General features: G+C 40.2%; 21 protein-coding genes and 2 long non-coding RNA genes across 32 annotated transcripts in view; 9 read left to right on the forward strand and 14 right to left on the reverse strand.

The window, feature by feature from the left end:
- Window positions 1-2230: 2230 nt before the first annotated feature.
- Window positions 2231-10881, forward strand: LOC128262367 (uncharacterized). The gene is made up of 4 exons (XM_052996569.1): window positions 2231-2651; window positions 2732-2941; window positions 3832-4121; window positions 10541-10881. Exons 1-4 carry the CDS (start codon window positions 2418-2420, stop codon window positions 10821-10823), a joined length of 1017 nt encoding a protein of 338 aa, XP_052852529.1. The 5' UTR covers window positions 2231-2417; the 3' UTR covers window positions 10824-10881.
- On the reverse strand, window positions 4554-6744 carry LOC128262362 (uncharacterized). Its single transcript, XM_052996562.1, is given in 3 exon segments — window positions 4554-5076; window positions 5078-6466; window positions 6531-6744. Coding segments are annotated over 3 exon segments (1986 nt in total). The 5' UTR covers window positions 6705-6744; the 3' UTR covers window positions 4554-4653.
- LOC128262365 (phenoloxidase-activating factor 2-like) lies at window positions 7657-8958 on the reverse strand. Of its 2 annotated transcripts, none has more exons than XM_052996567.1 (3): window positions 8769-8958; window positions 8657-8707; window positions 7657-8593 (listed from the first exon to the last, which is right to left on the reverse strand). In XM_052996567.1, the coding sequence occupies exons 1-3, from the start codon at window positions 8937-8939 to the stop codon at window positions 7709-7711; spliced, it is 1107 nt and encodes a 368-aa protein (XP_052852527.1). In that variant the 5' UTR covers window positions 8940-8958; the 3' UTR covers window positions 7657-7708. The 2 variants fall into 2 exon arrangements, with proteins under 2 accessions (XP_052852527.1, XP_052852526.1); XM_052996566.1 differs by having other exon boundaries at window positions 7657-8602.
- Window positions 10882-13875: 2994 nt separating the features above from the next.
- Window positions 13876-28795, reverse strand: LOC128262359 (protein bicaudal D). 3 transcript variants are annotated; one of them, XM_052996560.1, is made up of 9 exons: window positions 28200-28795; window positions 27740-28101; window positions 17401-17766; window positions 17195-17332; window positions 16084-16934; window positions 15801-16018; window positions 15490-15744; window positions 15255-15429; window positions 13876-14933 (listed from the first exon to the last, which is right to left on the reverse strand). In XM_052996560.1, the coding sequence occupies exons 2-9, from the start codon at window positions 27971-27973 to the stop codon at window positions 14816-14818; spliced, it is 2355 nt and encodes a 784-aa protein (XP_052852520.1). In that variant the 5' UTR covers window positions 27974-28101; window positions 28200-28795; the 3' UTR covers window positions 13876-14815. The 3 variants fall into 3 exon arrangements, 2 of the variants coding, with proteins under 2 accessions (XP_052852520.1, XP_052852519.1); XR_008268341.1 differs by having other exon boundaries at window positions 15115-15429; window positions 27740-28795; XM_052996559.1 differs by having other exon boundaries at window positions 27740-28795.
- Window positions 28796-28961: 166 nt separating this feature from the next.
- On the reverse strand, window positions 28962-29756 carry LOC128262370 (C-type lectin 37Db-like). The gene has a single exon (XM_052996571.1). It carries the CDS (start codon window positions 29721-29723, stop codon window positions 29118-29120), a length of 606 nt encoding a protein of 201 aa, XP_052852531.1. The 5' UTR covers window positions 29724-29756; the 3' UTR covers window positions 28962-29117.
- A 623-nt stretch (window positions 29757-30379) lies between these two features.
- Window positions 30380-31757, forward strand: LOC128262366 (small glutamine-rich tetratricopeptide repeat-containing protein beta). Its single transcript, XM_052996568.1, has one exon. It carries the CDS (start codon window positions 30500-30502, stop codon window positions 31580-31582), a length of 1083 nt encoding a protein of 360 aa, XP_052852528.1. The 5' UTR covers window positions 30380-30499; the 3' UTR covers window positions 31583-31757.
- Window positions 31758-31960: 203 nt separating this feature from the next.
- On the reverse strand, window positions 31961-35009 carry LOC128262364 (apoptosis inhibitor 5 homolog). Its single transcript, XM_052996565.1, has 7 exons — window positions 34819-35009; window positions 34585-34746; window positions 33793-34326; window positions 33524-33724; window positions 33254-33456; window positions 33008-33194; window positions 31961-32944 (listed from the first exon to the last, which is right to left on the reverse strand). Exons 1-7 carry the CDS (start codon window positions 34885-34887, stop codon window positions 32699-32701), a joined length of 1602 nt encoding a protein of 533 aa, XP_052852525.1. The 5' UTR covers window positions 34888-35009; the 3' UTR covers window positions 31961-32698.
- A 314-nt stretch (window positions 35010-35323) lies between these two features.
- Window positions 35324-37895, reverse strand: LOC128262361 (conserved oligomeric Golgi complex subunit 5). The gene is given in 5 exon segments (XM_052996561.1): window positions 35324-35923; window positions 35991-37061; window positions 37116-37580; window positions 37582-37740; window positions 37812-37895. Coding segments are annotated over 4 exon segments (2256 nt in total). The 5' UTR covers window positions 37723-37740; window positions 37812-37895; the 3' UTR covers window positions 35324-35344.
- Window positions 37896-38078: 183 nt separating this feature from the next.
- LOC128262371 (ragulator complex protein LAMTOR3 homolog) lies at window positions 38079-38729 on the forward strand. Its single transcript, XM_052996572.1, has 2 exons — window positions 38079-38238; window positions 38302-38729. Exons 1-2 carry the CDS (start codon window positions 38195-38197, stop codon window positions 38630-38632), a joined length of 375 nt encoding a protein of 124 aa, XP_052852532.1. The 5' UTR covers window positions 38079-38194; the 3' UTR covers window positions 38633-38729.
- Window positions 38730-39070: 341 nt separating this feature from the next.
- Window positions 39071-41151, reverse strand: LOC128262363 (glucosidase 2 subunit beta). The gene is made up of 2 exons (XM_052996564.1): window positions 40044-41151; window positions 39071-39957 (listed from the first exon to the last, which is right to left on the reverse strand). Exons 1-2 carry the CDS (start codon window positions 41044-41046, stop codon window positions 39314-39316), a joined length of 1647 nt encoding a protein of 548 aa, XP_052852524.1. The 5' UTR covers window positions 41047-41151; the 3' UTR covers window positions 39071-39313.
- A 304-nt stretch (window positions 41152-41455) lies between these two features.
- Window positions 41456-42905, forward strand: LOC128262368 (mitochondrial inner membrane protease ATP23 homolog). Its single transcript, XM_052996570.1, has 2 exons — window positions 41456-42154; window positions 42593-42905. Exons 1-2 carry the CDS (start codon window positions 41507-41509, stop codon window positions 42791-42793), a joined length of 849 nt encoding a protein of 282 aa, XP_052852530.1. The 5' UTR covers window positions 41456-41506; the 3' UTR covers window positions 42794-42905.
- Window positions 42906-43055: 150 nt separating this feature from the next.
- Window positions 43056-43480, forward strand: LOC128262372 (uncharacterized). Its single transcript, XM_052996573.1, has 2 exons — window positions 43056-43128; window positions 43248-43480. Exons 1-2 carry the CDS (start codon window positions 43068-43070, stop codon window positions 43286-43288), a joined length of 102 nt encoding a protein of 33 aa, XP_052852533.1. The 5' UTR covers window positions 43056-43067; the 3' UTR covers window positions 43289-43480.
- A 297-nt stretch (window positions 43481-43777) lies between these two features.
- LOC128261848 (uncharacterized) lies at window positions 43778-44085 on the forward strand. Its single transcript, XR_008268295.1, has 2 exons — window positions 43778-43866; window positions 43931-44085. It is a non-coding gene; the product is annotated as an uncharacterized LOC128261848 (long non-coding RNA).
- Window positions 44008-55053, reverse strand: LOC128261846 (villin-like protein quail). 3 transcript variants are annotated; one of them, XM_052995749.1, is made up of 8 exons: window positions 54767-55053; window positions 54563-54611; window positions 47124-47333; window positions 46863-47065; window positions 45858-46770; window positions 44782-45789; window positions 44350-44547; window positions 44008-44281 (listed from the first exon to the last, which is right to left on the reverse strand). In XM_052995749.1, the coding sequence occupies exons 1-8, from the start codon at window positions 54775-54777 to the stop codon at window positions 44168-44170; spliced, it is 2706 nt and encodes a 901-aa protein (XP_052851709.1). In that variant the 5' UTR covers window positions 54778-55053; the 3' UTR covers window positions 44008-44167. The 3 variants fall into 3 exon arrangements, with proteins under 3 accessions (XP_052851709.1, XP_052851711.1, XP_052851710.1); XM_052995751.1 differs by having other exon boundaries at window positions 54563-55052; XM_052995750.1 differs by lacking the exons at window positions 54563-54611; window positions 54767-55053 and adding an exon at window positions 49454-49951.
- Window positions 55054-55966: 913 nt separating this feature from the next.
- On the reverse strand, window positions 55967-57409 carry LOC128263369 (uncharacterized). Its single transcript, XM_052998396.1, has 3 exons — window positions 57260-57409; window positions 56494-57016; window positions 55967-56259 (listed from the first exon to the last, which is right to left on the reverse strand). Exons 2-3 carry the CDS (start codon window positions 56879-56881, stop codon window positions 56024-56026), a joined length of 624 nt encoding a protein of 207 aa, XP_052854356.1. The 5' UTR covers window positions 56882-57016; window positions 57260-57409; the 3' UTR covers window positions 55967-56023.
- Window positions 57410-57555: 146 nt separating this feature from the next.
- Window positions 57556-59782, reverse strand: LOC128263368 (elongation factor Ts, mitochondrial). The gene is given in 6 exon segments (XM_052998394.1): window positions 57556-58006; window positions 58008-58136; window positions 58138-58164; window positions 58166-58222; window positions 58587-58835; window positions 59168-59782. Coding segments are annotated over 6 exon segments (957 nt in total). The 5' UTR covers window positions 59345-59782; the 3' UTR covers window positions 57556-57688.
- Window positions 59783-60302: 520 nt separating this feature from the next.
- LOC128263367 (dynein axonemal heavy chain 7) lies at window positions 60303-88459 on the forward strand. Its single transcript, XM_052998393.1, is given in 27 exon segments — window positions 60303-60306; window positions 60397-60940; window positions 61379-61603; window positions 64002-64164; window positions 64373-64606; window positions 64663-66242; window positions 66306-66428; window positions 66718-66871; window positions 67357-68103; window positions 68167-68715; window positions 68779-69225; window positions 69357-69470; window positions 69530-71043; window positions 71516-72302; window positions 72382-72564; window positions 73153-73499; window positions 73866-74705; window positions 74764-75129; window positions 79019-79306; window positions 79371-79786; window positions 79843-80021; window positions 81154-81700; window positions 81703-81845; window positions 81847-82530; window positions 82951-83200; window positions 87658-87809; window positions 87866-88459. Coding segments are annotated over 26 exon segments (12075 nt in total). The 5' UTR covers window positions 60303-60306; window positions 60397-60404; the 3' UTR covers window positions 88373-88459.
- On the reverse strand, window positions 83403-87466 carry LOC128263350 (uncharacterized). The gene is given in 4 exon segments (XM_052998377.1): window positions 83403-86757; window positions 86814-86907; window positions 86910-87050; window positions 87112-87466. Coding segments are annotated over 4 exon segments (3840 nt in total). The 5' UTR covers window positions 87362-87466.
- Window positions 88460-88610: 151 nt separating the features above from the next.
- LOC128261938 (uncharacterized) lies at window positions 88611-92157 on the reverse strand. The gene is given in 6 exon segments (XM_052995898.1): window positions 88611-88925; window positions 88927-91251; window positions 91307-91541; window positions 91596-91700; window positions 91764-91970; window positions 91973-92157. Coding segments are annotated over 6 exon segments (3078 nt in total). The 5' UTR covers window positions 92043-92157; the 3' UTR covers window positions 88611-88789.
- A 402-nt stretch (window positions 92158-92559) lies between these two features.
- On the reverse strand, window positions 92560-95403 carry LOC128261939 (cilia- and flagella-associated protein 91). The gene is made up of 3 exons (XM_052995899.1): window positions 95121-95403; window positions 94833-95066; window positions 92560-94776 (listed from the first exon to the last, which is right to left on the reverse strand). The coding sequence occupies exons 1-3, from the start codon at window positions 95348-95350 to the stop codon at window positions 92604-92606; spliced, it is 2637 nt and encodes an 878-aa protein (XP_052851859.1). The 5' UTR covers window positions 95351-95403; the 3' UTR covers window positions 92560-92603.
- A 1933-nt stretch (window positions 95404-97336) lies between these two features.
- On the forward strand, window positions 97337-99155 carry LOC128261790 (uncharacterized). 5 transcript variants are annotated; one of them, XR_008268286.1, is made up of 5 exons: window positions 97337-97492; window positions 97845-97938; window positions 97999-98127; window positions 98179-98382; window positions 98435-99155. XR_008268286.1 is itself a non-coding variant. In XM_052995653.1 (5 exons), exons 1-5 carry the CDS (start codon window positions 97423-97425, stop codon window positions 98519-98521), a joined length of 468 nt encoding a protein of 155 aa, XP_052851613.1. In that variant the 5' UTR covers window positions 97337-97422; the 3' UTR covers window positions 98522-99155. The 5 variants fall into 5 exon arrangements, 2 of the variants coding, with proteins under 2 accessions (XP_052851613.1, XP_052851614.1); XR_008268288.1 differs by having other exon boundaries at window positions 98199-98382; XM_052995653.1 differs by having other exon boundaries at window positions 97845-97887; window positions 98064-98127.
- Window positions 99156-118017: 18862 nt separating this feature from the next.
- Window positions 118018-119510, reverse strand: LOC128262170 (casein kinase I). The gene is given in 2 exon segments (XM_052996267.1): window positions 118018-118933; window positions 118936-119510. Coding segments are annotated over 2 exon segments (1173 nt in total). The 5' UTR covers window positions 119270-119510; the 3' UTR covers window positions 118018-118094.
- A 15862-nt stretch (window positions 119511-135372) lies between these two features.
- LOC128262171 (uncharacterized) overlaps window positions 135373-137913 on the forward strand; it is a 2754-nt gene continuing 213 nt past the window's right edge. Inside the window, exons 1-2 of the long non-coding RNA XR_008268323.1 lie at window positions 135373-135897; window positions 137843-137913. The exon at window positions 137843-137913 is cut by the window's right edge and continues 213 nt beyond it. This is a non-coding gene — a long non-coding RNA (uncharacterized LOC128262171). The remainder of the gene's footprint in view (window positions 135898-137842) is intronic.

Here is a 137913-nt window from a genome sequence, read left to right on the forward strand (position 1 = left end):
TATTTTAATTTTAATTTAATGTTATTAATATTAACATATGCAAAAATTAACGGTTTTTACAATAACAAAATGTATTCAAAATATATTAATATAACATTCATATATTTTATTTTGTCACCCCAACTTAAGCTGAAAAAATATACAAATATACAAATATACAAATATACAAATAATTTCATTAAAAATATTTGGAAGGAATTCTAAATAAAGTTCATTTCGTAGTATTTTTAAGAAGAGTGGGATTGTGAGTGCTAGAGTGCTACTGCGATTTCCACTTAATTAACACTCCTTCATTATCAGTTGTTATATTTCATATAGCAATTGTTAACTACATCAACAATATGGTTTTATTTCTATAGAAGCAAATCTCTATGATTTCTTCTTAAAAGATTACTTTAAATACAATGTTATTTTTTCAGCGACCATTTTTCACAGTGCTTTTTTTTTTGTGACTCATCCTAGTAAGCGGCCGCCTCGGAGAAGCTTTTTCTGCTTTTATGAATGAAACCACACGAAGCACTCACTATCTGTGTAAGTGACTTTCACCCATCCACTTTTGACTCCACTTCCTCCCATCTGGCTTGCCGGCCTGAATCAGCGTACGATTCCTGGAAAAGGATATTATCCTGCGCCGGCATTTGTTGTGGCATTAATTTTCACTCCGACCGAGACCCAATGCCGTGACTCACTTGCTCCGTGCCGAACATTCCGGAGCAGCTTTCACTTTCCGGAGGGACGAACTCTTACATTAAAGATGCCTGTTTCCTCCCAATTTGATAAGTTGCTGATTCACTTCTATGACATCTTTCAGGGCTTAGAGTACGCTGCAATACGTAGCTCAGTTGACAACCGAATAATTAGTCATTGGGCGGACAGGAAGTCTCTTGAATGTTGAGATTTGTGTCGGTTCACCGAAGGTTATCTTTTGAATTATTAAAACCCGGAAATATTTCCGCTCCTTATTTGTTTATTAAATTAAATTAAACACCTCAGCAACATTTAAAACAGTAATAGTTTATAAAAAATGTAGACAATTTGGTAATCAATTGGCAACGAAAAAAAATAGTTACCATGTTTATATAAGAATAAATGCAGAGCCCAAAACCCGAAACAAACAGCATCCAAATGTCATCCAGAATTTATTTATTTATTTTAAAACTGGAGTCCACAAAATTTGACTTTTGGTGTCTATAAGAATTTGTACAGATTATTAAATACATTAAATTATACTACCCAATAGCATTAAAATTCAAATAAATACGTAGTGAAACTTTCCCAATAAATTGGATCTTTAAAACGCGAATTTCCCGCCATTATCGTATAACCTTATCAGAAATCGTGGGCACGAAAGTCAAGCCAGAGATTGGCTATAAGTTCACATGAGCTAAGCCCAAATAAATAGGAATTATGTCAAATGTTTGAATTGGAATTCCACAACTATTGCCACCCAACCAAATAGGAACGGGAGACCCAAGTCAACTAACAATGTCTTGATGGCACGAACAAAAAACAACAAAAATTACACCCAGTTAATGGAGACCAGACATCGATCAAACAATGGTGGAAAAGCTCTCACTCTCGGAAAAAAAAAACGGACAGCCAATTGCAGAGGGTTTTCCATGAAAATCACGCGATATTCGTCCAGTCCTGCGATCAAATTTTGTAATGGGAATGGATCCCTAACCCCTAATAAGCTGGCACGTGCTGAAGCAATAGTTTTCATATGCATACAAATGTACCCCGGGGTATACGAAATTATTGATTTTTCCGGTTGTCGGGCTTTCGCCTTAAACTCTTTGAACTTCCGGCGACACGTGTCCTTGACAGTGGTAGGGCAACTAGCCCTACAATGTTGGGGCCTTTAGTACGACTATAATTTCAGTAAAAGACTTTCCCGGTAAGTAAGAACCTTAAATTTAAATAAAATAAAATAAATTAAATAAAATACTGTTTGAGCTTGACACTTTAAAAATTGTTCGAATTTTGTTAATTTAAAGTTATTATAATGTATATGTTAAAAAAGAACACAAATATATATAATCCAATGGTAGGGTCTTTTAAAGTTGTTATTAAATTTAACGCAAAGTATAGCGACCCGCAAAGCCTTGAGACCTAGTCGCGTGTGCGTGCAAATCGCCAGTTAACCCCCGATAACCTTGACCAATTCCTGGTATTTGTTTCGAAATAAACCAAGAAAGGCAAAAGATTTAATTTTTATATACTCGGGGGGCGTTGATTAAAACTTCACAATATTTCAGACCATTTTTTCAACTTGAAAAAAAAATTCAGTAAGGAATGTAAAGTCAATTTTTATTCAGTTTATCTTTTTTTTTTAGAACGCGCTTCAACGAAAGCCAAACACGATTTTTGGGCTTAACAAATTTTAAAAATTTAAGTTATATTTCAAGACACATATAATGTACGGCGAGGAAAAGGATATTTGTAATTGCCCCTGCGAAAAGAGCTCTTTGTCACAGACGAATGCTTCAGAGGGTCAGCAGCAGATGATGTTGGCCCGACCGGAACTCTGGACCCAGCAGAAATCTGAGGCCAGCATGAAGGTCTTCACCACGGTAATGCTGCACACTTGGCGCCAAAGGCGAAAGGAGGTGCGTCAACTCCAGAACGAAGTGCAGAGCCTTCAGACTTGTGTATGTACTTTAATTTTTTTAAAATATTTTCTCCCTATTTTTGAATAATAATCCAACTTTTTGTCAATCGACTTTTACAGTACATGAAGTCTAAGAACCAGTTGCACGTTTATGGCACTTTGATGCGGGTTGAGCAGAAAAGAAACAGCGAACTGCAGCTGCAACTGAAGCAATCCACCATGAATATCGAAAAGGTGCGAAACTCCTGTAAAAGTCTGGCCTCCACGGTTCGCAATCTTAAAAAAGAGAAAATCCAGTTGCAGACGGATCTGGAACAAGGCAGACAGGAGGTTAGTTTACTTTATCCATAGATAAACGACATATACCATTTGAAAAACATGAATTATTATAGTCAGTGACCGTCAGGATTTTAATTACAACCCTGCAATGTGTATTATAACTTTGGCCAGTGAAAGGTGAAGGAGTCATTTCCGACTCTGTGAACTAAAGATATAGCACCATCAGCTAGCTTTCAATCTTTATTGTATGCTTAGGTCATTTAATGCATACCAGAGATAAATTATTAAAAACAAATGAGTTTGTCGGTTAAGTCAAAAGGGCACAGTACGTATACTTCATAAATCTGCGTGGCATTTATCAAGTATACGCACTGTGCTCTTTGACTTAACTGACAAACGTATGGTAGAAGTAATAAATTTAAATCTACCTATTTAAGCGGTGAGAGCTATGACCTTTTTATTTGTATTAGCTTAGTATACGCAGATCTGGTATGAAAACTGCGCAAATTAAACGTCCATATCATGTTGCTGCTCAATTTAGTAAGACTTCGCAGTTTTTTATGAAATTTGCGCACTTAACTTAACTTATCGATTTTTCCGAAAGTTTCTGGGCAAAATTTTATTAAATCTTAAAAGCTGAACCCAATAGTCATCTAGTAAGATTTACAAAATATGTTGCATACTTCATGGCTTGACTTATCAGCACAATAGATCGTATATACTTGTCTTACTACTATATATTTTTGGCATTTTATAATTCAAGAAATATTTTTATTTCACTAAAGTTAAAATAGTTTTATTTTTGATAATGAAAAAAAAGAGTTATTTGTACAAAAAAATTTAAAAATAATTATTTTTAAATAATTCCAATTATATATATATTATATTATTCTACAAGATTCATTCGTCAACACACTTGAATCTATGCTTTTTATTGGCAGTTCGATGAGCTGGAAGAGGTGTCTGGCCAGAACAAAAAGTTGCTCTTCACCGCCCGCTTGGAGCAATCCAATCTGCAAAAACTACTGACTGACGAGCAGCGAATCAACCAAAACCTCCATCAAGAGAACGATCAGCTCGTCAAGGAAGTGGTCCTGGCGGAGGGCAGGGAGGCCAAGTACCGCCAGGTGAGGGATTGGTACCACCGCGAATTGGGTCTTAAGGAGGAAAGAATTGGAGTCCTGAGGGCGAACATTGCAGTGCTGGAGGAGAGACTGCAAGCTGTTGGAGAGTAAGATAATGAATATCCACTTTATATATTTGTTTGTTTAACTTTGAACTGATAAATTAATTTATGATTTACTAAATATAAACTTCATAATAGCAATACAATTTTCTCATTCAATAATTATAATATATATTTCTTATCAGTGTATCAGGCAGCTCCATATCGTCATGTCCGTATGTATTTGAAATTCCCAATGATGATAGCCTCTTCTGACCCAAACTTTGATACCAATGAATTTGATATTTTCAACATTGAATATTAAATGGGACCTTTATTTCCTACACATTTGCACTACTCTGTTGTTTTTAAAGACAATGAAAGATTGGGAAGTCCCATGTTTGTCAGAGAACGACTGGGTCACTTGACTATTTTGGCTAGACTCTGATTAGGGATGTATAAACCCAAACCCAGGAAAGTTGACAATTACAAAATAAATGTTAGTTATAAAGATTTTTATTAAAGAAAATTAAACTCAGTCAAAAACATGTTACTGCATTTAACTTCTATTGGTGCATTTTGTCCATCATGAAAGTACCTAATATAATGGTCTCCCTGATTTCCTGTATCGGAAAGGTAGCGTCTGCTCCTCAATCCAGTACTTGAATTGGGCCACATCTGTGTAGGTGGCCGGGACATCTTTCAGGCCGCACTCGATGCCCCAGTTAACGATGCCAACTTGCTCGTAGAGACCTGAATCATCCTCTCCGATGGGGCAGAACAGAGCTGATCCGCCATCTCCGGTGCAGGCATCTTGGTTTAACTCACCTCCGGCGCAAATCATACTGGCAGGCAGCTGAAAGTCATGACCCATTTTGGTTCTCCTCAACTGTTGCTCACATGTGTGCCTGTCCACCAAGGGTAAATCCACTTTCTTCAGTACCGCCGAATAGTCTGGAGATTGGTACTTCATCTTACCCCAACCAGCAACTATGCAGCGGCGCGGTTCAAACGTTTTTTTTCGGGACGGGCATACAAATAGTTCTGATATGGTCCTTCAACTGGAACGGAGTTTTTAGTTTTAGAACTGCCAAGTTTTTGTCACCACTAGTAAAATTAAATCCTTCGTGGCGCTTTATCCTTTCCACTTCGCGGTTCTCAAGTTGAAACGACTCTTCGTTGGTGTCCATGCTCCATTCGCCAGCCCTGACCACAAGGTCGGTCTCGGTCTTACCAACCAGTGGATGGGCCACTGTTAGGACAACATCTGCACTAATCAGGGATCCACCACAAAGGTATCTTCCATTGTTAAACACAGCCACAACCCAGGGATATTGGCCAGGTCTCGCTTGATCCCCGGCGATTCCTTTGATAAAACCTAAGCCATTTACGTTGCTCATACCGCAGTGTTGATTTTGGCCAGGTCTGGCTCCTTCTGTCCCCGGAGTCGCTTTGTTTGCATTGTAGCCTTGGGTTGGTTGCTCCCTTCTTCCTGGGTTTAAGTTGTTTCCGGCTGTTCCAGTTGGTAGGTTTCCTGCATTATAACCACCGCTGCCTGCTGGACGCTGTCCTCCTGGCCACTGTCCTTGACTGGTACCTTCCGGTTTGACTGGTGCTGGCACATTTGCTGGATAACCACCATTGACTGGTGGGTTTCCGGCGGCCTGGTTCCAATTGTTTCCATTGCCGCCTGTATAACCACCTGTTGGTTGATCCTCACGTCCTTTTGGTTGTCCATAACCACCGCTGCCTGCTAGACGCTGTCCTCCTGGCCACTGTCCTTGACTGGTACCTTCCGGTTTGACTGGTGCTGGCACATTTGCTGGATAACCACCATTGACTGGTGGGTTTCCGGCGGCCTGGTTCCAATTGTTTCCATTGCCGCCTGTATAACCACCTGTTAGTTGATCCTCACTTCCTTTTGGTTGTCCATAACCACCGCTGCCTGCTGGACGCTGTCCTCCTGGCCACTGTCCTTGACTGGTACCTTCCGGTTTGACTGGTGCTGGCACATTTGCTGGATAACCACCATTGACTGGTGGGTTTCCGGCGGCCTGGTTCCAATTGTTTCCATTGCCGCCTGTATAACCACCTGTTGGTTGATCCTCACGTCCTTTTGGTTGTCCATAACCACCGCTGCCTGCTGGACGCTGTCCTGCTGGCCGTTGGCCTTGAGAATGACCTTCAGGATAGTCCCCGTTCAGTTGTGGCAGTCTCCTAGTCTGGTCAAAATTGTTTCCTCCCGAAAAATTATCATTAGGTCCATTTGGTACAACTGATACGGGTGCGGCTGGACGGTGCTTCTGACCAGTTGAACCACCACCAGTTTGGATTGTTTGATCATATGATGGTTGATGCTGGTACCCTGTCCCGTACGAACTGGGTGGTCCTGATGGCTGTTCTTGCTTGCTCTGCAAATAATAGAAATTATTAAACTACAAATCTGAAGCACACCAACAGCTTTCTTAAACTTACACCTCGCCGAACTCCACAACAAATTTGGTGTTCGGGGCAATCACGTTTGTTTCGGTATTCGAAATCAGGAGCCTCGTATTGACACAGTTCCTTGGAAACACAGGTATATTTACAGGCATTGCCCACTAGGACGCAGCCCAAAAGAAGAACTCCAATTGTCCAGTATTGTCCCATGTTTACCAGAAAAGATAGAACGACTGACTGTAAACCAGCGGCTCTCGTTCTTTATATGGCTTATCAGTCCTCAAATACATAAGCATTTCCATATGTGTATGTGCTTGAATATTAATTGTTCTAAAAAACACGCAATCATTTTATTGTTGACACCACAATTTGTTATCTTTTTAAAGAATAAGTATATTTTATACTGATCTGTGTTTTACCAAACACTTACATTAATGAAGGCTTGCTATTTCTGCAACTTAATTTGCGGAGATAACAGATCTCCGCTGGAGAACAGTCGAGCAAAAGCTTTAAAGTATATCTGTCTCACTTTTATACTATATTTTTATATGTTCTTGATCGGGGCATATAATTTCTTAAAATCTTTGATGTCTTTATTTTTATATGCATATTGATTCTTATAATTTTTATTAAATTTTTTAAAAACTTTTTATATTATCAGTTTATAATTTTTTAAAATTTAAATTTTTTTTTACAAAAATCGGCATAACTTTTGTTGGTATGTTAAAGAACTTAAAAATAGAACGGGGCTTGGATAGACAAAAAACATTGCTTCCGAGACAACCCGAGTTGCTAAGTCCCACACATGTATGTCCACATATGTATATGTTTATGGTTCTTATGTACATATGCATGTATACATGTATGTACATATATATTTGGTTCTGGGAAAACGTTATCAATATGCATTCTTCCAGCAAAGCTGTTGACATCACCACTTAATTTCTTTTAAAAAATAAGTATATAATTAAATTCATTGGCATGCTCAATAATATGTACCTAGATTAGCTCAGTTGATCTGTTGGTCATTCCTCGATGAAAACCCCATTTTTTTGAAGATAACACATCGGCGCAGGACGTAAATCGCTTAGGAATTGCCATGCTATTTTAATGTCTGTATTTTCTCAATTAACAAAATCTTGGCATAATAACATCATTAGGGTAAAGTAAATGTAAACCCAAAACACCCAAAACATTTTATTTTGCGATTTTTGTCAATTACTGTAGTTTCTGTAGGTAAAAGACACAAGCTGATCCTCAATCCACTGCCTGAACATAGCCACATTAGTATAGGTTGCCGGGACATCCTGGTGGCCACACTCCATGCCCCAGTTGACGATGCCAACCTGCTCGTAGAGTCCTGAATCCTCGGCTCCGATGGGGCAGAACAGGGCAGAACCGCCATCTCCGGTGCAGGTATCCTTGTTGAGATCACCTCCGGCGCACATTAAACTTTCAGGCAGATTGAAACTGTTGCCCAAATTGGTTCTCCTTAACAGTTGCTCGCATTGATTTCTATTTAACATGCGTAAATCCACTTTCTTCATAATGTTCGAAAGGTCGCGATCCCCAAAATTTTTCTTTCCCCAACCGGCAGCTGTGCAGTGAAGTCCGTCATAGTTGGATTGTGGTTCAGGTAAAGCGATAATTCTAATGTGGTCTTGCAATTCGAAGGGCGCGTTCAGGAAGAGAAGAGCCAAGTTGTTGGCACCCGTTTTGAAATCGAATCTCTCATGGCGTACGATTTTGTCCACACCGCGCTCCTCGAACTCAAATTGTTCCGTGGAAGAGTTTATGTCCCATTCACCAGCCCTCACTACAATCTCACTGGCGTCTCTGTACCGTATATGGTGAATCGAAGTAAGGACAACTCCTGGGCGAATCAAAGATCCGCCAAAAATGTGGGTTCCCAATATATCTTGGTAGAAAATAAGCACCACCCAAGGATACTGACCAGGCACTGATTGATCATTGGTTACATATACCGAGGGTCCCAGTCCACGTGGATTGCTTTTGCCGGTCACTTGAGCCGAAGTATCGCCTGATTTAGCGATTGGCCAAGAACTTATATTAACGAAGGGCTTGGTCGTGTGCAACGTCTGTGAAAACTAAAAATAGCTAACTTTAAATGAATGGCACAAAAACTAATTTTAGAAACTTACATCTGTCTCACAATTGTTTGCTACATTTTGTACTTGGGCCTCCGTATTATCCTGCACATGAGAAAATGGGCTTAGCTATACATCTGCGCACAAAATGCTTATTTAAACTTACTTCACGAAGGACGTCACAACAGACATTATAGACAGCGCATTCGGAAGCAATTTGGTATTCGTATCGAGGTTTCTCAACCAAGCAGTCTTCCTTGGGAACGCAGAAATTACAGGCATCGCCCAAAAAGACGCACCCTACTAGTAGAGCAGCAATTACCCTGAGTCGTTCCATGTTTGCTGAGATTAACTGACAGTCGATTTGTATTTCAATATTTTATACAGGTCTTGTTGACTTAGCAAGCTAATAAGCTTATCTCTGTACACATACACATGTTCGTCATATTTTTATACCCTTGCAGAGGGTATTATAATTTCAGTCAGAAGTTTGCAACGCAGTGAAGAAGACATCTCCGACCCTATAAAGTATATATATTCTTGATCAGCATCACTAGGAGAGTCGATCTAGCCATGTCCGTCTGTCCGTCCGTCTGTCCGTCTGTCCGTCCGTTTCTACGCAAACTAGTCTCTCAGTTTTAAAGCTATCTAAATGAAACTTTCCCAAAAGTTGTCTTCCTATTGCAGGTAGTATATAAGTCGGAACGAGCCGGATCGGACGACTATAGCATATAGCTCCCATAGGAACAATCGGAAAAATAAATAAAAAAAAATATAACTTTGGTGTTTTTTAATTTTTTTTTTAGTTCTTCGAGATATAGTAATGGTTAAATATTTCAGAATTACGGTTTATATTTTATCTAAATTGGACGACTATAGCTTATAGCTCCCATAGGAACAATCATAAAAATAAATAAAAAAAATTATAACTTTACTGTTTTTTTATTTTTTTTTAGTTCTTCGAGATATAGTAATGGTTAAATATTTCAGAATTACGGTTTAAGTTTCATCAAAATCGGACGACTATAGCATATAGCTCCCATAGGAACAATTGGAAAAATAAATAAAAAAAAATTATAACTTTGGTGTTTTTTCATTTATTTTTTAGTTCTTCGAGATATAGTAATGGTTAAATATTTCAGAATTACGTTTTAAATTTCATCAAAATCGGACGACTATAGCATATAGCTCCCATAGGAACAATTGGAAAAATAAATAAAAAAAAATTATAACTTTGGTGTTTCTTAATTTTTCTTTTAGTTCTTCGAGATATAGTATTGGTTAAATATTTCAGAATTACGTTTTAAATTTCAACAAAATCGGACGACTATAGCATATAGCTCCCATAGGAACAATCGGTAAGCTGCCATAGGAACTATCAAAATTAAGCTGCAAATCATAATAGCTTCAATGTTTTTAAGCATACACGCAAAATTTTAACGTTTTAAAGAGTATTTAGTTTTTGAAATAGCTGCAAGGGTATATGAACTTCGGCTTGCCGAAGTTTGCTTCCTTTCTGGTTTTCTAACTAATTAATTTTCAAATTTATTGTCTTGAAATATATTTCAACTATTGTCTACAATTTCCTGTGTTCATGGGCGATTAGGTGTAGGCGACCAATTTATTTACATGCATAAGCATAACTTTATGATATTTAAAAACTTTGGATATTTAAGAAAACACATTAAATGAAGAATCAAGAGCATAAATTCAGTATTTGACAATAAATTTTAACTTTTAGCTGAACCCCAGGTCATTTTTGAGATAAGAAAAAAAAAAAAATAATAAAGCCTATCCAAAAAGAAAGGCAGTTAGGCTTAGTCGATTTTACAGTAAAGTTACACAATAACCTATTTTAAATACCTTGAGCTAAAATACCTCTATGATTTGGCTCATTACTCGTCCTTTCTTCAACCCCTAATCTATTCTTTATCTTAGGCAGTCAGAAGAGCTTGAACAACTGCGTGTTAGTGCTCAGCACATGACGAATCAAATCACGGAACTGCGGCAGAAGATCAACCAGTCTCGCACCAGCTTCTTTAGTGTCCTCGGAGAACCCAGCAGCCGCCTTAACTTCAGCCACCTGAGAAACAATGTGATTGCACCCATCCAAAGAAGCCAAATGTGGATCAATTTTCGCCGGTATTCCTCCAACGTAATGTACTTATTCTGTTTGTATTTCCTGCCCGCCATGCCGGTTAGGTATCACCGCAAAAAATAGAAAAACGGTGGAATTTTCAAATTAACATTATTTGAAAATAAATATTTCATACATTTTATTTTAACAATTTCTTTTCCATTACTGATTAAATGCCATGTTTTCATTTTTTTTTAAAACTTCCCAAACTATTTTGCGTAAAAAAAAGCGCAAATTGAGGGAATTTTAAATAAAGTAAATATAATTTTCTTGGAATTTTGCCAGCTAAAAGGCAATTAAAAAAACAAAAAATCTTTAGTTTATTTATTTATTCATTCCACCAATGAACCCATTCCTTATCTGTCTACAAGTTATAAACTTTATTAGCAATGAACCCATTCCTTATCTGTCTACAAGTTATAAACTTTATTTTAGTTGTAAAGTGAAGCTATGGTAAAATTATTGAACATTTTTTTAAGGACTGCCAAAAGAGATTACATAGTCAATAAATATCATGCATGTTTTTTTAAAAAGTTTCTCAAATGATATAAGATAAAATAAATACTTCCTTTTGTCCAAAAAGATTGATATTGCCGCCAAGCAAAAGAATGGGCAAATTGCTCGGCAATGCCTCGTTCATGGAAGTGTTCTGAACAGCAAACATATTACGAAAATCCGAAGCTAAGCTACAAAGTTACTTAACCAAGAAATTTTGAAAGTGGCTGACTCGGGCAACTGTCGTCGGCTTCAACGCCGGCCCCGCCGCCCGTCCCCGCCCAATACGTGTTCCAGCCGTGGAGGCCGGAATCCGCCGGGGCGGAGGGGGCGACGGATGACTGGCGCACAACCGTGCGTCAATTCGCCGGACAACCCGTCGTCGTCCGGCGAAAGGCAACGGAAAGCCAATCCGAACCAGATAGCCACAGCAATTGCCAGGCAGAATTACTGGGAAACAAAGGTGTGACGGAGGGTCGGCACTGAGCAGATCTGATATACAGATATTACCCATATATCGATCGATGCACAGAACAATCACAGAATACACTTCCGACATACGACGAGTCGGCGCTTGTATTTATACCCACAGCGCCGGGAATTCGCACTTGGGAATCACAAGCAGCCAACTAGTCCAAGCGAGAAGTGAAAGCTACAATACAAAGAGGGTTGATTTGCGTTTGCTTGTGGATATCAATGACCGTACTAAAGTGACTGTAAAAATGCCTGAAAAACTGAACCACAATAACTTTTATTGCACAAAAGTGTAAAATGTGGTTTGAATTAATAAAAAAGAAAAAAAATTTACTTTTTATTAGACCGCAATGGGAATTGAACTTGGGTCGTTCTAAATAATGCATGCGAAAATAACCATATTTGCTAACTGACGAAAGCTGCTCTGCATGAAATAACACAGTCAAACTTCCATAACTCGAACCTTCATTTACTAAATTAAAACTTCGGTCTACAGAGGCTTCGAGTTAAAGAAAAAATATTTTTACTTCGTTTATTATAATTAGTTTTGCATAAAACCACACAAGTACAAATAAATACATAAACAAAAAACTTACCATAGCGACAGCCGATTGCTGAGAAATTCCACTTAGAAGTGTTCTGACATTAGCTATAAAACCAACAAAATATTAATAGATGCTGTACAAATTTGTATAAATACTAAAAATTGTAAAAATTCAATTAATTAATTAATCCACAGCTGGAATCGAGCTCGCATCGCTTTACTTTCAAATTTTCTATCTGACTAAAGGTCCTGTTTACGAAACTCTTGCGACGGTTTTAAACCTTTTTTTTTCAATTTTTGTACCCCCCTAACAGCAAAATTCAAGAGCATCCATATTTGCTAATTTGTTTATTTTCACATATTTTGCAATAAGTATTTTGTATAATTTATGGTTTTTTTCAGGGTTATCCCTTGCACACTCGGTTGCATTTCTCATATGTCCACAGTTACCACTTGCAAAGTTATTGCAGTTTGCCGGCAATTTATCATAAAACTTACACTAAATATCTTTCAAATCTTAAATTCAATTGCTTTACTCTTACTTTCTTTCGGGAAATAGAAAACTATTTGCTTCTCGCGTTGCTTCCACCTTATGTTTGTTTGTTTCTGTTTGGTTATCAATAATCTCTAATTGAAGTACACTAGTCTCGAGTTAAGTTTATGATGTAGTATGCATATTGGCTATCAATATTTTGGCTTGTTGGATCGATGTATGAGTTGAATGTGATCTCGTACTTTTGCTTGGACACGAAACTTAAAGTGAATTGTTTCATTCGTTCGTTATTGGTTCAGTGAGTTGCGTAAATAGACTTTGTATTTTTGTTCGTTCGCAAAAAGGGACGGTAAAAATTACAATAAAATCATTTTGAAATATGTATGCAATTTGTTTTGTTCGCTTGTTTCTCATTCGATACACCTACTAACTTCAATGTGTCTATAAATATATTTACAAAAAAATTTGAGTGCTTCTCCATGCTGTTCTGGCATATTGCATAATTGCTATAGGCAACTCCTAGGAGTTCATATGTGAATGCATGAATGGACGTTGTGTGTATCAGCATGTGTGTCTCTGTGTGTATATCTGTGTTTATTTAATATAAATTCAATTTAATGGCTCGGTAATTTACACAATATACGATCTTGTATATATAAATTTCATGTAGAATATCGTTATCTTCCGATTGACAACGAAAACATTATGAACCCAAAAAGAAGCAAACTGCTTGAAATTTTGTTGTTGTTTTTTTTTTTTTTTTGGGTTCAGCGGTGATGGAGTAAATTAAGTACTACTACATAATGTGCTCAGGCTGTTGTCACTACTATTGTGTTCAATTAGCTATGATAATAATATCTATGTAAACTTTAACGCTTTGTCTTGCTATTTGTATGTTGGTTAAGCTGCTGGCAATCACCATAGTTATTTATTTCTTATTTAAACAATACATTGTTTCAAGGCTGTTTGACCGAAGCAAACCATAATTTTTTTCTGTTGATAAGTAATATTGCTACAGCAATTTTACAACGTGGGTTCCCGCTTTTAATCCGTTTCATGACTCACATTTTAGGACTATGAACGAGAAACCCACTAATAAATGAAAAAATAAATAAAAACAAATTAAAATATTAACTGGCTTAATATTTTCGTGTTGCGATTTATTAATAGTATTAAATAATAATGCACAAATCATAATTTATGTCTGCAATTAATGCTAAATAAACCACAAAAAACTTAGTTTTTTCTCCATTGCAAATTATAATTAATTTCCTACAATTTCTTCATTTGAGAGCGACCAAATGCTACTCAATAAATACAAAAATCATCTTCATTTAGAATCGTCTTTGAGACGTAGCCTGTTGCTACTCTAGGTTCAATGGCTGCAAACCATCGGTAATATACATTTCGACCGAAAATCGGAACTTTTGTTCTTTACGTAAATTTAGGGGCCCCACATAGTTTGAAATGGGCCTTGGAAAAATACTCGCGGTTATCGGGCAGGCCAATTAATACATTAATACATGGTTCAGTTGCCAATATCAATATTCTATTGTTCAACATCAACTTGTTTATCGGTTTAGTTTGTCAATTTTTTTCGCTTGCGCACAGCGTTGTTAACAAAAATCAAATAATCAACGCGAAAGTTAACAAAACTCAGATTAAACAAAATGTAGACGTATTCAAAGACAAGTACGTCATATGTATATAGAAAAATACGATTCGTTACGTTATCATTTAATCTCTTCCTTAATGTTTTTTGTTTTAATTAAATTAATTGGACGTTTAAGTAACTAACCGTTAATAACCGTTCTTCACTGCTACCTTGTCTAACACAAAACTTTCATTCTAACTAAACTTTCAATAAATACAAATACAATACAAACAAACATAGTTATAGTAGTTGGATAGAGCATGGATATAGCTTGGTTCTCGAACACGAACACGTTTGCAGTATATCTGGTGAATGTGGAAATATCTGTCTCTCTTTCCGCAGGAACTCCAACGAACTTACAACTTAAGCAAAGTATAAACCAAAGCCAGAAGTTTACGCTGCACGCTGATCTTATGTTAGAATGGGTTGGCGTTGCTGCTGGCTGGATTCCTGCTCGAAGGCCGTGTGCTGAATGAGGATTTGCCGCTGGTGCCACGCTGGGCGGGCATTGGTCGGCGGACATGGCGCATTTCGCTGTTTGTAGGGAAAACAGAATACTCATTAGTTGACAATTTAATATTAATCGCAAGGGGCTTATTGACAATCAAGTATAGATCAGCGCACAGCAATTGTTCATGAGGTTAGGCGGATTCCAGCAGCAGGTTAGCAGGCGGGCGAGCATGCAACTAATTTTCTGTCACTTGCAGGGGCTTACCAATTGCTGGATTCTCAAGGGGATTTTTGGGAGAAAAAAACAGGGAAATGTGGAACCCTAATCGATGGAGGGATCAATATGTGTTTGCTTGTAACTGGGTTGGTGATGCGGCTGACTTTTAACGACCCAAATGCACCCACCGATCCATTTCCATCTCCTCGAGGCGCTGGGTGAGTGCCAGCTTCTGCTGGACAGCCAGGCGCAGCAACTGGTTGAGAGTCTTCTTCTCCTCTTCGGCAGCCTCTAACTGGCGGTTGAGATCATCCACCTGGGTCACATACTCCTCGCAGCGAGCGGCAAACATGGCACGCAAGCCTAAGAAATGGAAACATGTCATTAATATATATAACAAAAAAACCCCATTAATAAGCTTACTTGAGAAGGTGGCTGCATCCTCCTTTAGAAGCCTGAGCTCATTACGCAACTTGGACATGGTGTCGCTGACAATGATCTTCTCGTTCTCGTATTTGGACTTAAGATTGGTGAGGGCCACCTCGGCGGTTTGTTTGTTTGACTTGAGCACATTGCGCAGTGTTCCGATCTGTTCGCGCTTCACGGACAGAAGACTCTTGAGCTTGACTATCTGCTCCTGCAGCTCCTCCATTTCCTCGGTGTTGACCTTCTCCAGGGCTGCAAAACATATTGAGGTCAATAGAGATTTCAATAGCATTGTGAAATCAACTTACCATCGCCTCCTTCGGAGCGCACTTTGTGTTTGTTCAGATCAATGGTATGCTCAACAGCTGTCTTCAGATACTTAATCTGATCGCTGACTGTGTCCACATACTTCTTGATCTCCACTGAATCCGCCAGGCCTTGCAGATCCTCAACAATCTGCGGCTTGGCAATAAAGACGTCCGACTTGAACTGCGACTGGATGGCAGTCAGAGAATCGTTTTCGAAGCTGCAATAGATACATTCATTATCACTTGTTATCTTATAAAACAAGGTCATATTCTTTAAACCTACCTCATATCATCGCTCTTGTGGTCGAGCAAGACACGCGATGGCGTGTCCCCGTTGACGGTGCACACTAGGTGATACAGCTGAGCGAGATCGTCGCTCAAAGCCACCAAAGTACTGCGCGCTGAGCCCAGACTTTGGCCAGCGTTCTGCGAGATGTGTGTGAGGGTTTCTACGTCGCTCTGCAGGTCCAGTGACTTTTGCTCCGTGGAGAGGAGCTTGTTCTTCAGATTGGTCACCTCGTTACGCAGCGTGGTGGTGGCATCGGTGTAGTTGAGTCCCTTCTGCAGCTCAGCAATGTCAGTCTTGAGGCCATCGATCTCCTTGGCAGAGAGCGTAAACCAGTTGGCGTACTGCGAGATCAGGGCCCGCAGCTGCTGCTCCAGCTCATCCTTCTTCTGGTCGCCATCTCTGCCCTGCTCCTTCACGTCGATTTGCTTCTTCAGCTGGACCAAAGCATCGACATGGGCGGCTAGAAGAGCCAGGCGCGACATGAAGTTCTGCAGCTCGTTCTGTGACTTGTCCAGACTCGTCTGCGCCTCCCGCAAATTGGCCGTCAAATGGGTCTTCTCGCTCTCCATGCTCTCCAGCTGCTTTTCCAGTTTCTTCAGTTCGTTCAGGTGGATCTCCGAGAAGAGATCGCACTTGGTGCCGTCGGGGGATTTTAGTTCGGTGCTGAGGTCAGCCTCCAGCCGCTTGAGAGCCAGATTCTCCTCCTCCCCGTCCGAATTGTTGCTGGCGTTGTCCTCCATGTTGCTGCGTATGCTGTAGGCCAGGTTGCTGATGTGGTACATGGACTCGCGGTTCAAATGACCATCCAGCTCCTTCTTCAGCGCATACTTTGCCTCGCGTTCACCCTAATGGAGATGTAAATTTGGTAAGGTATAACTCTTTTTTTTTTTTAGTAATTAGAAGATTATAAGCATTTTGCACATTTGATTTCAAGCAAACCCTGATTGGATTTCCATTTTTCTCATTAAGTCAAAACTAAATTTAACTTAAAACTAAAGTATGCTTTTATAAGAATATTTTGGTTGTTCGATTGGAACTGAATGTTTAGAATCTGCATTTGCATAAAATCCAATGTCAAGTTATTATTTAGGTATAATTTGTTTACCTGCAAGGCCTCCAGCGCTTCCTCCATTTGCTTCTCGGCAATCTTCTTGAGATTCGCCAGCTCATCAACCTGTTGATTCAAAAGCTCAACTTCTTCGGTGAGGCGACGAATCTCGTGCTTGGCACCCTCAAATTCCACCTGTAAAAATTACAAAAAAAAAGTTTAATATATACTAATATATATCTTAATATCTTATTAAAACTGACCTGCGAGCTGCGCAGGTTGGAGACCTGCTTCTGCAGCGATATGTTCTCCTCCTCCAGTTCCGAGTACTCGCTGAGCATACGCGTCTCGCGGAACTTGAGGTCCTTCAGCTCGGACTTGAGGCGCAGGCGGTCCGCCTCGTTGTCGCTCTTGTCCCGCCCGAAATCCGAGTTCTCCTGCAGCATCCGGTCGCGCTCATTGCGAACCCTCTCCAGCTCGTGGCGCAGCTGTTTGAGCTCGTTCTCCAGATCGAAGATCTGCAGGTTGAGCGACGTCTCCCTGGCAGCGGACTCGTTTAGCAGGGCGTCTTCCTGCTCGATGCCCGTCTTGTTGGTCACCTTCTGTGAGGTTTGGAACTTGGTCAGCGCCTGGAAAAACCCAACAACATAAAAACATATATATTTGGAGCACGTGTCAGTCGTTGGGGCGTGAATAAGTGTGCGGCAAGCAAAGTAATCAAAAAAGTTTCCTGCCTGCCCACCGAATGCCCGCGATTTTATTGCACTCATTTGCATGTCCCATTATACAAGGCAAAAGGGGGTTTGTTGGGGGCGTTGGCCACTTGGGAGCTTTTTGCTGCCCTGCTCTGCGTTTGACGCCCCCTGCATTTCACTTGGTTTTATTTTTCATTAAATTCCCTATCTGTGATGCGTTTGGAAAGGGTATGAAGGGAAAGACTCTGTTGAAAATGTAACAACAAAATTTAAATTAATATTATTCATTCTTTGAACATGTCTTTGCGGTTTACAAGTCTTAAAATAGTCTTCAGGTTGTCTATAAATGACTACAATTCTTTAGAAATCTATATAAATTATTGTTTTTTTAAGATTTATTTTTATATAATTACCATATCACCAAAGAGTGCGAAGTAAGTTTAAGATGTTAACTAGTACGAGATTTGTTCTTTTTTTAAATGCAGTGATATATTGAGAGTGTGTTTCAGCAAAAAGAATAAGGTAACTACAATAACAAGAGATACATAATCGAACATTTTTCAAAACATTTTCGTAATCTTAGGTATATCAACCTGTAGATGTTAAAACTGAAGTTTGTGTGTGACTCTTACTCAGGAGCACCCAATCATTATGAAAAAGTACAAATGGTTTTTGGAAATTTTTGTCTGTGTACCTGTGCAATTATGCATGTCTACGGAGTGTCATTATTAATCCTTCCAGCAAATATCCCAGTGGTCAAGATGCTTCAATGGGAATAGGAATAGGAGATGCCAAGCTCGTTGGTCTGCAATTATTGGATTTTGTTAATTGCGACCGTTGGTCTGTTGGTCGTGTGAAAACCACCCGAGAGCACATAAAGGTTAACGGCGGCCAGGGACACACCCTGGACGTGGACTAAAAGCCACCAGCAGAGGTAAACACGAATACCGAATGTTTATGGGGCCAGGCCAAGCCCTTAACTGGGCGCTGGAGACCCTGTCTATATGGTCAGTGGGAGTGGATGGTTAGTAGGTAGGGGTTAAATGTGAGGCGGTATATAATCCTGTGGCGGCTTTAATTGAAATCTCAACCCCTAACGACGCTCGTCGTCTGCCATTTTTTGAATGGGGGGGGGGCCGTTTGGAGTACGTGCTTCACAAGTTCCACCATCATCATCATCATCATCATCATCATCAACGTCATCAAAACTGGTGCCCAAACAGTAAAGTGAAATGACCACGATTCAGGGATTTGGCAAAACGGAAACTGCATCAAGTTCTGGAGAAAAACTTTCCTTTTGGTGGGTTTTCTTTTAAATGCCGTGTAATTAGCAAGCGGCAAACAAATGAGTCTCGGTTTCCGAGCCTTATCCTTAACCCCTTTATAAGCTTCCCAGTTGCCCCTATTTGCTGCCTTTTTCCCCTTCTTAACCGTCACTCTTTTCATATCCAGCTTTTTCTAGCTATATAATTATCGTTGGGCGACGTCAGCCACCGTTTTTGTTGACGTTTTTGCAATCTCAATTTAACAATCACACACCCACAAAGTAAACCCCGAAAAACCCCCCCATCCAGCCCACTTTAAGCCAAGTGCATTTCGTTAATTAGTGTAATCCGAAGAAGAGGGGGAGTGGTTGGAGGTACTAAAAGAGAAAGCAAACAAAAGGCCAAAGTCTCGGATGGAATTTCAGCTGCCTAAAGCTGTCACACATTCATGCAAGGCGCCTCTTAAATGAGAAAGAGACCGACAAGAAGGGCTGAAGAGAGACAGGGAGATGGGCGAAAAAGGAAGAGGAAGATTCAGTGTGAGAAATTTATAAAACAAATGTTCTACAATAGGGGCTGCTTATAAAACCATTTTAGAGATGTTATCTAAAATAGTAGTACAACAATATTTTTAAATATTTCAGATTGTATGTCGGCAATCAATTATATACAGCGGAGCAGATAATAATAAACCCTGATTTGGCAAATTTTCATGTTCATTAGTTTTTTTCCTAAAATGTAACAAACGGAAATAAGATTTCTCAAATCGCATGATCATATGTTTTTTCATTTAAGAGAAATAATAATAATATCAAAACAGATAAGTTAAAGGGTTCCTATTTTCAAGTGATTGAATAATTGACGTGCGGGCACAACATTAAAAATGACCGAGTTCTTATTTTATTCCACCTACTATCCAGCCAAAGAAGCCCAACATTTGTTTCTATCGACTTAAAAATTATTATTATTATTAACGGGAGCTTCGGTTGAGCTAATAAGTTTAACTAAACTAAATAACCTGTTGGCTACGTGTGGTTGTAGCTTTCCTCATAAAAAAAAACACACTGGCAGAAAAATCCAACGACTACTTAGAGTGAATATCTTTAATCAACTAAAGTTTCTATGTACTTTCCAAGTCCTTTTCAGCTCAACCATATGGTACAGTGTACCAGTGACGCCATCTATCGGGCATCAGGCCGCAAACAAATGACGGCATAAACTTTATGCAAATTAGAAAAGATTTTTAATTAACTCGGGTAAATATTAACACAGTTCACAGAGGCCAGACAAGAGCAGAGCAACCTCACTACACTTGGCATAGGCCAGACATCGGGGTTTTGCCTCTTAGCCACCCCCCAGTCTAATCACCCGACCCCACTTTGTATCTGCTGGATTGTTTCACAATGCTGCTGTGGTTGAGATTAGAATGGGTGAGAGAGAGATAGAATGACGTCCAAACGGCCTAAACATAGTGGGTGGAAAAGGAAAGGAGCCCTCGAGTGCACACAGATAAAATATTATATATTTTAGATATTTCCAAATACATATAAATTTAAATTCAATTTAATTCACGACATGAAATAAAGGCTTTTCAAGAAAAGAGCTTTGTGAATATTATTTTCCGGGCTTAACTTTACTAAAAATTGTCAAAGGTTTTTTTTAAAGGTTTTTTTTAAGCTTTAATCCGATCTGAAATAATTAAAAACAAGAAAGGAAGCAAACTTTGACTTGCCGAAGCTATTACAGAAATAAAATATTTTTTAATGCGTATATGTACAAATAAAAATGAAGATATGTATATTTTCCGGTGATTCTTTCGATCTTATCGTTATCCGATTTGAATAAAATGGAAAAAAAAAATGGTAACAGTAACAGTGTAATAAAATATTTTCCTTCACTGCGTTTGCAAACTTTTGAATGACAAGGATAGTCTTAGGTATTTTTCACAGTGCAAAGGCACATATGCGTGGATTCCTCGCAGTAGCGGCAGCAGCAGCTGTTGCCATCAGTTCTCCGGATGACTGCAATGAAACTCCTCCTGGTCGGGGCCACTAAAAATAGAGCAGATTGCCCACATTATGACGCCGATGAGCAGAATTTTGGAGCGCACTGTTTGTGTGAGCGAGAGCACTTAGGTGGCAAAGCCACAATATAAACAGCAGGAACAACAACGACAAGGGGGCAACAATAACAATTTCCTCCTGGTCACAAGAGTGGGTAGCAAAGTGGGTGGTTTGGGCTGGGTTCCCGCTGGTTACTCCCCAATGCTGATAAAGTATGCCATGAATGACTGAACAGATTGTGCCGGGCCAGGGCCAGGGTGAGGGCGAGGGCGAGGGCGAAGGCGACGCCACGCCCAGTTCGTTAACTGGCAGCTTCACTCTCATGGAACGCAGCGAAATTTAAATGTGTCACAGACTGCAAATGCAACAGTAACCAGATGCACAAAGGAGAATTTCTACAAAACTAATCTAAACTTAAGATAAGATTTGATAAAAAAAAATTAAATTTAAGTCTATCTATATTTTGAGTTGGCCCTAAAATCCTAAAGTAGAAAAAGCGCACAAACAAAGCTTAATAAAATGTAAAGATCCACCATAAGTATTACAATACACTTAATATAGTTTGAAAGTTCGTTTTTCTCTTGGCCCATTAAAATTAAACATTTATAAAGTTTTTAAAAATTATTGTAAACTTTTCCATGTTTCCCAACATTTAAAATGCATTTAAATAGACTTTTTTGTTAAATTTAAATTCCTGGCAGCCACACCAAAGGCCATATTTAGTCCATACATTTATTATTTTAATTAAATTTTTTTTTTATTTGGGAATACGAAAAAGAAGGTAAGAGCTTAGATTTATGTTTCTAACGAAATGTAAAGAAATCTGACAAGTGTTAATTGCAAAGATTTTGTTTAGATATAAAATATCGAATTTTAGAATTTCGACATTTTTGGTTGGCCGATTTAATTTCTTTTTTTGCAGTGCACTACTTTTGTAGGCTGTGCACAATTTTGAACGCCCAACGCACATGCACATACGACAATGAGAGCCAAAAAGAGAGAATAGGAAATGGAAATTGTGAGAAAGGCGCATTTGTGACCATCATGTCAATGCACGAGCTTGACACTCGCTCTGAATTTGAAATGTCGCCTAAAACAACAAAAGAAATGGCGACCAGAAAAACGACAAAAACTGCAGGCCGGAAAATGGGAAAACCTGTGTGCGTGCAAGTGTTGACGAAGCGGAATTTTTTAGCCTGGGAAGCTGACACAAAAGGGACTCAAATTACACTCTTAACGAAATGGAAATCCAACGGAAATGCCAGATGAAAAAATAAAAGAGTACCCCTAGCATTTCGCACTAACAGGATACAACGGAAATCCAGTTAAACAAAACCGCACCCGCGAGTGTGCTAACAATGGATATGAATTTAAAGGGGATTTTTAATGCGGCGAGGTCTCATCTTATGGTTTCAAATCTTAAAAGCCTTGGAATGCAGGTTTTTAAGTCAGAGAAGCCATTACTGAGTTGTTATTTACAACAAATATTACAAATTTGACCTTTTATTCAAACGATTTTAGTTGTACTGAATTCCTAATTCAATATATTGAAACGTTTAGCAATTTTTGAAAAAGATAAATAAATAAATTAATAAGGAAAAACATATGTGCCAATTATTGAAGAATTCGGCAGACTTAGTTCATTTTTTAATTAATTTATAAGCAGTATTCCGTAGTATCTGAGAAATGTTCCGCAAAAAAGCGAATAAGGTACAAAATACCGCTGTTAAGCATCAGAAGGAAACACGAAATGGACGCAACGGGCAATGGGAAATCCCTGAAAGCACGGAAGTATAAAGAGAAATAATAACCATTCGCTCCTGCTGCGAGTGTCTATGGATGTGTTGCACAATGCACAGCGCATATATGTACATATCCTGGGCAAATATCTCGAGCGCATTTAACAGCCAATAGTCATGTAGCGCTTTCCAGGACTTTGTAGTGGTGTTGATGGTGGCAGTTCATCCTTTTGCGAGCTCATTGCATCTGGCAGAGTTCCAATCTCCCGAGAGTTTGGCTGGGGCCAGAAAACTTACGCAAATAAATTGCACCGTCATTATGCAGGACAATTGCAGCAGAAGCAGCAGGAGCAGCAGGAGAAGCTCCGCTGGAAAACTGCAATTGTCACAACGGTTGCCCTGGCATCCTTGCCCAGATTTTCGCTCATCATCGTCACAAGTCTGTGTGCTTTACATTTTCATTGCTGGCAATTCATTGGGGAAAATTGGAGGAGGACTTGGGGAAAAGCGGGCAGACAAAGTAGGAAGATGGCTTCAGTTGGCGGGAAATACAACACTTTTTTCCTACTCATTTCCGTTCAGTCGTCAGGCCAGACAGCGACGGAAACATGTTTTGTCAGTGCTCAAGCGCCGCATTTAACCCTTGCCAACCCGAGAGCTGGCGGTACTTAACCCACCCATGGCCCCCATTGTGGCTGTTGCAGTTGCTTCTGCTTCTGCTGCCAGTTTGATTGCCATAGAATTGCAATTTGCGCCAAAAGAACAGAACATCAGTGTCAAATCATTATAATTTTTTTTGTTCATTCCCGCTCCTTTTCGTCCTTCGGCTGCTGCATCGTTTAGTTCTGGCTTCGTTGTTGCTGGCTGCTGTTGTACTAATTGTAATTGTCTGGCTTGGATTTGGATTTGGAAAGGATAAACATTTGGCAGGATTCACAGGGTCGTAAAATAAGGAGGCACTTTGGCAAAGTGTTGGCGGATTTAGATAATGGCTTTGATTATCGTGAACTGTATAAGAATTAAATCTGGCAATTCACCAATTCTAGCAAAGGTCGATCGAATTATCTACAATTTTAAATAATTTGACATACAATCTGTACTTATGAATCCCTACATTGTGATAAAATAATTTACACTTAAAATAATAAAATATCAAGCGGAATTTTAAGACAATATGTGCACTACATTGTATATATATATACGTATATATCTATGTATAATGCATGAGCTAACAATTTTAATTAGTCTGTTTTACTATCATGCATTTTTAAGATTTTCATAAAACTTGAACCTCTTTACGAGTTTTAAGGCCACGACAAATAATGTCGTTAATTATTAAATTTTTGTTTAAAACTTTTTGGGGGTAGAAAGTAGCAAAGTAAGGCAGCCACAAAACGCCAAACTACGCAGAACACGAGAACGTGACCACTGGACGGCGGGATGTCCTTGCTGGTGGCGCGATGCGAGCCATGATATATGGCCAAAGGCACCGACACCCGCACCCGAAGCCGCACCCAAACTTACAGGACACATGGCCCACATAGTGGGGCGGACATGTGTTGGGCTACTGCGTGCATCGCTCGTTTTATGGCCCTTGTTTCGGGCCTTTTAATTGCCGCAGTTACAATCGTCCGAACAACAACGTGTTTTCCTGCCCCTTCGCCAACCCCCCTATTGTTGCACTAACTCTGATTTAGCTAACTGAATAAATTGCCAAATGCGGCTGACAGTTTCGACCGCCTGACGTCCCGAAAACTGGGTAAATATTTGTTTTGCGGTTCTGCAATTGCAGTTGCCAATTTGCAGTCACCCAAAATTAGCTGTTGTTTAGTGACAGTTAATTGATTTGTTTTCAAATTAAATGTTTGTATCAATTATAAGTTTAGTTTTAAGTTTAAAAAAGGTTTTACAATTTTAGAGTGATTCAAAAACTTGTCCTTCCTATGGTATCTTTTACATTATAAATTGGTCTTTTAATTATTATCATAATTATCAAAACAGGTAGGAAAAAATCATAAGCTGTTTATTTCTTAAACACAAAGTTTGAAATAAATATGACGAAAAAGGACATCTAATTTCCAAAGAAAATTATTACAAAAACCCTTTAATAAATCAATTTAAATAATTGTATTTTCATTTTCTTAAATTAGCCCTATGATCTGGCTTACGCATAATCGAAATTCTATTACATTAGAGCTCAGTCGATGGGAAAATTTGTCGTGCCTCCGGATGGTTGAAAAATATCCGATTAATTTTAGTAAGCTAATTTGCAAGGTGGTCCGAAGAAGGAACTTTACCCTAACTTATCTTTTGCTGCCTTCCGCGTTGATTTATGTCATTCCATGCTGGGTTCGCCCACGGCAAATATCTTGATTACAAGTGAAAATATGTCCCCCTCTCAGCACGACCCCCCCCCCCCCTCTGCTACATTCAACCACCCCCTTTTTGCACTGTTTGCTGAACTGCAGTTTGGGGGACACAAAATGCCCGCAGTTACGTTGTCGTCGACGTTGCGAAAATTTTTTAATTTTAAGCATCCATTAAAATTATGTGTGTGGGTTGTGGAGTGTTCTTTTGGTCTCGCACTCTTTTTGTGTTCTCGTAAAAGTTCAGTTGAGTTCAAATCCAACAAGCTGGAAACTATCAAGCGGGGTGTGCAAGTGCACCGCCACCTGTCCAACAATTAATTGGCAGGCTTTTTGTTTTGTACGCATAGAAATGAATGAATATATATATATATATATATATATATATATATATACACTCACACCTATTTGTAAAAAGGTGTTTCCGGTTGGGTGTATGTGTGCAGGTGTTAACGCCCCCGTTGAGTTTAATTTCAGAACTTTTAGCCCTCTGTGTTATGAAATTTTAAACTGTATTATAATTACACTGCTTAATCCTTTGGGGATGTAAAAATAAATGGGGTTTATATGTATAAATATTATTTATTTGTGTTATGAAATAAATAGTTCAGCTGAACAATAGTTGATATTCGAGAAAAATCAAAGCCATCATATTATATAGACGATGCATGTTTTATTTTGTTTATATGATGATTTTAGTTATATATAATTAAGTTATTATTCAATCAAAGCAATCGGCTCATTTTAACGAAAAATTCGAAAACAATTCCAACAACTTACTTTTTTAACCCTCCTTGTGCAACTAAAACCAGCCTAAACCAACTTTAGCTTAACAGCCGCTTTAATTACCAGCAAAAAAAAAAGCAAAAACAAGTTGTGGAACAATCGAAAAGAGGACAATAAAGGGCAGAATGATTATGGTTTGTTTCCCCCATTTGATTTTCACCGACAAAAGGACAGAACTTTTCCCTTTCGACGGGCGATGCAGTTCGAGCCCAGTAATCCACAGCCGGTGGAAATTCCAGCGGAAATGCCAGGCGATGACGACGACTAATTGGAGAGGAAGAGTAATAAAAAAAGGGAAAGGGGGAGTGGAAGTGGGCGTATGAGGGTCCGTGTGGCGCAAAGCTTAATAAAGGTGCAAAATAAAACGGAAAAAGTTGATTGGCCATGTTGCAATCGGCCAACTGAAAACTGCAGAGGCTTTTGAGCCAAAATCATTGTTTTCTTTGAGCCCAAGATAAATTGAGCGAGATCTTTAGGGGGAAAAGAGAATGAATAAAGAGAACAAACAGTAGTGGAGAAAGAGAACTGAGAAAGCAAGGGGAGGAAAACATAAGGCGCTCACTGAGGCGGCTTAGAGTACCGCTAGCCCCAATTGTCGTATAAATACAGTTGTTCTTCCTTAAAACGAACCTCGCGAACCTTTAAGGGCAAACAACTTAAAAGTTTTGGTAAATACACAATACATAATACAGCGTAACATTAACTTTGTTTTATTAAGAATTTAACGAAAATTTATCGCTTTTAAATTTAAACATTTTTTAATGTAATGATTACGACTATTTATGGTTTCCACTCGATGGCAGATAGTTTCTCATTTAGGGGGGGCTCAACTGTATTTGTATGTATACAAACAGCACGTGACCATATGGTCAATTTCCGATTCCATGATCAGGGAGTAGATAGATCGCAATTATTTCTGCTAGACCAGACTTCCGAGAGAGCGAGAGAGTGTTAAGAGAGAAAAAGAGACGAGCTAACAGGTGAGCGAGTTAATTTGCCAGCAAGACAAATTGATGGCGATTGTGGAAAGGTTTTCTTTGTCTATGTATGTGCTCAAAGGTGTGTGTTTACGTGTGTGGGCTAGTTGGGCGATAAGCGGCGACTGCTTGGAAACAGATCAGAAAACTAACCACAGTATATATGGATTATTATTTTTCTGAATATCTACAGAATTCATAAGCTATTCAAAAAATATAATTTCAACGATTTCAGATTTTTTTCAAACTGATTTTTCCCATCATTACATTGTTGTAATTTAGTTTAAAAAAATGTATCTTGTATCTAGTTTTTTTTTGTTAATTCTATGTTTATAATATTTTTAATTCGTTTTTGCGTATACATCCTTTTTTTAATTACTGTAGATAGCAGTGCCTTTTAAATCCCGCTTTCTCGTCTTCAAGAAAACTAGAACTATTTAGCCCCCAAATTTCAAATTTAATTTTAAAAACCTACTTTTTTCCCGAAAGACAGGAATATATATATACATATCTTTCTTCTATTTTAGAAATTTAAAACTGGAATTAAATGAATAAAATTCAAAACCAGATAAAGTTAGAAATATTTATTTATAGAATTAAATAATGGGTTTCTAACTTCTTGTAGGACAACTATTCTCCTGAGTGATGTAGGACTATAATAATTATTTCTTTTTGAAGTAGAAGTTGCCAATTTCTAAATAGGAAACTCACCTCCTGAGTGATCTCCAGTTCGTGGCGCGTGTTGTCGTAGAGTGTCTCCAGTTCCTCGCACTTGTGCTGCAGGGCGGACTTCTCCTCCAGCAAGGACAATCCGTATTGGGCGGACTGGGCGCTGGCGGAGGACACCTGGTCCAGTTCGCGGGTGAGGCGCTCCACCTCCATTTGCAGATCCTGCCGAGATTGGCCCTGCGATGGGCCATTATTCGTGCTGGTGGGACTGGACATGATGGATGGTTGCCTTTTTTAGACGGGGGGAGAGGGCGGGGTGGCGGGGGGTGGACGGTACAGCTGCCCGTGGGCGTGGCAGGTGATTTAGCTCGTTGTTGTTGTCCTGGGCGGAATTCTTTTCGATACTGTTTTTGTTTTGGAGGGAAATCGATAAAAGTCGATTTGTTTATGCCGGACGTTTCTTTTTGTTTTTGCTCTTTTTTTTTATCGAATTCCTACTCACTCGTGCTTTTAGGTGTGCGTTTGCGTTTCACCTTTTCTCTTTCGCGTGTGTGTGTGTGTGTGTGTGTTTGGAATGGTATTTGTGTGGTTTTTCTCCTCTCCGTAGTAAATTACAAAATTAAATAGCACTTAATGGCCAATTAACCGTATGCATTTAACGGCATATAATTCTGCACAACTTTTAATATAACAGTATATGTAAATCACACACACACACTGGCACACTCGCACTCCCACATGCACACAGTGGCGCTTAAAAAACAGTTGGTAGCAGCAGCAAAAAAATCCAAAAAGCAGCACAGGAAGTTGTTTCAATTAACTCGAAAGAAACAGTCAAAATGACATCACACAATTTCCCCTTTCATTCGCTGGCGGAGTGGGAGTTGTGCCCATTTTCCTCGTTTTCTTGCTTTTCCCTATTCGCTTTCTTTTTAACGTATTTTCGTTGCACAATTGCGGCGTAGACGGCTGAGTTTAAGATTTAATCGGTGCTTGATGAAGGCGAAATTTTCAAGCAAGTGCAAAAACAAAAATTTAATCCGCAATCACGTCGATTCTTTGCAATGTTTGTGACGGAATTTCCGTGAGACCGTACTTGAAAGTTTTCTAAAATACTATGCTTCACAAAAATACCGAGTGGTCAGAAAAATCACCAAAACATGTACTCATGGCCTCAAACCATGAATTAGATGTGTGTTTAGTAATGACACGAACCCCGAGATAACGGACAGAAATTAAAGTTTTAATTTATATTCTTATTTTCGAATTTCGGCTTTTAGCTTTAGATTTTTATGTATTTTACTTAGTTCTTATGTTTCGTAAAATATATATAACCATTACTTTTTACATATGTATATTAGATTTTATTGTAAAATTTCTATGACAAATTTGAGTTGATTAATTTTTTAATGCATATGTTTTAATCGCTCAGCTCGCAAATAAAATGACTTCTAGTATTACACTTGATGTCGTTCATGAAGTAATTTCTTTGTGCCATCAATTCCACACAATCCTCATCTTTATTACCAAAGACACGGCTGGGCTCCCAAGTTGCCCACATCAAAAAGGCTGGTTGTCCGGTTGCTTGAGAAACGTAAGTGACATTATCACCCAGGTCGCTGATTCCAACCCAATAGTTTTGGCCAGACGTCAGTTTTAATTTGATTGCAGACAACTCCTCGGAACTCCTTGGAGCAGCCAGGAATCCATCTTTTTGTCGGCAGACATCCGATGCGCCCCACCAGTTTCTTTTGAGATGACTTTCGATGTAAAAGTATCGCGAACCAATTTTCTCGAATCCTGCGATCTGCTTTCGTCGAGTTTCTTCAGCGTCTTTTAACGTTTTCCCAGCCAGAAACAGATTTTCCTGCAGGGTTATTAGTTTCAACTGCAAGCTAATTAGACTTTGTTGATGTAAGACAAATTCAGATGAGGCATTCGAAGTTGCTGTATCACAATCTCTTGCCAAACATCCCTGCTGATAAGCTGCACTCAAAATACTCAAAAGAAGCGCTGTTTTAAACATTCTCTGACTTAAAGATGCAGCTGCTGAGTACAAAGTTTCTGAAAAACTAATTCAACATTTGTTCTTTCTGCGCTTATATTCAGCAGAATACATTTTATATACATACATGTACAGATAAGGAACAATTATAAACATTTAAAACATAGATTGTATTGTTTTTAATAACAAGGTAACGATAAGGATTTGATTAATTGGTAAACTTGATAGTCAGTGGGATTAATTATATTTTTAAATAGTTTGTTCTTTTCCAATTTTTATATTAAAGAAATTGATAACAAGTTTTTCAAAAAAAAAAATTTTATAACTCTTTTATTCCTAACAGATATTAAAAAAAGTCCAAAAGTGTTGATATTGTTAAATAACGTTTCTTTCTGAACCTATATTACAAGTTCAAATAAATTCCAAAACTATATTAAATATACTTGGCCTAAATGGAATAAGTAGATAGATAGCATGTGAGTTAAAATTAAAGCAAGAAAAATAATAATTCTTTTATACTTTTTTCAAGTAACACAAGCGAAAAGCTTTTGTTTTAAATATTAATATTTCCAGATTGTTTTATGAAATTCCGAAAATATCGTATTTAAGACCGTTTCCGAAATAAGTGTTCCGATACCACTGACCCGTTTCGATAACGTCCCCAGCTCTGGTCACACTACCGCACCGATACTTTTGACAGCTCAGCTCTAATTCTCACTCCACATTTCGCCTAATCACATTTACTTTTTGTCGTACCATACGAAATCGAGAGAATAACTACCACAAGTTGAACCAAAATGCCGGACGCAGTGCAGCAGAGTTTCGTGCGGAGCTTCATCGACTACCTGAAGAAGCAGTTGGACGCGATGTCGCCGGACCAAAGTGAGAGCATCGAGGTGGCTATCCAGTGCCTGCAGGCGGCCTTTGACGTGGGCGATGATGTGGATGATGCGGCGCAGGACGCCGCCGGCCAGGATCAGGCCACCGCACAGAGCAGCACATCCAGTGCCCCCGGCGGCGATGCGCTGGGCGCCAGCGGCAGTGGCAGTGGCCCCCCGAAAAACATCGACATGTTCGAGCTCTTCCAATCGCTGTATATTGAACGCAATCCGGAATCCCTGGCCCTGGCCGATTCCATCAAGAACGAGGGCAACCGGCTGATGAAGGAGTGCAAGTATAACGAGGCCCTGCTGCAGTACAACCGGGCCATCGCCTTCGATCCGAAGAACCCGATCTTCTACTGCAACCGGGCGGCTGCCCACATCCGTCTGGGCGACAACGAACGAGCCGTCACCGATTGCAAATCCGCCCTGCTGTACAACACCAACTACAGCAAGGCGTATTGCCGCCTGGGCGTGGCCTATTCCAACATGGGCAAGTTCGCTGAGGCGGAGCAGGCGTACGGTAAGGCCATCGAGCTGGAGCCGGACAATCCGGACTACCGGAACAACCTGGAGGTGGCCAGGAATGCTAGGAATCAGCCGCCGCAGCTATCGCATCTGACAGACGGTCTGAACGCCATGCTGGCCAATCCCACGGTCAGGAATCTGTTTAGCAACGCCGAAATCGATCTGGAGCAGCTGCAGTCGATGACCCAGAATCCGATGGTGATGAATACGATTGGCCAGCTGTTCGCCAACATGGGCCAGCCAAATGCCGGAGGAGCTGCTCCCGGTGTCGGTGGTGCTCCACCCGGTGCTCCTGGCGGTGGTGGTGCCCCACCCCAGATTCCGGCCATGCCCAACGACATGCTGCAGCTGTTCCAAAGCTTCGCCAGCCAACTGGTGGGCGCTCAGCAGCCGGGCGGTGCACCCAATCCGAACGGCAATCCTGGTAATCCTGGACAGCAGCCGGGCAATCAGCCTCCGCCGAGCATCTAGTGGGCGAGAAATCGTAGCCAGGATCGGGACGGCAACACAGATTAAGTTTTTAAGCTGAAACTATAATTACTGTATTTATAATGTTTAAATGGCTTCTATTACGCAAATACATATATATATTTTTATTAATGGTAATAAATATATGCATCCAAATCGCTGCGTGGCCTGCAAGTCATTTTAGTTTCTGTTGTAATCGAATTTTCCACGGTTATTTATAGGGAGTTACATAATAGTAAGACAAAAACTAGTACGTTTTCCAGTAATTATTTCCGGAAAACCATATACATGTTTATTTGAAGCATTTTTATTTAGTTCATATTCTTCCTGGTGGTAACTACATTCAGAGTTTTTTTATAGGTCAATAAATATAACATGGTGTAGTTTTAATGTTGCTTTTATTGAATTCAAGAAATGTATGCTTTCTGTGTTTTTTTTTCTGCTGATTTGCATTTCTACGTGGTACAATTGTTGATTTGATTACATGTTAAATAAAAACTAAAAGCTTTAAAACAAAACGTTGATTTAACAAACACTCTATTGTTTGAAAATCGTTTTCTTCAAATCGGGAAACTAACTTTTCCGCAGATTTGCAACTTTGTTTTATAGATTGATATTGCAGAGTTCGTTCAACTGGTTAACTTTATAATCTTATATTTATGCATTTGACAGAATCGAAAGTTAGTTGTGAGATAAATTCAAAACGAAGCCAGCGCCCCTCTTGTTGAATTCTATGAGAAGAGGGCGTGACGTTGTTTGGAATATTCCACGCAAAATGGGGCAAAAACAATTTTCACGAAAATAATAAAAGCAATGCGTGAGGTGTATGAGAAAATGGTTTTTAAAATGTGGCATTTACTTTCCATGAGAATAAATTGCGCTGAAAAGAGACGAAAGGGGGAAAGTTACTGGGAAATTAGATGTCATACTCACCAGAAATCGCTGCAAAAAGTAGATTCTCTAGTTTTCGTTTGTTTACTTGCTTGGTTGCAGCATCATTTAAGTTTCGTTTATTCAGCACGAATCCAATCTCTGGTAGTATTTTTAAGGTTTACGGACTAGGGACAAACCATTCAAGTGAAGTACGCGCTGTTGCTTATCTGCTTCTGTATTCTTTACTTAGTATTTGTTGAAGCGTCGATTTCTGTAGCCTCCGCCGCCGCCGCCCCCGCCGCGTTGTCTCGTCCTGTTGTTGTTGCCATAGTTCTGGTTCACCTTGTTTGAGTATTTTCCAGATGGCGGCGAATAGAACTTCTGGTCGTTGGATGCCCGCGCCTTCTTTTCCGGCTCCTGATCCTTCTCCTTTCCGTTGGCAGCTGCTTTTTCTCCAAACGTAATGGGTGCGTGGCGCTTACCAAGCTTGGTCTGCAAAGTGGAAAAAGCTCGTTTGGTTATATAGACTTAAGGAGAGTAAAGTCAAATCCTTACATTTTTTGGCACAATCCAGGACAGCACAATGTCATGTTTGAATATTGGCGGCGAGTGGAATAGATCTCGTATCAACACGTTAATGTTTGATGTTGTTTTTAGCGCCGTCTGCTTCAATTGGTTCTCCTCCGTCTTTAGCTCCTCCCCGGTCTTGCCCTTTAGCGCCTCCTCCAGTTTCTTAATATAACTGCAATATAAATAATAAAATAAAATATTGGAACAGTAATTCATTTTTCTTAAGCCTACCCCTGTGTTCCTCTTGCTAGATATTGCAATCTAGCTCGAAAGTCTTTTAGCTTCTCCGCATCCTCGACGAAACTTAAACTATTTGGATGGTTCTTTCCTAGCGTGTGCAGAGCGTACAGTAAGCACTCGGCGTGCGAGAACTGAAACGAGGGCGGGGTATCGCCCAGATCCTCATCGCTCAGCTTTGGCAAAGGCATGTACTCCTGTAAAGAAAAGAAAAAAGCACTGGTTATACTATATGTTTCTGAGTGAACAACCAACTGATCTCACCAGTAATACATGGTAGACTGCATTAATGCGTTCGCTGGCATTCTCCAGCTTGTCCGTGTTAGTTATCATCTCGGCAAATACTTTCAGTAGTCTGAGTTGAATTTGATCTTGCGACACTGCAGTGGCGATCATGTTCCAGGTCTTGATGGGCAGCAGTTTATCGCAAACGTGAGCCACAAAGGCCGTTGATTTTATGGTTTTCTACAATAATAGCAAGAGATTAGATTTGGAAATAAGCAGAGAGCAGCTAATTCATGCCTATAACGTACCGAAAAGTAAGGTGCCGCTGCAGTGGCGCACTGTATAAATCGCTCCACAACCTCGTCATCGACAGCAATGATGTCCGTGTCTGTGTTATTAAGCTCCGCTTGTTCGGTGGCCAGCTTTACGAGCTCGGCGTGTCCGGTGATGGTGCTGCCCAGTTTGGTGGCCCCCAGAATCGTCATGCACAGATGGAACTCATCAGCAGTGACGTCCTGCAACGCCTTCTTGATCTCCTCCACAATGTAGTCCTCGATTTCCTTGGTTATAACCGTGGGTCCCATGGTCAGCAGTTTGGTGGCAATGAACTTGAGGCAGCGCTCCCTTGTCGTCTCATCCCCCGTAGTTATCTGTTGAAAGAGTCCGGTGACGGAGCTTTTGGTGTCCAGCTTTATGATGGCCAGCAGCGAGTTGTTGACCTGCTGCAGTTCTGTGGCATCGTCCAGGATGAGCAGTTGGGCCAGAGTGTCGCCCACTCGAATGGTGGCATCAGCGTTTCCCTGACAGAGTTTCGGCAGATCCTTAATGGCCTGGCGGCGGATCTGAAGTGGTGTAGAAGTGGTTTAGTTAGTTTTAGTTTATTGCTCTAGAATTTACACACTTTGGGCAGTTAAAGATTAAATACTAAAGGCTGATATGGAATTTAATAACCTTATGTGGCAATTATAGAATTAATGAACAATTTACACGTTGGACATACATATATAGGAAAAATCTACATAAAGAGTTGTATAGTTTAAAAATTCCTAACTCAATATATCATCTTGTTAAGTTCAAAGGGTTTACAGCTCCCCACCCACCTGTGTGTCGTCATCTTCGCACAAATCGAACTGGGCATCGATGGCTGTGTCGGCCAAATCCGGAAAATGCTTGAAGAAGTTGCCAATGAATTGCGATGCCAAGCGTTTTTCCTTCGATGTGCCCTTTACGGCCTTAATAATCTCTTTGTATTCCTCCACATGCTGCAAAAACAATAGATATCATATACATTTCTCATACCGTTTTTTCCGGCACATTTTGCAATGGCGGCTTACCTCGGATATTTTATCGCCCGCCTCGGACAGAATTTCGTAGCATTTGTACAGTCGCTCTATGTTGTCCATCTTCTTAACTATTAAGTCTCTGTTGTTGCAGCGATTTGAAGCGATTCCAGTCGGTTGTACACCTTTTTTATTTAGTTGAAGTGGGCGACAGCGTTTTTCCCTTATTTTTCACGTTGCAAACAAAATGGTGATCGGTAGTGTGACCAGAGCTGGGGAAAGTAAAAATACGGAATCAGTCGAAGCAACCGATAGCTATCGAATTTTATCACGCAATAATCGTCATCATATTTAAAAATTCGATTAGTTTTTTGAGTAACATTTTACAAATTGTTATAATACTTTATATATTAATTAATTCGTTTTGGTTTAAGGGTAAAAATTTAAAATACTCGGAATTAGTTTTCACAATAACCAATAAAATAGAGAGCCCTGTAAAAAGTACGTTTGTGCTTTTTGTAGATTGAAATGTTTTTTAATTTTAGTAAACCGATTCAGTTCTATAGAACAAATTTGATATTTATGAAATTGCCTTCAAGGCCTGTTCAAAATACTCCACCATCATGGGGTAAACTTCGTCGTATTGCTGAATGTTCTTGCGCCTCGCATTGTCGCGATACCGCTGCAATGCCCCCGAGATTAGCTCCAGTTTCTCCCGCTCCGCCGTGTGTCCATCCAGCCACTCTATCAGACGTTCGTTGGACCAGTTGGCCGTGGTATGTGGCGACTGCAGATCCGCTCCAGCGTGTCCGAAGAGCAGCAGCAACACTATATAGCTGGGCACCAGGGAATCCTCCCCAACCGTCTGCTTCACCAGTTCCTGGGCCGTTTGGACGATCAGCAGGGACATGGCTCTTAGCAAACGCGAGGGCTTTCCAAGCTCGGCGAGATTAGGGCACAAGGGTTTCAAAGCTTGCTCCATGTGCTGGCAGTCCTGCTTTAAACGCTGTCTTCCCGCCGCACTTAAAGGACGCAGAATGCAGACATTGTGCAGAAAGAGCTCGATACAGCGTTTGGCTAGCTCGTGGCCACACTTCGTAGTCATCTGCTTATCATCGAACAAGGCGATGTGATGCGACCAGGAACGATTGACAAACTCCTAAGGCATTTACAAAGAAACTCATTAATGTAGATCACTTTTACTGAATGCTGCTAGTGCCACCCACCTGCAGTTCCTTCATGTACATCGACGGGCCTGTGGTCGATAGCCTCTCCGTGTTCAATCCCGGCTCCCTGTGCATACTCAATATGATGATACTGATGGTCGTTATAATCGACTCCATTATTTGCTGCAGAATGGTGCCGATGAGCAGATCAGCCTGCTCTAGGGACCGGGCTATAATTTCCCTGGCACTTCCCGGGGTCTTCTCAAACTGCACTTGAAGATCGCTCAGCATGCGACGCACGGAATCCTTGTAGTAGTACAGAACATTCGCCAGCTGTGTGTTCTGCTGCTGCTGCAGGTTGGGCAGATCCACAACCTGCTTGGAATCAGCTCCCAGCTTAATTTGAGCCTCCAGCTTGGTACACATTTCCTTGCCGCAAGCTGCGAAAACATTCGCAATGGAGTTCGTGAGACGGGAGTCGATCAAGGCCGCACTCAGTTCTGTGGAAGCCACCCTTATAAAGTTGTCCACAGTTTCGTTGCCAGGTAAATCAACTCCAGCCAAACAGGCCTTAAAGTTGGCAGCACACTTGCTAACGTAACCCACTTCCAAAGGAGCGAATAGCTCGTTATCGAACTGAAACTCCCCATTCAGACGCTGTTCCAAGCCGCGAGCGGAAGTCAGGAGCTTGGAGAGTCCTTCCTGGAGGGTCTGCGTCACATGCTGGGCGCATTCGTCAAACGATTTGCGCAGCAGCTGTTGCACCTGCTGCCAAAATCGCTGCGGAATGCACTGATCCGAGGCCTCCGATGTGTAGCCAAACTGGTTAATCTGCTCCAGAGATGTTTTAAGCAACTTAATCTGGGTGCAGGTCTCAAAAAGTTCGTCGTAGAGCAGCCAGTGCAGGGATTTCCAGAACTTGGCCCGGAAGTTCTGGGTGGTTGTCAACTGGGGAGTTTTTCCCGGTCCCCTCGAGGGAGCTGGTTTGCTAACATTGTGCGTGGGCGACTTATTGAGCACGGATATGTCATTCCCGGCAAAGCACTCCTTGAGCGATTGCTCCATGTCCGCGATAAAGGTGGCCAGCAGGTTTTCCAGCGATTTCTCCAGCGTATTGAAGTTCATAAAGATCTGTGGGTTAGGTATTAAAGTAGTGTAATCTCTTTACGTTCTCCCCAAGCCCACCTTTAAAGCATTAACCACTTGGTTTTGATTTCGCTCCTGGAGGCCCGTTACCAACTGCATCTGCGTGAGGTTCCTTATCTTCTGACCCGAACTGATCACGTAGGCCCGCTCCTGCTGTATGAACTCGATGTCCTTGAGCTCCTTGTCCTCGATGAGCTGGCCCAGCTCGAAGTGCAGCTCCGCTTGGCGCAGGACATCCTTGGTGCCCTTCAACTTGGCCGCGAGTGTGAGGAGGGTTCCAGCTGAGCGCAGGAGGTGGCTGACATCGTGCAGACGGCCGAGCACCTGCGTCTGGTTCTCCACCTGCTGGTACTGCGTGTCCACCTGGTTCTTCAGCCGGTGTCCCGTCTCCCTGACCCGCTGCACATCCTCCGCCAGCGTGTTTAGAGCCGCATCGAAACGACCGGCGTGGGTGGCCTGCTGCAGAAGTGCTCCATGCTTATCGCGCACCTGCTGGTGCAGCTCCTTCCTTGGTGTTCTGCAGTTGCTTGGACAGCTCCTGGATCTGCTGGCCAATGGTTAGGTGCGTCATGGAAGCGGTGTAGTCGTCATCATCTGAAGCCGCCGCCTTTGGGGGCTTCGTCGCGCCCGGATCACCAGTCACCATGGTCGAGGAAGGTTTAATCTTTGGAATTATCAATTCTCTTATTTAATTACCAAATTATTTCTACTAATTCAATCAATGGTAATACAAACATTTATTTCCACGCAACCAAAAGCGGCCTCCAATCGATAACTTAGCAAGGGCGTAGGCAAAAGGTATTAAAAGGGGTTCTGTTATTTTATTAACTATTACAAAGTTTTTGTCATTATCGTTGTAAACGTTGACAATACAATACATTTCTTTAAATAAAATTAAAAATAGAAGTAAAAATTCTAAACAAAATTAACATTTTTTATTTTTTTATATTTTGGTAAGCTTTAATAATGACCCCCAAAAACGACGCCCTTGTAATGTGCACTTATCGATAGTTTCAGTCAGCTGTTGGAAGTTTGTTTTGTGTAAATAACTGGATGCGGAGAAAAAACTGAATTTTCTTATTCTTAGTCCGTCGCTTTCACACTTTCACGCATTCTCCATGTCGGACGACATCAAGAAGTATTTAGATGGCCTGCTGCAGAAGTATATGTTCCCTTAAGGAAAGGTTTCCTGCCTTAATAAACTTGCGTACTTTTCACTTTAAAGGGTCAGCGGCCTGTACGTGATTCAGATAACGGACCGCGACGGAGTGCCCCTCCTGCGGGTCAGCCAGGAGAAGAACGTAGACTTCGCCCTGATGCCCTCGTTCATTCCCACATTCACCACCGCCTGTGACCAGGCCAGCAAGCTGGGATTGGGCAAGAACAAGACTATCATCTCCATGTACTCCAACTACCAGGTGGTGCAGATGAACAAGCTGCCGCTGATTCTGACCTTTGTGGGCGCGGAGAATTGCAATACGGGCCACATCCTCGCCCTGGAGCACCAGGTGGATGGCTATTTGGAGGACATAAAGCTGGCAGTTACCGAAGCATAGAATTAATCTACACTTTAATATGCATATTTTTATAAAATTCTTAATGTTTATACTCTATTAAAAATGAAATGTGTTATATAGGGAATTAACTTAATATTCATAGTCCCCTTTTTTGTTAACTGATTCAAAAATAATTTTTAAAGTACGAAATTTTTTGACACTTTATTCAGAATGAAAGTATGTTTCTTGCTTTATGTAGATTGTGGGTGTTTTTGTAATTAGCCTCTTACGATTAGTAAACCGCAAGATCCCCATATATTCTGATATACAATTTGTGCTCAATTATTACAAAACTATTAAGTATGTTTACACAATGCAACTAGAATGTTTATTTGCTATCATTCGATTTAGAAAGAAAATGATTTTAACAAAACTATGATAATTTACTAAGAATGTGTCCCAACGAAATGATTTTATTACCAATGTGCTCGACTATAGTTTTTTAAAAATACTATGCGTTTACACTTTATTCAAAATGAAACTTGATGTACTTTTTGCTTAAATGCATACACTGAATTAATTTGCTACAATTCTTGATGATTTTCCTGCAACAGCTTGGGAATGATCTCGACAAAATTAATATTCTCCTTTAAAACTAAAATACAATCCCCAAATCTCTGATCTTCGTATGCCAAGCACACCACACATTTCTGTTCGGCTCATCCTTGATGGTGGATCATTTCAGAGTTCGTCGTGCAGGTTTTCCGTCTCGGCCTGGAAAGCTTCGCTGTCGCAGGCGGCGGGTGTCTCGAATTCAAAGTAGTATTCACAGCGATTTGGCTCGCTGACGGCAGTGATCTTGGGCTCCAGGGCACAACTGATGTTGATGATGGCCGAGCGATTCGGACCATTCCAGCAGGCGGCCCCATTGGTGTACTTTTGCTGCGAGTACTTCTTGGGTTCGCCGATCCATTTGTCCCAGCGACCCAGCGTGGTTTCGGCTCCTCCATTTCGCGACTTCTGAGACGCCCGATCGAAGGGGCAGAGAGTGTAGACATACTCCCGATCCTCGAAGTTGTAGCACTGGCCATCGTGCACGGCCCACTCCTCGGTGAGGCCGTACCCCTTGCTGTTCTGCTCGTCAATCTCCTTAACCTCCTGCTCGATCTCGCGCAGACTGCGTTCCACTTCCTGCAAAGCGTTACGCGCCTCGTTGGCCTGCTGGATCAAACGCTCGGTCTCCGGATCGTAATTCGGCGGCTTCACTTCCTCCACATCCGGAGACGCTTCGCCCACGCCAACATCGGGCTCTTCGTCGTCGTACTGATCCTCCTCGCCCTCTTCGTCGGCTTCGATCTCTTCTTCCCCAGCCAGATCAGCTTGTTCTGGAAGAGTATAAAAGTATAAAGATAAGATAAGGGATAACAATATTCAGCGTTTAAGTATATTAAATTAAGAAAGCCTTCTTCACCTTGACTTGGCTTTGGCGGAGTGGGCTGGATTCCCTCGGTGGTGGGTTGCTCCTGCTCGACAACTTCCTCTGGCTGCGGCGGCTGGAATAGTCCCTCGGCCAGCATTTGTAGGGGCTTAATCCTTGGCCAGGCGAGTGTGACGAAGGCATCCAGATCCACGCGTTCGCGCTCGTCCAGGAAGAACTTGGCCTCCTCGATGGTGACCACACCGTTACGATCCCTGTCCAGATTCATGTCCACCATCAGTTCGGTGACCTCGACGAAGCCATCCTTATTGGTGTCGTAGCGCACGAAGCTGAGCGAGGCCTCCTGGCGCATCTGCTGTGGCTCCTGCTCCGCCTGAGCCGTCTCCGCGTCCACTTCACGCTGCTCCGCCTTGAAGATATCAATTGCCTCCTTTTCCAGAGCCTCGGCGTTTTGCTTGAGCTGCTCCTTCTCGGTGCGCAGAAGCACCTGTTCCTTGTGCCGCTGGTCCAGCTCGAGACGGCGAGCCTCGCGTTCCGCCTTCATCTGCTTGCCCTTGGTGATCATCTCCAGGCGTCGCTCTGCTCCTCGCTTGTGGAGCTCCGCTTCGTTTCGCCGTTGGACAGCAGCCGCCGCCCCGAGTTCCAGGCAGGTGTTGGGGCAGCCGACCACCTGTGACTCATCGCTGCCGTCGCAGCAGTCACAGATCCCGTCCTGCACCTGCGAACTGGGTATGTCCACCGACTGGTGGCCCTTGTTGAGGCAATGGAACTGGCCGTTTGAACAGGCCGAAGTGCCCGGCTCATCGCTGCCGTCCGGACAATCACAGTAGTCGTCGTTGATCTGGGCGAAGGGTATGCTCCGGCTGCCATCCAAGCAGGTCCAACTGTTGTCGCCCGCCCGCGGTTGGTACAGTGAAGCCTTGGCCAGTGAGACTCCCAGCGGACGTGGAACATCGGTGGCCGAGCTTGCATTTAGGAACACTATTGCCACCACGACGGGTATTAGCACCGTTTGGCTAAGTCCCAGGCCTTGCATTTTGGATGTGATTTTCGCTACTCCTAATTATTCTTCTAATTTCAGTTGGTGGTCCTGTTCTGTAAATCTTACGTGGAATTTGCTATGGTATGGTTTTTTTTTTACAGTAAATGCCGGTGTAGCGCTAGCGGTGGCAGTAAAGACAGCTATCGATAACAGCAGCCAGGGGCGTGAGTAGTAATCGGTGAGAGGGTATGATTTGTGTAAACGTATAACTGTTTTATTATTAAGACAAATAATATTTACTTATTATACCTATTAAAATAGTAATATATGTCCATGAAATAGATAATCTTTTAATTAATTAATACATTTTCGTATGTCCTCTTATATACTTTTAAATGGTAATTGATTAACCCCCTTGCAACACCACTGACTCATCGACGGTGTGGCAACGCTGCGCAATCAGCTGCCGGTTTGTTATTTAACCAAATTGGAGGAGCAAAGAACCCATAAAACAATGGAATTTCTGACTAAGGTGTGGGCCAAGGAGGCAACTACTCCCATCGAAATAGAAGCAACCACCGACACAGCACAGAAAAAACCGAATCTACAGCCCGAAAAAGCTCCTGCCAGTCAGGAATCCTCCGAGAGCACTGGCACTAAACAGAAGGATTGGGGTTATGACTTGTATCCGGAGAGAAGGGGCGAAACGTTCAAGCCCAAATGGACACGGGTTTTGTTCGGATTGGAGGGCCAGGAGAACATCGATCGTTTCAAGTGCGAGGAGAATGTCTATTGGTGTGTCAAGAACGGGCCGCTGGTGAAACTGATGATGGGAGCCCTCAAGAGCTCCGGCTGTCCCATCGATCTGCGCCGGCACATCTCCTGCGAGGTGTGCGATCCCACGGTCACCGGGGGCTACGATCCCAAGCTCAACCAGATCGTGGTGTGCCAGAACATGGCCAAAAACAAGAGCATGGTCCATGGCGTCCTCACCCACGAGATGATTCACATGTTCGACTACTGCAACAACGACATGGACTTCCGGAACGTGGACCACCTGGCCTGCACGGAGATCAGAGCGGCGAACCTGGCTCATTGCTCCTTTTTGAGCGCCATGTTCCAGGGGGATGCATCGCCTTTTAATGTAAAAGAAGCTCATCAGGTGGGTTATAGGTATATTTAGTAAATTTAGAAATCTTTTTCAATTTAATTTGTATTATATATATTGGTACCCAAGATAATATGAGTTTTGCCGCATAAAACCAACATAAAATATAAATTAAAAATAGATTTATATATGTAATGATTAAAGTACCTAGTTTTTACTTATCTTGTAATATCGAGCTAAGGAAACCTACTTGTTGAATACGTATTTGCGTAAATTAAAGCAGTTATAAAATTTACTTAAACGAAGCTTAGAAATTGGGGTTATTTTTTAATATTTTTGAGTTTTAAAAAATATACCTTATCAATTTAAGATAAGCATAGTATGACCCTCATATAGTGTCTATGTAGTGCCTCGCTTATAATTAAGTTTGGAATAGTTTTCGGTAATTTTAACTTTGAAAAAGCTAAACTTTTGTTTAAAACTCCATTCCAGAACTGTGTCAAGTCCAAAGCCCTGGCCTCAGTGCTGGCTGTTCGTAATATAACCAAAGCAGATGCCATTGCTGCAGTGGAGAGAGTTTTCCCCAAGTGCTATGCCGATCTGGAGCCCATTGGCCGAAGAATCCGACGAAATTCCACGGACCAGCAGAAGGCCTATATGGAGGGACCCATGTACGGCTATGATGTATATTAAATTGTTATGATATGATTTCGTTTTTAAGTACCTACACAAAAGTTGAATAAAACTATTTTTTAAACTCTGGACATTTTAAATGTCACGCTGCCAGACAAATTTTATATTGAAAGCCAAATGGTTGGATATTAATTAAATTATGTACGATTAACCATGAAAACGAACCAAGTTCAAAAGATAAATTCAGTTATATATGTCTACTACCAAATTGTATATAAACCAGCCGCTTAGAGCTGCTGTTGTTAGTACAAATTAGAAAACCAAGGAACTTGGCATGGAGGATTGTGAAATTATTGGAATGATATTTGAAATCATTAGGGATATGCTGTTCGGCTGTAAGTTGGAGGATATAGGAGAAGTGGAACTGGATAAGTAATATAAATCCAAAACATTTTTTATAACGAATTATAAAAAAAAAAATAGAATATATTTTAAAAAACAATTTGCTTTTTAGCTGACAGCTCTTCTGATGACGATTACGACTCTTCGACCTAAACAGCATTTGACAAGGTCGCTAAATAATTAAACAGCCGAATAATTAATACAAACAATTAACCACCTAATCAAATGATATAAATACAACAATATATTTAAAAAGAAACAAAGTTAAATCAAACATTAAGGACTGCTTTGAGCTGCCTTTGAACGACCTTTTCTTCGCGAACAAATGTAATTAATTTTGGTATATTTCCAAATAGTCATACAATCATTTTATTTCTTGTTTGTAATGCTGATGAGGAATACTTTGGTGATTACTACGACAACTAAAATTGAAATAATCCGATGATCGCAAAGCAAATAAATTTGATATGAGCATTTACCTATAAAAGCTTTTCAATAGGCAGAGTATTTTGTGTACTTTTGACCTAAATCATGCAATCTTTTTTAGTTTGAATTAAAACCGATTTGATCGTGCGTTTTTGTCATGGCTCATTAAAGGGGTCTGGTCAAAACTGCTCTGGAGCAGTAATGCCATTGTATTTAGTTACAAAACGTTAACCACACCGGATCGAATATGTTTTGGGATCTACTCGGTGGAATTTTTGAGTTTATTTTCGGACTCTTGTTTCCCAGTGAGTTTTTCAATCTCTTTATATAAGTTCCTGTGGATAATTGGTGATTTTCTTTGATGGACAGGTTCCGGCAGCGGCGATGAACCGGATTCTGAGGAAGTAGAAACAACATGAAGCCAAATTCGATTTTTTAACAATGTTATTTTGCAAAAGTTCCATGTTTTCGCTTTATTACATCTACGTAGTGTGTATAATTAATATAAATTGCTTCAACAGCTACTACATCTTCATAGTATTCATTAAAAGTGAGGATTATATACAGTGCGCACTCGTTATACGCATTTCAACAATTTGCCAAAGCTCAAAACAGTTTAAACTGTTTTTTCAGCTCCATTTTCTTCCATTTGGGCAGCTCGTCAAATTCGTAAAATGACATTTTAAAAACCGAGACAAAGTCATCGTGTGTGAGATGAACCTGTGTATAGTAGAAACAAAATGTTAGAAAACCTTGCTTATAAAATAATCAAGTTTGCTTAAACTAACCTCTCGCTTCAGCGGATTAATTTCTGGTGGCAGCATGTCCATCTCCTGGATGAGAACTGTCAGTGGATACTTTTTGTGGCCATCAAAGCCCTTCTGTTTATTGTTCAGCAGCAAAGGTGACCCATTATTTGCGAGGCTACAGGTGGTGGGAACAGCGTTTCCCAGATCCTTGCGCATTGCCTCGTAGGACAAAAAATTCTAAAGGACATACAGGATTATTATTTTAAAATCTAGATAAATGTTTACTAAATATTTCTTTGCACAAAATTCAAGTTTGATGTATGAGTAATTTTAAAGGAAACTTTGAGACAATTGCTGAAAGCCTAAAAAGTAACTTGGATTTCGAATACATTTTTTGTTCACCAAAAACAACTATATTCTATGGTGAGAGTTCATAAAAGTTTTAAACAAGAAATACTAATACACACATACCTTGCCGTAATCGTTCTGCCAGGACTCGAAGAATCCCTTGAAGACGTTCGGTTCCTGGAACTGCCTGACGACGGCCAATGCAGTTGCCGATCTGCGTCCGAATGGAGCGTTCTGCACATAACTCTGGGCAATGGCCGTGTAGCGCTCCTGGTTCAAGGCCTGTGATCCCAGCCAAACGTAGGTGAGGGTACCAGTGTCCAGAATATATGTGCAATCCGAACTGAGATCCTGCTGATCGAAGCCGAGAATTTCCTCATACCTCAGCGAACTCTGTTGCCACCAGACCATAAAAAGTTGGACCGGGGGTCTCGGTTTACTGGGAACACTGGTGTTCAGATAGCAATTGTTGCTGAGGGTGGGTGATATGTTGCCACCGTTGGAGCTGCCGTTGCACATGCTCCCGGCACCACTGCTGCTGCTGGTGCTGCTGGAACAGGAGTTCCCATTGCCGTTGATCACCAGAGTTTGATTGAAGTACATGGCCACCGATTGCCAGAACTCCTTGCTCTCCTTTCCTTCGAGGACCAGCGAGCTCTCACCCAGAAGCGCTCCCACCGATTTGGCCATCTCGCGGGCATCTCCCGTGCTACTCTGACCACACCACACCCAAACGTGACTCGTCTTGATCACATAGCAATCTTTGGAGCTAATCGACGACAGTGGTGTCTCCTCCACAGCCTTCGCATTGTAGCTGGCATCGCCGTAGACCTTCAACAGAAAAGTGTCCGACAAGACATTGCCTCCATTAACGCTCCCGTTGTAGAGCATCTCGCTGCGCTGGCCCCGCATAATGATCAACTTTCCCTCGAAGATCTGAAGGAAGTGCGGCGGCTCGTCGAACTCGTAAAGCTGCACGAACATCCCGGGCTTCTTGAGGGCATCAAAACTGGCCTTGGCAAACTTGTCGGCACGGGAAATCGATTCCGCAGAGGCCTCCGAGCCATTCCATTGGTAGATGATCGTTTCAATGCCCACAGAGGCCAGATCCGCGGGCACAACAGTGGCACACTTCAGAGGATAGAATGGATATATCATTAGTTTTATAATTATATACAATAAAATAGGCTCACTCTTACCTGCACACTGTACTTAACCACGTAGCTGGCATTGGTAGTGAAGACCACCGTCTTGGAGACGGGCATCTCCTCCACCTGATCCCCCCAGATGCGGTACAGTATCCTTTCACCCCTGCCATCGTCCACGAGCTGTGTGTCCGCTGCCATTTTGGGGCGCTCGCAGAGGGAGTGGGCATCCAGCTTGCCGAACTTTGTGGACACTGGCTTGTGACCTCTAGTGTTCTCCTGCCAAACATTCAACCAGTTGGCAAAGAGTCGCTTAAACTCCACCGGCTCGTGACCTTCGAGAACACGCACCACCAGGGTGTTATCCGGATACTTCTTCTTTTTGACAAACGCCCGTCCATTTCCCATGGCAGAAAGTGCATCTGCCTGAGGCGCTTGAGCTCCAACCCACAGCCAAATGCTCTGGCCATAGTTATCCAGTAGATACACTCCATGGGCATCGCTCAGATCATCCTTGGCCGGCATGCCCACGTCCAGTTGATCCAGATGCAACCTCCCCCTCTGATTACACTTGTAGATGCGGAATTTATTGCTATTGTAGTCGGCGTATTCGTTGACCAACTGACTGGCCTGGCAGACCATCCGTTTCTTGAGCGGAAGCAGGGAGTTCCACAGCTCTTTAGTTTCCTGGGACATGGCCTGTTCGTAGCCATCATCCACTATGGTGATGGGGGAGCCACTGCAATGCTTTTGAACCCAAGCCAGAGCACTTCGTCGCTCGATTCCCGAACTGGAGCGTCCTATCCACACAAAGATCAGGGTGTCCGTTTGCAAAACCATTATGTAATCCGAGTTGAAGTGAGTCCAATCGATGGTGGCCAGCTCAATGGATCTCAGCCATTTGCGGGCGTGCAGTTGAAAGAGGCGTGGTCTTTTGGGCGCATTTAACAGGGCCCCTGATCGAACGCTGTAAATTATAATTGACATTATTTTTATATCCCCTTGATAGTCTTACTCTTTAACATATAAATGCATTAATTTAAAATATGTTTAACTCACTCGTAGCCCTTCTTGAAATACGAAAGAAACCTCGCACTTTCCAGACTCTGGGTCTCACGATAAATGGAAGACACATTTCCCAGATACGAGTCCAGCTCCTGGATTTTGTGCACCACATTGGAGCGGTTCTGCTCACTGACACTCTTGCCCAACCAGTAGTGGATATATCGCTCCAACACCACATTCGGCTTCTGTTCGCGTGTCTATAAGTATGGAATTTTGATTAGAAACCAGCCTATACATGTTGATTAAGCTACGTACGATGGTCTCGTGATTGGCATAATGACCCGGCAAACTCGCTGCGTAGATAATGTAGGCGCAGTTGTCATAAAAGGTTCCATACTGCGATCGAGGGACTGCCTCCAGGCGATCTTCGTCTATTTTCCAGAGGGCAAAGGTTATCGCATTTTTCGCCACCTTGCGAAACGTCGCATCGACTTTGAGGTCTGGAATGGTGTTGGGCCGGATCTCCTAAAATTTGATAAATAAATGCTTGATAAGTTTTAATAGATCATTGAAGGTTGTAACATATATATTTCGAGCTATAAAAATTTATTGGATATAAATAAATTGTTATGTTATAAATCATATTAGATTTTCTTTAATGCGCTTTAATTTTATTAATAATTAATATAATTTAATTAGCTAAATATTTATTAGGGTAATACAATTTTTGTATATTGTACGTGTTGGAGAAAATGAAAACAGCCACTCAATAACTTGATTACTCCTCCTCTTTCCTAGCTTAAGATTTATGAGTTCAAATTGTAGGCACGTAGCGTAACTCGAACCGAATCGAATAAATCAGGTTTTATTAAATACAATTTTCATCTGCAATTACCATTCTGTGCTCCCATTTTCACCGAAATGACGACAATGCCACTGACAGGCTGTTCGAACAGCATTTGCCACGACATTAAACACCTTTCAAACGATCGCCAATTGTTGCTGACATGAGACACTTTTCCAAAACCCGAGCATAAACACAAAAACCAAAAAAAAAAAATCATTTTCAAACCAAAGAAAATTATAAAAACCGAAACCCGTCTGGAGAAGTGCTCTGCATCCGATTGGAGGCAAGTGATAGTGAAAACTAAAAGTGAACTGAGGCGGGCGTGAACCACATCTAACCACATTGGTGGTGAACCACATCGGTGGTGCAGCTAGTTTTTGTTGCCTGCTGGCTGTCGAACATAAGTTTTTATTTATTTATATTTATGGAACGCAGCAAGGTGGAAAGTGGTTGCCAAGCATTGGATGCTTGTACATATAGTCGACTCGTATGTGTACCACTTATGCATGCATCTTCATCTCGATCTTGGCTAACGGTTTGGGGTCATTAGGCTGTGCCTTTGGCTAATTAATGCTTTGACTCTGAGCCATTTCATTTGGACGACGCTGGCTGTGGCTGTGGCTGTAACTGTGGCAGTGATTACACTGGCGTGCTCAGTGACCAAAAACAAGTTCATGCTTCGCCTGGCAGTGTCTGGTTACTCCCACAAAATGACATTTCATGGAAATCACAATAATATAATGACTGGCTTTTTCTGGGGGGCTGCTGCTCATAAATAAGCAATGCATAAAATGCGCTGCACACATAACATGAAAACATTTTAATTGTTGCCTGCAAATGGCGAAATAACTCGGATTACTTTAACTGGGCTTGGGTTAACCAGGTTTTCCAGCTCTCTGGCTCTGTGATTGATTGATCTTCACTGTTGACAGCCAAACTGCATTTGTCATGGTCTAACAAAAAGAAAAACAAAAACTAGCACAAGTAAATTTTGCTCTGCCAGCCGCAAATTATAACAATTTTTTACAGCCATTGTTTTTTAAGTTGATGGCCCCAAATAGACTTTCACAGTCGCCAATTAGCGTCATCAATCCAAGCGAAAGCCATTGAGCCAATGTTCTAAACAGAATGTCAAAAGATAAATTAGATACGCATATATCTTAGGTGTAGTAAATTTTTACTTTCTTTGGGGTAAAGCTATTATCTTAATGGATGGAGCATAAAAAGTTTAATTGTTTGTCATCGATGGCGTTAAACGTTTGTTAAAATTGGAAGCAGAGTTAAATTGTTTAAAAAAAAAAGGAAAAGTAAATTTAAAAGTACCGCAAAAGAAAGTGTTTCGACATATAATGTAGCTTTGAGAACTTTGAACGTTTTTATTTAATTAAAGAAACATTTATGCTGTGAAATGTTTTATAATAGAATAAATTAACTTTTTCCAATGCCAACGAAATCGTATAAGTAAACAAAATGTAATTTTATGTTGTCATAAATATCATATCGCCTTTGCTGGGGAAAGGATATCACTATCTAACAGGAAAATTCCAGTTTTTTTGCTTCTTTAACTTGTGTCTTAATTTGTGTCAATAATTTTGTACAAGAGCTAGCCACACACCATAATCAAAAACCAAATTGATTGTAATTGATAAACAAATAATCTTCATCTCGTAATTAACAGCTGAACCTGGCTAAATAAACTTGTCCAGGCTGAAGATCGCGTTAAGATCCAAGTTAATATAAGAGAGCTGATGGGAGAGATTCGAGAGGGGAGTATGCATAATGAAAAGCCGGTAATTACCGTTTCTTTTGGCGACAGCGATAGCTCCATGTTGCAGGGGATCAAAACCCGCGGATGTATCTGTATCTGAAAGATACTGTGACGATGCCTTGAACTAGTTTTGTTTCTCTCCAACTGATGGCAATTCCAAATGGAAGCCGGCAGCAAGCGCGGCCTAAAGTGAAATCCTTGCGAGTTTTTCCAGCGCTTTTGAAAAGCGAATGTCGCCGCACACACAAACTTTACACACACGCAGCGCGATTGAAAGCGGAATTCCCAATAGAAATTTCACATACAAAATTAGAAAAATTTTGAATTTGTGTGTATAATTGCCAAAAAACTGAACCGAAATAAAGAAAAATTGAAAGTTAAGCCGAATGCTAGGCTGGATTCGATTTGATACGGTCTTAGGATCGGTTTTCCGACTCTCGCGGTTCGAGTTTTTCCCCACAGATTTTTCCCGAGACTCTTTGCCAGCGCGTCTTTGCCACCAGAAAGTCAAATGCAGACTGGTCGCTTCGGAAAGCTGCGCTCCAAGTTTATGGCCAGGCCAGCATCGAGCATCGAGCATCGAGCAGCGGGCATCGGGCCAAGAGCTGCGAGCCAAAAGAGCAAGTGGGAAGCGCCGAGTGTGACTCAGAAGTGAATGAAAATTATCAGTTATATTGTCGGTTTTCCCTCTCCAACCTTGCCAAGCAAACTGGCTGAGAAAAAGGCAGAAAGCGCAGCGCATTTTGTTGCGGTTTCTTGGTCTTAGGCCAACGGAACCTGGCTCCGGGCAAAAGGCCAAGAGGAAGTGCTGACAAAAGGGTCTTAGTCTTAAACAAATTCTTACGGGGTGTTTGCTAATTCCTTCTATTAGCTCTCTGCGGGTAAACATTAACATTTACATTTACTAGGTGTTTCGGTTCTTTCAGCTATGTCTAACAGTTTGATTAGTTTGACTCTTGAAGTTTTATAAGGAATGTTGGTATTGAGTATTGTTGTTTTGATAAACCCAAATGATATATATTAAGAGCACGAACAATAAATTACATATTATAAGGAAAAACAAAGATGTAAGTAAATTTAATCAATTTTTAGTGCCCATGAGTTGGTCCATAAAACTACAGATCTTGAATCAGTACTACATTTAACACTTAGATCAAATATAATATAAAAAGAGTATTGATTCGTCTACCCTGTGACTTCACTGCATGACTTCTTTTCTGGCCAATGTCTCTTTCCCCGCAAACTCCACACTTTGCTGCACTGACATTCTCCACAGGCAATCAAGCACAACCAGAGGAAAGCAGTAAGACATCGGAATCGCTGTTGTATACTCCATAGATTTGCATCTCTCGGGTTTCCTACGGCTTTTGTCAACCGAACTGACGCGCTCGACTGGCTTGAGTCTTCACTTTTATGATTTATGCTTAGAGACTGGCAGACGGGCATTTGCCATTATCATTAACAGCCAACGGCGATTGGGGATTGGGAGTTGGGAGCCATAGACTTACTCCCCCAGGTTCAGCGAATGAGGAAAGTGGTCAAATTATTTTGGTTAAAACAATTTGGCAGCGATTTGTTTAACAATTCGGAGACGAGTTCGGCTCAATTAAGGCAAAAATGTTTTGTGTATGACTTGGTAATGAGTCGAAATGGTTTTCCAGTGTGTTCCAAAGCGTGAAAGACACTAATGGGTCTGGCCCAGAGAACCGTTTATCTTTGGTACGAGTATCTGCGTATCCACGTATCCGCATCTTGGCAAGACAATGCGATGCCTTTCAAAAATACAAAAACACAACTCTCTTTGTTGTCCATGTTTCATGTTTCCATGTTTCCATGTTTCCAAGTTTTTCCCCCAAACTCTGGGCAACTCAAAACTCTGACAAGTTCAATCAACCGTTGAGGTTGAGGCGTGAACTGGGGAAATGGCGAAAAAAAAAAACAAAAATGAAAGCAATTGTAAATGAAAATGTAAATTGTAAATGTACATAGTAGATGCGAAATGCAAAGCATTTTTGCAGGCTGAAAATGTGCGACTTTTAGCATGATGAAAAATGCAATTTACTATTTATGATAATTACACACGTCAAGCCGCAGCAAGACAAACGACCAGGCAATTGACTTTTCCTTTTACCCAAAACCAAAAGCCAGAAAAGCCAACAAACAATTTGATTGTTTGCCTTTTGTTGCGGTGCCAAAACGCCAAACACATTAAGACCATTTTGTGGCCAACGCCGCCACACGCGACATTTACGTAAAAAGTCGCTATAAACCGAAATGCAAACTTAAGACATTGCAAAGGCCCACAATGCAACATCGACTTGTGGCATTTTTCATTTTCCTCAACTGCAAGCGGAAAACGGGCCGGCAAATGTACCGCTTTGGACGATTTTATTTTTTCTTATTTTTTTTTATTGTTTCAGTTTTCCTGTAGCGGTGATTGTGCCAATAGCACATTGCTCTTTTCCAGGCTTTTCATTAACTGAAGATGGCCAAAGAATGCTGGGTAGCTTCATCTTCATTTGATCTTCGGGCTAAAAACAGCCCACGTTAATTGCCAACCGATCCAGATCCAGATCCCAGGCATACAAAACCACCAGCTGACTCCTCTCAATGGTGTTCTCCGTCGTGGGATTGGGCTGCTCTTCTGATAGTTTGGGTCATGATCGATTTCTAGCTAAGTTTGCTAGTCATAAAGGTGTAACACAAATGGAATGCAATTTTTTAAAACGAAAATTTTATTATTATTGTCTCTTAAATAGAAGGGTTGGAAGCCATTAAACATTTTAACGATTATATTAAAAAAATGTTATTTTGTTCTTAACGAAGTTTTAGAAATATAATGTTTAAAATGCTTTATAATAATGGTAATTGTAGAAATTTAATTAAATTGGGAATTTGATTACATTATATTGAAAATATCTAAATCAAATCATATCAATATGGTTATATGATTATATCATATGATATGGTTACCATATCAATCGATTCTATGAATCGAAATTCAATTTGATTTATTACATTTTTAAAAGAATCAGACACTAGAATAATTTTAATACATATCTGTAATTAAAATACTATGACAATAAAAGCCTTTTCTGGCATTTTTAATTTCAACAAAAGAAGATCATTTCATCTTCGCTCCATTAATTGAACCTGTTGCTACTTGCAGCCTTTTATAAGGTCAAAACACGTCGGCAGCTCGAATGGTAAAAGCTGAATATCAATAACAATAACAGGTGTTTTGGTTGGCAGTGCTTTTGATTTAGCATTAATAAACGGTTAATTATATGCGATAGGCGGGAACAAAACCAGAGGCCACAAATCATAATGGTTTTGAAAGGCGTTCGATCTTTGGATTGAAAATCGGATTGGATTTCCCGGTGGTATAATTGATTCGCTGCACTTTTCACGAACTTGCTACCGCAGATGTTATTTTCCAGTCGTTTCTGTGGTTTTTCTCTTTTATTTTGCACTTTTTCCACTCGTAATAACAATTTGGTATTGTCTGCTTCCCACGCCATAAGCCGAAATTAAAAACCAAAGTTATAGTGTGGGTGAATTTAACACGAAGAGTTCAAAATAATTTCTTCATTGAAATCGGCGGCACAGAAAAGTTGGACAACAATTGCGATGGAAGCTGAGCATTTGGGAGCCATAAACAAATGCCTAATGCCTAATGCCTAACGGTTATTTAACTGTTACTTAACATGCAATTAACCCGGCGTTAAATACTAAAAACAAAAACTGAATAATGCAAATATGTATAACCAGATTCGGTTCGGGTTCAGCTGCGCTGAGATAATCTCTTAAAACACGGACTACACGCAGATGTGCTGCAATAACTTTCTAACTAAGGGGTCATTCGTCTTAATTATCACACGACTGGGAAAAGCTCGACTTGGAAATTCATTAGGCAGGCCCTTAAAAGATAGTCCGGTATAATCATATACCCTCGGCAGCCTCTGAAACGCTGTCCATTGACCCATTTGCATTTGGCCAAGTCCAAGATCTAACAAAATTAGTGGGGGAAAAGCCATAAAAACACAAAGAAAGCTGCGGATGGTTTGGACCTACAGTTGCGTAGAAATTGTTCCCACCTTTATGGTTTGTTTGGCTTAATACTCCCCTTCCCGGAGTTTGTGTTTATGCGTAGTTCTTCCAGCACCGATGGGTTTGCTCCTCTTTCTGACATTTAATCACCGGAAGCTATCATCAAGCATCTCCAGAAGCCCGCTTAATTACGAAAATCTCTTTTTCAGATCCCCACTTCTTGGAGTCTCCAGCTGGGCGCCTGATTTGGATAAATCCATTTACGTTGTGCATTTCATTAGATTCAGTTTGGATACATTCAAATTGGTTTACCATTTCCCGTATTATATTTTCTTTCGTTTGTTTCCTTATGTTTTGAGTCTGCCAATTAGACACGACTCTTGTCTGCCGCTTGTCTTCCACAGATATGGTAAATTGGAGCCACCATTATGTTCGATTGTGGGGAACTGGAAACCATACGTATCTTAGAGTGCTCTGAGTCATTTGTTTGTCGTAGCTCATTGTTATTCTCGGAAAATAGGTAATATTTTAATTAATTGATTTGTGGCAAGGTCGACAGTATTGATTACCCTGATAAATTGGAAAACAATGATATGATGTACCTTTTGCAGGTCACGAATTGGTAGCTAATTAAAAGGAATATTATTTTGGGTGTCATTAAACATAGACATAAACAGACTTAGAGGAGAGTGTAACTTATAATCGCAAAATATTTTTATATCATTAAATAGAAAAGGCATTTTTACAACGTATTTAAAAATATATATAACAATTTTTATGATCGGACTACAATATGATTCAGCTGATGTATTTAAAATTAATATTTATATGTATTTAGTTTATTATTTTAGTCTTAAATTTTATTAAATTCCTTTTTGGTTGAAGCTTTAAGAGCACTTCAAATTTGCAATGGCCTAATTACTTAGGAAACTTTCGGCGCTCGTTATCGATGTCTACATTAATTGCCTATCTGCTATCGAAAGCGCAGCTTAACTAATTCACCTACAGCACAAACGTCTAGTTAATTAATTAATGACTTAGCGTCATAAAACGTGTAGAAACATTTAATCGTCTTCTGTTCACACTCACCTGCTTGATGAAATTAAACGGCGGCATTTTGTGGTCCAAATTGCGGCTGCTGCAATGCAAATATTTCTTATGTGTGTGCGCTTAGTGTGTGTAAATCTAAATCAAAACATGCAGCTGTACGTTGTTGTTGGCAACTCCACAAGTAAAACAATTTAATTAACTTTTCGCACCCAGCCGACTATTTGTTGTGTTTATTGCTGTCACCTTTCTGGCATTCGCTTTATTTGGCCGCCTTTTTTGCAATTCGCTTTCGCGTGCTTCTTCGCGCGATTTACCGTTAGCGAGAAAAGAGAGCGCCCAAAGAGTGATAACGCGTTTTGTGGTTTTTTTTTTGGCACTGTTATTTTTGCGCATCTTTCAAAACAAATTAACCCGAATAAACGCCAAGCGGAAGTGAAACAAAAGGATATGTGAGTGCGATCCGGTCGCTGATCGGTCGCTTCAACGATAAACTTAACCCGTGAAAAGTCGGCTTACGACTGAGCGAGAAAGACTTCAATTGAAGCGGGATCGCACGTAAATATGTACATATGTATGTATGTATGTACACACCGCATATTTGTATGTATGTTTCTCTGCCGACGTCAGTGAATGTGACCCTTTCGAGTTCCACTTTGACCATGGCCAACATTTTGGGTATTTCTGACCAGTCGACAGCAGAAGCTATTATTAACAATTGCAAGATGTTTGTACGCTAACAAGTTAAGCAAAAAGTTGTGCAATTGCAACACCATTAATCGGGAATGCAGCCTGTGGAAAGTGCGACGGATTGTGGAAGGTATGTACAAACATAAACAGGTGAAACATCAACTATTATGCAGCATGCATATGAAAAAAAGGTTAAATTATGTACTTGAAAAATGTGCTTAATAACGAAAGCAACATTTTAAAAAGGTTTGAGTTAATTCTTGCAGAACTACAGATTTTTAAAATATTGTCCTGTTGGATTTTAAGGAGAACACTTGTTTTGTGGAACGTATTTATGCATCAAAATACACAGGCTAAAAATTGCTTTCGATATAACAATATATCTGATAATTTTAAAAGAATATTAATTAAAGCTTTTAAGGGATTTGATTTGCAAAATAAATGTTAATTCACGATAGTAAGTAATTTTGGTTGACTACGGATTTTGATTTAATAAGTCACAAACTATTTACAGGGTATTACCGCATTGAACCTCATTCCTCATTTCTGGGGGACAAGTTTCGCGGTCCGCTGCTCGCTGGTGTCAAAATGCCGACCACTGCGCTGCAGACATCACCATAGTCATAGTAGTCATAGTATATGGCTATTCCTAACCCAGCGCCCCACCACCATGTCACAGTCATACCCATAAAAACGGAGGGTTCCCAGAACTCCCCGATGGCTTTTGTTGTTCTCGTTTCTGTTTTTTTTTTTTATTTTATTATCATACCACTCGCATTCACGTGGAGATGGATAACCTGCCCCCATGTGACGTCACTCACTAGGGGGGATGCCCTCGGACTGGTTTTCCTCGGTCTCCTGATAGCGATCCTTCTCCAGGAGCATGAGGCACTCCCTTACCCTCACCCTGGCTTGGGCAATGTCCCGCTGAAGGCGCTCCTTGGGCGCCCGCAAACCCATCACAGTTGGCGACAAATTGGACCGCATCTCGGTCAGGATATTTAGCAGATCGCTGTATTTGTCTACAATATTGGCATTTGCATCGAGATCTGAAAGAAAGAGTTTTCAGGAATTCAACTTCAATACCATATTAAAAAATATGTAAGTATTTAGGTTCGGATTTCTAAGCTAGAACACATTCATCTATTAAGTTAGGGAGTTAAGTTCATAACACAAATTTAACAAACTCATGCTTATAGCATACAACGCATCTTAAGAAAGTTTAGAGAACTACAATCTATTAAGTAACATCTAACTTTGTGAAATTTTTTCCATTATCTTACTTATAGAAGGTTGCATCATCCCATAAGGACCGCAATCCAGTCCGGCTGCTCCCAAATTGCCCCCTCCGTTTGCCAAGGACATAAGCTGGAGCTGTGCCTGCATGTACTTGGTGTACTCCAGTTTGGCCATCACCTCCTTGTATTCGGTGGCATAGGCAATAGCTGCGGCGTTTTGCTGCTGCCTGTTGCGTTGCAACATCGCTAGATTCGCCGTGTAGCTGATTCCAGATGCTCCGCTCACCCGGGTTATCTCCACTCGAGGCTCCTGGTGCTTGGCTGCCATCTCCACGTCGGTGGACATCGATTGCTCCTCGGAACGGGTGGGTACGGCTGTCACGGTTATGTCGCTGTACTTCGAACGAAAGGATTCCATGTCCAGGTACTCCATGCTGGGCAAGCAAAGTTTTGCCAATTATGTTGACACTTAGCGATTTATTTAACAGGCCTGCTTTGATTTTGCCGCATGCTGATTGACAGCTCAGTGTTGAAAAAGTTTTTGAAGTCTTTACCAGTTTTTCTAAACCTAAAGGATAGGATTGTTCTATTACATTCATGCAAAATCAATGTGTGGAAAATTTTTATTATGACCATTTAAAATGGATACATTCATACATATATAATGCTCCCAAAAAATAAACCAAAATATCCGGCCTTATGAAATAGGATCTCCCCTTAAACGATTCAAATTTGATTCTTTGGCTAAGGGTAACTTTTTTTTTATTTCTTGAACCCCCTTTTAACCAGTGTTTGTGTAGAAAAAGCATACCTTCACTTAGTATTTTGGTGCCTGTTTTGTCTTTGTCCCCCACAAGAACCTTTCTTTCTTTTGGGCTATCGCATGACGAGCGGGAAATTACCGGCTGCAGAACAAAACACGTTCATAAACAGTTCATTCTGCTGGCGTTGTCCGTTCGCCAGTTCGCCCGTTCCCCCGCCGGAAACCGCTCAAGCGTGCTTCCCGTTCTGCGCAGGCGCACGCTGCGAATGGCAGCCACATTCCCCTCCGGCGATCACCCCAATCTTTTGCCATGACTCATGGAGTATTCAAATAACACAGGCGGCTCTGATCGTCGTGGTTGTTGTACTTTTTTCACATGCAAATTTTGACCAGAACTATGTCCAGAACTTCTGGGGTTAACAATCTTCGGCTGGTGCGTATAACAATTTAGTGATCTAGAGTCTGCTTAGGGGCTAGTTAATTGCTGCTCTGGTGCTGGGAGCGAATGATCGCCTCCAGGCTGCGCTCCGTCTGCTCTCCACACTCGAAGCGATGGTAGTCGACAATTTCGCAACTGTGCTCCTGCAAGACCTCGCCCACCGTCTTATCTGCATCCAGCAGATACTCTTGGTGGATCAGGCACGTCTCGTCGTCCTTGTTCTCCGCAGGCTTGTCCTTGTCGTACTCCCCGATCTTAACCGGCTTCATGCCCACAATCTGCTGGCAGATGCTCTTGTGGAACTCAAAATCCAGCAGCTTCTGATCCGATCGGTATGCGACAATAGCTCCGTACTTTGCCCACCTGGGTGATGCCCTCGGTGGTGCCAACGTTGGTTGGCGCCGGGTGGGCGTAGCCAACCAGTTTCAGATCGTTGTTGACCTTGAAGCACAGTGCCCGCCGGATGGTGGCATTCTCGCCGATGGCAGCCGATCAGCAGGGCCAGGTGGTCACCCTAAAGTGCGACCCTCCTCCGTTCTCAGGTTCTTAAGGGCGTCCGCATCGAAGCCGAGCTGTAAAGAATATCTATATTAGTATGTTATAACCATTTTAAGAAAGGGTTGCAAACCGATTCGGTATAGAGAGGAGTATCAAAAAGCTATATAAATTCGAACTTTAATAAGAGTTTGGCTATCAAAGAACTTTGTTCTTCTTTTAAAGTTGTCTTTCTTATCTGTAATTGTATTCATGACTTATTAATTGATAAAAACCGACTATTCTTTAAGTCAATCTTAATTTCAATATGTTTGTATCTTTCCCTTATGAGTATCAAATTTTAATACACACTCTGAACCTGGAACTAATACGCCTGATCAGGGTATTAAGATATATGCATTGAAAGCATTATTTAACTTAAAATCTTAAAATCTTTCGCACCTTCCACAGATCCCCATCGAAATCCGTCAAATCCGTGTAGTGCAGACACATGCCGGCAACGTGATCCACGAATCGCTTGAAGGTGTCGTTCCTGGCCACGAAATCCGTCTCGCAGTTAAGCTCCACCATGGCGCCACGATTGCCGCGGATGAGGACTCCAATTAGACCCTGAGCGGTGGCTCGATCTGCCAGTTTGGTGGCCTTCGTCCAGCCGAGCGACTGGGCCTGCTCATGCAGCCACTTTTCAGCCTTTAAGGTAAGAAATAATTTGCATTAGATATAATATGAGGTAGTTAGCTGAATGAATGTATGTATCTATATGGCTGGATATAGACTATGCAGTATTTGCAGTCATGTATTTGCTGGTTACAGAGTTGCCGCTGTACCGTTTATAACCACTTTGCGAGTAAGTATAAAGCTATTAGTGAAATATGCATTGAGTAGGCATTTAAGATATTATATCCTTCCAAAGTCATTTAAGTTAATCGCTTATCCTTCAAGTAAAGTCAGGGCTTAGAAGGACATAGCTGCCTCTGCATCGCTTATAACCAACTTAAAGGATAACCCAGGTATTTACCCACCAAACCGATATCGTTGTTGTGCTTTTCCAGGGCTTTCTTGCAATTGGCAAAGGTGTAGCCGGTCTTTTTCCTTAGGGCCGCCAGTGCGCTCTTCTCCAGACCTCCAGCTCCACCAGTTCCGGCGTAAAGTTGCCGCGTGGAGTGCAGGGCACGGGTGAAAATCTTTTGAAACAGCATTTTCCAAGCCGAGACTTTTAAGTGAAACCTAAAGTGATGTGTTTTTTTAAGTGGGGGATGTGTGGACTTGTTGCTCTTTGCCTGCTGCCACGGGCAACGTTTTTCCGGTGTTTGTTATTCCGACCTGTCGTTATGTGTTTTCCAAGCAGTCGCCACGAAAATCAATTCATTCTAAACAACCGGAACGTGTGTGATTTTCATTTGTTTTCTACTCCTTCGTGTGTTCGGATCGAGTCAGTTTAATTAATCGCGTTGCGGCGCGAATTAATCCAAACTGTGTGTGTTGCCTCGATAGGTGAACGACTGGTAAGTCGGCAGGTCAATGTGCCTGATTCGTTTGCGGAGTGTGGAATTTATTTGAGGTCTACGAAAATTTTGACAATTTTCCGGGTTGCACAATTCGACAAGTTAGGGATGGCAAAAAAGCCGGCCAGACGCGTGTGTTAAACAGCTGTTTGGCAGCTACCGATAGTCACGCAACTATCGTTTGTCAGCGGAGACCACAACCTCCTAACCGCTTACAACCGTTTCGAAACGGTTAAAGTTTTGTATGATTTTAAAATTTTGTTTTATACTTAAATTCATAAAATCAGGTTAACTTTTTGACTTATAAGTCTACAGTTCAAAAATTGTTGTTTTTTATAAGTCTTATGTTGTAAGAAAGCGAGAATGTATTATAAAAATACCATTTATGCATGTCGAATCAAGCATTTGAAAAATGTTTACATATTCCCATATAACACCAATTTTCAATTTTCAATATTGATAACGAATACAGTTTTTGAAGACATTGTTGAAATTTTTTAAATGTTTTAGTTCATTAAATTTGATTTAAATTCTTAAATATTAAAAGCTTTGAAACATTCGATTAATTCAAACCTTTTTAGCTTATATCTTTTTCGTTATATTTTAGATATATATTTTATGGCTTTCTAATCTAGTAAAAGGTTTGAAACGTATAGGTTAGATAAAATTACCTTGTGAAAAAACTCAAAAATTATAAAATTTGTATTTCATTTCAAATTAATATGGGAATTTTTTATCGTTTTCAGGCCGCAGCATGCAGAGAAGACAGAATCCGAATCGGGAGATCAGCATCCCAAGCTTCACGTCCATATGCGGTGCCCGCCGCCTGTGCGACAAGTCGAAGATGCTGTACACCCGACCCAAGCCGGATGTCCTCCAGAGCATCCTGCAGTCGAAGGCCAATCCGGAGTACAAGTCGCGTCGCCTGTGGTACGAACTAAACATGCCGGAGTGCGCCAGCTCGTTGCTGGACGGCAAGATGCAATCCGACCTGCCAGACAGCATCCTCTGCATGAGGAAAAACCAGGGAAAGAAACGCCAGAAGAAGCGCGACAGCGCTGTGGCCAAGGCCAACTACATGACCATGCGCCTGGAGCGGGAGCACTTCCGCCGCAAGCTGGTGGAGCTCATCCTGCACATGGACGACGACCAGGATCCCGAACTGGCCGCCCAATGTGCCGTACCCTTTCCCGACCAGGAGGAGCGCGAAATACTGCGCTACTACTACTACATCAAGCACGGAATCGACACCATTCACGTGTCTCCGTTGAGCAAGAAGATTCTTAAGAGGTGGGTTCGGCTTTCCTCCGGTTACTGATTAATATGTTATTGAAGCCACGTGTGATGTTAGTCATGTTATGATTATTTGATGATTTTTCCCTGTGATTAGGTGTTATTTATATGCAGCTGCATTTAAAATAACAGTAATAGAAACAAAACAAGTTAAGCTAAATATTTGCTTTTCCATTTAAAGTAACTCTTTTTACTGAACAAAAAACAAAATTAAATTAAAGAATTTTTTAATTTATAATTTGTGTTAAACTCACAAGTCTATTTATTATAGTTAATAGTTTTTTTTCTCAATTTGTATACCCAGTTTAACAATAATTATGGTTTTTAAAGGCTTTAAAAAAATCGAATCTGTATTAATATTTATTTTTTAATAATTTTGATATCCTGTTGCATTGTAAAACAATTTTTCAATTAAAAACTGATTTATATTTACAGGATAACAGATCTTGTGCCACCGCTGCTGTACAAATGGCAGACCGCCCTCAATGAGAATATAGCGGAGGTCCGGGCGGATTATGTTTTCGCCATGAAGAAGGCCGTTGTGGACTTTGTCCTGCGGCACACTGTTCTCGATCGTTTGACCAAAGAAGGAGTAGGCGGAAAATTCGACACCGCCGAGCGGAAGGAGGTGCAATCCATGACGAACTTCTGGCGGTATCGGTGAGTTTTTATTGGCAATCAACTGTATACGTGTAGCTCTTGACATGAAAAATGCGCTTTCAATGCAGTTTGCATGCTAAAAATGGCTCAGATGCGGCAAATAGAAGACAAACAAAATTTTCCCATATTGGTATTGACATTGTCAACAAAATTCGAAACATTTTGTGACTTCAGTTACATTGTTTTCTGTACAATTAGTATGCTAAAAAAAATCAAAACTTTCCTTTAGCCAAATGGATGTTGATTAATAATGACTTTGCCATCGAAAAGGGTTCGATTTTGTTGTTTTCCACGACATTTCCTTGATAAAATCCTTTTAGGTCGCATGAAAAATGCATTTTAAATGAATTTTTTATGCAATAAGTGCTGAACATGAGCAAATTAAATCGAAACTTGCCGTAAGCCAAATGGATTTTGAAAGTATTAAACCAGATTTGGCAAATTGATAATGACTCTGCCACTCATATGTGTACGCTTTTCATTTTGAAAAAGTTTCCAACAATGCCTGCGAAGGGGAAATTAAAGTTAGTCTTCCCCCGCATGTGCGAAATTCAAATTTTTTAATTAAAATAAATTACACCCGCACCAAGCGTCAAGTAAACTGTGTGCGCATTGTAAAAAGGCGTCTGCACAAAAAAATAAAAAAAAAAAAAAAAACGCCAAAGAAAAAGTTGCCATAATTGAATGCGAGTGTTGTAACTTCCCTCGGCCTGCTTCGCAATTTGGCAAAAGCGTGCAATTGACATGCAATTACACCCAACCAAATACTTGAGCACCGGGATAACGCCCTCACATACATATGTTCACGGAAGACTTGACTTTATTGTGGATTAAGAACCCAATCCGATTTTTACGAAATGAATTGCCCTTTGAGTCGGCAGAGCGCGAAATCTTATGAAAATGAAAATAACTTGAGCGCTCCAGTCGCTGACAAAGTTGCCCGGTGCAAAGGGAAAAGCCGCGTTAAGAAAATAACGAAAATAACGAAAGTCGTGCGACATTATTAAAAGCTTCTTTGCAATGGGGAGAACGCGAGAAATCGCTTTGCGGCGTGCCAAAAACTTTTTAACCGCACTTTTCTCAACTACAATGCCACGGAAATGGAAAAGTGGAAAAGGCTGCCGCAGCGGGCGAGTCGGGAGCTCCAGAAAGTTAAGTCCTCCTGTGTATTGGTTTGACATTTGATGAGCAACAGCGCGTCTCCGGCAGCAGCTGGATGGGGAGAGGGGAAGGGGAAAGGGGGAAAGGGGAAGGGAAATATTCCGCTCGACATAAATTGCAAAAAGGATATGCTTAAAAATGAATTGAACTTGTTTGTGACACCGAGTGGGCGGGATTTTGAAAGCCATCATCGCATTGTGCGGCTATCAGTGCTGACTTTCTGTCTTTCTGTCTATTGTGAAAGTATCCAAAAACTTTGGCTTACGCCATTGTCTTCTTTAAAAGTTGAACAATAGGAGCCGCAATCACTGTAATGATTGATGAATTTCAATTTTGAAAAGATGGAGAATGGTAATCAGGAATTTGGAATACAATCCAAAAAGCCTTTTTAAATCCAAGAAAGTAGATTTCTGAATCTATTTTTCCAATTTTTGAAAAATAAGAAATTCGTTTTAAAACGAAAATAAAAATCCAAATATTTTAGTTCTGAATAAATTTAAATTGTTAACACTATCAACATTCTTTAAAATCTTTTTCTAAAAAAATCAAATATTATATTAATAGATAATCTAAATGTTTTCAAATTTACCCTTTATTTAAAGTAGTTAGTTCGTTCTTGCTTTATTAAAGTTATGACATTTTATGAAATGGTTATTTTAATTGGATACCTAAAATTAGGTCCTTGCTTAAAAAATATATTGTTTTATTCAAAATACTTTTTTTTAGGCATTTAAATATAAAGTAAAGAATTCGGAAGTCTTTTTTATGTTTTACCTGAGCTTACGCCTTTTTAAAGAGCAATATAATACAAGAAAAGGCATTCCTCCTTGCATTTTCTTCTCTTCCAAAAAAGTCTTTAATACGGTTTCAACCACAACACCTTGTGCGGTTTACGTTTTACTTTTTTTTTTGGGTCCAAAGTGGGTCGAATACCCTATCGATATCCCCGTCCGCGTGAGGTTTGCTAATTTATTGCCTTCGAGCATTTGGCATCATTAAGGAGGGCCTTTTTGGATGCTTTTTGTGGTCGGGTGGTTGCCCGCTGGGTGCTTCTGTGGCTCGGCGGTTGCGGTTCCCTGCACTGTTTAATGGGCTGTGACGGAATAGCTGGAGTGAAAAGTTTTCCCTTAGTCTCGAGATAATTTGCATAAAAAGACGGTACTAACTGTGGTCTCCATCCTCCATCCTCCATCGCCATCGCCTCATCTCATCCCATCCCATCCAATTTATCCTGTAGCTACGACGAGAATCGCAATGTCCTGATGAGAACGCTTTTCTGCATACATCGAAGTGTAGCCAGCATCTTGGAGCTGTGGAGCATGAAATATAAGGATAAGTCTCTTATTGATAAGAAGGAGCTCAGCAAAATTGAGACGCCGTTTTCATTGTTTTCGTTTGTGGTAAGTCTTCACAGTCTTTCACAGATACCTATATTTAAAATGAAATAAAATATTATAAATAAAATAAAGGTTATGTAATATAGTAAATAGGAAATTTTTTTTGTTTTTCAAATTACTACCTACCCTACCCTACCAACAAACCTTTAAAATGATATTTTAATCGGAGTTTTTCAAGACATAACTTAAAATTGTTATTATTCTTTGGCAGTATTTGTGTGGCTCCCATATTGACAGTGGAAAAACGTTGTTGGAGGAAAGTTGGTACGGCGAAATTCACTCTTCCCTGCTGAAAGCCAGCAAACGCGGCCAGTTGCCAGACATTAGGCGATTCACGCTCGTCAAGCGTTTCTTCAATTGCGTGGCCGCTTTAATGACTCAACAGTTGGAGGACATATGCATAAGAAGTCTAAAGGAGTATGCTGACTTTATTTGCGACTATGGGGTAAAAATTGTACTTAAACGAATGTGAGACAATTAAAATAAAATCTACTTTTGCAGCACTCAAATCCAGGATTCGAGATTTCTGTGATGCTGGCCGACGAGGACACAATTCAGTTCAATCCCAGCTTTTCGAAGGTCCAGAGTGAACTGCTCCGAGTCATCGATTCCATCCTTTTAAGCATTCAGATGCTGCCGCGGATTGAGAGCAAGCTCTACACCGATCTGGTCGTCTCCAAGAAGATCTTCCTTACTCCAACCGTTCCCGATAGCATTGTGCAGGAGACTAAGAACCGGATTTGCGCCATGCTGGAGGAGCAGCGCATCGGACCAGAACTGCGATTGCAGGACTTTGATCCCTTCATCGATCTGATAAACGGAATCGATGCGGAGCGTGTGGGAAACTTCATGGAGAGCGAAGCCACCTTCGAGCAGTATGCGGAAATGGTGTACGAGTACAAGGAGAAGGAGGATCGCATCGCCAAGGAGGTGTGGGCTGTGATCCGGATGGGATTCTACGAGTTCCACAGGGACAAGTTCATAACGCATCTGGAAAGTTTGTGTCGACAGCTGCAGTTGGATCTGCTGGCCAGGATGGTCACGGATCAGCAGGCGAGGATCTCTCGACTGGGAAAGGAATACGATTCCATAGCCAAGAAGGCGTTAACTGTGCCCAAGGACACGGCTGAACTGATGCAGCTGAAAGCCTATGTGGTCCACGCTGAGGAAAATCTAGTGCCAGAGATGGAGGCCAGACTTAAGGTGAACATGGGCGAAATTCTATGGCTCATGGATCACACTCTGTACTCTCCGTTGGAAATCAAGAACAACAGCAACTCCTTTCAGTGGTATCTGAAGCTTCCCTCGATATTCGAGCAACATCGAGCGATCATTGCCGAGAAGGTCATCGAATACCAGGAGCTGCTCAAGAAGCGCATTGAGCTGTTCCGCCGCGAACTGCAAAACTATTACGAACAGGTGCAGACCTACGACACCTGGGGCGACATCAAGCAGTTGTCTAGATACAAAAAGCGGGCCGGAGTGCTGGATCAACGATTGGTTCAGGCCATGGAGACCATTGATCAGATAAACGAAGAGGAAACCTCCTACGGCTGGGATCTCTCCCAGTATCCGATGAGGAAGAAAGCCCACGACCAACTTAAGCCGTACAAAACCCTCTTCGATGCTGGGCAGGATTTCATGGACAAGTATGACCTGTGGATGCACTCACAAGTGGGCTCCTTTGACCCCGACGAAATCGATGGCGATGTGTCCAACTTTTATCGCGTCATTCAAAAGCTGGACAAACAGATGGGCGAGCATCCGGTGACGATGCAACTGATTCAGGATGTCAAGGCCCAAATTGAAGCGTTCCGCGAGCACATGCCCATCATCAATACGCTGGGAAATCCGGGCATGAAGGCCCGCCATTGGGAGCTGGTGTCGGAGATCATTGGCTTCCCCATCAAGGTGTCGCCAGAGCTGACGCTGGAGAAGATTATCGAGTACCAGCTGGACGAGTATGTGCCCAAGTTCGAGGCCATCTCGGAGAGTGCCACCAAGGAGAACAACTTGGAACGGGCCATGGCCAAAATGGTCAACGAGTGGGAGGGCGTGGAGTTCGCCATATCGCCCTACAGGTGAGTCTATCATCCATTCGGAGTTCAGGGGATTGTGGCCTGTAATTGAAATGCCTCCCGCAGGGATTCTGGCACATTCAAACTGGCTGCCGTGGACGACATCCAAATACTGCTGGACGATCAAATCATCAAGACGCAGACGATGAAGAGCTCACCCTACATCAAACCATTCGAGGCGGATATTCTGTAAGTGAATCGATTTGGGTTCTTATTTGACAGCAAGCTGGACTTTGATGTGTGTTCCAGGAATCTTTTTAGTTACCGAACAAATAAGTTTTGCCTTTGTTAAATTAAGATTAGTTTTTGTTTTCTGGGAAAACGCCCAGTTTCAATTATCTTTTAATCAACGGCTAAGCATGTGGAGCACTAAGGTTTCACATTAGTCCGTCCAGTTTAGTTGTTCACCTTTTTGTTGGCACGTCAATGTCACTGGCAGACAAGTCGCACACGACTAACCATTGTTGTCCTTTTGCAGCAAGTGGGAGGCCAAGCTCATGCTGCTGCAGGAGATCCTGGACGAGTGGCTGCGCGTGCAGGCCACCTGGATGTACCTGGAACCCATCTTCAGCAGCCCGGACATTCAGCAGCAGATGCCCGAGGAGGGGCGACGGTTCAGTGCCGTGGACAAGGTGGGTTTAATTTCCTCCTTTTCACTCTCTCTTTAATACTGTTTTTAAATTGCATTAAAAGCAATTACTAACAAACACATTGATTAAAATTGTTTAAAATATGTATTTTACAATTGAACTATTTTTCTTATATTTTACCAAGAAACTTAGGTAAATCATTTCAAAAATTTGTATCACGACTACTTGTATTTATTTAGTTTCTTTGATACTTAGGAAGGACAAATAAGATAAAACTATTTTAAAAATAAACTAATAAGCTAAATTTCAATAATAATCGGTGGGTAGGTACCTCAAATTTTATGAAATTAAACATTAAAATAAACTAAACTTAAGTTAAAACAGGGTTTGAAGTGACCTATGAAATGTTTTTTTTTTAAATTTATTTTTAGTCGTATTTATAAAAACAACAGCAGATGTTTATATTTCCCCACTCTATTGCTGTTATAAACTGACTACTTATTTATTGCTCATTCCTCATATTTCAGATATGGAAGGAACTAATGAAGCAGGTGGCCCAGGATCCCAAGGTCATGGTGGTGGTCCAAATCGACAAGATGAACGACAAGCTGAAGAAGGCCTACAGCCTGCTGGAGGTCATCCAAAAGGGTCTCAATGCCTATCTGGAGAAGAAGCGTCTCTACTTCCCGCGTTTCTTCTTCCTCTCCAACGACGAACTGCTGGAGATCTTGTCGGAAACGAAGGACCCCACTCGTGTCCAGATCCACTTGAAGAAGTGCTTCGAGGGCATCGCCACACTGAACTTCACCGAGGAGCTGGACGTCACTGCAATGCGTTCCTCGGAGCGCGAGGAAGTCACTCTGGTGGACGTGATCTCGACATCCAAGGCTCGCGGTCAGGTTGAGAAGTGGCTGCTGGAGCTGGAGATCGACATGAAGAAGAGTGTGCACCACAAGGTGGCGGAAGCCTTTTACAGCTACGTCAAGATGCTGCGACACGTTTGGGTGCTGACCTGGCCGGGTCAGTGCGTCCAGTCCATCTCGCTGACGTACTGGACCCTCGAGATCACCGAGTGCTTCGAGAGCGAGGAGCCCAAGGAGAACCTGGCCAAGTATCTGCAGAAGTGCGTACTGCAGATCAACAAGATCGTGGACCTGGTGCGTGGCGATCTCAACACCCAGAATCGAATCACTTTGGGCGCCCTGGTGGTGTTGGATGTCCATGCGCGTGATGTCCTGGCGGAAATTGTAGCGAACCAAGTGGAAGATCTACAGGTTGGCACTCATTAATACTTTGCCCTAAATTGATTTATAACATTCTTCTCTAAAAATCCACAGGATTTCCAGTGGCTATGCCAGCTGCGCTACTATTGGGAGGAGAATAATCTGGACACAAGGATGATAAACTGCTCTTTGCCGTATGGCTATGAGTATTTGGGAAACACAACTCGACTGGTCGTTACCCCGCTCACGGATCGCTGCTATCGCACCCTGTTTGCCGCCTTGAATCTGCATTTGGGAGGCGCTCCAGAGGGTCCTGCCGGCACTGGCAAGACGGAGACCACCAAGGATCTGGCCAAGGCCGTGGCCAAGCAGTGTGTGGTTTTTAATTGCTCGGATGGACTGGATTACCTGGCCCTGGGTAAGTTCTTTAAGGGATTGGCCTCGTGCGGGGCGTGGTCCTGCTTCGACGAGTTCAACCGCATCGATCTGGAGGTGCTCTCGGTGGTGGCGCAGCAAATCCTGACCATCCAGCGGGGCATCAACTCGGGCAGTCCCACGTTGGTGTTCGAGGGCACTACTTTGACCCTGGATCCCACGTGTGCTGTGTTCATCACCATGAATCCTGGCTACGCTGGACGCTCCGAGTTGCCTGATAATCTTAAGGTAGGGTTAAACCCAATATTTAACAAAATACATAATTTGAATGATTTTTATATCAACTTCTAGGCCCTCTTCCGTTCCGTGCCCATGATGGTACCGGATTATGCTCTAATCTCGGAAATCGAGCTGTATTCCTATGGTTTCCTGACCGCCAAGCCGCTGTCCGTTAAGATTGTGGCCACCTATCGTCTGTGCTCGGAGCAGTTGAGCACCCAGTGTCACTATGACTACGGCATGAGGGCTGTGAAGTCGGTGCTGAAAGCAGCTGGCGCCTTGAAGCTTCGCTATCGGGACGAGAACGAGGACATTCTGGTGTTGCGATCCATTAAGGATGTGAACTTGCCCAAGTTTCTCAACCAGGACATTCCCCTGTTCCAGGGAATCACTTCCGATCTGTTTCCTGGAACAGTTTTGCCCGAAGCCGACTACGTGCTATTCAATCGCTGCACACAGATGGCTTGTGAAAGACAGAATAAGCAGTGCACGCCTTTTGTTTTGGAGAAGGTGCAGCAGGTGTGTTAAGTATTAATACTTACCTCATATTAAATACTCAATTGAACTGAGTAATCCATTGAGATCCATATTTAACATCACCAGATAATGTTGAATTTTAAAGACTAAATTAAGTCCTTTTTCTTTTTCAGCTCTATGAGATGATTGTGGTGAGACACGGTCTCATGCTGGTGGGCCATCCATTTGGAGGCAAATCAACCACCTACCGCGTTCTAGCCGAGGCACTAGAGTGTATGGAGAAAACGGTTGGTTAAGTTAATCTAATTGGTTTTGAAAATACATATACATTTCCTTGCATTCCCAGGATGGTTCGGAAAACAAAGCCATTTACACAATAATCAATCCGAAGGCCATTACAATGGGTCAGCTATACGGACAGTTTGATGCAGTTTCCCATGAGTGGAGCGATGGAATTTTGGCAGTCAATTATCGTATCTTTGCAGTGTCTGATAGCCCAGATCGCAAATGGCTCATATTTGATGGGCCAGTGGATGCCATATGGATTGAGAATATGAACACCGTGCTGGATGACAATAAGAAGTTGTGTCTGATGTCCGGCGAGATTATCCAGTTGTCGAATACCACTAATTTGGTCTTTGAGCCCATGGACTTGGAGGTGGCCTCCCCGGCCACGGTCTCTCGGTGTGGCATGATCTATCTGGAGCCCAGTTCCTTGGGCTGGGAACCCTTGGTGGCCTCGTGGAAGAATACTCTTCCCCCAGCCTTCCACACGGTCAGCAAACAACTGATATCGATGTTAATCGCTCGATTTTGTCCCATTCTTCTGTACATTTTGCGCAAAAGTCTGAAGGAAATTGCACCCACTTCGGATGCAAATCTCATGGTCAGCCTGATGAACTTTTTCGAGTGTTTCATAGACGACTTTCGGGACGAGAAGTATGTGGCTAATGTGTCCGATTTGGATTTTAGAGCCCAAACAGAGGGAATATTCTTGTTCTCTTGTATTTGGTCACTCGGAGGTTCCCTAGATGCGGATAGCAGAGATAAGTTTAATATAATATTTAGGGCGCTAATGGAGAAGACGTTCCCCCAAAATCTTTACGACACCTATGGCGTAACTGAGGATCTCTATGTGGAAACCTTGGCCAAGCCATTTATATTCCCAATTCCAAAGCACGGATCAGTGTTCGATTACAGGTACATAAAGGAGGGTAAGGGCAAGTGGAAGCCATGGCAGGATGATGTGAACTCCGCGGCACCAATCCCTCGGGATATACCAGTCAATCAAATTATTATCCAAACCAACGAAAGTGTCCGCATTGGAGCTGTCTTGGATTTGTTGAATCGGCATGGCAAGCCCGTAATGTTGGTGGGACCGACTGGCACTGGCAAGAGTGTCTATGTGATTGATTACATGCTCAAGAAGATGGATCTATCCGTTTACAAGCCCCTGCTGATCAGTTTTTCCGCCCAGACATCCGCCAATCAAACGCAGGACATCATCATGTCCAAGCTGGACAAGCGTCGCAAGGGCGTCTTTGGTCCACCGCTCAACAGTCGCTTTGTGATCTTTGTGGACGATGTTTCGATGCCTCTGAAGGAGAACTACGGCGCACAGCCTCCAATTGAGCTACTGCGCATGATGCTCGATCACATGATGTGGTACGATCGCAAGAACATCGTTCCAATGAAGTTAATCGATCTGCAGATGATTGTGGCCATGGGTCCACCATCCACTGGAAACACGGTTACTCCTCGTTTCCAGCGCTTTTTCAACGTGATATCCATTGACGATTTCAACAACGATATATTGAATACCATCTTTAGTAAGATTGTGCTGTGGCATCTGGATACGAGGTAAGTGGGGGAGTCTTTTATGTAGATTTGAAATTAAAAAAATAAGTTTTTTGTTTAAATATTTTTGAAGTAACAATACGTTCTTTAAATTTCAAGTCGATCCAAAAAATATAGCGTGATAACTGAAATGGTTCCATTTTTATTTTTGATAAAATTCTATATTTTATAACTGCCATTTGCTAAAAATTTATATATTTATAAATCCCTCGTTTAAGGAGGACTTTTAGTAGTGAGCTTACGTTTTCAAAAAAATTATTTAATACTTTTTAAAATTTACCTTTAGATAATATGTTTATTGCTTTAGAACAGTTTAGTAATTCGTTAACAAAAAAGATCCCGAAAATAGTTGAAGCTGCAACTGTGATCAAAATCGATTTTGATAATTATGTCTGAAAACAAAAGCTTCGGTTTTCGAAGATATCCCTTAATAAATTGTGTGCATAATACATTTTCCCTGACTAAACCAAACCAGGGGCTTTTCCAAGGAGTTCGATCCTTGCATTGACGAGATCGTAGGCGCCACTTTGACCATTTACAATGACGCCAAACTGAATCTGCTCCCCACCCCGGCCAAATCGCACTATCTGTTCAACTTGCGCGACTTCTCGAGGGTGATACAGGGTGTCCTGCTGTCCGTTCCGGAGGCCACCGAGGATGTGAACTCCATGAGGCGACTGTGGGTGCACGAGGTGCTGCGGGTGTATGGCGATCGTCTGGTGGAGGATGCCGATCGCACCTGGCTGTTTGAGAACATCTGCAGCACGGTGAAGGCATCCTTCAACGCGGATCCCTCGCGCCTGTTTGGTCGACTCGTGGAGAAGGACAAGTCCCTGGAGGAGTCCGATTTCCGTCAGTTGATCTACTGTGACTTCACCAACCCGAAGGCGGACACCAAGAACTATGTGGAGGTGCAGGATCTGGAGGAGCTGCGCCGGGTGGTGGAGGCCTATCTGGTGGAGTACAACAACATGTCGAAGAAGCCCATGAATCTGGTGCTTTTCCGCTTCGCCATCGAGCATTTGTCGCGCATATGCCGCATCATAAAGCAGCCGAGGAGTCATGCTCTGCTCATCGGGGTCGGAGGATCCGGGCGCCAGAGCCTGACTCGATTGGCTTCGCATATATGCGACTATGAGCTGTTCCAGGTGGAAATCACGCGATTGTATGGGCCGTACGAGTATCATGAGGACATCAAGGCGATCCTGCGCAAAATTGGGGCATCCGAGATGCACGGCGTGTTCCTCTTTACGGACGTCCAGGTGGGGAACCGCAATTGGCAATCAGTGGACTGTGTCCCGGGCTTTCCTTGGTCTCGCTAACTCCCCTAGACTCTTACAGATCAAAGACGAGTCCTTCCTGGAGGACATCAGCAATCTGCTCAACTCCGGCGAGGTCCCGAATCTCTTCACCAACGAGGAGAAGATCGAGGTCCAGGAGAAGATGGCCCAGATCGACAAGCAGAGGGACAAGGCCGTACAAACGGATGGCAGTCCAGTGGCACTCTTTAACTTTTTCGTCACGGTGGGATCACTTGAACACAAACTCAGTATAACAATCAACAGTAGTTTTCTATTTAAATTATAACTCTTGGCTTAAATTAATGCCTGCTTAAACTTAAACTTTTCCTCAAACTGAAGTAATTTTTTCATCAAAACCAACCTATCTATAAGGCATATATTTTAACTAATATATGTCATCATTGGTAAAGTTAATTTGAAGTCTTTAGTATCCGAATTCTGTAATTTTGGCTAAACAATTATTGTTGATAATTTTCGATTGGCCTATAAATTTTAGAGTTTAAAAGGGAAATTTAAAGAACTGCTTTAAATCCATTTATTGTTCCCATCATCACCTATTAAGCATAAATTTCAATTAAAAATAAAGTTAATTTATACAGTCCTCGAGTTCTAAAGCCACTTTGACTCTTTCGACTTTTTAATTACTGTACTGAAATCTTGTAACCTATTGATTAAGATAATCTAATTTATTTTTTGCTTCATTTATACAACATTTCAAAATCCTTGTATTTTGAAGTCGATCATTTCGACTACACAATTCTTCTAAATTTACCTTTTTACCTTTACCTTTTAATATTTATTCTTACACCAGACCTGCAAGGACCAGCTGCATATTGTTTTGGCCATGTCGCCCATTGGCGATGCGCTGAGGAACCGCATTCGCAAATTCCCCTCTATTGTCAATTGCTGTACGATCGATTGGTTTCAGTCCTGGCCGGAGGATGCACTGCTGGCCGTCTCCACACGATTCCTGGCCAGCGAGGATCTCACCGCTCTGGAGCGTCGCACAGCCATCGATATGTGCATGGACTTCCACACTTCCACTCAAGAGCTCTCAGCAAAGTTCTTCTCCAGGTTGCATAGATATAACTATGTGACACCCACTTCGTATTTGGAGTTGATTCAAACCTTCAAAGCGCTGCTCAGCCAAAAGAGAAAGTAAGTGTGTAGTTGGGAGTAAAATTAAAATTATATAAGAAATATACCTTCTTTTAATTCCAGCAAAGAGATTATATTCAAACAAATATAAGATAAGGCTATAGAATATATTTCATCTATAAAAAAATATATAATTGGTTTTTGAGATTTTTTAATGAATACATATATCAATTTTATTTGATTACTAAACTTAAACTTATTAAATTTCTGTAACACAACGTTTTTAATAACTTGCGTTAATAATCTTGAGGTTATTCGAATTTAATTTATATTTCTTTTTATTTGTTTACTTTCTATATTAATTTTCTCATAAACCTACTTTCTATATTTATTTTCTAATAACTTTTTAATTTCTGTTTATTTCAGCAACATAACAAATAATCGCAATCGCTATTTGACGGGCATCTCCCAGCTGGACATTGCTGCCCAGCAGGTGGCTGTGATGCAGGAGCAACTGATCGCCCTGGAGCCCAAGTTGAAGGAGGCCTCCGAAATTGTGGCGGAGCAGGTGGCCAAGGTGACAGCCGATAGCAAACTGGCCGAGGAGCAGCGAGAGATCGTCAAGCTGGACGAGAGTGCGGCCAAGGAGCAGGCGGCGGTGGCTCAGGAAATCAAGGACGAGTGCGATGCCAAACTGGGAGAGGCACTGCCCATTTTGGAATCGGCTTTGGCCGCTTTAAATACCCTAACCACGGCAGACATAGCGGTGGTCAAGACCATGAAGAGTCCGCCCATTGGTGTGAGGATCGTCATGGAGGCGGTGTGCATCCTGAAAGACGTCAAGCCCGACAAAGTGCCGAATCCGAGTGGCTTGGGCACTGTGGAGGATTACTGGGGACCCTCCAAGCGTGTGCTCAGCGACATGAAGTTCCTGGACAGTCTGCTCAATTTCGACAAGGATAATATTCCCGTGGAGGTGATGAAAAAGTTGGCCCAACGCATCCTCAGCAATGAGGCGTTTGATCCGGAAAAGATTAAGAGTGCCTCCACGGCCTGCGAGGGTTTGTGCCGCTGGGTTATTGCTTTGTCCAAGTACGATGTGGTGGCCAAGATTGTGGCGCCCAAGAAGTTGGCTCTGGCGGAGGCCGAGGCCACATACAATGCGGCCATGAAGACGCTTAACGAGAAACTGGCCATGCTGGCCAAAGTGGAGGCCAACTTGGCCGCCATCCAGAAGATTCTCGACGAGCAACTGCGGCAATATGGGTGAGATGCGGTCATATCGAACGATTAAATCCAAAGCTAATGAGCTATTTTCTGTTAGAATATTACTGGCGGAGCATGAGGCTTGCACCAAGAAATTGCAGCGCGCCCAGGAGCTGATTTCTGGCTTGGGTGGCGAGCGCACTCGATGGTCTGAGACGGCCAAAATGCTGCAGGCCAGCTTCAAAAGTGTAACCGGCGACGTTCTGATTTCCTCGGGCGTGGTCTCCTATCTGGGCCCCTTTACCATCGACTTCAGGGCGGAACAGATCAAAAAGTGGGTGGCCAAGTGCCTCAACTTCGGGGTAACCTGCACGCCCGACTTTCAACTGGCCCTTGTCCTGGGAGAACCGGTCGAAATTAGGTTCTGGAACATTTGTGGTCTACCCACAGATGCCTTCTCCGTTGAGAGTGCCATTATGATGAAGTGAGTATAGCTTTTTTTTGTATGACTAGCTAAATTATATTAGCGATGTAGAGGTTTTATTCACCCACTGACAAGTTAATGCAAATTTGTTTAATATATTTTTAAGCAATTAATTTGTTTAGCTTTGTTTTAAGCTTTGAAAGGATAAAAAGGTTGAAAGGAAGCCCAAGACATGACAGTTGTTCAAGTAAATTTATTAAAGCTTTAAATTAAAAATAAATACTTTTTTTTGCTCATGATTTATCTGAAAATTTTAACGACTTCGATTGTTAGCAATAAGGTTAAATTATTAATATAGGATTGCTATTTAAAAATGTTTTAAACTTGATTTGAATTAATCCAAGTGCTGAGCAAATATTAAACTTGAGCTTTATTTATTTTATTTGCTTATGATTTCTCTGAGAACTTATTTGGACAAATACGATTAATATTGCATTGCCATTAAGTTTCACGATATGGGATTAAAATTGTTTAGCTAGAATTTTATCCATGTGCCAGTTTACCCACAAGTTATGACAACAGCTGGCACTGCCCCTCGGGAAAATCCCTTGTGGTGATCGCTTAGCCAGCTCGCATCAATTAAACAACCTGACACGGTAATTATGGTCTTGCCGTGCCTGTCAGCGGCACGGAATTTCCGAATCCACGGCATCTCTCCAACGCCGCTCTGTTGTGTTTCTTCGTTTTCTAATTACTAAACATAGAACGTTAGAATTCACGCGTATTAGGAAAATTAAAGATACGCCTCGTGCGGAGGTGGAGTGTGAGAACGGCACCGGATGCTGCACGGGACCGCGAACTGGAACTGAATAGGGAATGGGATTGGGATTGGAATGGGGAATGGAAAGGGGAATGGAAAGGGGAACGGGAACGGGAACGTGAATGAAAACAGTAGCTGGGGGTAGGTGTTTGGGCGGAAAGGGGGAGGGATGCATGCGCGCATTAAGCAGCGTACCCGCATGTGGCCAAAAGGACTCGTTGCCAGGACACGCCATCTCGGTGGTGGTGGCTGCTGCTGCTGCTGCTGCTGTGCCAGTCAAAGGTACAAAGGGCACGGGGAAACGAGATGGGGTGCACCGAGAGAAATTTTGAGATCTAACAACTAGGCAGTACAAATTGTTAATGCTAAAAAATATATATATTGTGTTTTCACACGTTTCTATTTTGTCCATTTATCTTAAATCTTCAATTTTAATTTAAAGTCAAAGCGATTTGATTTATATTTACTTTTTTAATATACCTTTTTTTTAAATGGATTGGGTTTTTAATAATACAAAATGTTTTATAATTATTATTATTTAAAGTAATGTATTTAAATACTTTTAATGGACAATAAATTCGGTTTAATGATTAACAAAAAAATATTTTCCTTCCAATTTGAATAGTATCTATTAAATACCGGCTCTTAAGAATCAGGCAGTCAAAGTAGCCTATAGCCTTTCAATACGAAATAATAACTTTCAACTAATATTGTAATTTTTTCGCAATTTTTTATTAAGTAAAGATACTTTCTCCACAGTGTAAAAGGCTGTTCGATGGGTGGAACATAGGGAGGGAAGCTGGCAGGCAGCATTTTCATGTTTGATGCGTGTATTACGCATCTGGTGGGTTTCTCGGAGGTCAGAGAGCGGGGCCACATGCCACTCCAAGTCGATTTAATAAAGGAAATTCCTGGCTGCTTTCCACGAAAGTGTTCAAAGTAATTTGGAGCATGCCCGAAAATACCTGAGGGGCTCCGTGTTTTCGAAGGGAGGAAATGCGGGCAGGCCAGCTTCAGTTTAGTTCTGTATTTTGTATAAGCAATTGATTAATGTGCGCCCAGAGCGGATTAGGTTTAATTTTTCCACAGCCCGTAGGGGTAGCTGCGATGCGATAGCGACAGACGATTGCACATCCTTGGGGATTTGCTTTCTAGTTTTCGTGCCTTTGTCTATCCTGTCCATATAGACGAATTTGTATTTGTGTTTGCCAAATATCCTGAGAGCCAGCAGGGTGGCTGAAATGTTGTCCTTACCATTAACATTCATTTGCTTAATATTTCGGGTGACACGTAGCACATATGGTGACCTCCTCGTCCGCCTTCCAAGCCTGTCTTTCAGCATCGTAAAACGCTAAGGCCTTTTTTATTGGGTATCAGGTGTGGATGTTTTTCATTTCGGGCAGCGAATTTGTGGGGTATAGTGAAATTTGAGCCGCCTGCCTTTGATTAAATAATGTTAATTTGAAAAAGGTAAAAACAATTTGTATACGTCCATTTTGGAACGCCATGTTCAGGTCTTGAATTTAAATGTGATTGGGCTTTAAAATAAGAGAAGTTTGATAGTTGCAAATGAGCTGCTTTTAAAAGTTCTGATATGTATTGTACAGTGTAAACTGAACAAAATTTATTGATTCCAAAAAGACTTACTGAAAGTTCTCTTCTTTTTTAAGTTGCACAATCTAAAATATAAATGAATATAAAACAATGCAGACGATGTTGTGAAAATAGTTGACTGTTAAAAGAATTGCCTTTTTGTTTTTGTCCCCAACAACGAATCCCCAAACTCCATTCAACAGATTCGCAATTCGGTTTACAATGCGAGTTGCATTGCATTTTTAAACTGTATTCTAACTATTTGCCGGGAGAATTTCAGATTTATTTTGTGACAAAAAGTTGTAGCTTTCGCAATCCCGGCTCTTGATTCGTCCCTGGTGATGCGCTCTGAACTTTAACCACGGTTTTCACATGGCAACTGACTACCTAGACCCCCGTCTCCGTGGGATTCCGAGCCATTGTTTTCCGTGTCCTGGAACATCGTATGGGGTTTTCGGCTGGAATTTGATGTTTAAAAATTGTTGGGTCTCTTTTATTTTCTTTTTTGGTTTTTGAAATACGTGCCGGTTGTGGCGAGGGCGACGACCAAGGCATATTGCTCTTTTGTTTTTTCCATCAAATATTTTTCATTCATCAAGTTTTCAATTTACAAAAATGTTCATTCATTCGCACGAGCAATTTGTATTTGGTGTGAATTTGTCATGTGTTGGCTGCTGTTGTTGTTGCTCCTGCTGCTCCTGCTGCAACTTATTGTTGCTTTCCCCGTCTTCTCAATTTTATTTTTTTGTCGCTAGCAATCCTCCAGTCCCGATTTCCATTCCCATTTATTTATCCACGCTGCCTGTGAGTTATAGCATCGGCTATATATGCAGTGCCCGACACACCCGACAACCGCAATCGAAGTATGCACATATACATAAATGTGTTTTACTACATTTATGTATTAAATCAGGGGCTTAGGAGAAGGAAAAGTTATAGTAAGGGGGGCTATATATTCTAATTATTATTTATTAGAGTTTTTTATATTAAACCTATAAATTAAGCCTTCTACAATATTTAATTTAAACGCGAATTCTTTAGCTTAACATTATATTTACATATTTTTATAGTTATTAATGTAGAATTTAATCAAGAAAATTATAGAACTTGTTTAATTTTGCATATTAATAAACCCCTTTAATTTGAAGTGCCTCTGGCTAAAGTCCTTTTGTAATGTAGTTCTGTTTGTGGCTTAACGTTTGCATGATGTATTGGCATATTTGAAGCCAGAGGTTTGGCTCCCATTTCAAACACACAAAACACACACTCTGTCAAGCCCCAAAGCACATACACCGATACATTCGAATAATGCGAGCAGAAAATATTTCAATGGCATTATTTGCGCTTATGAATTATTGACGTAAATATTGAATGTGTATTTATGCGGTATTTTCTTTTTTAATATTCCACTAACTGATGAGTTTGTTGTGGTGGTGTCCATTGTTGCTGCATGTTGACAAATTGCTCGCATTTATTCTATCATTTAAAGAACACATATTAATCAGGGATATTTCATTATATTTCGTTACTTTGCAGAAATGCTCGTCGCTGGCCCTTGATGATTGACCCACAGGGACAGGCCAACAAATGGATTAAGAACTATGAGAAGAGCAACAAACTCTGTGTGATTCGCCTGAATCAGGCCGATTACACACGTGTCATGGAGAATGCCATACAATTTGGCTTGCCCGTTCTGCTGGAAAACATTGGCGAGGAGTTGGATCCCGTTTTAGAGTCTGTGCTCACGAAAACACTTTTTAAACAAGGCGGAGCGCTGTGCATCAAATTGGGCGACTCTGTTATTGAGTATAATCATAGTTTTAGGTTGGAACACTTATAATTTTATAACAATTTGATTATTATAATATTTAAAATTCTAATTTTACAGATTCTATATGACAACCAAGCTGAGAAATCCACACTATTTGCCTGAGGTGGCCGTCAAGGTAACTTTGCTGAATTTCATGATCACCACTCAGGGCTTGCAGGATCAACTGTTGGGCATAACGGTGGCCAGGGAACGTCCAGATTTGGAGGCGGAGAAGAACAATCTTATTGTCCAGGGAGCCGATAACAAACGTATGCTAAAGGAGACCGAGGATCAGATATTGGAGGTGTTGTCCTCGGCTGAAAACATTCTAGAGGATGAAACGGCCGTTCAGATTTTGAGCTCGGCCAAGGCCTTGGCCAATGATATAAGTGAGAAACAGATCGTCACCGAGGCCACGGAAAAGCAGATAGATATAGCGCGATTGAGTTATGTGCCCATAGCCGAACACTCAACCATTCTGTTCTTTACCATAGGTGAGGAATGCATATAACTCTTAGTTAAATTTTATCAAACGTATTTGGTTTCACAGTGGAGCTGGCCAACATCGATCCCATGTACCAGTATAGTTTGGCTTGGTTCGTCAACCTGTACATGTCGTCCATCGATAATACGGAGAAGGTGGACGACATAGCGGCACGTCTGCTGGATCTGCGAAATCACTTCACCTTCAGCCTGTACGTCAACATCTGTCGCAGCCTCTTCGAGCGTGTGAGTGCCCATTGGACAAACCCAATTATTGGCAATTCGCCGGTCCGCTTGTCCATCCGCTGTCCGGTATTCTGGCCCTTTGGCATCGTTAGGCCCGTAATTGCGCATAATCTGATAATGTGACATTTGAAGCATGCTCCTTTGCGTTTCATTTGCTTTGTGGCTGAGCATCGTGCTCAGCTTGACTTGACTTGACTGCTTTTAAATAATATTTAAGCATTACTGGCTCCGCAAGTACATTCCACTGTGGAGCCACTTCTACCGACAATGAAGTTGAAGCAGTTGCTGTAACTAAATACTAAGTGGTTACTGTGGCTAGCAAACATCTAAAACCTGAGAAAAAAATATTTATATATATTTCTTTAACTAACCATAGGGAACAATTGCCATTCCAAAAAATTTAGTTTTATTGTTTATTTATTTATTATTTCGTACGGTGTCATGGGATAAAGAGCACTAATTTTCCAAATGTTCCTGTCTGTATTCATATTTAAGTTTCTGATTCGTTTAATCCACTGTGCATCTGCTCGAATAATGTTATTACATTGCTGGGTGCAATCAAAGGATGTACATAGCCAAGGAAGCTGAGGCAAAAAAAGGAAGTAATAATCCAAACAAGTTCTAGCTAGCTTTATGCTGTTTTCAGTCAATTATGCCATGGCCTTTCCCTGTCCCCTTGCCTTCGCCCCCTTCGTTGCGAAGCCAGCCATGAGCTAACCTTTGAGCCCTACCTTTTAATTTTCTTGTGCACAAAAAAAGGGAAGTGAATTGCTATCAGAGAGGCAGCATCGCTTCTTGGACCGGAAAATGCTTTGATTTCGGTGGCCAACCTTTCCGAATAACCCATTTAATGCGAGTGTGAGCCTTTAAACTCTGACCCTGAACGACCCCAATCACATCACATCACTTCTGACTCTTTGTCTGTTTATACATATCGAGAAAACTACTACAAGTTAGCACGTTAGCTCAATATAATACAAATGTTTAATTGTAAACTGAAAATATTTTAGTTTCAAATTATTATGTAGTATATTTGTATTCGTTATGTTTTTAGCATCCATATTGACCTTTGTAACTTTACTTAACCCATTTTAATCCGAGTGTAATGAAATGTTCTCCGATTTTTAAACAGGATAAGCTGCTGTTTTCGCTAATATTGAACATCAACATGATGAAGCATGACAATCGGATTGACAATGCCGAATGGATGTTTCTGCTGACTGGAGGCGTTGGGTTGGAGAATCCCTTCAAGAACCCCACCAGCTGGCTGGGTGTCCAGAATTGGGATGAGCTCTGTCGCCTGACTACTTTGGCCAATTTCAAGGGCTTGCGCGAGGACTTCGCTGACAATGCGGGACAATGGAAGTCCTTCTTTGATTCGAAGACGCCGCAGGATAACAAGGACATTCCGAAAGCCTGGGACAAGCGAATGAGCCAATTCCAGAAGCTTTTGCTACTCCGCGTCTTTCGGCCGGACAAGCTCGTACCGGCTGTGCTGAATTTCGTGAAGGAAGAGCTAGGTGAACGGTTTGTGGATCCGCCGCAGTTCGATTTGATGGCCTCCTTCGCCGACTCGCATTGTTGTGTGCCCATGATATTTATCCTGACCCCCGGCTCGGATCCCACGGCAACGCTTCTGAAGTTTGCCGAGGATCAGGGCTTTGGCACCAATCGATTGTTCTCCTGTCGTTGGGCCAAGGTCAGGGTCCGATTGCGATGAAGATGATCGACGAAGGCGTTAAAATGGGTAACTGGGTGGTGCTGCAGAATTGCCATCTGGCAGCCAGTTTTATGCCATTGCTGGAGAAGATCTGTGAGAACCTCCTTGCCGGATGCCACACATCCGGACTTCAGGCTATGGCTCACCTCCTATCCGGCAGATCATTTTCCGGTTGTGGTCCTGCAGAATGGCATCAAGATGACCAACGAACCACCCAAGGGACTGCGCTCCAACATTCTCCGCTCAATGCTTAGTGATCCGATCAGCGATGCGGAGTGGTACGAGTCGTGCACTCAACCGAGGATCTTCAAGCAGCTCATCTACTCGCTATGCTTCTTCCATGCGGTCATCCAGGAGAGGAGATACTTTGGACCGATCGGCTGGAACATCCCGTACGAGTTTAACGAAACTGATCTCAGGATATCCCTGATGCAACTGCGGATGTTCCTCAATCAATACGAGACTGTTAACTATGACGCCTTGAGGTATTTAACGGGCGAGTGCAATTACGGAGGACGAGTCACGGATGATTGGGATCGTCGCACGTTGAAAACAATTTTGGATAAGTATTATTGTCCAGCCGTTATTGACCTGGAGATGCCTTACTACCTCGATGAAACGGGCCAATACTATGTGCCAGTGTTCAAGGAGGTGGACTTGTATCTGAACTTCACGCGAGATCTTCCGCAGATCTCGACCCCGGCCATCTTTGGGTTCCATGCCAATGCGGATATCATGAAGGACCAAAAGGAAACGGACATGCTACTGTCGCACACTCTGCTCACGCAGGTGAGTTTACCTTGTCTAGACTCTAGAGAGTAGTTTTAGTATTCCGAATTTTGCTTGTGAAAAACATTGCTAAATATTATTGCTTCTTCCATTGCTCGCTTATGCACAAAAGGAACGTTGGGTAAGAATTTGATAAGTAGTTTTAATACAAATACATTCATTAACGTTTACGGTTTTATTGCCTCACTTTATTAAGGACCTTTATGATCGACGCGTAAGTGCCGCTAATACTTGCTAACGCTTTAACACAGCCTACACCTATTTAATGATATTCTTGTTTAACACGCTGCGCTTTAGAAATTGGAGAAAAAACAAAGAGTCTATGTAGAAACGATTAGTAGACGCTTCCCCGAAAACCTTTCCCTGCCCACTTATCCTACTTGTCCCCCCTTCCTTGCCCTGCACCACTTGCCCCTGAAGGACACGAGTGCCTCCTCGGATGACAGCGGCGGTTCCAAGGCTCTGACGCCCGAGGAGGTCGTCACCAATGTGGCCACCGATATCCTGGAAAAGTTACCCAAGCTCTTTGACCGAGATGCAGCCCTGCTGAAATATCCAACTCTGTACCACCAAAGTATGAACACGGTTCTGGTTCAGGAGATGGTACGCTTTAATGTCCTGCTAAACACGATCCGAACCAGTCTTATCACGCTGAGAAAGGGAATTAAAGGTGAGTTATTTATGTTACCTATGGATTTTACAAATTATTTAGAACCTTTTTTTCATTTTAATCTATAAATCTAAAAACTAATATTATAAAATAAACACAGCCAAGTCAATAAAATCTTACCAATGCATGGCAATTTTGGCCAACAAAAGCCTACTTTAATCTCACAATTAAGTAATTTCGCTTGGTAATATTAATTTTATTTTTATTGTAAATCAACTTCTGAGACCGCTCTACTTGCGATTTCAACAGTAATGTCATTGACAGGCAAATGGTCGTCACTTGTTTGAATGGGAATCACTGCATCAAGAGGAATTTCAAAGTGGGAGCCTAATGAGCCGATGTACATTTTTTCCTCAATTTCTGTTTCTTTTTGGGCAATGGGCTTGTTCATTTTAATATTGATTGCTTTTTCCTTACTTTCCACCATATCAGGTTTAAGTGAACTCTCCGGTAGTTTTAAAACTTTTGGTCCCGAAGAACGTACGGGTGGTATAAAGGAACTGGAATGTGAGACCATGGGCTTGGGGGCAAGTTCGGTTTTCAGTTCCTGTTCCTTAGTCGCTTCTTTAGGTGGTTCCAAATCTTTGGGAATTGAATCAATGGATAAGTCCTTAGAATCTAAAGAAGTGGGTATCAACTCTTTAGGAGTTGAGTCAACTAAGTCAACTATATGTTCCTTACTTTCCAATTTATCAGGTTTAAGTGAACTCTCCGGTAGATGTAAAACTTTTGGTCCCGAAGAACGTACGGGTGGTATAAAGGAACTGGAATGTGAGACCATGGGTTTGGGGGCAAGTTCGGTTTTCAGTTCCTGTTCCTTAATCGCTTCTTTAGGTGGTTCCAAATCCTTGGGAATTGAATCAATGGATAAGTCCTTAGAATCTAAAGAAGTGGGTATCAACTCTTTAGGAGTTGAGTCAACTATGTCAACTATATGTTCCAATTCTTTGGGAGTTGAGTCCATCAGTTCCAATTCATTGTGAGTTAATTCCTGTTGCTCCAATTCTTTTGGTGTTGCATCCATTTGTTCCAGTTTTAAGTCGGTTGAATCCAATGGCTTTACGTCTTCTTTTTCGATTTCAAGTTCTTGATTAGGTGATTTAGATGGTTGCGGTAACTCAGAGTATAATTCCATTGGTTTGTCAGATGACAATAGCATTTGATCAAATGAGACTTTGGGCGAATCAAAATAAATATCCTTTATTTCTTTATCATGCTCTGGTTCTATAGATAATTCCAGTTTTTCTTCTTCATCGTCCTCTTTTTCAAGAAGTTTCAATACCCCAAGACAACCATTTTTTTCTGCACCTTGGGGAAGCACTACTCTATAGCCCCTACCCTTAAGCGGTGACAAATCCAACGTTTCAGATATATTAAGAGTACTTCTAATACTGAATAAATCACTTTCCTGGTTTCCGATGTTGCTAATGGGATTAATCATATGAGCTCCTATAAACTCATCATCACCAGATGGCCGCTCTTCGACTGGAACCTTATCGAGATTTTCCAAAAGCCTTGTAATATTATCGATTTTAAATTTTCTCATTAAGGTGAACATCTGTTTGCGTAGAAAGTTCGATCCTGGCAGTGAATTAAGATTTCCATAATCAAAATTGTCGAAATTGTCCTTTTCTCGAATATCGTCCGAGCTTCGAATGTCACTGTGAGACATAGTCATACGCAGATCGATTAAATCGGCGGACCTGACGGCTGGTGGATGATCCATGCTATGCAAAATACTGGCGAATATGTCATCAATTAGATCGTTATAGTTCTCGGTCACGATGCGTTCACCATCCTCTAGCCAGCGTCTTCCGGGAACAGCCTGTCGAATGAGCTTTCTCACAATGGCATGGGCCTCGCGCCAAGAGGATTTTTGGGGTATTTCACTTTCGCTGTCCGTGGACATGAGGTATAAATCGTTGTCGATCAGGCGATCTATAAGATCGCTCGTCAATGTGCTGGCTATGTCAAATGGGTCTAGTTCTAGCCATACTTTTCGAAATATTACATCCTCTACCACGTAGTTAACGATTAGGGATTTCTCATGGCGCTGAAGTGCCTCGTTCATATTGGGTGAGACCTGTTCTTTTAGCATTAGCCGTAGAGGAACAAAAGTGAGGGGGTTCTGAATCAATTTGAAGCTCTCCAACCAGCGCTCTATATCCGCATCGATTTGCTTGGCCAACTCACCTACGGTTTCGGTAGCTTCGCCCTCGGCCACGTTGTACATGTCTGAGTTCAGAATGGTGGTGATATACTCATTGGAGACATCATTGTTGACCACATTGCAGTGCTGGAACAACTCCTCGTACATCAATCTCATATCGTTCTCCTTCTGCCTTAAGCCAGCTTCGGCTGCCTCGCGCCTCCAGCGTTCCTTTTGGCACATTATCGAGAAAAAGTGTAGTCGGCGAAGCTCCGAGAGACGAGACATCTCCTCCGAGAGGAACTGCATCACCCAGCCTATGTAGGTGCCCTCGTAGATGTTCAATATATTCTCCAAGCCCTCTTGATTCCTCTCGTTCTTTAACTTTGCAATCACAGTATCTGAATTACGAGCTTTCTCCTTCTCAATGAAATTGGCCCACTTGTCGATATCAGGTGTTTTTCTTTTCTCTTCTTTGAAAGAATCATCGGACTCGTCTTCGTAGAAATGGGTCACGAAGCCCAGGCTCATTTGGGATGCCGTTCTAGTCATTGTCTGCTTCCATCGCTTTCTAAGACATTTTGGCTCTGCTTTCTCCTTGGCGGCCTGGGTTCGCAGGGCCTTGAGGTTTTCGAAGAGCTTCTGCAGATTGTCATCGTTGCAGAAATTACGCTCATATTCCTTTTCGTGTTTCTTGGGCTTGGACCAGTCCTTGAGCTTTCTGAACGGACACTTGAGGTTGCTGGTGTTGACTCGCTTCTCCAGTTCGTCGATCCTCATGTCGAACGCCTTTTGTTCAGTTTTCGAGACAAAGTTTCGTCGTGCCGGATTAGTGCCGTATCTTAAGAGTGGAGCGTAGAATTCGGAGCACGGGGATCCCAAGGAATGCATTGGGCTCTGCTTTAGCCACCTTCGCGGAGTATTCGTGACTTGGAACTCCAAACGACGCATGCCTCGCTGAAATTCGATCTCGTTCTTTCGCAAACCCGCCTGGCGACACTTTTCGATTCGCTCGCAAGCTTTTTCAATTCGCGAATTTGAGGCGGCATGCATTTCCTTCTCCCTCTTGTCGAACATCTTGATCACAATCTCGAGTCGCATCATCTGGCACTCCTGTATGTCCTCCTCCCGCTGGATCCAATGCTCCCACTCGAAGGCTTCCAAAATCTCCTTATGCTGGGTTTTTATAGCCACATTCCTGGCCTCTTCGAGCAGTCTTTTGAAGTGTATCTTTAGGGCGTCGTTGAAAGCCCAGCGCTTCCGGGCACGCTCCAAAATCTCAACTTCGTGAAGACCTGGTGGATTTGCTCCAGGCAACACAGATGGCAGGGAAAATAGCTCCAAGGTTTGCTCTTTGTCTGCATCTAGGATTTCCGGCAAATAGTTCATGGTCTGCGCAGAAGATTCCCTACGAGTTAGGTACATTGATAATATTAAGTTTATTGAAGTTTTCTTATAGTTTACCTATAAAGCGTCTGGGTGATTTTATTCTTAAAGGGTCGCGTGTCCTTAACTTCAGCAAAGAAATCGCACTTGTGTTTCAATTCCTTTTCATGCCCACGCGGGGAGTCAACTTGACCTCATGGGTTTTGGCAGTATCATCTTGTTTGGTAAGAAAATGAAATCCTGGGGCATTGAATTGACATTCGCTGTCAGTGCGCGGCAATTTCCCAGCATTGCGTGGGGCAGGATCATTGGCACCTAGATAGTAGTGGTCATGAATCTAAAACTCTGGGGAAATTGTAATACAATATACATATACCTCCAACCATACGTAAATCGCTTGAACTGGCAATCAAACAAGATGAAAGGCATTGTTCACTCTGCTTTTCAGTTTTATTACCATGCTTTTCTCTGTTTTGCTGCTTACTGAACGCAACACGTTTGACATTATCCTGCCGATGTCCTGTTGAATTGACTAAAGTTGACGAACTTGCAGCTCTGTTTAAGCGTTCTTCTGCTTTTACCCCAAACTTAACCTGATTTACTAGACGCGTGTTATGTGTAGACATTATGGGACATTTATTTTATTTAGTGAATTAAGTGTTTTTTATTTTTATTTGTTTTTTATTTAGTGTTGGGGTTTGGTGTGTTTTAATGGGTATTGATTTAGCAAATGAATTTCATTTCTAATTAATTTGGAGCTAAATTTTCGTTGGGCTACTAAGTTTTATTTAATATCGCTTCGTTTTGTTTTTGTGTTAATGGGTCTAGCTTACATTTTATAACTACTAATTGCATGTTAAAAATTTTTGTTACCAATCATTTCTACTTAAACAATTATGTTTTTATTACTTTTGACCCACAGGTTTGGTTGTAATGTCTGCCGCAGTTGAGGCGGTTTACAAATCCGTATTGATAGCCAAGATACCAGCAATGTGGGCTGGAAAATCGTACCCCAGTCTGAAACCTCTGGGTAGTTATGTAACTGATTTTCTACGTCGCCTTGAGTTCCTGCAGGTGAGTAGTTATAGTCTATTAAAATATATTTATTATTCATTTTCTCTCTGTCATAGCACTGGTACGATCATGGAGCTCCTTCAACCTTCTGGCTTTCTGGGTTTTTCTTCACCCAGGCCTTTTTAACGGGTGCCCAGCAAAACTATGCACGAAAGTATGTCATATCCATAGATTTACTGGCCTTCGATTACGAGGTTCTCTCGCTGGAGGAGAGCCAAAGGACGGGCCTATCTGGTCCCGAGGATGGTGTCTTTGTGTATGGCATTTTCCTAGAGGGTGCACGCTGGGATCGAACTGGAAAACATCTTGAAGAATCCCGGCCACGAGAGCTTTTCGATACGATGCCATTGATTTGGCTGAAGCCACTCAAGCGGGTTGACCTGCCCGAGCGTCACAACTATCTGTGTCCCATGTACAAGACGGCCGAAAGACGGGGAGTATTGTCCACCACAGGTCATAGTACCAACTTTGTGGTGGCCATGCTGCTACTTTGCAATCCCAAAACCCCAATCTCCCATTGGATTATTCGTGGCACGGCCCTGCTGTGTCAGCTGAGTTTCTAAGAATTGACGACACTTGCGCTGCTAAATTATATATTTTTAAAAGATTATTGTAGGCTAAATAAAAAGAAAAGTCTGAGCATCAAGTCAAAAAAAATATACCTAAATATAATAGCATCTTAAAATATTTTCAATTGACAATGAAGACTTTATGGGCATGCAAACACCTAAGTCAACATTAATTTAAGGAATAACAATTGCAAATCTTTGACTCCATTAAAGTATATTTTTAAACTTTTATTTCAAGCTAAACTATCAGTAATTGTTAATGCCAATAACAAAAGCCGGTATTCCAAGTACAGTCCGTTAATTTTGGCTATAAATATTTCTTCATTCAAATATAAATTCCATAAATATACGCGTATGAAAGTAACGAAAAGTGCCGTTACCCAAGAGGTGAAAACCATGAATTTTCCAAAATTATCTGAACTTGAAGAGCTGCGAATCTTTGGGGTAATAAACAACTACCTCTTCACCCACTTCGGAGTGCTCTTCCTCAAATTCATCGTTATTGGTTGTTGTTGCGCTACCTTCTTCCTGATAAAACTCCTCTTTTCTTTTCTTCTTCAGCTTTTTCTAATTCTTTTTCTAAATCTTCGTCATTAGAGCTACTTTTGATTTCACCTTCGATATCCTCAACAGAACTCGGTTGTTCAAGCATGGGGTTATTCTGGATTGACGAGGAACCACGCAGTTCCCTTAGATTTTCTAAATGCTCGGAAAGATCGACAGTGCTTTTGATGTTAAATAATTCAGGAGATGGAATCCTAGTATGTTGAGTACTCAAGACTTTCGTTTGCTGAAGCTCCTCGCTTTTTATAAAGTCAAGTAAACTAGAATCATTAATAAGTTTAAATTTCTCATCGGTCTCTAGTTCCGCGGTAATATTATCATATTTGAACTTTTTAACTAGAGACAGAAATTGAGTTCTTAAAAGTTTTGTATCTTGCATCGAATCTGAACGAGAGACTTTCAATTCCAACTTCTGTCTTCTTGGAATCTCATGCTGAAAGTAAGCAAATGACTTGCTTGAGCAGAGTTCGAGAAGATTAACTGAGGGATTCTCGAACTTGAATAGGATTTCGTCGAAGACATCGTCGAACAGGCTGTTGTAGACTTCGGTGGCAATCCGTTCGTTTTCCTCTTTCCAACGTCTGCCCGGAACCGCCTGGCGAATGAGTTTCCTCACTACGGCATGGGCCTCGTACCAGGACACTTTCTGCGGACCCTCGCTTTCGCTCTCCGAGGAGGAGAACAGATACAGATCGTTGTCGATGAGGCGATCGATTAGATCGCTAGTCAGTGTGCTAGATATGTCATACGGTTCCAGTTCCTGCCAAACTTTGTCAAAGATCACATCTTCCACTATGTACTGGGCAATCATAGATGTCTCATAGCGCTGGAGCACAGCATTTAGATCCGGACAGACCATGTCCTGCAGCATTAATCGTAGTGGAGTGAATGTGAGCGGATTCTGAATGAGCTTGAAGGACTCTAGCCATCGCTCTATGTCCGCATCGATTTGCTTGGCCATCTCGGCCACAGTCTCGGCAGCCTCGTCCTCCATCATGTGGTCAATGTCGGTGGTCAATATGTTGTCGGCATATTTCTGTGCCGTTTCACCGTGAACCACATTGCAAAACTGAAACATCTCCTCGTACATCAACCTCATGGCGTTCTCCTTCTGCCGCAATCCCGCCTCGGCAGCTTCACGTCGCCAGCGTTCCTTTTGGGCCAAAATGCTGAAGAAGTGCAGCTTGCGTTGCTCCTTCAATCGTTGCATTTCGTTGGAGAGGAACTGCATGATCGAGCCAATGTAGCTGCCTTCGTATGAGCATATCAGGTTCTCCAACTCCTGTCGACCTCTGAGCGAATCCCTTTGCCTATCTGCCTTTGGTGCGACCTTGGCAGCTACCTTTGGCTTGACTTTGCTGGTCGCTCTCGAATATTCGGTCATCCGTGTCTTTCTAGCTAACATATTGTAGGAAGGATAGGAGTCGCTCGAATCCGTACTTGGTGTTCGGTGCTCTATACGTAGACGTGTTTTCAGACAATTGGGCGAATCTTTGGCCATGTCAGCCTGGGTTCTCAGGGTTTTGAGTGACTCGTACAGTCGCTGTAGATTGTCATCGTTGCAGAAGTTCCGCTCGTACTCCCGGTCGTACTCCTTGGGCTTGGACCATTCTTTCAGTTTGCTAAACGGACACTGAACATTTCGCATATTGACCCGCTTCTCCAGATCATCGATCCTCATGTCGAATGCCTTGCGTCCGGTAGAGGATTCAAAACTCCTTCGGGCCGGATCGACACCATGTCGTGTCAGGGGTCCGTAGAACTCGGAACAGGGCGATCCGAGGGCCTGCATGGGGCTTTGTTTTTCCCACTTGCGGGAGGTTTTGGCCAACTGGATACCGATGCGACGCATGCCCCGCTGGTACTCGACCTCGTTCTTGTGCAGATCCGCCAGGCGACGCTTCTGGATGCCCTCAAAGGACTTCTCTATTCGACTCTTCGAGGCGGCACGCATTTCCTTCTCCCTCTTGTCGAACATCTTGATCACAATCTCGAGTCGCATCATCTGGCACTCCTGTATGTCCTCCTCCCGCTGGATCCAGTGCTCCCACTCGAAGGCCTCCAATATCTCGGTGTACTCCGTTTGCATGGACACTTGCCTGGCCTCGTTCAGTAGTCTCTGCAAGTTCGCCTTCAGTGCCTTCTTAAAGTCCCATCGCCTGCGGGAACGCTCCAGAAGCTCGACTTCATGCAGTCCTGGTGGCTTGTCGCCGGGCAGCAATTTGGCCAGAGAGAACAGCTCGACGGTTTCATTTCTTTCTCGGTTCTGTACCTCTGGTAAAAATGCCAAGGTCTGCGCAGAAGATTCCCTAAAAAGGAGATTTTAAGTGGTTTTTTTTAACCCAAATATCTTTTGTATCTTACCTATAAAGAGTTTGTGTGGCCACATCGTTGAAAGGTCGATTGTCCACGTACTTTGGAAAGAAATCGCACTTGTTTTTCAATTCCTTTCTTAAGGGCTTTGAGTTTAGCTTGACTTCTTGAGTCGCCAGATCCGAATGTACATTTTGCAGAAAGAAAATACCTGGCTCCTTGAATTGACATTCGCTGTCGGTTCGAGGCAATCGGCCAGCATTGCGCACCGCTGGATTGTTTGCGCCTAAACGTAAAGGTTTTATATCTATGAAATATCAGTATTTTAATTCAAACCCACCGGCCATTAATCGGGAGTCTGAGGACCTCCTGCATGACGAACTTAACTGGCATTTGCTGTCTGCTCGAGGAATTTCTACACTATTTTCGGATGGATTGTTGGCACCTGAAAAAATGAGGAAACAATTATCTAAAGCTCAAATAATGGTACGCTTTTGTGTTGACCCACCGCTTGTTAATCTGGTATCCGATGGCTTTGTTATTAAACACGATGTTAGCCCCTGTCCAATAACCTTGTCATTATCTCTGGCCTTTGAAGACTCTCCAAAGCTTCGCTGCTGTTTGCCATGTGTAAATGTGACACGTTTCTTCTGCCGCAAAGTTTCCTCCTTTCTTGGCGAAGCTGATGGAAGAACTGAATTCGAGTTGATGGGCCTAGCTCTCGGTTTTCTCGGATAAACTGAAGGATTCGTTCCTTCCGCAATATCTTTTCCTTTGCTGAGGGCATTTCTTGTTTAAGGCAAACCTACTGTTGGTGTTCCTATTTTTTGCGTGTTTCTAGGTGTTCTCTGTTTGAAGTGTGATTAACGCAAGCTCTCAGCTGTTATGTAACTAGCTTACTGGGTTAACTAGAAAAATTTGCTGCCTTACAGCTCAAGCTACTATGGATTGTGCAAAACATTGGGTTAGTCAGTCACTGAAGAGCAATTGCGATTCACCAGGCAACCGAGTTGTTTGTTGGCCAATCGATAGGACCCGATTCGGTTATTAACCCAAAATAGTTGGTACACATACACGACAGACATATAAAATATAGAGTAATATTTAATATGTCTGCCACCGACTAAAATTTTAGGTTTAGGACAAACAGATCTTAAAAGAAAATACTTTGATTATTCCGTACATTTATTTTATAAACCAAACTTTATAAACCAAAACCATAGATCACAAAACCACGATAGCAATAATCTTTATTAAAAATATATACAAATAAGATTGTTTAAATACAAGTTACGAATCCCTATCAATTTAAAAAACCCTTTTTTTTTTGCTTTATAAGCTAGGATTCCTACAGATTCTCGATGTCAGTATCGCAACATTCTTGCAATGGTGGTGTAATACAATCCGGAAGATAATCCCAAGGGTTATCATCGGCGTCGGGTGACAGTGGATTAGTCTTGCTATAAAGGGTATCAAGGGAAGCCGGCATATTCATTTTTTTTTTCTTCTTAAGGTTTAAAAGTTGGGTTTTCAGCACTCGAGAACCGTAGTTTATGTCAGATTGATATTCCAGCAGTTTTCCCTTTTCACGTTGCTTTAAGCGTTTTTCACCGTCAACTAACAGATTTTCGTGCGACAGCGAGTGGTACACTACGACCGGTTCGATGGGTGCTGGATTATCATTTTTGTAAATGATCTCGGTAAAGATGTCATCCAACAGGTCATTATAGTTCTCGTAGACGATGCGCTCGATCTCCTCTTTCCAACGTCTGCCCGGAACCGATTGTCGAATAAGTTTGCGTATTATGGCATGAGCTTCATACCACGAAGTGTCCTGGGGCGATTCGCTTTCACTTTCCGAGGAGGAGAACAAATACAGATCGTTGTCGATGAGGCGATCGATTAGATCGCTAGTCAGTGTGCTAGTTATGTCGTACGGTTCCAATTCCTTCCACACTCTGCCGAAGATCACCTCGTCCACTATGTACTGGGCAATCATAGATGTCTCATAGCGCTGGAGCACAGCATTTAGATCCGGACAGACCATGTCCTTCAGCATGAGCCGCAGGGGTATAAAGGTGAGCGGATTCTGGATGAGTTTGAAGGACTCCAGCCAGCGTTCTATGTCCACATCGATTTGCCTGGCCAGTCCGGTAACCGTCTCGGTTGCTTCATTCTCAGCCATGCAACCCACATCGTTGGTCAGAATGTTGAGGATATACCTATTACTGATATCGGAGCGGATCAGATTCGATTGCTGGAACATCTCCTCGTACAGCATCCTCATGGTGTTCTCCTTCTGCCTCAATCCCGCCTCGATGGACTCCCTTCGCCAGCGCTCCTTTTGGGCCAGAACGGAGAGGAAGTGCATCCGACGCTCCTCCCTCAGCCGTTTCATTTCGTCTGTGAGGAACTGCAGCACATAACCAATCGCACTACCTTCGTAGGCGACAATCATGTTCCTCATATCCCCTCCACTATCATCTTTAGACCGTTTTTCAGCACCTTCAACGGGTAACTGATTTCTCTGCCGACTGAGCTTCTGTCTAAGAGCCTCCCTTGCCGAGAGTCTCTGCGATTGTCGTGCGATTTCCTCATTTTTGGCATACAGACTGGAGAAACTCTTCATTGTCATCAATCTTTGCCGGGAGGGTTCGCTTGACATATATTGCGATTTGGGGCGTACCTTAAGACAATCCGGTTTAGGCCTTTGATCTTCGTGGCTGTCACTCAGTTTCCTAAGAGATTGGTAAAGGGCATCCAGATGGGTCTCACTGCAGAAACGATTCTCGACCTCTTGAATCCGTTCCTTTGGCCGAGACCACTGCTTCAGTTTGGCGAAGGGACACTCGACTATTCTGAGATTGATTTGCCTCTCCAGTTCGTCGATTCGCATGTTGAAAGCCCGAGTGCCAGTGGTTGAGGCGAAGTTTCGTCGGGCCGGATCCACGCCGTATCTCATGGGTGGGGCGTAAAAGTCGGAACAAGGGGATCCCAGGCTGTACATGGGCGTCTGCTTCTCCCACTTCAGAGAGGTCTTGGCCAGTTCCTTACTTATTTGGCGCATCCCACGCTGGTACTCGATTTCGTTCTTTTGCAACGCCTCCTTGCGACGTTTCTCAATCAGTTCGTATCCTCTTTCCAATCGAGTCTTGGATGCGGCATGCATCTCCTTTTCCCTCTTGTCAAACATCTTGATCACGATCTCCAGTCGCATCATTTGGCACTCCTGGATCTGCTCCTCCCGCCCCATCCAGTGTTCCCATTCGAGGGCCTCCATCAGGGATTTGTAATCGCATTTGGTTAGTTTTTGATCATTGAGCCACTTCTGGCTGAAATTGACCTTAACAGCCTCCAAAAATTTCTGACGCTTTCGGGATCGCTCCAAAACTTCAACCTCATAGAGTCCCGGTGGTTTACTGCCAGGCAGCACTGAAGGAAGTCTAAAGAGCTCAAGGGTGGGGTCTTCAAAGCCAGGATAGATTTCGGGCAAATAGGCCAAAGTCTGCGCCGAGGACTCCCTAATAATGAGAACTGAGTTACATCCCCGTATACATTCTATATCCAACAGACTTACCTATATAGCGTTTGTGTGTTTTGCTCTTTAAAGGATTGCGGATTAACATATTTTGGAAAGAAGTCACATTTGTTCTTCAACTCCTTTCGTTGGGGTCGGGATGGTTTTAAGACAACTTCATGTTCGATTATATTTGTGTTCCGTCCTTTAAGAAAAAATACACCCGGTGCATTGAACTTGCATTCTTCATCGTCTCGAGGTTGTGTTCCCGTTTTTCGAACTGACGGGATTATTCTCGCCTGGCGAAATAAATATGTGAGATTTAATTGAATTTTACTAAGGCTTCACTCACCGCCAATCAATCGCTGATCCGTTGAGGGAGTTAAGATCAAACATGATGCCAGCTCCGTCTTGGTATTTTTGGCCACATTTTTAGGTTGATTCTTTTGGCTTGCGAATGATTGTTTCTCTAAAGCATCAATAGGCCTGGCCTCTCGATTTTCTTGAAGAAATCTTAGTATTCGATCCTTACGCTCTTCCTGTAAACGAACTTTTTTCGATTGCTTACGATGTCTCATGTTCAAAGTTACAGTGTTAAAGAAATTCTTAAAAAAGTAATTTTCTTTTTAGGAAGTACGTGACTGACCTACTGTGCTACATATGCTTTTGTTCATGATCACTTATATTCTTCTTTAATTTATTTTTTTTAAACAGGTATATAAAAGTTAGTTAAAATCATTCAATATGTTTATTTAATTATTTAAAAAACCGTTTCCTTTATTTACAAAGTATTAAGTTTACAAAAACGAAACCTACACCATTTAAGGCTGTAAAACTGTGGAACTGCTAAGAGAAGCCTTGTTAAATATTTTTTGTCTTTATTATAATTACAACTTTCCTTTTTCAATAATGTATACCAAAAACCAGCCCTCAATGGAATTATCTCATCAATATCAATTTGAGTCATTGAAATGGTCAACATTTTCCCCGCAATCTGCAGAAAACTCCGAGTGGGGGCAATACTGAGATGTATACAAATGACCTTAAATGGGTTGCTCTCCTTAAAATCCCACCCACCACCTCGACGTGACGTTAATCATTTATTATCCGACATGTCCGTGATTATTTAGCTTTTTGTCTTGTGCCGGCCATAATTCATTTTCTTTGCAGGCTTTAAATTTTTTAAGTCATTGAAGATGTTTCTTAGGGTTCCTTGATTTCCCCCCGGCGAGAGTGCAACTAATTTTGTGTAATAATTTATGAGCGAAGTTTTCCAGGGCTGTTGGGATAGGAAATGTTTTTCGATAAGAAGTGCTTTTGACGATTAAGCCCAACACTCGTGTAAGTTGTGAGGCGTAAATTGTTGTTTTTCAGTCCCGGCTCGAGGGTTTTAAACATTGAGGGTTCTTTTGTGGGCAATTTAAGGCTATTCTTGTTCGCTAAAAGTTTTCTTGGAAAGCGAGAAGCGAATTTTCGGGGGGAATAGCTTGAAAACTTGACCCATTTTGACAGGCTCACAGATTGCCAACTTTTAATTGGCATTAATTTTTATCAACTCCGGAACCGCTGTTCAACGGCGCAATTGAGAACTCATGTTCTCGCTAAGCAGGCACATTAATTATCGCTTGAAAGCCCCATCTCCGTCAATATTGAGTACCGGTACGCCTCCTGCACTTTGCCATTAATTACCCTTGCTAAGCATTTGCCCATTTATCAGACTCGAATGCTTCCCGTTTTCAGTTCTGGTAAAGGGTATTACGGGGTACGACGGCCTCCTTTTTTGCCTGCGTGACCCCATCAAAAATAATGATGCTAATTAGGCAACAGCATTTTCGCCAAACATTTAAACCGATTAGAGCGAATGTTCATTTCAAGTTCAATCCTAGAAAATCAGAAGAGCCCCCTCCGTAGGCTTACCTTAAGCCCATAGAGTTTTTATGCCATTAAATTACCATTAGATTACTGTGTACATGAACTTTTTGTTACAAATGTCAGGTATGTATACTTATCTTTTCAGTTTTAATCTCAGGGACTGACGATTTGTTCTGATTTTCAAATATAACTTGTAGTGACAAAAAGTAGGGTACTTCTTGGCCAAATTGATTTTTACAATTTTACTGTGACATTGTATCACTAGGTATTTTTTGTGTTTGTATTTGCCTTTTTATATAAAATGTATTACAAAACATTCTGCGAAGCAATGAGAGATTACATTACATTACATTTCCTTAGAAATGTAACACTGCATGCTAGATACAATGAAGTGTAAGAAACAAAAAACTCATTGTGTAATACATTCAATGTTTTCGTTCCCTAAAAAAATTAATCATTTTATTTTATTAGCTAGACTGTAACTATGTCTAAATATGTGCAGTATATTAAAATTTAATTGAAAATATTGAATACATGAGCAAGATCGTTTAAATTTAGAGAATGCTCTGTAAACATATGTATGTATGCAAATGTATACAACCATATAACTGTAAAAAGATATTTTATTTACTGCGCATTAACAGCCGGCGTTTGCGATAAAAATGTAAGTATGCTCTGCTTTAATCGTACAAGCTCATACAACAAATTTGACGTCACGTTTATTTCTGTTTTTCGTTTTGGTCGTTGTGGTTCATCGTTTGTCGTTTGCGAGTGCGGCATGTTTGACGTCAAGTTGAAAGAATTGTTGGAGAGCTGGGGCTTTGGCCACTTGTTTCAATATTTCACTGGTAAGAAGTAATGATCAATTAATATAAGATAAGGTAACAGATATTTGATAAAGTTTAGCCATTACTTTGATATTTCCAAAAGCTCTGCCTGTATTATGCATGCATGCACACATAGTACCTATGTATATACCGTTAGTATGACCGTCTTATGAAGGGTAAAAAATAACCAATGCCATCTCATTATATATAATTAAATTTGTTTTTTAAATGTATCAATTAAAATTGTATTATTAATTTCATATGTTATGTTATCAAACACGAAAAAATCTAAAAATTTGTCAATATTATTAAAAACTTCGTTTTCTTGCAAAAAAACTAGCTTTGAAAAAATTCATTGTTTATCTTTACACAGATGAGGAAATTACCCTTAAAAGGATAAATTACATAACAGAAGACGACTTAACATATATATTTCGAAATTCGAAATTGGGTGGAAAAAAACATCGGTAAGAACATTTTTATTTTAAATTTTCAACATTTTAAATTACTTTTTTTTAAATATTTAGGATAATGTTAAACTTGGTATTTTTACATTATCCCGGGAACGAGATTTGGATGCAGATGATTTCGGCCGGGACCACTTCAGCACATCATCGACCATAAACAACAATCTCTTCAGCAAGAAATCATTTTTGGTAAGTACTTCTAGATTTTAAACGTAAACAAGGTATTAACATATGATTTAGGACATTGATATTATTCTCAGTGAGCATCCTTCTGGCAACTGTGTCCAACGAGCACTTAACGAAGGAAATAACCTTAACGATGTGACTAGAAAGATTTTAGTTGAAGCGATCGTAACATATATCATAAAAAATAAAATAAAGCCAAGCAGATCGGATTTTGAAAGAATTTCTAGTGATATAGAAGCACAATTTAATGACGATAAGGTAAGAATGTTATTCAAATAGTAATATCTTAATATAATGCAATGTTTTTAAGAAAATCTATTACCTCGTTGTTCTTCGAGCATCAAAAATGAGTTCATTAAACTTTGAAAGAAAGAATCTGCAACCTTCGACTAACTGAAATTAGTTCTTCTCATTTTTCTGTTCCTTCTGGTACGGGGGAGCTTTTCTATTTTCATTTTTCAAATAATGCGTATTTATGAGCAAACAATGATATTATATTTACTTTTACTGTGTCAATATTTGCATGCAATTAATTTCCCCAGCTTCGGTGAGAGCGTTAAAAGCGGGGGCCACCAGCAGCCCGCATACCAGTAAACCATGACGAGCAGTGAAAAATCAAAACCAAACGAACCGTGGAGCGAGGGCAAAGTGCCGTAACGTGTGCAGAGAGCAGGAGTTTTCCGGGAAAACTCCAAGACCCACAGCCACCCACATCGAAAACCCACACCCAGAATGTCCTAGCTGGCGGGTATGCCGCAATTTACTTTAGAAGTATTGCTAACGAAGGAATCGAAGACGAGTGGCTGTTGATGTTTCTGTTATTTTCTGATGATGGGCGATGATAACGAGATGCTCCGCTGAAGTTTGGCAAGTTTGTGGCGCTTCCTTTGGCGCATCCTTTGTGGCCGGGCTCGAAGACAAGTCGCCGGAAAGTTCGGGCTAATGCCAGCCACATTTTGCTTTCCCTTAAAAAAGTTCGTTTGCATGCTTTCGACTTTTTTAATTAAATCTTCGGGCAGAAGACAAATAGAATTGGCCAAAGTGAGGGCGAGTATTGGGAAATGTCGGCAAAACCACCACCAGCCAAAAGGACGAACTCCTTCCATAAAATTAAGCCATTAAACTATATCCAACTCGTTTCGTTTAATGGCCGGGCCGTTTAAATTTTCAGGCTGTGTCGAGAAATAACAACAAGAAAAGGGATCTCCAGATCCGGTCGGCTTCATTTTATGTTATCAAAAATATTTTCAGGCACTTAAATTAATTTATGGCTCAACGAACTCCCCAAAAAAGCTAAATATCATTCTATTACCGCTTCGGGTGGGGTTATATTTATATATATGACTCTTATCAGTAGCGCAACAAAGGGAGCTTAAAATTTAATCAATTTTACTGGAGAATTTTAGATCGAAGCGGTGTATAATTATATGTTAAATAGGACCCTACAGCAAAATGATTTCCGTTTTTCCGTATCTTCATTTCCTTACATTCGATTCAAGCTTTATCAAGCGAGAGTATAACTAAAACTTTTTTTGACGTCACCCCTGTTCTTGACCAAATTAATGTCCTAAGCGCAAAAAATTGTAAATCAATATTTATTGTAATGGGCATTTCTTGTATATACCCTAAACTTGGTGGGTATTGTGATTTTATGTTCATAAACAAAACTTTTTTTGTATTTATAAAGACTAGATATAATACTTTTTACTAAATTTTAAAAACTAATAAAATAAGGTTGAGGAGAAGTATGCAACAGTAAGTACATCGAGTTCTCCAAACAAAATCTAAAAAAAAAATATATAATTAATTAATTATATTTGCTATTATAATTATTATTATTATTATATTTTTTAAGATCCTTAGTGAGTAAGAGTATAGGAAAATCGAATTATCTCCGCCAAACTTTTAGCTATTCCCCTATGTTGTGGTTTTTCGGGATGTTGGCTTTTGTGCTGTTTATTTTTTTCCTTCGCGCTTATGTCGTAAAATTTATGACTCGAAATGTTTTGGCATTACTTTCGGACGGTTTATCTGCGGCCATGTAGCACCCAGAAAGGTAGGCGTCTCGTTAGGCGTGGCATGCCAGCCCTATCCTTGCCTTTTATTCTCGATATGGAAAGGGCATAAAAAACAGCGACCATATTTATTTATATATATGAAAATTTGTAGATTTATGCACAGAAATTTGCATTTTTTTATGCTCGTGCTGCTGTTGTGAATTGTTTGGGCATGGGAGGGATTTGGAATTGAGATTTCCATAGATTTTGTCGGCCAGCCATCGTCGGTGTGCCATTTATCAACTACTTCGCTGCGGAGGCAACTTTTTGGGGCCAAACATAAAATTGCACTTATGCAGGAGCAGCGAAGCAACCAATCTAACCATAACCAACCAGCCATAACCAAAACCCAGCCAAGTGCATGTGGGCAACTCCCCCAAATCCCAGTCCTTTCGGGATACAGAAAAACTATTCTCCCATTCGGAGCGCACATCTTGAGTTGGTTGGTTAGGTTAGATGGGTTGGGTTGGGTTGGTTGTTTGTATGTTTTTTGGCCGGGGAGAGTAGTTGTAGTCGGGGGCCACATTCCATCCCCGATGGCTGGAAACCGCATAAATTGCTTTAGCACCAAAGGGATTTGTGTCAAAATCAGACCAAAACAGCCAGCTCAAAGACAAGAAGCCTTCACTCCGCTTATCCGGAGTGCTGTCTATAAAAAGAAAGGGAGTCTATAGATTTATGATGAAGCAGCTATTCCCTTCTTGAGGTTTAATAGAGTTTAAAGTGAAAAGATGGTCGGAGTGGAGAAAATACACACGAGATTGTAAAGGTCCATAGACATACACAAGGTAGCAGTTAAAAATAATTTTGTAGGTGACAAAATATGTTGTTTTAGCTGGACTTAAATTTTTAGTTTGAGTTTAACTATGGTTAATACTTTTTTATTGTCTAAATTATGTCTAAAGTTTGTAAAATATTACAATTCAAGTCCTTAACTATTAAATGGCTTAAACAATACTTTTTTAAATTTGCATTAGCTAAAGTTTAATCAAATTACGTGATTATAAGACCTTGTTCTGAAATAAGCTTATACTCAAACCACATTATATTTTATTAAAATGCGTAATGATAATGTTGTCTGCTCACTTAACCTTTAAGCCAACCTGCAAGAAAAACACATATATTCTCCTTATTTTGCCAACTCACCCAACTTCATTAGAAATGTATGAGACCCTCGCTAATGGCATCGCCGAAAAAGGGAATACATGGCAAAGTTGTGCCTTAATTTTAAGCATTTGCTGTTGCTACTCCAGCCAGAAAGTTTTTCCACTTCAATGGGCGAAGGCACAAAAAGCACACATATGTGCGAATACACTTGCCCATGTCCTGAATGTACATACAATACATATGTGTATATATATGGGGTTTTCGTGGGTGTATACGCCCCAGCAAATCAGCTTACAACTTAAATTGAGGCACTTTCGTTTAGCTTCACTTTGCATGGTCGCTCCTTCGCCGCATATCCTTGAGTGGTTCGGAGGCCTTTAGAAAAAGGCAGCAGGATGTGCGGAGTTGAAAGAAGGCAAACAAACCGCCGGTGGCACAATTTAGTTCCTCAGGGAACTGCTAAAGTTTTCCTTCTTGTTGTTGCATTTTTTTCCTTTTTTCTTTGGGGAGAGAACTTTTCACTTGCTCTATTTACCAGGATATTTCTTTGGGCAGTCCCCACCCCACTCCATATGTGTGTATAGGTATTAGAAATAAATCAAGGGATTTTTGGGATTTTGGTTTTTTTGCCTCGCTTCGTTTCGTTCATTGCTTTTCTTATTTTCCATCGCTTTTCCGACATGTATGTGAGGTCTCTCCCGGCAGGGTATTAGTTTGGAAAATTGTTTAGGCCAGCCGCAGGCCTAAGCAACAACTTGCTGTGGTTTTCGTCGGCAAGAGCTGTTACACAAATACAATGCAATTACGGGCGCTTTTCTTTTGTATATCCAAAAAGTTTTATTTACTCAACAATTAGATAAAAGTTGGTTTCATATGCTCACAGTTGATTGCTGTTTTAGTGTTGGGGTCTTATACAAAATAAAAAATTTGAAGAAATTGAAAAGAATCTGTAATAGGTTATTTAAATATTAATTAATTATATATTATTTGGTATTTAACCCTGAGGTTATGTGTTGTGTTGCTTAAAATGCAACAAAAAAGTCTAAATCTATTACCATGTGTTTAATTCCATTAACCAACACCATTCAAAGGTTTTCTCTGATTTGTGAACCACCAGTGCATTACACTAATTACAAGATTCGGAATGGCAAAGCAAAGGACATACAGCACTGTGTTAGCTATGAAATTGATTTGATCAGATCCAATGTGACTTTGGTGCTTAGTGTTAATTAAAGCAACATTTGGTGCAAGTTCGCCCCTTGGTTAATCAACCGAAAAGCCAACAGAACAGAACCAGAAGTTCTGTGCATTATTGATAATTTGCTAAATGTCAGGGCATGTCTAATTAGCGGGTGTGGGGATCGTAATTGCGAAGTCTGGGGCTGGTACTTGTCTTTGATGTTCCGTCACAGAGTATGCAGCGTGTTTAGCGGAATGTTCTTTGGCAAATGTGGTTAATTAAATGTGCTCACATATTAGCCCGATTATTGCAAACATTTCACTGGGGCTGGTTGTCCTTGTTGCTTGTGCAAATGAACAGGAAAATTACTTTTTTCCATTTTAACAATAACACATTCTGACAGATATTCGCAAAGGAAATATGGGCGAGAAAATTTAAATGAATGAAAAACACAATAATTTCCATGTTTATAATTGCAGTGGATATTTCCTGTGCTTTCAAGTGTAAAATGCTCTATAAAAGAGGTTGAGGGAAAATTGTGCATATTTCTGACAGCACAAATATGAGTATTTGCCGGAGGGCGTGGTCGTTGAACAAGTATATGAAATTGAAAACTAGTTCGCGGAAATATTTAGTTAGGATGGACAATGGCCAGGGGCGTACAAATTAATTAGACGGTAATTACATCCGAGCCTGACCAAAGCATTCGCCTGGCAAAATGGAGAAGTGAAAATAAACGGATTCACTGGTTTCATATGATGCGTATGCGCGATATTTTTGCTGAAATTTATTACATATGTACATGTTTAAGAAAGCAATCTGACATGGTTAATTTAGTACACATTACATTTAAAAACTTTGCAAGTTGTATCAAGAAAATAATATTTTTAAAACCAGTTATTTATATTATCATTTACCTAAATAACTACAGAACTTGGTCTTTAAGGGATTTAGAACTAATATAATTTTTATAGTAATGGTTGATAGTTGAAGTCAAGGCTACATTTTAAAGCTTTATAAATTGTTTTAAAATTAAGCTTTTGCGATTGGAGGCTATATTTCTAGCTTTTAAATTGTGCAGCCAAATAGAATAGATAGACAAAAACCAGATTAAATACGCTGTACAAAAGAAACAAACAATTTGACGAAAATAAAGTCATATGTTTTGGTTCCCAACCTATTGAACCCATTTGCAGCCGCTCGTCATGGATATTAAACTTAAGCCCTCCCCCCAATAGGCGAAATCAAATTAAATGAAAATTTTCATCAATGGCTCTGCTCTCTAATACCGCCAGACAAACGAAATGGAATAAATCAAATATGTCCATGGTCTGTCCAATCGGGTGGAGCCGCCAAATGCTGTTCAAATCAAATTGGACTGTCGGCCAGCATTTGACATTTAATTAAATAAGAGTCGCAGTTGGATTGTGGATGGAGGTTATTACGTGGAGGGAAGAGTAAGTGCATAACTTTTCCACCTACATTTTTGGAGCGTGTTTCCCTTTTTGTTTATTTGCAGAACTTTTTTCATTTATTTGCCATGCTGGTCACAGCTGCGTGAGTGCGCACTTCCTTGGTAATATTTCCTTTTTTTTTTTTTTGCTCCTGGTTTTTCTCTCGTGCTTTGTGACAGCTCATAAAATGTGAGCGACACGCATTAAAAGTGTATGCCTCTAAGGAGAGGCGAGGGTGTGCCCCGGATTTGACACTGAAGAATGGCCTTTGGGGCACTGTTCCAGCTCCTGATGTTCCTGCTCCTGCTCCTGGCTGGGGCAATATTATGATGAGCCGGCAAAGAGCAATATGAAAATGAGGGAAAACATTGCACACTGGCGCCTCGGGCCAGCGAAAAAAGGTCCTGGTCTCTGCAAAGATATTTCTTAATAAGCAAAAAGCCTTGGGGCCGGGGCTAATGCCGCCTATAAAAGCGGATTGAACGCACTAAATAGTCCAGGCATTTATTTAATTGAAATCTGTGCCGGAGCCCATTAAATATTTGCTCATTTATCACAAGGCCAAGCGGGAATATTAAATTTGAACGGGATTTAAGGACAATTATTACAGCCTGAATTTCGGCTTAAGGATGACAAAAAGAACAATTTAAAGTCATGCAGAGTATTTAAGTTGGTTCAACATAAAAATTACCAGCAATTTCCCTTATTTTCTTTACACTTCGTTTCACAATCCCTGGTTATCGTTCCATTTTTACCACTCGGACTGTATTTTATATTAATTATCGCTCTATTGAAAAACAGGATTTTTGGTGTTTTTATTTTATTTCATGTTCATTTGTCTGGCGTATCGTGGCAGCCATTTTGTGCGCAATTAAATTGCGTAAGCGTTTATTGCTCCCGGGCGTATATGGATTTTATTCGTGCATTACGCTTTCAGCGTATTTATTTTTATTTTTAATTGGTTTCGTTGCTGTTGGATTTGTACTTTGTGTTTTTATTTCGGCCTCATAATGAGCCGGTTGCCATGCAGCATTAATGAGCAGTGCTCACACTCTTAACAAGAAGATCATTTTGCCCAGCCTACGAAAGAACAGGTTTAAATGAAGTGTTGCTTCATTAAATATGAAAATTAATGCTATTTATTTTGATTAAATATTCATTCCGTTGCATTTCCTAAAAGTTATCCAATAGTCGAGTGCACTCATGTATAAACATATTATCCATAATGTCGGCAATCATTTACGAAGTTTGATTTGCTTACGCAGGCGGAAAAAAATTAGCATTAAGAGCGCAAAAAAACTTTTTAATGAACGAATGCTTTTTATCATACTAAATGTTGCTTGTGTTAATTTTTGCGCAAGTTTTTTAAACATTTTTTTTGCTACTGATTAAAAATAAAAAAACATTACTGCGCTTCGAATTCCTAAAAATCTGATCACTTTTTATTTGTATATTTGATAAAAAAAAGTAAGGGGGACAACTAAAACTGAGGTAACATTTTTATTTGTGCTTATGTTAAATAAATGAAAGTATTATAAAGTCATTATTGAACTTTTATTAAATGGTCTTATTTGATTATAAGAAGACGTATTTTAGAGTATTTATTGTGTTGTGAACCCGGTTTCTACTTCGTTCAATTTTGTGTGTCATATTCGTTGATAAATTTATGCAAAAACTTTCAATGAACTAACTTTGTCATGTAAATTTTGGGGCCTTGTCGAAAAAGCCTTTTCAGAATTTTTTCCTGTGGGACATTAATCAAAAGCCAGGCCGTTGGCCGAAACTCTGAATAAAATTTAAGTCGTTTTAAAGCCTTGACCATTTCCAATTGTCCTGTTTCCAAGGCTACGGTTTTATGAAGCGCGAAGTATTGAAAGGCATATAAAAAATTTCCCTTTGACGAAGCACAAAAGGCCACGGGCCACAAGAGAAAAAAGCCGGAATGAGACTGATCCCCGTACCCAATCGAGTAATCCAAGCCCTATTAAGGCCCATGGCGATGTGACTATATGTATCTGACAACTGTCACCAGTTCGATTCATCCACTCGGCGTCCTCTGACCCTCAAAGTGGCAGCATCATCAACTGCAGATGGCACAACCCTTGCCCAATCCCCTTTTTTTTTTGTTTTTTCAAATTTACCGGCTCGTGCTGGTTGCACAACCCCCGCCAAATTATAAAATGCAAAACTAGATTTCCAAAAAAACTTGCTTTTATGTTTATGTTTAAATTTAGACTTTTCCCCTTCGGCGCAAGATAATAACAAAAGGGAGATTTAGTTTTTTTTTTGGGCAATGACTGGCCCTTTAATGCCCGCAGTTGTCCGGGTTGTTATAGTTCTACTCTACCAGACTATATACTTCATGTGTTCAACTTGTGGTCCCGGTTGAGTGCTGCAAATAATATGCTGATGCTGATGATGCCGCTTGCTGTGTAATTTGCCTTTAGCTGCAGAGATTCTGTTTCAAGCATAGAACAGTGACAGTGGAAAAGATCAGAGATAGTAGGGATAAATTGGTTCCTAGAATATAAGAGGTTATTGCCAATACTTTCCTCCTATTTTAAGCATTTGATCATTTTTTTTTTGGGATGTATTTGTTTTACTTTAAACGATTCCTGAGTTAATATTTAATATTTAAAATTATTTTTTTTCGATAAAATTTTATAGAAATATAACAATAGCTTTATTGTGAAAAATTTATGGATAAATATCATGTCGAAAATTATTGTATGTTCTTCTATTTAAAAGATAAAAATAAAATTATTTTAACACTTTAATTCACTTTTTTCTGTATTGTATCGATATATTATCTAGGTAACAACCACTGTGCATTGCAATCCACACTCTAAAAGCTAATTAAATTCAGTTCATAGTCTCGTTATGCTCCGCCTCGCCTGGCGTTTCATATTTCTTCTAGTGCTTTCTCTCTATTCAATATATTACTATGTATTATGGTTAGTTGATATTTTAAGGGTGTGGGTAAGTTTCATCTGCAGCTGCTGCACCCATTGCCCACTACCCACCACCCCATTGGTCTTCAACTGCTCCTTGTCATGGCGAGCAAAAGCAATGGGAAATGGAACATTTTTAAAAGGTATTCCACTGCAGACCACACGTACAAACTAATAGCGGAATGATGTATATACATATGTATATAGTATATACCAGAGAAAATGTTCTATAAAAAACAAATCCTTTTATTTCAACATACAAAAATGTAAAGCTTTAAAATTGTCTGTAAACTTCATATGATAGGAAATATTTAAAAAACAAACATTTGTAGTGTATTTTAAAATTTTTTATTGCAGAAAGTCTATAAAATATTCTATTATTATTATCCGGACTGGTGTAATTTTTTTCATAAATTGTAATACAATTTTATTTCATTATTATATCATCATTTAATAAAAACCTCTGTGCATTTTGACTATTATTTTATTTTACCGAGAAAGTGTGTTTTTAAAATTGTCAAAAAAGGTTTCCCACAAAAAAAAAAATATCTAAGTTCTTGTTTACAAAACAAGATTCTATGTTATTTTATTTTTAGAAACTGCAAATCTTTAAATTAAGGACTAATTTGTTCCGTGTGTTGAGAGGAATAAGCAGAAATGCAGGCGAATACACATCCTGCTGGGGGTCGTGGCCCTGGACTGAAAAGCAAGGTACCACCCGCCGCCCAGCCTCCCCTCAACCTTCACCAACCTTCAGCACCCACATACCCCCCGCAGCTCCTTCTGCTGTAATCACGTTGCTGCACAACGTCGACGTTTACTTTTTGACTGCCAGAGGCAATTGCTTTATTAAGAGTTTCTGCTCTACTTGATACAAGGAACCCATCCCAGTGCAACCCAACCCAAAAAGCACCCAGCACCACCCCTCGCGTCTTCTTACACATTTGCACCCTGCAAATGGCTGTCTGTTTGTGCCAGTGTGTGTGTGTGTGTGTGTGTGTGCGTTGGTAGGGCTTAATCTTACTTAGTTAACTTTAAATTAAATCTTGATATTCACATATCGTTGCCTCAGCCTTCAGTCCTCTTTTGCGCCCCTGTGATATCCTTTTGTGGGTGGCGGCTGGTGGGTGGTGGCACAACATGGCGTTGTTTTAATGTGCACATGCCGCTGCATGTGTGTGAGGTTTGTGTGATGCCAATTTTAATGTGGTCTCGTGTTCACCCTTCGCAACCCAAAAACTGTCGGGGGCTCGGCCAACTCATGTTTTTGCCATCAGGCAGACAATTTCACATTTTGTTTTATTTTATTTTATTTTTTCTCTTTTTTCACAATACATATGGCCAGTACAAGTGTGTATGCGAGTGTGAGCTCAACGAGCGGTAACCATAGAAATTATATTATTTTAATATTTTTTTAATGAGCATGCTAAAAATTTAATACATTTCCCGTGCAGGCGGGCGTTGGTTCTTTTTTTCCATTTTTCGTTACACTTTCTTTATATTCTGTAGTCCAATTGAGGGTATAATGAAACCTTAAGTAACTTTGGTTTGTTGCGATTTTATTAAATATTATGTTACATGAATGTGTAACAGAACAATTAAATTTTTATACTTACAAAACTGAAGTAACTTTTGTTATGTCATTTTATTACACTGTAGCTAAAAAAGTTATTATAAATTAAATATTGTTTGAATTAAACCAAAACTATTAAAAAATTTGTTATTACAGCAAAAATGTATTTTTAAAAAATGCATTAATGTATTTTAAACACAAAACTGAATTCAATATTATTGAATTGAAAAATCTACTAGATTTACGAATTATTAAAAATTAAAATTTATTTTGAATTAGGGTATCAAGGATTCCTCTTTGCCGATATGTGTTTGTTTTACTTTATTTTAATTTGTATTTTTGGGGTTTTGCATTTTTATTACATTCTCGTATTCTCCCTATGGATGCCTGTATGGAGTCGGGACCGAGGTTTTGAGGTTTCTCGTTAATGTAAAGTTTTGCCCAGCAATTTTCGTTCACAAAACGCTCGGCTGGCATGCCAGTTATTTAAATTTGTATCTCCGAATTCCCCGAAATTTAAGGCTGTACAAAACACTTAAATAATGTGTGGAAATGTAAAATTTAGTTGTTTGAGTGTCGGAAAGTGTTACGTGGGTGCAGCGAGGCCGAACTTAATTAGATATTCTGTGAAGAGAAGAGCAAACTTTATGGTAATTAAATTATGGTTACTCGTTTGGACTCTCTGGCAGAATAAATACGAATCCAGCTAATGAAACTAACATCTGAATTTGAAGGCACTCGAGCTATGAAATTGAAATTGAAATAAATGCGCGTAATTATGAGGAACTGTTTGAAGCTGCAACATTTGAGTTTGAGTTATACTGTGAAGAACTGTTGTCTTTAAAGAAATGTTATCCAGCAATTCAATTTTCTATCACTTAATCTTATACCAATTACTGAGTAGTCAAATCCAATGTTTTTAATAGAATTTTAAAATATTTTAATTCCTATTAGATTCGAGTGCTGGAAGCTAATTAAGATGTTCCCAGTTCTCGGGACTTTTGATTTGATCTCGGAACTTCAATTGATTTACACGGCTTTTCTGTTCGATTTTTCATCAGCCTGTCAATTGGCTTTCCTAGTTTTCCTTTTTTCGATTTCCCTTTTTAAATGTCAGCCTGCGATAGCGAATGTCTCAGTCGATTGTGCTAAGCTCGTTAGATTCCTGTCAACCAGCGATATGTATACTTCCAGCTTAATGCCAGCATCTAGCACATGCATTACATTAAAACCATTTAATTGACACATCGACGGGGGCGAGAGGATATAGAAAAGTGGCAAGTAACACCTACCGAGGACCATTGTTAACATCGACGGATCCTTGTCCTCCCACACGGCTACCTACCTATTTTTTTATATTTTTCTAGAAGTTGAAAGCAATTTCTTCAATGGCAGCAAATTTGTTGCCAACAATTTGAAACGCTCATTTGCTGAGGCATTCAAAGACCGCCTTTGAAGCTGCTGCAAGTGAAAGCAGGGAAAAGCAAAGGGAAAAGGAAGAACGGAAAATGGGAAATGGAAAATGGAAAATGTAAGAAGTGAACCTGCCGTTCCATAGTGAAACGTAATGCAATGGCAATCGGAATCGGAATGCGAATGAGGATGGGTTTGGGTAAGAAAAGTGGTACGGAATGGGTCACGTAGAAATTACATTGCGGCACACACAGATAAAAATAATCAATTTCAAAAAATATAAAGAAAAAATATTTTTGGAAATAATATCAAGGGGAAAAGATGTTATATCAATATTATGGTTGTCGAAAATGGATTGGTTACTGATGTTCGTGCCTGTTTACCTTATTTTCTCAAATGGTCAATAAATGGATTTGGTATAATAAATGGTTTTGAAGAAAATTTTTTAGTTTTAAATATAATCTTTGTTGTGTATCCTGATAAACCAACCCACCAACCGACGAGTCTAGTGGGTGTGCAATTTCTTGTAAAAGTGCTCAATGAATCGAAATTAATTAGTAAGGGAAGCTAAAGCAAACCAACAAAGCACAAAAAGAAAGGCACAAAAAGAAAGGCACAAAAAATAGAAAAAAAAACACAGAAAGTCGTTGGCAAGCTGCAACAATTTGTAACCTGCAGGAAACCGACTTGAAGCACAAATAACGAAGGACGAAAAATTAAGATTTTCTTTTTTTTATTATAACCATTTTTTCCCTTCGACCCCATTTTCATCCCTGCACGCACAGCTTTTCTATTTCATCTTCAAGTTGGCTTTTCTTGGTTCCGTTTTTGGGTATGGTTTGAGGACATTTTACACATTGCCAGCGCTTTGAAGTGTGGAAATTTAATTAAATTCAGCTGGCGAAGGACAAAAAAATGAGCGGTGAAAAAAAAGAAATAAACTAGGCGACAACACAATTTCCAACAGGACGAGGGTGCTGCGTGTGCTAGAAACTCGCACTTAATTAGAAATGCGATTACCGGGTCTTAGCTGCTGACTTGTGCACTCTTCGCCGGTTGGCTCATTTTTTCAAAGTAAATTAAATTCCAGCCACCTTCTTCCCTTGCGGCAACACTTATCACACATACATTTCAGTGCGTTAAGAAGTTTGGAAAATTTGCATTACCAGTTAATTCTGTGTTCTAATTACACGGGGATATATAAATAACAATGCTTAAACAGTTTTGTTTGGTAAATGTGAGTAGAAGGATGCTTTAAAAAGTGAAAGTCTTTATTTTAATAATGATTTGTAAATCAAAATCTAGCCCTTATTCTAAAAAGCGGTTTAACTTTAATTCTCTGAGCTTGACAAATACAATAAAAAAATGAAATAAAATATAACAGTATAACAAAGTATAACTTTCTTAAATATTTTATATTGGTTTGTCAAACCAGCTCAAAGTTTTCTGTTTTTTTTTTATTGTGATCTGCCAAAAGTGTTTCACTCAACTACTATAAAATCTCAAAATATTTTCCCAAAGGAAACTTACCCCAAATGCACCCAAAGAGGCAATTCAAAAACTCCTGTTTATTTGCATACCTTAACGAGATTTTTCCTGGCATTTGCCTAGTTTTAACTTTTCTTTTTAATATTTGTGTATGTGTACAGACAACAACAATTATTGTCAATGGCTGACCAGCATCCTGTGTAGCATTAAAAAATTTCCAGTCGACTGCCTTCGAGGGCCTCCGTTTGGAAACTGTTATTACTTCTATACCAGCTTTGTGGTATTTTCTTATCCTGGGCTAAAAGTTGGGCGGGGGGTGAAAGTTGGGTGGAGGAGATCCAGTAACAGTTTGCAGATGGTCGGGGACGGCAAAAGTTATTCGGCAGCAATCTAAATTACTAATGCCACTAACTAGCGAAGTCGGCCGGGCACTTCATATGGCCCGGACGGAGTTTTGGGTCGCAGTCTTCGTCTCCTCCAGAGCCCTCAGGCAATGGCCAAGAGGCACTTATTTTTATTAACTTTTTGGCAACCAAGTGCACTTGAAAGTCGGTTGTATTTCTGGGTGTGCGTGTGTGTGTGTGAGGCTGACGGTTGCCATGTGTATTTCTTGTCCTTTTGGTGTCTGCTTTTTCCTGGAGATGACCAAAACAATTCTAAATTGTAAACAGTGTTATTTTTTCTTATTTCGCCAGCCAAGAGATCTTCTAACAAAAATAAAATAAAAATGAAAATGGTACTTATTTGTTTGCTGTCGGAAGATGGATTTTGGTTTTTATACTCCATCAATATATACCCATTTATGGCACACGCAAAAATCTAATATAGTTGATTTGGCAGACAATGTTGCCTAGGCAAGCAAAACGCTACAGCTGCAAACAAAACTCGTGCCTCATATCGATGGAATTTTTTGGCTGACTTATGCAGAAAGTTTCCTCCTTTCCATCAGGTAACCTCAACTGTAATGCTCACATAAAAGGTCGATGATGGCTTCGTTTTAATACTCCGTTTTCAAAGATTGGTTGGGCACATCCTTTTTTTAATCAGTTATAAAGGACTCGAATTAAAAAAAAAACACAAAAAATCTAAACTAAGAAATATGACACAAAAGTATAAAAATATGTTATTACTTCAAGTTGAAAGTGTGTAAACATTATTTAAATCATCCGATATATATTAAATCTAATTCTTCATTTAACATAATACAATTTATATTAAAAGGTTTTTAACTTATATAAAATGTAGAGTGGTGTCAGTTATTATAAATCTGTTAAATATTTATTTAGTTTTTTGCACAATATGGGTATCAATAAGTCTAGATAAAGTCAGTATTTTTGTTGAAGAACTGCAACCAGATAAGCACAAAACTCGTAGGACATGGTCTCCATTTGGTTGCTCCCATTTGTATGTTTTCCACCGCCCACTCTTTCGGCAATTCGGCTGGCAAAAAGCTGAAATTGAAAACTCAAAGTACATGGAATGGTATTGCCATTATGGGCGCCACTGACACGCATATGTGCGGAAAATGTTCAAACATTTTGTTGCCTGTGTGCAAGACGAGTGGTTTGGGGAGAGGGGCTTTAAGGATGCTGTATGGCGGGCTAACAAACATTCAATTAAAGCATACTTTTGTGCAACCTAAAATGGCGTCGCCGTTTTTCACACTGTTATCGTTAAGCATGGACGCCCACTGGAAAATTTCCACTTTTTAAGACTGCCTTTTCGAACTTTTTGTACACAAATAGCATTTGTTGTATTGGTTATAATAATATCCTACAAAAACTCAAACCTTTTGTATTTATAAAAACAAGTTTAAAAAAGTTGTACTCTCGCTTTGATACAAATATCCATTCGTTGCTTACATGACTGTTTTTTTATTTTCTGTCAATATAACAAGTTTATATCGAATTTTTATTTACGCCTGACTTCAATTTGATCCCTTTTATGTATTTAGTTGATATTGCAACAAAAGAGCAAATTAATATCTTAAAAATGGGATTTTATTTGTTTTCTCTCGCAATAATTTCATAACTTTTTAGATCGCAGTACATTCCATTTACATAAGGAATGTTTCCCTTAAATTTCTTTTTTTTTTTTGGTTCCTTACCAGTGCATTTGGCTTCAGTCAGCTCACAAAGAAACAGGGAGAAAAAGTCCAGTAAAGAGTAAGAGCCACTCATAGGTGAGCACCAGCTTAGGTTTGGCAGAGCATTAGTAAGGTGATGTATGCACTGGGAAATATAATAGTCAAATGTCGCATTTAATATTCTCAATTGTAGTTATACATTAGAATCAAAAAAGATTTGACAATCCGCTGATTATGAACTCATATCTTAAAATTATAATGATACATGTATTACAATATGATCCTTGAAATATGTATGTAATTTTGACATAAATTCGCAGGTTTTCATTAAAACTCTTCAACGAGAATCAAAGGTTCAGGCTTATATCAAAGCATTGGTAAATTTATATTTGTTTACTTTAAAATAAATGAATTTTAACTTTGAATGAAATTTGAAATAAATATAAGCATATAACAATAAAGTGAATTTTCCTTTGAGTGTACATTGTTTAGAGGCTATACCTTCTGCTGCTGCTGTTGCTGTTGGCACTAAAAGTTTTCCAGCTCGTAAGAGCTTTGTTGCTGCTACTCCTTGGCTTGGCACTTCGATCTAAGTTGGCTAGCAACTGGAATCGGCTTGGCTTTGCTTTGCCGCTTAGTTTTCGCACTGCTCCTCTCTGAATGCTTTGTATCTGTGCGAGGCTGCGGCTCCTAGTGTGCTCACCATGGCGGAAACTTACCAGGCAATTTCCGCTTTAAGTACCATTAAATTCGTATTCGTTTTAATGAGCTCTCAACATGATGCCACCACCTCCTTGCCTTTGGCCCAAGATTTCTCTATATTTTTCAGACAGTCAGTCAGTCATCCTCAACTCCCTGGGCCATCGTTTTAATGACATTCGATTCGTGTGTCTATCCCATGCTGAGTGTGCCCTTTGTTTAGACAGCATGAGGCTCTGTTTTGGGACCTCCTTTGCTTTACGACCACTTTGATGGGCTTTTCATTTTATATCGTACAATTTTCGACCATTCGACGGTGAAATCTGCTTACTGCTAACTTCTATTTGAGTTTGAAAATAATATCAAATGTCAACGGGAGTAAAGTGGTTAAAACTGATACTGTTTCAAAGCGATTTATTTCTGTTCCATTAAAATTATTAAAGAAAAAATTATTGCTATGCAAATGTATTTGTATTTTTGAAAAATACGATTAAATTTACCTATTTGTTATTTGTTATCTCAATAATATACACCTAATTAAATTCGTCTTTAATTATAATAACATAATTGTTACTAGAAAATCCATGTACATTTTTGATAAATCCACTTAAAATATAATTTCGCCAAGCACTGTTTTTAGTGTGTGCATATTGGTAAGCCGCAAATCGATTTTAGCGCGCTGCACACCTGAGAACAGCGGGACACAACCAAACGCTGTTGGTAAACTAATTAATTTTCATGTCTTTGCCATGTCTTAACATTGCGCATACGTTGCGTTGCTTTTGCTTGCAAAATATCCGATAAATAATTCAGAGCGCATGTGAAACTTAAAACAAAGTAAAGTTAGGATCCCAGCAAAGAACTGGATTTGAAGTAGTTCTTGTTTGCGACTTATCTGGCCAAATGGATTATGCTGCAGCATTTTGGGGCAGCTCAAAATAGGGAGCAGCTGAGTGGGAGCTTCGCCGCCCACTTTTCGAAATCCCCATCTATTTGTGCCAGTAAAAGCAATTATTTGAGTGGAAACTCTGCGGCTACCGCTGTTAGTAAAGAGCTGCTTTTGCAGCTGCGGTGGCTGGGTTGCTTTTGGTTTGGCATTATCTCGTTGCGTTCCATGTTTTTAGTTAATGCTGAAAATAAATGCTCCTTAAGTAGGGCTGGCACAGCAACTTTTCCACCTCCTCTGCGGCATTGTATTTAACCAGTTCACTGTTGATGTTAATGGTTTACCTGTGCGGATGCGGTTGCGGATGCGTATGCGGAGAGGGCAGAGGGACCGTCAGAGTTGTCCAATAGATTAGTTTTGCAATTTTTCAGCTCAACGCTTTAGAAGGATTAAGTGGGTTGAGCGGCACAACAATAATGGCAGACCAACTGGTTTTTAATGGATGTTGGACGACAACGGACATAATTTAGATATGCATTAAAGGGGATTTTTGCAGGTTTCGTAAAGCTTTGCCTGTATTTATCATAAATCGCAAATTGTAAATTGTGACTTGCAATAAAACAATATTAATGGAAATCCATTAAATAAGCTTAAAAACCCTAGTTTTAGAGTTTAGCTAAACGATAGTGAGTTTTTATTAATATTATTGGCAATTTACAATCATAGATAAAGATATATTAAGTTGGATTATACAGATTTTTGTAAGCTTAATAAATTTATCAAAAAACATATGTAGATACTTCACACTTCCAATGAGTGAATTAAAGGTTCTCAGAAATTAAATTATTATTTAGAGCAGCATTAGAAGGCGTTCTTTCCGAGACTGCAACGTCTTAAGAATATGTTAAAGTGATTCACTTTAATTACCGTCGCTTCAGCCATTGATGATTCCTTTTTTTGTTAAAGGACAAGGTCCTTTAGAAAGCATTTGAATTTGCATTTAAACTTTGAATGCGACACACCATTCAGGTCACATTTTGCTTCGACAATTTACTTACAAGTCCAGCCCATTTATATTCCATGGACGGCACACCGTTCTCAACTATTTGCCTTTCGAGTGCAAAATGCTGGAAATTGTCACATCAAATTGGACAAACTTTGAGCAGGCGAATGGCATCCACGTAAACACATTCACTTGGCAAATTAAATAAACACCTCTTTTAGCATTCACACAACGAAATGTGCAATTACATTACCGACTAGGAGTATTTGTTTGGGAATGGGAAAAGGGTATGCTGACAGTTTCTGGCTTTGAAATTTCCATAACATTTGAGTCACCTGTCGGCTGAACAATTTATCATATGCTGACATGGCAACTGTCACTGCCAGGATACGCGAAAGGTGTCGGAAGTGGGATGGAGTTCTGAGGAAGCGGAGCAGCCACACTTCCTGGTATTTTGTTTTCCACTTGCCACTTGTCGGACCGCTTTATTAGCCACATTGTTCTCGGCCGGTAGTCCGGGATTTTCCACTATGTTCCGCAATGGAATTCGCAATTTTCGTATTTTGTAGCGCACTTTTACTTCTTTTTTTTCTTTATCAACTGTTTGTCATGTCAACTATGCACCCCAACTCAAGACAACACTTAATTATGTTTTCTGCTTCAGGGAAAACTTTTGCAAAAGGAGAAAAGCAAGGAAAGAGAGAGCTTAAAGAAAAATGACTCCAAATGGCAAAATGATTCCGGCGCTGTTTTCTCATTTGGCGGCTGCATCATAAATTATTGAAGTTGCCAGTCTGTCATAGCCATGTAGTTTTATTTCCGTCTCTTTTCATTTCATGCTTCCCTCTCGCTCTCGTTCTCTGTGTCCATCTCTGTCTCAGTTTTGCAGCTGCGAATTTAATTTGGCACCAGGTGCCAAGTCGCGACCCCGTCTTTAAGCAAAGCCATCCTGGCAGAAATGTATAGAAAATAAAATGAAACTTTTCCACTTATTTTTGCTGCCACAAAAACGGACAAGAGAAGAAACTAATAAAATGTTTTATTTTTCTTGCGGTTTCCTCTAGTACAAAATTTATTTTGTTTTCGCATAACTCGAGAATGTTTTTCCCCACTGTTCTGTCCGCCACTCAATAAATAAGTAGCGTAAATAAACCCACCTCCTTTAGGGCAAGCTTGTCTGTGAGGTAAAAAACTTTTGGATGGCAGCTTTGTCCCGTTTACATGACAATTTGACAGTTTATTAAGTTGCAGGAGACCTGCCCTCGGGGTTGGGCTCCTCATGGAAAACTTATAGTTGCTTTTTCCCAAGAGACCAAACTTATCCATAAACTATTAAATTGACTCGAGTGTCTAAGGAGTATTTTGTAAAGCGTTGATTGTCACATAATTATGTGATAGATTAATCGAAAAATCAATAAATAGAGGATGGGCACTACTGCTGCTATTGCAGGTAGTAAAAGTGTCGGATTCATCGAACGACTAGCTATGTTCAACTTTCGTATAATTTCGGTGAGATGTAAAATTCTAAAAATGCCATGCTAATTTAAAAATAGGGTAATTATGTATTTACTAAGAACTAACTAACGTGGAATTTCGCCATAAAGTAAAAAAATAATTAAGAACTACAAATTCATCCATATAGAAAAAAAATGTAACTAAGAATTATAAAATGTTATATATATTTTTTTTTATTTCATATGACTGCTTAGTCTTCTTTTTGTTAAATTACTTTTGAAATTTTATTAAGTGGAAGCTTTTTATCTACAAAGTTTTCTAGGAGAATTTTTCCGAACTAAAATTAAAATGTACCTTAAAAAGTAGGAGCTAAGTCACAATGAGCGTAGGATTATGAAGGGTATAATAAAGTTCAGTTATGAATAAATTCAAAATATATTTGAGGTACAAAATTAATGTTTAATTATCTCCCAATTAAGTTTCTCCCTGGCTAAATCGCTGATTAGAACCAATGTAATTTGCGAAAATAAAACCACACAAATAAGGATCCCAACGTGGATCACATAACTTTAAAATTAAACTAATTTTGATATGTGTTACAAAAAGTTGTTGTGGCTACTACTTTCGCTTGCTGATGGCCCCATCGCCAATGCGATCGTATTTGCCCGAAAGGCGGCCATTGGAGCGATCCGCCTGCTGTGTGGAAGTCTTGAGCCGGCGTTCCTGTTCCTGACCTCTGTCCCGTTCCCTCAAGCGCTCCTTTTCCCGCTCGCGATTCCGATCCACTTGTCGCTCGCGTTCCCGTTCACGTTCATTAGCACGACGTAGACGATCCCTTTGCTGCTGCTGCTGCTGCAACTGGGTCCAGTCGTATATAAAGTCGTACTGATGGTTCAGAGATCGCAAGAGAATACCGAAGAGTTGGCGCAAATAAACATGATCCGGTGGATCCTTGAAGCGAAGATTTCGGGTGTAGGTCATCAGCAGCGCAAACTCGGAGGGAAAGCCCTTGCAGAGCTCCGCAATCGTAACGCTGCTCTTCTTGGCCAATATCTTCTCGTATTTCTGCTTCTTGTTGGCGGCCGTGATACCCTGCCAGGGCAACTTGCCCAGATTAAAGTACATGACGCAATAGCACAGGGATTCCATGTCGTCCCTTCGGGACTGCTCGACTCCCATCTGGGCATTTATCGAGGCGTAGCGAACGGTGCCCGTGAGATTGCGATCCTTTCGGTAGGGGATATGGGTATGCGAATCGCTGTCCTTGTACCTCTTGGATAGGCCGAAATCGATGAGGTACAGCTTATTGCTTTGCTCTCCCAGACCCATCAGGAAGTTGTCAGGCTTGACGTCGCGATGTATGAAACCGTGCTCATGGACGCACTCCAGTCGCATCAGCAGTTGATCGGTCAGCATAATGACCGTTTTCAGGGAGAATCGCCGCTTGCAGAGATTAAGAGCTCCTCCAACGAAGGACCGAGCAGCTCTATGACCATGGCATTGAAGTTCTGCTCGCTGCCAAAGTGCAGCAGTTGAGGGAATCCTGGACTGCTTATCATCTTTTCGTACACCTTGGCCTCGTACATCAGTTGCGGATACTTGGCATCGTTCGACTCCACTTTGATGGCCACCTCGGACCCATCCTTTATGCTCAGTCCCAGATATATATCGCCAAAAGATCCGGATCCAATCGGCTTCATCACCCGATACTTGCCGCCAATTAGCTGGTTCTCCAGTTTTAGCGATGTGTTGGGAACTCGACCCGTGGGTAGTGGCTTTTGCTTTTGGGCCATCGTGTCGACCCCAGGATTCCCAAATCGATATCTTCCCAATCGGATTCGCTTCTTCGCGAAAGCGTCCTCAGATTGGGAATACGAATTGCTCAAATATAAGATATTCACTTTGTTTTTTTTTTTAATTTTCTACGGGTGACTGTTCTTTTAAGCCGGATTTTGACGTTCTGGGCATTTTGTTTTTTTGTTCACCACGAACTGGCTACGTTCCTAAAAGACTGACTAAATATATGAAAACTTTTATTGAAATGGAAAAGGTACCTTTGCTACAAAGAACTACAACATATTGTATAACATTACAATTCCAAACATAAATTCATCAAACACTACTGTCACCATTCATCAGCTAAAAACGGAAATTAAATATTAAGAGTGGTAATGGGAAATGCAATAATTTAATGCCCCACCATTATAATGGAAATAAGCTGAATATAAATATGAAATTAGATCATTAGCTTATCATTTTGCGGAGTGAATAAAAGTTGGAGGTGGGAAAAATGGGCTGGCAGAGAGTGAAAATTAAGCGCTACTAAAAGTAAATAAATAATGAACAAACACGCGCAGAATGAAGCATTTATAAAGCCGCTTACAATCAACATAATCATGCCCCTGATGATGATGATAATAACAATGATGACGATGATGCTGTCTCTGAAGTGTTTGTGCTGTTGGGTTTGTAGTTGTGGAGGTGTATGGATGGGTGGGTTTCTGTGTGAGTGAAGACAATGCCCTGGCACAACAAAAGCAAATTAAATGCAGGTGTGTGTGCGTGTATTTGGGCAGGTGCATTAAATGCTATTACCACTGCTCTTATGCTCTTCCTTCACCAACTCAACCCATTCCATTTCGTCCCAAAGGCAGCAGCACCTTTCACTTGGCAACGTCCATTGTTAATATTTTCAAGACAAAAGGCCACACTAAAACAATAACTAAGCACGCATTAAGTAGTAAGTAAGTAGATGACAATACCGGGAATTTTCAAGAAGGTGTGGGCGGTGGTTGTCCTGTCGCTAGATGAGTAAACCGAATCGGGCGGCATGGCCATGGAGGTTAGTTATGTGCGCACCAAAGTACTTTTGCCCAAAAACGTAGGAAATAGACATAAAAGCCAAAGCGAAGCAGCACAAGTATCAAGAAGCTGCTGCAAACGACGAAGACGTGGCAGCAAATAAAATAAAACAAATATAATGAGATTTCGTGCAGCGGGTGGAGGAGCAGCAAAAGACCACTTACAAAAATAGATAAAAACTGTACTTAAAATAATTAAAATACTTTAAAATATTCTATTTACATACGATATTATGTTGATTTCAAGCAGTTATTATAATTATTTTTTTCTTTTAATAAACTATTTTGCAAAATTATTTTAAAGTTTTTAATAGTATTTACTTTTAAATGTTGTCTAACATTTTACACTGTGTTTAAAAACAAAAGGCTTAAAATTAAAAGGTCATATATTTTCTCGCAGTGCAAGCGCCTTGAAGCCGCCCAACAAGCATAGCATATTTATCAGCGCCGGCCAAAGCAGCAGCGCAAAGATGGCGTCGCGGGCTATCTTTTGTCTGTCTTGTGTGCGAGTGTGTGTGTCTGTGTGCGCTAGCTCACTCTCACAACAACTAAATTTATTTTAGTTTTTACTATTTGCCAAGCACAAACGACAAACGGCGAAAAAGCAACGCCAAAAGTAACACAAGGGACACTGCAAAGTCGGTGCATCTGCAACTGTGTGTTTGGGCCAAAGTATTTGACACAGACAAACAAAGCTCACGCTCACACACAGAATCGAAACTATACACGCTCACGCAGACACATTTTCACTTTTCAAAAAACATAGCGCACAAAAGCCGGCTGAGGACAAAGGATATTATAAATTACATACCAAGTTTTCTCTTTTTTCCTGTTTTGTTTCTTTCAGCCTTGTCGCCTGGCCGTGTGTGTGTGAGTGTTGGTAAGTGGGTGTGTGTAATTTGGTGTGTTATTGTTGCTGTTTCTGTTGTTGCCGTTTTACACTAGTTTCCATTTTTTGTCTCCCCCCGTCCGCCGCCGGTTGTGTTATTATAATTTTAGCAGTTTATTTTCTTTTGCTATGCAAACTTAATTCCATTTCACTGTTTATGTGCTTACACACTTGTTCAACTTAAATATAGCTTAATACAGGGTGTCCGCGTTTTTTTAATATGTGGTTATTTTTTTTCTCTTTCGTTTTAGACAATATTTTTTTGGAATTGAATGAACAATTTTTTTAAGAAAATTTAACAGATCTCAAAATTTATTTGTTAAGAAAAAACCATATTTTGGAAAGGCTAAAATACACTTGAATGGGTTTTAAAAATAAAATAAAAATAAATTGGAAAGGATATTTTATATTTTCTTCGAGTTGTGCACATTGTTTTTAAATAAATAAAAATTATTGTTGTTAGGTTTAACTGCTACTTTTTTAAAGCTTTTGTTCTGAGCCATAAAATTGTTACTGAAAATAGTTTGAAATGAAAAAAATATTTAACAATAAATATGGAATTAAAATTTGACATTAACAAAATTAATTAGGGTTCTCTCAGGCTTTGTAGTCCTTCAAAAACACCCTGTTTGCTAGCAATCAAACAAGGGCAGCAGCAACACCAACAACAATAGGAGCGGCAGCAGCATCATCTACAACAACAGCAGCAGCAGCAACTACAACACCACGATTCCTGGGCAATGTGAAGCACAAAAAAGTGGTTACCCCGCACAGTCAAAAGTCTGCTCGTCTGGGCAGATTGGACGGACATTATTGCTGCCGCAGTCGCAGTCTCAGCTGACGCAGCAGTCAATGTTGCTGCTGCTGCTGGCAGCGACTGTACCAAACGTAGTACGCAAACAAAACTCACACACACAAAAAAGAATAGAGAGAGTTTTATATGTACAATTGTACATTTCGTCCTCCCAGAAAATCTGTTTTTTTTTTTTTTGTCCTCCAGAAGTGGGGTTGGTTTTCCTGTGGTGCGTCCCACAGGCTATAGACTCTGTCGGGACTATAAAAATGGATTTTTATTATGTTGCTGCCGTAGCTTTTGCTGCTGCTGCTGTTGCTGTTGCTGCTGTTTGTATGTTGCCATTGCTCCTGTTATCTTCGTTGGCAGAGTTTTTCTCTCACCTTGATGTTTGTAGGTAAAAGCCAGAAATACCAGAGAAACTTTCATCCAGCTTCATTCTGGGTGGTGAATGTGTACAGATAGAGCGCTCCCTTTTGAGAGCTTGTTTGGGTTAAGCTTTGGGCCAAAGTTTGTTGCTTAAGCTGCGGTTTTGGAGAGGCTGAAATACACTTTAGTGGGTTTTAAATTAAAATAAGAAATTTTAAATGGAAATTTTAGTTCAGGATATTGAATCATTTGATATTTGCAATATAGAATACTTGTAAGACATTCCTCGAGTTTTTCATATTTTGTTTTTATTAAAGTAGCTAAGTAATAATTAGTATTTTTTGCAGCTTCTGTTTGACCCATAATTGCATGTATGTAAAATGTTCGGATACAAAAAAAACAAATTTTTTTTTCAACAAACATATAGTTTTTAGTGATTTTATAAACAATTATTTTAAACGACTTTACGTAAACGTTCGGTAGCCAATTTCTTTCAGTCTCTTAGTGCCGTATATCCATTGAGAGTGTGTTTAGTTTTTTCTATTTCCACTATGCAAGCATCGTTCCCAAGATCCTACAAATCTATTTCAGTCGACTATCAAAAATCGTAAAAAATCATAAAATCGGCATTCCATTAAGTTCTCTATAAAATAATTCACTCGAATCGATGAGTGAGTCTCGTTTCAGAGGAGCTTCCACTCATATCGAAAGCCGGCAGCAACAGTCTGCTTGTGTATATGCAAGCCTCACACAGGCACAAACGCACACACCGATACGGGCAGCATCAGGCGGAGTATATAAGTATATATCTATGTAATAAAGAGGACCGGGCCCAGGACAAGGCCCACAGGACGTGAGAGCTTGCCACCACCCCTCAGCACAGGGCACTATTGGGATTAAGTCGACGGCGGCAGCAGTACACTGTGTGTTTTTTTGTATGTGTGAGTATGTGTGTGTATGACTGTGGGCTAGTGTGTGTGTGAGCAGGATGCTGTGAGCGTATTTTGTATTATTTTGTTTTTGCCTTTTGCCATTTTGTACATAAATCACCAGCAGCAGCAGCAGCGAAGTGAAACTGAGGCCGCAAACCGAGGATGCTGCTGCGCAGCTGCTGCTCTGCTCTGCTCGCAGGATGTGTCTGTGTGCGTGGATGTGCAAGTGTGTGGGTAACAGTGTGAGTGTGATGGTGCCGCCATTTGGAATTTTTCGAAATTGGGGTTCGCTACAACAAACGCATTTCGTAGTAGACGTTTAGGCGTCAACTAGTGCGCTTGGTGCTGCGCTTACACGTAAAGCACGCTCAGCTCAGGAGAACGCTGAATCTGAATCTGAATCTGAAGCTCAGGCAGAGGCTGTAGCTGAGACTGAGTCCTGCCAGGACCTCCTACACCACTGAACGGCGACCAACTAACACCCAAACGCCAAGACTCACACTGACAGAGGAGACCTAACCAAAGAAAAGCTTCATTCAGACATAAAGACCGTAAAATACATTTCAAATTACAGTCGTCTCTTACGGACAATCAAACAAAGAAACTTTCATTTCGACAGCCACACTGTTTTTTAAACCTTCCTAAACTAAATATATACATAGAATTAAACGAAACGAAAAGTGAAATTGCTGTGCCAAAAATGAAACATAAAATTATATAAAAGTGTCAAGGCCCAATGCCAAATGGAAATGGCCAAGAGCTCTCTCCTAAATGATTAAATCAGTAATTGATTTTAATACCGTTCTCGACATTGTGCGCGTTATGTAAAATATTTCCATGGGTATGTACTTGATGTTGTAATGGAATATACGTCTTCTATATGTCATGCCAATTTTTGATGTGTTTTTTAATGTCAATGTCATTTTCGTTACTGTCGTTGTTGTTATTGTCCAAAGTAAAACTAATTGAAAAAACACAGCCAATTAAACCACGACAAAGAATTATGATGACAACATTTAATGTATTGAGTGAGTATGAAAAATTCTTTATATAACAGACCAATTAAAGCTTTTTGCTTTAATTTAAATATATATTTTTTTTAAATTGTTTTATTTAATTTTGTTTAGTTTATTTTTTGGCTCAAAAGAACGTTTTTTGATTTCCAGATAAATACATCAGTTCGTTGCTTCGAGTTTTTTTATTGCGTTCTAAGTTGAAAAACAATTTTTTGGCATTGTTTAAAAATGTTGTGATAAATTTTAGATGGTCGGACAAGATATACATTCTTCGGTAAAACATTGTAGTCACGTAGAACACGCAAAACTTACATAATAAAATTAGGGTTCCTGGGAATAGAGATCTTTAATGACCTAAAGAAAAAAAGTTGGTTGAGCAAACCCAATTTGCTGCTGAAATTACAAATCAAATATTGTCTCAAAGACTGGGAATGAAATCAAGTATACGACCAGGGGAGAACAGAAACGGAAAAGTGCAAACAGAAAAGTTTCAACGAGCTGAATTTGTACAACTCATCAAATATTCCTTAGCCGTTGCTTGTGTGGGCGTGTGTTGAAACTACGGCAACTGCAGGGCCAGCAAGGACAGCACAGGACATCGGCAACGCCGAGTCCTTCTTCGAGGACAAAAAGGGGGCGCGGTGGATGTGGAGGTGGCGGACGGGCAGCCTGTCGTAAAATCGAGTTCATCGTGAATTCGAAACGAGAAGCCACAAACGGCAGGCAACCCTGTGAATCTCAAGCACTCGCAGGATGCTGGCTATCCTCGCAAACACACATACACCCACAAACCTACACACATACACTCACAAAAACTCACACACAGACACACTCAAGCGAGTGTCATGCGTCGTACGCGATGTCAAGGACCGCACCCAAAAAACTTTTTTCTCGCAACGCGAATTTCTGACGAGCTCTGAGCTCTGATGGACGGATGGATGGGTTTTGGGTGCCCGTCTACTGCCGTGAATTTGTAGGACCAACTTCTCTTTTCGCGAAGTATGCACTGAAAGAAAATATGGCTTGCACAGCTTGCGGAGTTAGTAAAAGCACAGTTCAGAACAAATATAGTTTCCAAAATCGAGACAACAATTTCTTTGTCTATAATATAATATTTTTTTTTAATTAATGTATCAGTTGTTGGGCACTAAGAATACACGATTTAATTTATACTTTGGAAAAAATATTCATTAGGTAAATTTAAATTTATTTAATTAAATTGTGTTTAAAATTAGGTTTTTATTTTTAAAATCCTAAGTTTTTATTAGCAAATGTATATATAATATATAATATAATATATATGTATTTCAAAATTGTTTGCTAAATTAGTTTATAACTCCCTTAAGTAGTAATTTTATTTTAAATAGATTACAAATTCTTTTCAATGAATTCATTTTTTAAGTAATTTTTCTTATCCCTTGCTTGATTGAACAATGACTTTTTGCTTAGTGTTTTATACATATGCCATTATTTATGGTAGTTTAAGCTTTGCGAAGTGTGCGAGCGGAAGGAAATTACATTTTTATGTGTCTCCTAGCCTTCGACTCCCAAACTAAAAAACATTTTTCTGCACATAAAAAAAGAAGAGTGAAACGTGCTTTGCATAAAATGAGAGACGCCCGTGTTTTATTATCCCGCGCATACAAACAACTTGATTCAGTCGGGTTTTCGTTATCTCTTACGCTCGGCTGGCGTAAGAATTTGTTTGCTGTATTTTTTGCACGTATCTCAGCCCCTATTTTGTCCTCGGAGCTTGTTTTTTATGAGTGCTTGCCATCATGGGTTCATTCGCGTTGCTTTTTTGTCCGATTTGTTTTTGGTTGTCTACACTTGCTAGGACATAGCTTTGTGCGCATACAGCAAATGGCTTTTATGCACTTTTTGTCAGGTAGAAAATAGTTCCGTTCGTTTCGCTTTTAGCAAAATGTTTTTCAAGACATTTCTTGCTTCGCTTTCTTGGTGGGTGTGTTTAATATTTTAAGGCTAAAACGTGTTTCAACAGTTTTTAGTTAAGTGCAGAATATTTTATTGGGAACCGAAAATAAGTTTTGGAAAATAAGAATTGGTTGTACAGTTATCAAAGAGACAATTAATACAACAATAACAGAATCAAATAATGTAACATTATATCTTTGTTAACTCCTGACAATAATTTAATTCAAATATATATTTTTCTAATTCTTAATATTATAATAGTGCTTGTAATAGGTGTTTTATTAATATTTTAGATAAAAAAACTGACTACCATTTTTTACTAAAATTAATATTTTAAAATTATTAAAAAGAAAACAAATTGAGTGTTATAGAAAAAAGCTACTTATATTTGCATCCTTGTATTGTTTTTGCAAAGCCTTGGTGACTTTAATTTTTAACAATATAGCTTGCTGCATTTAAATCCTAAAGTGAACTAAGTCAAGCAAATATTTACCCTCCCTGAATTGCTTGAAATAAAGGCAAGAAAAAAATCTATAAAAAAAGTGCTATGACCTCTAACACTTTCATCTTCTTTGCTCGGCAGACAAGCTGGCTTACTTGTGAATATCCTTCCCTTTAGTCATTGCTCCTCTGGGTGTCCTGTTCCTGTCTGAGGTAATAAAAGCCAGAAGAGGACGCAAAGCAGAAGCGAAATCATTGACATTAAAATCATGCATAAGTGCTCATATGGCGGCAATGCGACAGCGACGATGCCAGCAACAACTACAACAAAGACGGCTAATTGTAAGGCAGTGAAATAGAATGACAGTGGGGCAGACTGTGGGGTAAACAGGGGGACCGCTTTATAAAATGTTTGCCATAAAAGCCCAGTTAGAGAAAAGGTATATCCAGGAGTATTACAAAATGCAAATGCTTGGCAAAAAGGAAAGCGAATATATACTTGAACCTTTTTACTTATTTTAAAGTTAAATATATTTTCTATGTTTCTGTTTAACATAATAACTTTTTGTTAAATACTTATTAACTTCAAAAAATAATAAAATGAATTTGTACAAAAAAAAACATTTCATACTTGAATAATAAATTAATCATTATTTAAGTCTATAATTATTTAAAAAAAAATTTTAACGAAACTGTTTACTTGTGTAAGAAGAATGACGAAACATTAAAAAGTATTGAAGGGTTTGATTCTATTTATATAACTATCGCATAATAAGTGTTTTTTTATGTGCTTGCGTTATTAAATAATTTTTTGGTCAACACAAAAATGAGTTCTAAACGAAATTTAAATGTACATCTCTAATTTTTCGTAGGGTATATAAAACTAGCAAAGCATACAAATATAATAAAATCTCTTTTACAATTTAAAAACTCCCTTTGGCCAGCTGGGATGCAACCATTTAATATGCATGTTTTATTTTTGTATCTTTGTTGCCCAATGAAGCGAACGCTAGGGCGGCTGGCAATCGATAAATAGCCATCAAAAAAGTATGAAACGTCGCTGACGGACCAAGCGGAATTTAAATAGCTACTGCGATGACATAGGGCAAAATCAATATAACCAAGGCTGCTCGGAGTTTGTCAGCTGTTTTATTTTCCATTCAGTTCGGCACGAAGGCAGCTGGCTGGCACTTTCCACAGCTGATTGCATGCAATTTTCATTGTTGCTGCTTTGGGCGCCAAATGCGATGCAGGAAAACGCTCAGGGAGAAGATTTTCCCTTACCCTATTGTCCTTTGTGTATATGTGTCACGGGCCACGGGTCCATTGGCTCATGGGTTGGGCCACCGTTTTCTTTACGGCCTATTCAGCTTGCCTTATTCTGCAGTTTCCCGATCAGCTGCTGCATTGCAACAATGCACACAATGCCGCTTGTTTTTCCATCCCCATCTTCCTCTTCAGCCACCCCCCGTCCACTGTGCGATTTTCCTGTGTTGTGCATTTTCCAGATGCAGGCAGAATTTCTTTAGGGCTGTGTGACTGATTCGCTGTTTCTGTGCGTGTGAGAGCATTTGATCGGACAAACGATTTAGTTTTGATTTACAGTTGCTTGATACATTATTATGCACTAATTTCACTAAAATGGCTGTTTTATTAGTAATTCGTAATTTTTTCTTAAACCTCTACAACATTGATAGAAAAGTATATATATTATTATATAAACAGATTAAACTGAGTTATTGAAATTATTATTTTTTATTATAAGTCGAAAATAATTATAGATAACAAATCAAAAATAAAAAAAAACTAATTAAAGGCAAAGGGACCTATTTAATTTTGGTTTAAACCCTTTGGACCTTAGGCGCTCTTGGCTGAAAAATATGCATTGAATCGGACTTTTCTAACATACACTTCAGATATTAATAAAATAGGAAATGCTTTTTGTACATTTTATATATTTTGCAAAATTACTTATTAAAAACCTATAAATCTTTACTATTTTATTACATTAGAATTTATCAAAGAAGGTGGAGTTGTGTGGAATTCTTTTTGGAAATTATTAATTAAGCTATAACTAAAAAAATATATAACTTATTTTATATAGAGTGATTTTAATGCTTTGCAGGAGTTGAAATACTTTATTTTGGTATTGAATTTTTAGTTAGAAAAAGTTTTAACTATTTTTCTGTTTACTTACAACATACAGACTTATTTTAAATTATGGATTCTTATTCATAAGTGTGCATAAGCTGATACCTGGACTATCAATTTACAGCTTAAATATTTAAAATATTTTAATCAAAAAATAAAAAAAATTATATATATTATTAATTTTACTTAAATTACAACGTTATTACTTCTCTGGCTAGCATTGTTATATTTCTTTGTTTTGATTTCTTGCTGAAATTGATCTTAGTTGTAAGATAATATAAATGCATACTATCACCAATTATTATTTGCAAAAGCTTAAGCAGCAACCCAACGATTTAGCTTAATCAAGGCATTACAATCAGGACAAAACCTACTTAACGGCATGCCAACGATTTGCAACTGTAAACATAATGACATCGCGGGATCCGTGGGCTCAATCACCTTTGCCGCTGCACAGCTGCCACCTTTGGAGGTGAGGAGTAAATCACGGTTCGCATTCAATGAGGAGACGAGCACATAAACAGGATATAAAAAGTGCATTGCCAGCGCATTAAAAAAACAGAAACGAAACGAAACGCAAAAGGTTACACACTACTCCGATTCAGATACGCATACAGATGAACATAATCGTAAAATCAGCAAGGATAACAAATACGCCAGGCAATCGGTGAATGAAACCCACTGGCAGCTGGCCCGCCAGGATAACGAATAACCCACAGTGAACGAAAACCGGATTTCTGGCCTAAACTCGGGGAGAGAGCGAGTCGGAGTGCTCCTCCGCCCGAAAGGATCGCGAGCGTGATCCTGTTACCGATCATCCCCTAAATGTGCCGAGCATCGCATCCCGATCGTGAGTACTTAAGGACCTGGCCGGAATGAGGGTTCTTGTATCGCAGCGCATTCGCCAATTCGGGCAGTTCGATCGCGACATTGGTGTCGAGCGGATCTCCCTTCCGGGTCCTCCGCAACGTTAAAGTTCAAACCAAACTTCGTTTAAACGGAAGACAATCCACTTTATGAAACGTGAGAGTTCAAACCGGTTCGTCTTTCGGTTTCACTTTCGTTTGATGACCTCATGTGGTTCCGTTCGGTCAAGGATATTCGCGCCCTTGGATATTTCTGAGCTTCAGCAACGTCGTTATGCAATGAGTAAAGCCCAAGTGTTCCTCTTCATTTGGTACGTTTTTCTCCTGGTATCCACTGTAGGCCTATATGTATTTCCACCATAAGGCACGCGGTGAATGCCAAGAGCGAACGCAGTTCTACGAGTTACTCAAACAAAAAAAAAAACGACAAACAAAAAGTGTTTATAGGGACTAAAATGTTGAAATCTGATAACATGAAGTAAAATTTATAATATTCAATTCATCTTACAAATATTGTTTAAAGTTCCATTATATTTAGGAACTAAAATGAATTTGCGAACAATAAGTGATATGTGTGTTATTAAAACTAGTCAACTTATGAACCAAGTCATAAAATTTCCTATATCATTTCAGAATTGTACATTTTTAGATCAAAATACCTACGGTCGCATTCAATATATGTATAATAAAAAAAATATATATTTATTATGGATGATAATAGTAGCATTTTCTAAAAACTGGGTTATATGACAACATTTTTGCATCAAATGAGGGAATTAGGACCAAATAAAAACCTTAAACAAAATGATGTGGAAGCGCTGAATGCCATACAAAATTAATGAGAATTTTAAAGCACTTCGGAAACAAAAAATTAATATATATTAAAAAATATATTATTTTATTTATTTTATTTTATTCATTTTTTATTAAAACACATTAGTAAATATTTAAAATGTTTGTTTAATTTTGCAACATTATAAAAAGTCTTAAAAATTATAAAGGTACAATTAAACTGCAAATAACAAAAATTGTTTATAAAATAAATAACTTTAAACAGAAGATAAAAACAAAAAATCTTCAAAAATGTTTTAAAAGGGTTAAAACATGCTATTTACTCAATAATAATAAAAAAGTAAAGTTATTAGAAAAACCAATTAGAAAACAAAGAAAAAATCCTTTTCATACAGTTTGCTGTTACCTTGTGTAAGATTAACCAACTTAAACACTTCGAAAAGCGCCTGGAAAAGTTTCCGTCTCTACATCCCAGCTAAGGGACTTGCTTTTGCCTCCTTTGTCCTTAGTTATTTATTAAATCGCTGGCATAACTTAGAGGATGGCATCTAAAAAATGCCAATAAGCTCAGCCAAGCAAGAGGAGGAAGCGGGATTATAATTTCTTTGGCGGAAATTAATTTAACGTCAGCTACATGCAAAAGCCGTCGCACAAATATGCATTAGATGGGGCTTAGTGCAGCTGCCAAGTCGACAAGACGGGATGGGGATCTACGACCGCGCAAGGACAACGCCAGGTGGAAGAGGGCGTGGCATATACCGCCCTCTTTCGCCCCACCTGCGACACCGCCCACAAAATGAACGAATGACGCTGGCAAGCTTCTAAGTTGTCAAAGGAATGAGAAGCGCGGGAGGAACAGTAAAGTTGGTAAGTAGAAAATTAGCAATATTTTTCCGGAGGGCTTACTCGTTAAAAGGCACAAGAGAAAGAGCAAAGAAAAAATGTAGTACAAAATATTTAACCCCTAGAAAATCTGTAAAAAATGCAAAAGCGCAGAAACTAAACAAACTGATTTTAAATATGTAAAAATAACATGAGAATGCCAAAGTGCTGGGACTTAGTGGGTGGTGATGGGTGGAATGGGCATGGGTGCTTTGCAAGAACTATGCTTACTTACACATACGAGGACACACCCACACACATGAACACAAACGCATTTGCCACACACATCCGTGCAATTTGTTCACTTCTTTTAAGTTTTTTTTGCGCTTTTCTACGCGCTTGTCAGCATCGCATATCCTTGCATAAATACACTGATATTAAAGGAAGGGATTTTATCTATGTCCTGTCTTGATTCTCAAATACATTCTGTCGATTTGAATCTAAGACTTTTGCTGAAATGAAAAACGCACTTTTTTTTTAAATCCGCAGAGAGCTAAATACAAAAATTTGTTTGATTGTAAAAAATCTAACAATATTAAGACTAATGAAACAAACAAAATCAAAAAAGTTTTATATCTACTGATTGTAAAAAACAAAAAAACAAAAATGCAATAGTCAAGTACTTTATCTACAGTTAGTATGTTGGAAAACCTGTCCTAGGAAAAAATTCCATTAAAATATTTAAATGTATGTATGTATTTGTTTTATTACTTTAATTGCTTATGTCTCTGCACGGGTCTTGCTTAAAAATTGAACACCGAATTTTTCCAGTGCTCTATAGTTTTCGATTAGATATCCTTTATCTTTATTCAAAAAACTATTTGTGAAAATTAGCAATAAATATTTTCTACCAGTGTGTTTATTTGCACCCACAATCTCTCACACGAATACACATACGTGTATGCATGTCCGCCAGAGGGACTTCTGCAGTCGTCGTTGCTGGAGTTGTTGTTTTTCTTCAGGCCTTACCGCTTTGGCATGCAAATTTGCTTGCTTGAATATGAAGGCTGCCTCGCTGCTCGGTTCCTCGGTTCCCGATCTCCGGGCTCAGTTCTCAGTTTACAAATCCCAGTCCTGGCTCCTTTCCGCTCCTTTCCACTGGCAGGACCCGCTGAGCAGTCGGGCGTGTGCGTTTCATTTCGCATCTGCATAAAATTCTCGAGCATTTTGGGGGTTTGCCCACTGTTCTGCTCTCGTTTTGTTTGTTTTTGGCCCCGGGCAACTCGACTCGGTCCTTTGTGTCTCCCGAATCCTATGGGATTCATGGCTTTAGCTTATGTTGCGCCTCATGGTTTTCTTTTTTTTTTTTTTTAACTTTATAACTGTTCAATGCAGATTACTCGATAGATTACGGGCTGTTCGTAACCTTTAAGCAAGTGAAATGATTGCTATGTGTATCCTGGAAATCGATTGAATGAATTGGGAAAGGTTAAAAGACGTACCTATGGCAAAATTGAAATAAAAGGAATTTGTTTCTTAAACAAACTCATTTTGATTTTTTAAGTGATACCCAAAACAACATTAGACTTTGTTTGCATTTGGTTCAAAGTAAAATAAATCTATAATTCTAAGTTACTTAAGTAAAGATTGCCTATCAGCTTAATGAAGGGCTTCTAGTTTCATCGAATCACTTTGCGAACAATTGCAATGCAAGACCCAAGTCGGAGAGTTGTTCCACACAATGTTTTCAAGTGGCACTGATGGAAAATTTTCGACAAGCAACTATGCAGAACTTCCCAGCCCATTTTCCTGCTGGCTGGCTTGTTATGTATGCATTAACCCACCCACGCCCCAAGGCAACCGCATTTTGATTGGCATTTGCATAAGCAGTTCAATGCATTTCCATTCCAGAGGAGAATGTGTTAGGATCAGGCTTCAACTTCGGCGGTTGGGTTTCCCTAACCAATGGCGTGCAGAAACATATGTACTTGCATAGTCCCAGGCTCCCTGCATACCCACTACATAGTTATGGCCGCTTATGAATGCTGAGGCCATTCGATTTGGCCATGCATGAAAATGCACTTTCATACAAGCGGAAATTGAAAATATATAAATTTTACACAGGCATTTTCTGGCTGCATGTGGCTGCATATATAAAAGTATCGATGTGCCTATAATTAAGATGGCTCAAAAGTGTGCAAGCGAGGCCGGAGATTCCTTTGGAAATGTCTGCCAGGCTCGAGTAATGAAGAGTTTTGGAAATGAATTCTCGATTTAATCGAAGGGACGTGCAGCACATGGAAATTGCAAAGGATGGAGTCCTTTGATGTAGCCCAATAAATTCTCCACAAAATAAATCGCACATTTGCATAAGAGAATATTACCATTTTCTGCCTCACTCTCACAGTCGACTGAATCTCATACATTAATATAGGTATATGGTATGAGATCAAAGCAAGTAATTTACCAAATTAATATAAATATGCCCAGCTATTGGCTAAGTGGATTTTTCAATTAAAACTGATTGAATCTGCGCATGAATAAATGGATAAGAAATATTCAAGGCAATCAAATTAGATAGAAGGCCAAATCAAAATGTAAGCCCCATGCATGTGTGCCGGCTCAAAACAATATAGCCAGAAAAGCCCAGAAAAGAAAATCATAAAAGTTCAGTCCTTGGCCATTAAAAGTAGTCGAATAAAAGCTGAATTTTGCAAGCTAAGCTAAAAAGGCTTACGACATTGTTCTGGGCAGTGCGGGAAACATCGAAATGTATCTCGTAACCCCCATTTCTAATAACACGAGAGGCGAAAGAGGAATTTCGCACAGCTTTCGGGTAACAAGCAGCGTTTCCCATTACGCTACAATAAATCTGTGCATGCAATGAAATGTAACACGAGATATTGAATTCTGCCGAGGGGCCAAAGGGCAAAAAGGACTCTGAGCTACTGCTTGTGCCGCTGCTGCCGGGGAGATAAAGAAAAGTGGCAGCAAATGCGGAAGAATAATGCGACAGCACGAACAACAGACAGGCGACGAGGGTGTGGGCTCCGGCTGGCAATGTTACAATGGCGGAAAATATAGGAAAATGTTGGAAAATATAGGCTGGGGGAAGCCTAGAGACCAGAGACAATGCAACGCCCGCAACATGGAAAGCCAACAATTGCAATGCAGCATCTAATATTTTATGCGTAAGAGCAATTCAGTCGCGGCCACCTCTCCATCCATAAACAAATGGATGTGGAACACTCGGGCATACTCTTCCCCAGCTCTGGCTTGGTTTACTTTGCCATTGGATTGTTTCTGGATTTGCAATCCATTAACATTTGCATATTAAAACCAGGCAGATCCTGCAAGCCGGAATATTTAAATAATACATTTGCCGTTTAAAAGTGGATTTAATACTTAAAAGCTTTTTAAACAACTAAATATAGGGAGACTTCAAACAAATTTATGTATATTGTAATGACCACTATTGGTTATATTTATAGTGAAACTGGGCACGACTTATAAAGCTCAATTATCTTGCTCATAGATATATTGAAGTACTCCAAAATGTTTTAAAATTATTATGCTACGATTAAAATCACGAAAATATCTACTTTTCTAAGATTTCCAACTAAAAGAGAAATTTTTACAGTTTGTACATAAAATATTTTCTACAATGCTTCCATAGTTTTAGTTTAGACAATTGAAAAGTTAAAAATAATATAGATTTACTTCAAGACTTGCAACCTATCCACCATTTCAAGATCCGCTAGAGTATTTGGCATGTGGCATACACATATGCCACTCCTTTTATTTCGAACAACAATTCCTGCTTAACATGATTGTGCAAGTTTCCATTAAGGGAATTAGTTGCAAAATAATAAAAGCGGCCAAGACACTGGCTCCAAATGCCACAGCATGCACACCCAATATAAGATGCTCCTTTCCTTTATATAAAAATTTCTATATATACATACATAGTAAACCCGTACATGTGTGCTTGGCTGATTTATAGAAGGTGACAGATGTGGGCACCGAGTGATAACAAGCTTTTCCCTCTCTCGACACAAAATTCTATCAAATGTTCGGTAGACAAAGGCAGCCACTGGAAAAATGCCTTTAGTTTGGTGTTGGAAATTTTCCTTTTTACCACTCAGTAGAAAGACAGAAAAGCTGGGAACGAGGAGCTAAGAGGGGGCCAAAAAGAATTGGCCCCGGCTGTCAGTTCTCGGTTCGCTTTTATAGTAACAGCTGCAACTGACGGGCATGAAAAGTGGTTTTTGGAGCGCGCAAATACTAGAAAATGTTGGCAACGCCTTGGCCACGGACTGCTGGAAATGTAGAGGGAAAATGCAGTGGCGAGTGGAAATATTTTCACAGTTTTGCTATAAATTAAAGCAATGACGCCAACGCCGACATCGTCTTTCACATGTGACTGGCTCTCTCGTTCTGGACGCTAAAGTTCATACCGAAATTTATTATTATTTTATTATCCGAGGAAGTCCTTTGGGGAGAATAAAAAACTGAGCTGCATGTGTAACTGAAATGTACCCAAAAAAGTTTCTGGTAAGGGAAAAATAGTTGAGATTGTGCTTCTTTAAGAATTTTCGTTTTTCTTTTATGCTGCGAAATAAATTCAAAATGCAAATGGAAATTCAAGTTACATTTTTTGCAAATATTCTTTTCATTCAAAGTCAAAATTTCAATTTTTCAATTTAATTACTGATTAATAACACAGTTATTTTAGTTTTGCATTTTGATTACGAACCAGAATGCTTATTGGCTTTTCACTATTTTTAAAATTTTGCCTGGTCATATTTGTAAGAAGCCACCTCTACTCCCAGTTTCCATTTCCATTTCCATATTCTATTTATATTATTTTTATAAATACCTTTTTCGTTCTTCCATTATGTAAACTAATTTGCGTAATAAAGTATAACACAGTTATTTTGCAATGTTTGTTGGACCTCTGGCTTTTCCTATAAATATTTTCCAATCAATTTGCCATTGAAAAAAGCAGGAAATTTCCGGAAAACTTGTACAACAACTATAAATTGACCAAATGTTGAAAAATTGGCTATGCAGGCAACAATTAAATGTATTAAAATTGGGCAACTAATTGCCACTACTAGGTTGCACTTTTTTCTAAAAATTTTGCGACGGAAATTCACCAATTTCAGTTTTATTAATTGCCTTTCAAAAACACGCAAAAGCATTGCAAAAATAATTTAATTTAATGAAAGTGCCATGCCGAGCAGTAAAACTATACAAAAACTGCCTTTGAAGAGCCAACAATGAAACGCTTATTTTTCATTTACAAATCATTAAAAAACAGGACACAAACACGGCAATTAAATTCTGTGACGCTAATGAGGCTGTCGGAGAGTAGGCATAACCAATATCACATGGCAGGCAAAGCAAATGAAAGGCAAAATGAATTTTCTGCGAAAAATTGGCAACGTTGCATTTCCATTTTCGTATCCTTGGGGTGGCCATGTTGATTTCATTTCATTTAGTCGACTCAATGCTGCTTTTTGTCGTTGTATTTGGTTGTCTGAGTATTCGTTGTTTTCCACTGCCATGCTGTATGAGAATGTTTCACTGAAAGAAATTTTGATAAAAGAGTTAAGGTTTATTTAAAAATCTGAAATTGGTTTCATACCATTTCACCGATTTAGTTTTAAAATGATTTCTTTAGTTTGATAATGCTTATAATATAAATTTATTGACATTTTTATAAATATTTGTTAAAGGAAATATCATATAATGTCTTAATTGTTTCTTGCTTATTTTTTAAATTCAAAAATTCTCGATTATGGTCGCTTATTATATTCAAAAAAAAAATTGTGAAATATTGGCGAAGCTAACAAATTTGTCTCACTTTATGCGGTGTTTGCCATTCGCATTTGTTGTTATCCCGCCACGCCAACGCGAAAACGTTACGCGCAATGGCCACAACAATGGCTGCCATCGCCGTAGCGATTGAAATGCCATTGTGTTGGTGTTTCCGATGGCGTCTGGCCGGCCATTAGTATGCCAGAAACAACGACCACTGTCGAGAGGAGGCTCTCACACTTTCACACCCATGATACGCACAGGCACAGATCGATGGGCAGAGCAACATGTCTGTAGAAAATTATTTATAAATAAATCAGCAAGTTTTTAAATTATTTATTGCTGATTGGGAATCAATCCATCTGGTTGCTTATCCTCTATTTTTTTCACTGCTTAGAAATACACAGAATTGTTAAGCTTTTAAGATTATTTTTCTCTTCTTATTAATGACTTCATTTCATCTACCAGCTATTTTTAATTGGATTAAATATTTTGTCGAGTATTATTTAATTTCTATTCTAAATCTTTTATTTCCTTACAAGACGCACAGATTTACACTTGATGAAAATGATGAACAATCTGCTGGCTTGCCTTTCAGAATCCGATTAGCACATATAAACCAACTTATTAGCCCTTAGCTACACATTTCTAATTTAGACGCTTGCCCCTTTTTCAGCTGTGCTAGTCCATGACAGAACCATCATTATCTTGGCCATAATAAATCGCTTGACATCAGCATGCCGCAAA

The sequence above is a fragment of the Drosophila gunungcola genome, unplaced genomic scaffold, assembly GCF_025200985.1.
Source record: "Drosophila gunungcola strain Sukarami unplaced genomic scaffold, Dgunungcola_SK_2 000001F, whole genome shotgun sequence".
Taxonomy (NCBI): domain Eukaryota; kingdom Metazoa; phylum Arthropoda; class Insecta; order Diptera; family Drosophilidae; genus Drosophila; species Drosophila gunungcola.

What these genes read in the sequence shown, in the direction of transcription:
- LOC128262359 (XM_052996560.1), bottom strand. Translation starts at nt 27,973, where the DNA reads ATGTCCAGTCCCACCAGCACGAATAATGGCCCATCGCAGGGCCAATCT. An exon ending in AACTGGAGATCACTCAGGAG is followed by an intron (nt 17,767 to 27,739) that starts GTGAGTTTCCTA and finishes GGGTTTTTCCAG; the next exon opens with GCGCTGACCAAGTTCCAAAC. An exon ending in GGATGCAGCCACCTTCTCAA is followed by an intron (nt 15,430 to 15,489) that starts GTAAGCTTATTA and finishes TCCATTTCTTAG; the next exon opens with GCTTGCGTGCCATGTTTGCC.
- LOC128262370 (XM_052996571.1), bottom strand. Translation starts at nt 29,723, where the DNA reads ATGTTTAAAACAGCGCTTCTTTTGAGTATTTTGAGTGCAGCTTATCAG.
- LOC128261846 (XM_052995749.1), bottom strand. An exon ending in TGGTTAAGTACAGTGTGCAG is followed by an intron (nt 45,790 to 45,857) that starts GTAAGAGTGAGC and finishes TATCCTCTGAAG; the next exon opens with TGTGCCACTGTTGTGCCCGC. An exon ending in GGCAGAACGATTACGGCAAG is followed by an intron (nt 44,548 to 44,781) that starts GTATGTGTGTAT and finishes TATGTCCTTTAG; the next exon opens with AATTTTTTGTCCTACGAGGC.
- LOC128262371 (XM_052996572.1), top strand. Translation starts at nt 38,195, where the DNA reads ATGTCGGACGACATCAAGAAGTATTTAGATGGCCTGCTGCAGAA. An exon ending in TTAGATGGCCTGCTGCAGAA is followed by an intron (nt 38,239 to 38,301) that starts GTATATGTTCCC and finishes TTCACTTTAAAG; the next exon opens with GGTCAGCGGCCTGTACGTGA.
- LOC128262368 (XM_052996570.1), top strand. Translation starts at nt 41,507, where the DNA reads ATGGAATTTCTGACTAAGGTGTGGGCCAAGGAGGCAACTACTCCCATC. An exon ending in ATGTAAAAGAAGCTCATCAG is followed by an intron (nt 42,155 to 42,592) that starts GTGGGTTATAGG and finishes ACTCCATTCCAG; the next exon opens with AACTGTGTCAAGTCCAAAGC.
- LOC128262367 (XM_052996569.1), top strand. Translation starts at nt 2,418, where the DNA reads ATGTACGGCGAGGAAAAGGATATTTGTAATTGCCCCTGCGAAAAGAGC. An exon ending in TGCAGAGCCTTCAGACTTGT is followed by an intron (nt 2,652 to 2,731) that starts GTATGTACTTTA and finishes CGACTTTTACAG; the next exon opens with TACATGAAGTCTAAGAACCA. An exon ending in TGGAACAAGGCAGACAGGAG is followed by an intron (nt 2,942 to 3,831) that starts GTTAGTTTACTT and finishes TTTTATTGGCAG; the next exon opens with TTCGATGAGCTGGAAGAGGT.
- LOC128261790 (XM_052995653.1), top strand. Translation starts at nt 97,423, where the DNA reads ATGTTTGACGTCAAGTTGAAAGAATTGTTGGAGAGCTGGGGCTTTGGC. An exon ending in CTTGTTTCAATATTTCACTG is followed by an intron (nt 97,493 to 97,844) that starts GTAAGAAGTAAT and finishes ATCTTTACACAG; the next exon opens with ATGAGGAAATTACCCTTAAA. An exon ending in CACAATTTAATGACGATAAG is followed by an intron (nt 98,383 to 98,434) that starts GTAAGAATGTTA and finishes AATGTTTTTAAG; the next exon opens with AAAATCTATTACCTCGTTGT.
- LOC128263369 (XM_052998396.1), bottom strand. Translation starts at nt 56,881, where the DNA reads ATGGAGTACCTGGACATGGAATCCTTTCGTTCGAAGTACAGCGACATA. An exon ending in GATGATGCAACCTTCTATAA is followed by an intron (nt 56,260 to 56,493) that starts GTAAGATAATGG and finishes TCTTTCTTTCAG; the next exon opens with ATCTCGATGCAAATGCCAAT.
- LOC128262364 (XM_052996565.1), bottom strand. Translation starts at nt 34,887, where the DNA reads ATGGACAACATAGAGCGACTGTACAAATGCTACGAAATTCTGTCCGAG. An exon ending in CGGGCGATAAAATATCCGAG is followed by an intron (nt 34,747 to 34,818) that starts GTAAGCCGCCAT and finishes TTGTTTTTGCAG; the next exon opens with CATGTGGAGGAATACAAAGA. An exon ending in GCGAAGATGACGACACACAG is followed by an intron (nt 34,327 to 34,584) that starts GTGGGTGGGGAG and finishes ACACCACTTCAG; the next exon opens with ATCCGCCGCCAGGCCATTAA.
- LOC128262365 (XM_052996566.1), bottom strand. Translation starts at nt 8,939, where the DNA reads ATGGAACGACTCAGGGTAATTGCTGCTCTACTAGTAGGGTGCGTCTTT. An exon ending in GTTGTGACGTCCTTCGTGAA is followed by an intron (nt 8,708 to 8,768) that starts GTAAGTTTAAAT and finishes TCTCATGTGCAG; the next exon opens with GATAATACGGAGGCCCAAGT. An exon ending in CAAACAATTGTGAGACAGAT is followed by an intron (nt 8,603 to 8,656) that starts GTAAGTTTCTAA and finishes AGCTATTTTTAG; the next exon opens with TTTTCACAGACGTTGCACAC.
- LOC128262366 (XM_052996568.1), top strand. Translation starts at nt 30,500, where the DNA reads ATGCCGGACGCAGTGCAGCAGAGTTTCGTGCGGAGCTTCATCGACTAC.
- LOC128261939 (XM_052995899.1), bottom strand. Translation starts at nt 95,350, where the DNA reads ATGAGACATCGTAAGCAATCGAAAAAAGTTCGTTTACAGGAAGAGCGT. An exon ending in CAGCGATTGATTGGCGGTGA is followed by an intron (nt 95,067 to 95,120) that starts GTGAAGCCTTAG and finishes TCGCCAGGCGAG; the next exon opens with AATAATCCCGTCAGTTCGAA. An exon ending in AACACACAAACGCTATATAG is followed by an intron (nt 94,777 to 94,832) that starts GTAAGTCTGTTG and finishes TCTCATTATTAG; the next exon opens with GGAGTCCTCGGCGCAGACTT.
- LOC128262363 (XM_052996564.1), bottom strand. Translation starts at nt 41,046, where the DNA reads ATGCAAGGCCTGGGACTTAGCCAAACGGTGCTAATACCCGTCGTGGTG. An exon ending in TCCGCCAAAGCCAAGTCAAG is followed by an intron (nt 39,958 to 40,043) that starts GTGAAGAAGGCT and finishes ATACTCTTCCAG; the next exon opens with AACAAGCTGATCTGGCTGGG.
- LOC128262372 (XM_052996573.1), top strand. Translation starts at nt 43,068, where the DNA reads ATGGAGGATTGTGAAATTATTGGAATGATATTTGAAATCATTAGGGAT. An exon ending in TAGGGATATGCTGTTCGGCT is followed by an intron (nt 43,129 to 43,247) that starts GTAAGTTGGAGG and finishes TTTGCTTTTTAG; the next exon opens with CTGACAGCTCTTCTGATGAC.